General features: G+C 48.5%; 4 protein-coding genes and 1 long non-coding RNA gene across 9 annotated transcripts; 3 read left to right on the top strand and 2 right to left on the bottom strand.

Moving 5' to 3' along the window:
- Positions 1 to 3006: 3006 nt before the first annotated feature.
- Positions 3007 to 15629, top strand: Plpbp (pyridoxal phosphate binding protein). Of its 2 annotated transcripts, none has more exons than XM_085844049.1 (8): positions 3007 to 3081; positions 5617 to 5724; positions 5986 to 6021; positions 6512 to 6587; positions 10285 to 10419; positions 12318 to 12460; positions 13254 to 13352; positions 14303 to 15629. In XM_085844049.1, exons 2-8 carry the CDS (start codon positions 5674 to 5676, stop codon positions 14432 to 14434), a joined length of 672 nt encoding a protein of 223 aa, XP_085700175.1. In that variant the 5' UTR covers positions 3007 to 3081; positions 5617 to 5673; the 3' UTR covers positions 14435 to 15629. The 2 variants fall into 2 exon arrangements, with proteins under 2 accessions (XP_085700175.1, XP_021026571.1); XM_021170912.3 differs by having other exon boundaries at positions 3073 to 3214.
- Positions 15630 to 44452: 28823 nt separating this feature from the next.
- On the top strand, positions 44453 to 82257 carry Adgra2 (adhesion G protein-coupled receptor A2). 2 transcript variants are annotated; one of them, XM_021170573.3, is made up of 19 exons: positions 44453 to 45096; positions 57935 to 58006; positions 68428 to 68499; positions 68799 to 68870; positions 69039 to 69110; positions 69513 to 69676; positions 70129 to 70342; positions 71424 to 71588; positions 72370 to 72568; positions 73171 to 73320; positions 73436 to 73597; positions 74337 to 74561; positions 74754 to 74973; positions 76401 to 76600; positions 77795 to 77922; positions 78203 to 78326; positions 78780 to 78925; positions 79296 to 79385; positions 79615 to 82257. In XM_021170573.3, the coding sequence occupies exons 1-19, from the start codon at positions 44705 to 44707 to the stop codon at positions 80882 to 80884; spliced, it is 4137 nt and encodes a 1378-aa protein (XP_021026232.1). In that variant the 5' UTR covers positions 44453 to 44704; the 3' UTR covers positions 80885 to 82257. The 2 variants fall into 2 exon arrangements, with proteins under 2 accessions (XP_021026232.1, XP_085700171.1); XM_085844045.1 differs by lacking the exon at positions 79296 to 79385.
- On the bottom strand, positions 82191 to 87278 carry Brf2 (BRF2 general transcription factor IIIB subunit). Of its 2 annotated transcripts, XM_085844046.1 has the most exons (5): positions 87050 to 87278; positions 86098 to 86157; positions 84611 to 84932; positions 84111 to 84185; positions 82191 to 83426 (listed from the first exon to the last, which is right to left on the bottom strand). In XM_085844046.1, exons 1-5 carry the CDS (start codon positions 87201 to 87203, stop codon positions 82712 to 82714), a joined length of 1326 nt encoding a protein of 441 aa, XP_085700172.1. In that variant the 5' UTR covers positions 87204 to 87278; the 3' UTR covers positions 82191 to 82711. The 2 variants fall into 2 exon arrangements, with proteins under 2 accessions (XP_085700172.1, XP_021026233.1); XM_021170574.3 differs by lacking the exon at positions 84111 to 84185 and having other exon boundaries at positions 82205 to 83426.
- Positions 87279 to 97381: 10103 nt separating this feature from the next.
- Rab11fip1 (RAB11 family interacting protein 1) lies at positions 97382 to 132792 on the bottom strand. Of its 2 annotated transcripts, XM_021169906.3 has the most exons (6): positions 132362 to 132792; positions 114145 to 114587; positions 112246 to 113032; positions 109706 to 111256; positions 108813 to 108921; positions 97382 to 101761 (listed from the first exon to the last, which is right to left on the bottom strand). In XM_021169906.3, exons 1-6 carry the CDS (start codon positions 132736 to 132738, stop codon positions 101543 to 101545), a joined length of 3486 nt encoding a protein of 1161 aa, XP_021025565.1. In that variant the 5' UTR covers positions 132739 to 132792; the 3' UTR covers positions 97382 to 101542. The 2 variants fall into 2 exon arrangements, with proteins under 2 accessions (XP_021025565.1, XP_021025566.1); XM_021169907.3 differs by lacking the exon at positions 109706 to 111256.
- Positions 101672 to 103690, top strand: LOC110299936 (uncharacterized). The gene is made up of 3 exons (XR_002378534.2): positions 101672 to 101724; positions 101846 to 101952; positions 103448 to 103690. It is a non-coding gene; the product is annotated as an uncharacterized LOC110299936 (long non-coding RNA).
- Positions 132793 to 136219: the final 3427 nt, after the last annotated feature.

Here is a 136219-nt window from a genome sequence, read left to right as displayed (position 1 = left end):
GGCAAAAACAAACAGAATTAACACATTGCTGCATTTCTCCAGAAGATAAAGGCATTCCCAGTTGACCCTAACCTCGTGTGATATCAGTTTAAGTAGGTAACTCCCAGACTGGCTGTGGCAAACTGCCTCCCCTGGTGTCACTAGATAAATGTTAATGTCAGTTAACTTTACAAAAACTATATACCATCCCAAATATTCCACAAAACCTACTTTTATAGAAGAATTTGCACTTTATCTGAAATTTGCATTTAACTGGATATTTTCTTTTAAATAACAAGTTTGGGATATTTTGGGTTGGGTTTTGGTTTAATATATATAGTAGCATAGGGGGTTTTGCTGATGTATGTCTGCATACCACATGCATACCTGGTGCCTATGGAGGTCGGATGAGGACATTGGATTTCCCGAACGGGGCAGTTGTGAGTTGTCCCTTGTCTGCTGGAATCAGGCAGGGTCCTCCTCAAGAGCAGCCAGTGCTCTTAACCTCTGAGCCATCTCCCCCTCACCCGCCCTGCCACAACATAGTTTTCTTGGTTTGGTCTTTTTTTGGTTTTGGTTTTGGTTTTGGTTTTTTGAGACAGGGTTTCTCTGTATAGCCCTGTCTGTCCTGCAACTCACTCTGTAGATCAAGCGGAACTTGAACTCAGAAATCCACCTGCCTCTGCCTCCCAAGTGCTGGGATTAAAGGCATGCACCACCACGCAGCTTCCCACCATGTTTTTCATTGTTGTTTTCTTATGTTTTTCTTACACTGGGCTTCCTTTCTTGTTGAAAATGGTTCTTTCACAATTTGCACTTTCACCATAACCCACACACACACTAGCATCTTTTTTGTTCAGTTTTTTTTTAAAGATTTATTTATTATTATATCTAAGTACACTGTAGCTGTCCTCAGATGCACCAGAAGAGGGCGTCAGATCTCGTTATGGATGGTTGTGAGCCACCATGTGGTTACACACACACACACACACACACATTGGCATCTTAATCCCTTACCCTCCCATCAAACTTTTCTTCCCATCCAGTCCCCCTTCCTACTTTAAAAAAAAAAAAAATTCACTAAAACTTTATTTAATGAACTATGTTATTTTTTTCTTTATTATTTATCTGTTCACTTTATATTCCAATATCAGCCCCTTCTCTCTTCCCAGCACACACACACAGCTCCTCCCTCCATTCGTCCTCCCCCCTTCTATGAAAAGGGGGCAGCCTTCCCTAGATATCACCCTCTCTGGCACATCATCTTGTTCCCCTACATTTTATTTTTCTTTTAAGTAGGGTTGCTTGCATAAGCCTGAGCTGTGAGTTATTTGGGCAAGGGCAACTTTCTAGTAGCAACACCACTGAGAAATATGGCTCCCCTTCCCCAACAAGCACAGCTGTCCCAGGATCCTCAGACTGGGAGGGCCTCAGGAGCTCCCTCCTCATTCACAGGCGGGGGGGGGGGGGGGATGATGCTGATGGCCCCAGTCCTGCACAGGTGAATGCTGTCACTGTTGGTAATGGGCACAGGAGATGTAGCAGTTCACACTACTCCCTACCCTCTGGCTCTTAGTTTTGTTTTTTCCATATCCCCCCTCTTCCAAGAGGGTCTTTGAACCTTGAAGGAGGTAACACAGATGCTCTGATAGAATTCAATAATCATTTATTTTGAGCACTTTGACCAGTTGTGACTGTTAATCATTACCCTTTATAACACAAACAGCTTCTTTAACCAAGGCTGAGGTCAGCACTAACCTGTGGGTATAAATATTCTGAAGGCAGTTTGCTGCCATGTCCATTTAGTAAAACAGTAGTAGTAGGTTCTGTGTGTGTTTATGTATATGTGCAGATAGATAGATAGATAGATAGAGGCCCCACCCTAAATCTGTGTAGTATTTATAGGTCTCATTTTTACATCTGTGTACATATGTATATACATCCTTGTGCATGCACACATGCTCCGACACCCTGGCATTCATGTGGAGATCAGAGGAGATCTGTAGGAGTCTGCACTCTCCTTCTACCATATGATTTTGGACAGCAAGCGCCTCTGACCCCTGAACTGTCTTATCACCTTCAGTTTTTTTGAAGCAGCACGTCTCTTCGACTTCACGTCCATCCCACCTTCACGAACCCTTTAAACTTGACCCACTTATTCCTTGCTGCTGACTAGTTCTTTCCAACTGCAGCTCTACAGCCAGCTTCTCATTAGACTCACTCTGTAACAGGCTTCTGGGCCCTTTCAGGTTTGGGGGGGTTTTTTCACTGTGGTGACAGCAGTATATGAAGAGGCATTTACCTTCAATATCATTACTCCTAAAGTCTGGGATGGAGAGAGAGCACTTACTGCTCTTATATCAAAGGTTCAGAACCCAGCACCCACCTATCCACTCATCAGCTCCACCCGGTTTCATGCCCTCCTCTGACCTCTGTGGGCAGTTCACAGACTTACGTTCAGGGGAAACACCCACACAACAAAAATATTAGAATATTTACATTAAAAGGGGGCTGGAGAGATGGATCAGTAGTCAAGTGCACCTGTTGTTGCTCTTGCAAAGGATCCAGCACACACGTGATGGCTCACAACCATCAGGTCAAGGAGATCCAAAACTCTCTTCTGGCCATGGCACCACAGATACGAGGACAAAACAAATCAATGCACATAAAAAGTCTATTTTTAAAAAGAAATAATGGCCGGGCAGCGGTGGCACACGCCTTTAGACCCAGCACTTGGGATTTCAAGGCCACCCTGGTCTAGAGAATGAGTTCCAGGACAGCCAGGACACAGAGAAGCCCTGTCTCGAAAGAAATTTAAAAATGGGAAGGGAAAAGAGAAGGAGAGGGGAGGGAAGGGAAAGGAAAAGAAGAGAGGAAAGGAAATAGGAAAGGAACTGAATGGATAAATGAAAGTTACTTTAATGTCTTGGTTTATATCGGCCCGCCCAGCCCTTGAACTCCCTAGGCTTTCAGCCCGGGTAACCTCCGCCCTCCCCAAGATGGCGCCCGCCTGGGTGGCCAACCTCCGCTGGGGGGAAGTGGCTGGATGGTGAGCGGCGATTGGACCTCTCAGAAAGGGGGCGGGACCGGAAGGTGGTCTCGGTGAGTCGCGGGTCCTCCGGGCATCCTCTGGGGAATGTTGAGAGGTGGCAGCATGACGGCGGAGCTGGGAGTCGGGTTCGCGCTGCGGGCCGTGAACGAGCGAGTCCAGCAGAGTGTGGCGCGGCGGCCGCGGGTGAGGACCGGCCGTGGGGCACTGGGGCGGGCTGGAAGGGGGACACCTACGTGGGACGAGGTGTCACGGTGACGCAGAAGGGGCTCCCGGAGGGGCGGGGGCTGCAGAGGGGATCGCTGGGTTTCCACGGCGGTCTGGCCTTGAGGATCGGGACTTGTTCGGAGGTTGGCTTGGTTGGAGAAAGGTGTTCATTTAGGGCAAGTGACTCGTATCCAGGCGTCTCGCCATTCGTCATTGCCCTCGGTACCCCCACGCCATTCTTCACCTCGGTACTAGAGCCCTGGGAGGGCCGTGTCCACCCGCGATCACGTGCGTTGCGGCGGCCGGGAGCCGTGGTCTAGGTGCGCGTGAACTTGACACACACAGAGCGGGCGGGAGCTGTCAGGTGCCCTGTCACAAGCGTTTGTTATTTTCGTATGGTTGTTTTGTCCCCCATTGGACTTCTAGACCGGTGCCAGTATCTGCTTTTCTCCATGCAAATTAAGCTACGTTATGTGAAGTGAGACAGAAAAAAAAAAAAAAAAATCAAAGACCTTTCCTTTCTGATCTAGTGTTCATGGTCTGAGATTTCAAAATGATGCCTGAAAACCGAAGGCTGAATTAACATAGTCTTCTCTTAACTGAAGTCTGGGCATGTCCAGTTAACTACTCTAGCCCTAGGGTTCCTCACAGCGGAAGAAAATTAAGAGAGCCTGGGGAGTTCCTACCACCTTCCTGGTACCGGTGTTCTGTTTCTTCAAAGAAAAATCTCAGGATTTCCCTAATGCAGCCCACTCCAGGAGTTAGGCCTGCTTGACTAATTTGTCTCTGGAAGCCTCCAGTTCATCATCACACTAGGAATTAGACACAGTCCTTGAGACAGTGATGACACAGTCAGCCCCTCAGAAGGAGGCAACAGGAGACCGTGTGGTAATTGATGTGACGTCTCCAAGTCCTTGAGAGCACTGTGGTTCTGTGACAGTCTCAGAAACGGTGGGGTACACGTAAGGATTTGTCTGCGGCTGAAAGCAGGGGAACCCTGCATTTTATGTAATGTATGTGAGGAGACTTTGGGTGAATCTAATCCTGAACACTGAGTTGTGGGTGTCTCATTGTCAACTCTGCTGTCTGTTGATTGATTCATAGACTGAACAAGGCAGTGTATGTCTTTATCTCAATTGAGCCTCTTCCAGGGTGAGTGGAAGTGTTATTAATAATTACATCAGGACCAAAATGAGTTTCTAAACTGTTTACCTTCATGTATCAGAAGCCAGAAGTGACCTCCCAGCTAAACAGGATGTTGCCTTCCCTTCATGAAGGATGCTGCTGGGTTTTGTTTTACATTTGTTTGTATGGGGTTTTTTGGTGCTAAGGATACAACTCAGAACCTCACAAATGCTAAGCAGACCTTATGCTACTGTTACTGTATCCTCGATAAAAAGATTTGTGTGTGTTATATTTATGTATGTACAAGTGTGTGTAAATATGTGTTATATGCATGTATGTACAAGTACATGTGTATATGTTATGTGCATGTATATATAAGTGTGTATATGTGTTAATGTGCATGTATGTACAAGTGCCTGTGTGTTATATGCATGCATGTACAAGTACATGTGTTTATGTACACAGTATACTCATATGTGCAAGTGCACGTGCCATGAGTGCACGTGGAAGCCAGAGGTTGATGTCAGGCATCTTTCTCTATTGCCCTCCACTTTATGCTTTGACACCCTGCATCTGGAGCTAGCCAGCCAGCCCCAAGGATCCACCTGTCTTGCCCCCATCCCCACCCTGCCACTGGGATGACGGACAAGGGGTACCAAACTTGCTTTTTATATGGACAATGGAGTCTAAACTAAGGCCCTCATGCCTACTTGGCTACCATTTTCCCACCAAGCCATCTTACCCACTGCAAACCCTTAAACCTCCAGCACTGGTTGACATGAGAACCGTCTGGAACACTCACAAGGATCCGCAGGCAGGGTTGGAGCTCTGTGATGTAGCACCTATCTCATGTGCTCAAACTCCAGGGCTCTATATTCAGTACCAAAAAGAAAAAAGAAGGAGAATGGATCTTATTAGTGCCACGCTGAGATCTAGGCCGGTCTATTTTACAAGGTGTGTTATGGTGGTGGTGGTCATGGTGGTGGTGGTGGTGGTGGTGGTGGTGGTGGTGGGTGGTTGTTTGTTTATTTCTTTGTTTGTTTGTTTTGTGAGGCAGGGTTTCTCTGTATACCACTGGGATGTTCTGGAACTCACTTTGTAGGCCTTGCTGGCCTCGGAACTCAGGGGTTCGCCTGTCTCTGCCTCCTGAGTGCTGGGATTAAAGGTGTTTGCTACCACCACCTGGCTCTACAATGTGTATCTAATTGGGACAAGATTCCACACATTCACTCACGTGGCTCCTTCTCTTTTGGCAGGACCTCCCAGCCATCCAACCCCGGCTCGTTGCGGTCAGCAAAACAAAACCTGCAGACATGGTGATCGAGGCCTATGGCCACGGCCAGCGCACTTTTGGAGAGAACTATGTAAGATTCCTCTTATAAAGAACTGTTGGGCTGGGCGGTGGTGGCGCACGCCTTTAATCCCAGCACTCGGGAGGCAGAGGCAGGCGGATTTCTGAGTTCGAGGCCAGCCTGGTCTACAAAGTGAGTTCCAGAACAGCCAGGGCTATACAGAGAAACCCTGTCTCGAAAAACCAAAAAAAGAAATAAAAAAGGAAAAAAAAAGAACTGTTGGGAGAGTGGTGACTGCCAGGCTTCTGACTCGTTCTGTTCTTTGCTCTTTAGGTTCAGGAACTACTAGAAAAAGCATCAAACCCTAAGGTACGTTAGCCATGAGAAGTGTTGCTTCTGTTTAGAAGCCTTAGCCCTTAGCTGAAAGTTACACCTATGTTGATGGTGGAATTTTAGAACAGAAAGCTGGGCTAGGGATAGAAGCCATCCGTATTTCCACTGCGCCCTAAATTTCAACTTCTATTAATATTCTCTTGTGTGACTGTTAGTGAATAGTGATTTTAGGAGAATCCTTGGGGATTTGAAAGCATAAACCGAAGGGGATGGGATGCAGCTTTGAGGACATAAATCATTTATGCCTTTCATGGATTATTTCTGAAAATCACAGTGAATTGATGGGAATGAGAAGGGAACCAGCGCCAGGCTTAGATGCCTCTGCATTTCCTTGTGTCTCAGTGGGAGACTGGCTGAAGAGAGGGGTGGCAGTTTATCATTCCCAGGAGAGCACAGGAGTGAAGGACATCTGAGCTGACAGAGCCACCATGACCTCGCTATCAAACGGTCCCCTTCTTCTCTTCAGATTCTGTCTTCCTGTCCCGAGATCAAGTGGCACTTCATTGGTCATTTACAGAAACAAAACGTCAACAAACTGATGGGTAAGGCAAAACTCTCAGCACGAAGCCAGGCCTTCTCTGTGATTGTATGGCTTACACCACCATAAGTAAGCAGCTTTGAGAACACCCCCAGCTCACCATTTGTATGGCGGGATTTCTTCAAATAAAACATCGTGAAATAGTAAGAATGAAGTGTGAGGACTGGCAGGTGTGGCTCAGCAGCAGAGCGCTTGCTCCTCATTTACAAGGCCCTCGCTCGGTCCCCAGCACCATAAAAATCATTACTAATCACAGAAAGATTTGACTGTGTGATGTGTGAGGTTCTCAAGTAACCATACTTACTCCTCTCAAGGTATCAAAATTTAGGAAACCTGTATGGGTTTTTTGGTGGGGAGAAAGGAATAGGGAGAGGCAGATTGTGTGTATAGAGGTCAGAGCAACATGGAGGAGTTGGGTCTTTCTTCTCATTATGTGGGTCCCAGGGATGGAACTTGGGTTGTCAGGCTTGGCCGCAGGCACCTTTCCACACTGAACCATCTTGCCTCCCCTGGCATTTATTTTTCTTAACAGCTTTGTCAGGGTAAAATTGAAAAAAGCTTATCTAACTACAATAAATCACACAGACTGAAAGTGTCTGACTTGATCAGTTTTGACAGAGGATTACAACTGTGAACTGGTACAATAATTAAAATAGCAGGCATCTATCCCATCATCTTGTCCCCAGAGGCTCCTTCCTGTCATCCTGCTCAAATATTCCTTGTCTGTGCCACCGCTGTCATTTCCATAGTTCAGATTTTGTGTAAATGGAATTACAAAAGAAAAGGTCTTCCTTCTTTCTGTCCTGACCTAGTGTTGACCTTTATCACGGTATACGGTCCTCCCATCTTCCTATTCTGTACTATTCCACTGTATTTACATATCACAGTGTTTCCATTCACACTGACGAACATTTAGGTTACTTCTAGTTTGGGAGTATTACAAATATGCTGCTATGCAGATGTGGTGGCACAAGCCAGAATTCCCAGCACCCAGGGTTAATAAAGAAGTATAATAAAAAATAAGGCAAAAATTCAGACCATTCTTTTTTCAACTCTATCCTCTCCTCTCCCGTTATTTGTTTTCCAGTTGCAGAGTTCTCTGCTTGCTTGTTTTCATTTCTTCTCTGGGCATGGTGACACACGACTCTAATCCCAGCACTCTGGAGACAAGGGCAGGCAGATCTCTAGTCTAAAGAGGCCACTGGTCTACACAGTTTCAGGCCAGCCAGAGCTAAATAGACCCTGTCTCAATAAAATAAAAATAAAGGACTGGAGAGACGGCTCTGAAGTTAAGAGCACTTTCTGGGTTTGGCTACTCAGCATGCACATGTCAGCTCACATCTCTTTCTAACTGGAGTTTCAGGGATCCAAAAGCCTCTTTGGCCTCCTTAAGTACCAGGCACAAATGTGGTGCACAGACCTACAGGTAAAACATCTATGGGCATAGAATTAAACATTTTTAAATAAAAATTTCTTAAAAACTTGAGTAAATAAATCTTTCTCCTATGATTCATCTTGAATTGTTTTATTTGTCTCGATAGGATCTGGCTCTGAGGGATAAGATGGCCTTGAGCTCACCATCCATCCCCCTGTCTTCTCCCCTAAATGTTGGGACTATCGGCATGTGCCACCTCAGTCAGCTTAAATTTTTTAACTAACTGTTTAAATATAATAGCCACGTAGTGTGCACTTTAAACCCTGATGCTCAAGAAGTTTCAAATTTTGGATCTTCAATTTTTGTACTATAAATCCTAAGGCCACCACAAAAAAATGATAGAACAAGGAGTTATGGCTAATGAATGCATAACATGATGTAGTCGTTATAGAATTAGTCCCACAGGCAGGGAAACAGTAAGAAAACTAAGGCTCTAGAAATGAAACTTGCCCAAGATTAAGCACTAAAAGGTAAAAGGTGTCGAGACTACCCCTAGCTGGAGAATTACCCCCACTGCTACCCCTAGAGCCCCAGATCACAGCACATGTGTGGACTGGGGTTCCTGCTTGTTTTTTGTTGCTGTAATAAAGACAATGAACAAAAACAACTTAATTTGGGAAGAAAGGGCTTATTTGGCTTATACTTCCACATCAGTGAAAGAAGCCAAGGCAGGAATCTGGAGGCAGGAACTGAATTCAGCAGATACCATGGAAAAATGTAGCTTACTGGCGTGCTCCCCATGGCTACTGTCTTATACACCAAAAGTGCCTACTCGGGGACTGCACAACTCGCAGTGAGCCGTGCCTTCCTATATCAGTCATTAATCAAATGGCACAGACTTTTCTATAGGCCAATCTTCTTTGTTTGTTTGTTTTTCGAAACAGGGTTTCTCTGTGTAACCCTGGCTGTCCTGGAACTCACTCTGTAGACCAGGCTGGCCTCAAACTCAGAAACCCGCCTGCCTCTGCCTCCCGAGTGCTGGGATTAAAGGTGTGCGCCACCACTGCCCGGCCAGTCTAGGTAATTTAACTTCTCATTATACATCATCCTGTGCTTTTTACGTTGCTGTTTTGCTTTGTTGTTTTCTGAGACACAGTCTGACTAACCCGGGCTGGCCTAGAACTTGTGGTAATCCTCCTATCTCACCCTCCTAAATTCTGGAATCGCAGGCAGGCACGACCACCAGCACACCCAGCAACATGGCGGACAGTTTTGTTTGGATTTCACACATGGTGTCTGGTGTCCGGCTCAGTTCTAGCTGCTCTCATATCCTCATAGATATTCTTCTGCTGCTGTGTCGTGGGACACAGTTTACATTTTATTAGAACAATTTGATCCTTGTAGGGTTTTGGGGTTTTGGTTGGTGGGTTTGTCTTGCCAGGATTTCTCTATGGTCCCTGGAACTCTCCGTAGACCAGCCTGACCTTGAACTCGGAGATCTACCTCTGCCTCCCAGTGCTGGGATTAAAGGTGTGCCACCACTTTAGGTCCTATTCTTACTATCAGTTTGTATAACCAGACCAGAGCTGAGATTAGAATTAATTATTTAAGCTACCAAGGCATAGCCTTCCTGTACACTCTAGTGTCTCCATCCCAACAAGGTTCTGGGTTCAGTCTTCACCATGGAGGAGGAAAAAAGCAAGGCAGGAGGGACGGGGAGGGGAGGCAGGGGAGTAGTTAGTTGACTGCCTGGAAGATTTCTGTGCTCAGTACAATAAGCTGGTGGGGTTGTGTCATGGTCCTTTATCTGTGCCAAGAGTCATAGTTCATCGTCATTGAAGGTAGCTTTGATGACATCACTGACTGAGCATCCAGAGTGAGCTATTCTGGTGTCCTTGTCAAATAAGACCCATCCCAGAAGGTATAAGAACATGGTATCTTTCCAGGCTAGCATTTTGGCTTCTGGATAGTCTCTGTCCCTTGTCAACTGGCCTGTTTTACTCAGTTTAGACTGAGACATAATTAGATCGGGGCCTACTATTCAGAATCTCAATTGCCAACTTTCCGAATTGTCTCCGTACTTAGGCAGCCTGATCGTGGTGTCTTAGCATCTCCCTTATCCATCTTTGCTGGTGGGATGGGGCTCGCCTGCTCTCGAGGTTCCTATCCAGCAAGCTCTCATGCTTGTCTTCTTGGCAGTCATAAGACTGAACTGTCCTTTTCTTTTCCTGGAGTACTCCTCCCTCTACCAGATCAAAGGTTTGCTGCACGTCCCCTCTGGCAGCGGGAAAGCGAAGGCTGCTCCCTTCCCCCTTTCTCTTTGCAGCTGTCCCCAACCTCTCTATGCTGGAAACCGTAGACTCCGTGAAGCTGGCAGACAAGGTGAATAGCTCCTGGCAGAAGAAAGGTTCTACAGAACCACTGAAGGTGATGGTCCAGATTAACACCAGCGGAGAAGACAGTAAGTGACTAGGCCTGCCCATGGAGGTTTGCTCTCTTGAGATGGCTGAGGTTCAGGGAGAGAGTGAGTGTAAGCACCTGATGAGGAGACTGAGGAGAAGCTCCAGCCTCCTGGTGAGCTGCTTCGTCAAGATGTGATGACCCAATATAATTCTTTAATATATTTCGGCTTGTTCGGTATTGATTTGGAAGAATTATAACTTTGATGTCCTGGAAATTCCCTCCTGGAAGGGATTGGGAATTGTATGTGTCATACTTCTTAGGACAATTACCCAGTGCTTCATTGGGCAAGAGTAGAAAAAAAAAGATGCTGCTGTACACCAGTGAGTGACTGTCTCATGGGGCCTGGCTTAGCAGTGTGGCCATGAATTACAGAGGACCGTGACTTTGACATCAGACAGATGTCTGCCTGCGCTCCACCACTTTCTAGCATTGGAACTTTGCGTCAGTTACCTAAGCTCTCTGTACCTGTGTTTCCTTCTGTGGCAGTGTCATCGGGGAGTGCCCATTGTTAGAGGGTGTGGTGAGGATTCTGTACAGTGAGTGATACTTGCCCGCCTTCTGTTAAGAGTGGATGGCAGGCATTGGCTTACAACTGTCTTCTAGCCACTCACACATAGCAGATCTTGGCACGAAGGAGCTCAGTACAGACATCTGTTTTCCAGATATGCCCTGCACTCAAATCTCAGGTGCACAGTTCTCGTCCATAAACTTAGGAAAAGACTTAGCCCACCTGCCTTAGCTTCCCCTGAAAACTGGTATGAGTAAGAATATTTAGAGTTTCTGTGTGAAATGAAAAGTCGTGGGGCTGGCACAGTGGTCAGTAGATTAACAGTTACCATTATAGTGTTATATGCATGTTCCCTGACTATGGCTTCATTGCATAAAAGCAGATACAAAATTGACTCCAGAGTGTCTTTCATTTCTTGATAATTACCTGTGATTTGCCCTGACTAAATAACACTGAAAGTTCCTCCCTAGTCCATTTAGTAAATAGGGGCAAAGGCAAAGCAATATTAATAGTCTTTAAATACATAAAATTCGTCCAACCATTCTTAACTAGTAAGTTAAACTTCGCAATTTCACAGTCCCAACTTTATTATGTGTATATGACTTATTTTTGCAGCTCTATTAATAAATTGATTAAACCATAAAATGTCAGGTTTAAAACAAAGTACTGAGATTCATCTAGGACTTTGGCAGTGTGACCCTCCCTAGTGTCCCAAGACATATATTCGTCTCTTTTCTATTTCTGTGATAAAATGCCATGGCCAAGGCGACTTCGAGGCGGAAAGGTCTGTGTGGCTTATGGTTCCTGAGGGTAGGAATCCATGGCAGGGGAGCATGGCCGCCTGAGAGAAGCCCACACACATGGAACAGAGGGAGGACGAGGAAGGACATACGACTTTGAAACGTCACAGCCGGCACCCATGATGTACTTCCAGCAAGGCAACATCTCCCAGACACATCCAAACAGTGCCAAAAACTGGGGACAAAGCATCCAAGCATGGAGCCTGTGGGGGACATCCTCATTCAAGCCATAACATCTTTTCTTCTTCTCTGGCTCCCCTAGCCATTCCCAGCTAAAGTCCTGTGGAATGTGTCTTCGAGGTACCACTTTGTGTATGCAGAACCATGGGTTCAGTCTCTGGCTCTAAAAATAATAAAGGAGAGACCTGAGATGGAGTAAAGAGAAATCATCTTGAGAAATGCAGAACCCAAGTGGAAGACGCCGAGGCATGAAGGACCTCACATACACAGTCACTCTTTAGGGCCAGGGAAAGTGACTTCATCAGGTGTTCATCTGAGTCACCTCTGTTGTAAGGAAGGGATGAAAATGGAGCCTTCTGGCTAGTTAAGATGTGTTGGCATACACATCTTCCGTTTCTCTTTGTGAAGGTAAACACGGCCTGCTGCCTTCAGAGACCATAGCTGTCGTGGAACACATAAAGGCCAGTTGTCCCAGCCTGGAGTTCGTGGGTCTCATGACCATAGGAAGCTTTGGACATGATCTAAGTCAAGGACCAAACCCAGACTTCCAGGTACTGGTGTTGGAGTGATGCTCTCATGCTAAGGAAGGTATCATGGGGCTGTAGGTTCAGCCCACAGTAGGGTGTGTCTAGCATGGGTAGCATCCCACCAGCATGCAGGGATAGCTGTGAGGTACATCAGGGACCTCTCAGAACAGAGCCAGTCAGATGCAGTGTTACAGCCTCTTAGAACTGTTCTCATAAGGAGAAGGAAGGCCAGGCTCCCAGACACCCACACACCACACCCTCCTTAACCCAGTGTTTACTTGGCTAATACAATTTTTAGAGCAAACTTTTTCTTCCTTTCTAGTAACTGGCAGTTTGCATCTTTATGTTTTTAGGATGTTGTTGAATTTTTTTCTCCCCATTGCTTGGGGTGGAGCCCAGGGTCTGGAGTATACTATTAAAGCATTCTGCCGCTGAGCCACACCCCCTGGCCCTGGTAGTTTTCTTGAAAGTTGAAGATGTGGCTAAAACTTATAGTTACTTCTAGTAGCTTCTGGTAATCATTACACACCTCAGAATCATGAGAAATAGTCATCAGAAACTTTTTGGTTTGTAGTGTTCACTTTGGTGGGTCTTGTTTTTCTCCTGTTTTGTTTGTTTTGATTTAGTTCGACTTGGCTTGCTTTGTTTTGGAGACAACTCCACTTCCCTGTATATCTCAGGCTATCTATGAACTCAGGATTCTCCTGCCTATTTCCAAGTATTACAGGCCAGCGCTACTGTGCCCAGCAGGTCTGGTCACCTTTTGACATCATTGGAAACAACAAGAATAAAATGGCATCGCTTGTGTTTTTGGCAGAGGCTGCTGACCCTGCGGCGGGAGCTGTGTGAAAAGCTGGGCATTCCTGTGGAGCAGGTGGAACTTAGCATGGGCATGTCCATGGACTTCCAGCATGCTGTAAGTGTCCCTCATCCCAGTAGCAACAGTCACAGGAGCTTGGCTGCTCTGACACTCCCCCTCCCTCCCCACACTGCTCCTTTGTTTGAAGTGAAATTTATAGAAATTACAACTGAGTTCTTAAAACTCAATGTAATCCACTACATGTAATCTAGGAAAAGGCCGGGGTGTAACTTAGGATCTAACAAGTGTGTTAACCCTGGGTTTAACACACTTTTTAACCTGATTTTTAAAAGCATTTCAAACGTAAGTCCTAGGGCATTAACTATGTGACAATAAATATAAACTGAAATAAAGTACTATGTTAGCAACTCACATACATGAATTTCCAAGGTAGGAAATAACAGCTGAGTGTCCTGGCTCACTCCTATAGTCCCGGCACTTGGAAGACAGTCCAGAGGATTGCTGGTGAGTTTCAAGTCAGCTTGAGCTACACAAACAAGTTCATGCAAGCCAAGGCTACATAGTAAGACCCTGCTTTGAAATAAATAATAACAGTTCTGAAAATCAAAGTATAGAATTGCATTTTTGGAATATCATATATATTAAAACAGTGTAAAAGTTCTAAAACTAGAGCTTGTTTTATGACAGATAACTACAGTTTTTTTTTTCCATTTGGCCGGCCATCAGCCTTTGGTCATGAGCTGTAGGGCAGCATTTTGCTGTGTTGTGCTGTCCCACACCTACATCTCCACCGCCCCTTGTTCCTAGATCCCTAAATGCAGTTGAACTCCCCATGCACTGTGCAAGCTAAGATCATTACCTTTCTCTTGAAGACTGACTGCCAAAAAAGTGGCCCTGCCCTGGTCCGGGACACCAAAGCACCCAACCATCTTCAGGTGCAGCTTGGTTGTACCTTACGCAGCCTCTGGGCAGCTAGAAAGAGACTCAGCACCAGCTACACTGCAGTGTCTGACACTCTCTCCTCCACATTTGCTTCTTTCCCACAGATTGAAGTAGGATCTACAAATGTCCGGATAGGGAGCACTATTTTTGGAGAGCGGGACTACTCAAAGAAGCCTGCCCTAGACAAGACCACAGCAGATGCGAAGGCCTCAGTACCACTGGTGCAAGGACACTGAGGCCAGGCCGCTCAGGGTCAACCATGCACCAGCCTAGTTCATTTGGTGTCCGAATGTCCCTGGTCACACTCTTCCGTGGCCTTTGTAGAGCGCTGAGGATTATACGTGTTGATGGAAATCACCTGTGCTTAGCTTCGGCTATAGGAAGCTCAGTTCAAGCAGTGACTTAGGCTGGGATTTGAAGCACAGTGAGACTTCAGAACCGACACCAAATTAGGAGCCAGGACCTGAGTTCGGTTGAGCACTGCCCAGGAATACCCAACCCCTCACAAATGCGTGTCCCCATGTGACTTTTGGGTTGCTGGTGTCTATAATCGAGAAAATCAGAGGGGTTCCGTTTTCCATCTCTAATAGAACACCCTGCTGTTCCTACAAGTCCCCAATACTCTAGAATGGGGTGACTTCTGCTCCCAGTTTCCATCCTGGCCAGTAGATGTCTCCAATCACAGCTCCTCTGTGGCACTGACCTGAAACTCCAGGGGAACTTGTAGATTGCTCTTGGGCCTTTCTTGCTGTAAAAGAGGGACTTGAAGTTTATTCCTGGAGGACCACGGTGATGGAAAGTGGATGACAGGATTTCTTCACCATCATAATCCTTTTCTGGTTTTTAGCAAAGACTTGGAGATGAAAGCCTCCAGTCCTGACGCATGGTTTCAACAAGCCTCACTTGCTTTTCCTCCTCTGGGGATCAGCTATCCCCAGGACACACACTGTATTCACAAGCCAGAATGTTGCAGCTCCTGGTTGTTCACAGTGCTGTAAGAGCTCCAAAAATGAGGAAACATCTGGGCCTAGTAGCACCTGCCCGTAACTCCAACCTTTGTGGGATGCAGCCAGGAAGATCAGGAGTTCAAGGATAGACAAAGACTAAGTCAGACTCTTCTTTATCTAAAAACAACAATAAACCAGAAAGCACAGTTCTGCAGTGACCACAACAGGGCTTGCGTGTGGGCTGCTTAGCTTAGTTCCTGATAGCTTTTCCTCTTGTTTACTCCAGCCCTCACATCCTTCATTTAACAAATAACTTCAGAACCCGTTGCTGCTGAATGTAATTTCCAGACTTAAACCACTATGATTCTTGTTCTGTTTCAATCAAAGCTAGCACGGTCTTTCAGTTTGTTAAATACAAATGTGAGCTTGAATTAATTATACCATCTGTGCCAACTCTAAAGCCATTAAAGATTTATTTTTATGATCTGGTGTGATGAGTGAATTGGCACAGGGGGCATTGGAGCTGATTGAAAGCACCTTGTCTAGCCTCATGTCTAGGCTCTGGAGAGGTCCATCCTTGCGTCAGAGATGCCACCAAAGCCACACCATTACGTCAAGAAGGGTTCTGAACTTCATGAGCAAGAAAGTGTCTTCACGGAGCTTCATGACATGCCTGTAAATACAGCACACAGAAGGTGGCAAATTCAAAACCAGCCAGGGCTACGTAGCCAGTTTTATGCCACCTGGCTTGTACATTGAGACCCTGTCTCAAAACAAAAGTAAATGAAGTGTTAGCTGGCTTGTTGGCAGCTATTGGAAAAGTGCCTGCTTCCTGTTGTATGAAATTCTTTTGATTGCCTCTAGGTGGCGACATTGGTTGGCCTGAGGAACGGGCCAACTTCTGAAAAGCACACATATTTGGCACACACATGTTTGGTCAGTAGTTTGCCCTAGTAGGGCCTATTCAGTCTCACTCTCTTTATGAATAGAAGCGGGGGGCATGGAAGACATGTTTCCCCCGGTGACACGTGGACTTGCAGGCTGGGTGGTTTTGTCAGTGCTACGTCTTGATGAAGGGATCTGAGGACACCTCTGGAAGCTTTGGGGAAACCGCAAGGGTTAAGCCATGCAAGTTCTCCCTGGCTTGTGCCTGGGGAGTAAGCACAGCAGAGGAGAAGCCAGGAGAGAACTTTAGTCCAGATGAAGGAAAGAAGCCCAACTATATCCACAACGGGATGGCTCTCTTGAGAGCATTCAGCCGGGCTATGAGACTTTTGTTTCATGTGAGACAGCTGCTTGGGTTACTCCCAGGTTTTAATAGCAGCAGTGACAACATCAGGGCAAGTTTAAAGTCAGACCCACCCAGCCAGTAACTGCCTCTCCCCAACAGCCCATGCCCTGGTGTGTCTGTATCTGTGTGTGTGTGTGTGTGCGCACGGGCAGGAATGTGTGCATGCCCTGTATTAAAGTTCTCTAAGGAAGGACAGATAAAATGAACACACACACACATGGGATTTATTAGAGTGGCTTACAGGCTGTAGTCCAGACAGTCCAACAGTAGACAGATAGGCAAGGGATCCAGCAATTGTTCATTCCATAAGACTGGATATCTCTTCAACGCAGGTGCTGGAATCCCAGGGAGACCCTAAAGAGCTGCCAGTTTTCATTCCACATTGGAATCCCAAAAGGAAGTAGGCTTACTTCCAGCAAAGGAATGGCTCAGAATAGATGATCTGCCCCGAGAGAGTCGGGCAAGCAGACAGAAAGCACAGTCTTCCTTCTTCCAAGTCCTTTTTATGTGGGTCACCACCAGGAGGTGCGGCCCAGAGTTAGGGTGGGTCTTCTGACCGCAAAAGATCCAGACTCAAGTGGGTCTTGCCACTTCAAAATTTCAACCAAGGAAAATCCCTCGCAGGTGTGCCCAGCTGCTTGGGTTTTAGTTAGTTCCAAACGTTGTCAGGGTGACAACCAAGATAAGCCATCAAGTATCCCGAATCCAGCATCAGGTTTGAGAGGCTCAGGAGGCCCTGTATTCTTTTCTCTTTCAAATAAAGCATTTAAGCCTTTTATGCGTGTGTGTGTTTTTCTCAAATCTGTGTTTGTGCATCCCATGTGTGCCTGGTGATCATGGAGGTCAGAAGAGGGTCAAATCGCTGGAGTTATGGATGGTTGTGAGGCACCACATGGGTGCTGGAAAGAGAACCTGGGTCCTCTAAAACCAGCAGTAGATGCTCTTAACTGCTGGACCATCTCTCCAGCCACCACCATTTTAAGAACATTAATTTTAGCTGATCGGTGGTGGTGCACCCCTTTAATCCCAGCACTTGGAAGGCAGAGGCAGGTAGATCTCTTAAGTTCAAGGCCAGCCTGGTCTCCTAGAGTGAGTTCTAGGACAACCAGGTTTCACACAGAGAAACCCTGTCTTGAAACACCAAAATAAATTATGTATATACAAATGTATAAATGTATATATGTATATGCATACATATATATTATATGTGTATTATATATGCATATATACATACATATGTGTGTGTGTGTGTGGCTATTTTGCTTGCATGTACATCTGTGCACTACATCTGTGCAGTAGGAGGCCAGAAGAGAATGTCAGATCTAGAACTGGAGTTACAGGTGGCTAACCATAATATGGGTGCTGGGATTCAAACCCAGGTCCTCTGTAAGAACAGCCAGTATCCTTAACTGCTGAGCCAGCTCTCCAGCTCCCCTTCCTCTTTCTAACTGGCGTGTGTGCACATTCGTGTGAGTAAGTGGGGGTGTGCCTTTGCTGCGGGTACTGTACACATGTAGAGATAAGAGGACAACCTCCGGTCTGTGGTGTCTAGTTCTCACCTTGAGACAGGGTCACAGCTGTATTGCCAGGCTAGCTGGACCACAAACTTTCAGGAGTTTTCCGGTCTCTATGTACCATCTTGCAGTAGGAACACTGGAGTTACAAAAGGAGGCTATTATGTCTGACTTTACATGGGTTCAGGGGATTTGAACTCAGATCTTTTCTCTTGCATAGTAAGCACTTTATCCACTAAGTCATCTCCCCAGCCCTGTGTTCTCTCATGACAGCTCAAGTATTTAGGCAATCTGTAAGTACCCCATTTTGGATCCAGCACTGAGGCTGGGGATGGGGACATGGACACACACACACACACCTTGTCTAAGGACAGGATGATGACGATGGTAATGGTGATGAGGGTGTTATTATTACTACTGTTATTATTTGGCAGTGCTAAGATTGGCACCCTACTTCTTCTACAGGCTTTCTACCACCAAGTTGCACGCAGCTTGTTGCCAGCTTTAATCAGTGATGAGCACTGTATTAGATTTGCAGCTCTAACTTTAGAACGCTGTATTGCTAGAAAAGAAGTACACAGTTTTCATCTCTCAGTCCATTGTGCTAGTTGAGAACTGATGTATCTTAGTACAGAACAAACTCTGAAACCACAAGCAGAGGGTGTAAGAAAGGAAGGAGAATTAAGCCCAGACAGGAGGAGAATCTGCCTCCCTCCCATCATCCCATTTCCCAACATTTAGCATCAGCCTGCCGCCAGCCTTCTCCCCTGACTCCTACATCCCTCCTCCAGATCCATTCTTCACAGAGACCAATGTGTGCCAATCCACCCACACCAAACCCCCTGGGTTGGAGCAGCAGTGACTTCTATTACCCAAGGCTAGACAGGGAAGGGATGGGGTCCAACAGTACACTCACTCTGGGCTTTGGAAAGCAAGTAACTCCCTCCCATACTTCCCACCAAAGCTCTGGGAAGAGGGGAGTTTCTGAGACAGGGCTGGGTGGGGAGTTGCCAGGGTGCGATTGGTAACGGTTTGCTGAGAACTGTGACTGTCCTTACCATGAAATCAGTTGGATGCTCTTACATCATCCTCATGACTAAGGGCCAAGGAATCCAAACCACCAGCATCCTCCCAAATGTTTTACAAATCTGCCTTCTCTGGAGGAACACAAAGAAAAGGGGGCGGGGGAGAGGAGAGCTGGTTTTGTATTGTTCTGGAGAATCTAATTCTAACCCTAGCACATGCAAAGCAGGGAAAGCACCACACTCCCAGCCTGAGGAAAAGATGTTCTCTCCCAACCGCTCGCTCGTGAGGTGTTTGCGTGCCTGAGCGCAGGTGTGCATATGGAAATCAGCGAACAACTTGCTAGAATCGGCACCCTCCTTCCAACCCGATCCAGGGGTCAAACTCAGGTCATCGTGTTTGCTCAGTAAACACTTCTTCCCACTGAGGCATTTCACCAGCCCTTAAGCGGGCATTTACAAGGCCCTTAGACTTAAGTTCTCCTTTAATAACGTAAGTGTCCCTAGGGGCCTCAGAACCAGCACTTTCTTCCCTATAGAGTATTGCACGGGTTAACTGAAGGAGCCTTTGGAAGGAACCAGAGATGCAGCACCTTCCATTTAATTAATTCCTCCAAGCTTGGGCGACTCTGGAGATGCCGCGCCAGCAGAGGGCGCAATTTGGGTACGGAGGTGCTCCTCAACACTTAATGAGCTAGGCTACCCCAGTGCCAGTTGCAGGCTAGAGTTGCCCCTTTCGACATCCAACAGTGCCCCTGTTCTGCAGCCTCGGAGCTCAGCTCAACTGAGCTGCCAATTTCCAAAATAAAATCAACGTGTGACCTTATTCAGCAGATGTACCAAAGAAACAAGCGCAGAGCGGGGCCGATTTTGAAGCCAAAAAGGGAAGATGAGAAAAGAGAGAGAGGAGGGGGAAAGAAACTTGGCTGGACATGAAAGGTGTCTTGTCCGTCTGTTCCCCATTAGGCGCGATTCTCTCGCAATCTGCAGCCTCAACATAATTCTCTTGACCAGAAACTCTCCCGAGAGATAGTGTCGGAGGGAAACAAACAAACAAACAAACAAACAGCAGCGGTGTGCATCTTCTGCGGGCAAAGTCACTTAAAAACCTATTTGGAGCCGGGCGGTGGTGGCGCACGCCTTTAATCCCAGCACTTGGGAGGCAGAGGCAGGCGGATTTCTGAGTTCGAGGCCAGCCTGGTCTACAAAGTGAGTTCCAGGACAGCCAGGGCTACCCAGAGAAACCCTGTCTCGGAAAAAAAAAAAACCGAAAAAAAAAAATTTAAAAACCTATTTGGAGCCGGGCAGTGGTGGCGCACGCCTTTAATCCCAGCACTTGGGAGGCAGAGGCAGGTGGATTTCTGAGTTCAAGGCCAGCCTGGTCTACAAAGTGAGTTCCAGGACAGCCAGGGTTACACAGACAACCCTGTCTCAAAACAAAACAAAAACAAAAACAAAAACAAAACAAACAAACAAAAAACCTATTTGGGAGATGAGAGAGGTCTGCATATCAAGGGAGGGCACTCTCCACAGCTGGCTACAGAGACTGGGCAGGGTAGGAAGAAGGGCCTAGAAAGAGCTAAGGAGCAAAGGCAAGGCTGCCCCCAGGAAGCAAATCCCCATGTCTTTTTACCCTGCTGTCTGCTCTGATGCCTTCTCTGGGCCTGGACTCAACAGCTAAATTCCCATGAGAGCTGAGACTGTAGCTCGGTGACAGAGTACATTACCTGGCACCCACAGGCCTCTGGGGCCCCCACCTGTGATAACTCCACTTTCCCTTTTCCAACAGTACCAGGAGCCAAAGGGCAAGAACTCGGCTCTCCCTGGAAACCACTGCCAGTTCCCCAGTCAGCTAAGGCCTTTTCTCCCCCAAGCCCCTTTGTCTTGCTTTTTAGCTAAACAGCATTAGGGAAAGCAGAACCCATCCCAGCTATAGGAGCCCAGGGAGAAGGTTCTTGGCCAGGGGGAGGTGATAAGGGCAGGGCAGCTCAGGGCAGGGCTAGGCTGGGCCACCTTCTGTGCTCGAGTTTCTAGGGCAGGCATCCTGTTATAGGAGAGGCCCCTTTTAAAGGAAGAAAAACTAATCAGTAGAAAGAAGCAAGGCTCTCCCCCTGCCTTTAGGACTTGTTTATTACTAGGATATCTGATTTCAGCAAAGGAAGCCAGCTCCGCTCCGAAGCAAGGTTTTTATTGGCCATGAGCAAGAGGAATTCAGGGTTTGCTTTTGATTTGGCTTCTCCTGAACTCAAAGCACTGAAGGGTGCTGCTTTTGATGGGATAGCTTGGTTGGGAGTGGGGGTGGGGGTGGGGAGGGAGTAGCCACTCACTGTTGCAAATAGCAGCAACAGAAGTTCCCTTTGGGAGAGGAGGGTAAAGCGGGAGGGTCCAGGACGTTGAGGGTAAAGCCTCAACACATCTCAGAGACAATAGCTCAATAGCTCACAAGGCCTGTCACTGGAGCACAGTGAAGCCCTGTCCCTCTTCCCCTTTGAGTGGGGAATGCAGGAGGCCCTGGCTGCTTTGGATGAACTCAGTGTTCCTCCACACTACCCAACATCGAGGCCTCTGCATCAGGCCTCGGCTTGATGGTTTCAATGTGTCGGGAAGATAAAGCCAGAGATTGGAGACAGCCTCTGCCAACTGCACCCTCAGCCCCCCAACTAGAATTGGCTAGGTTCAAGGGAGGGTGGTTCCTGTTGGGCCACAGAGAAGTGCTGCTGCTGTGCAGGTCTGCAGCGCCAGACTGATAGCTGCATCTCCTCCCAGTCCTGCACCACCATCTTGCTTCCTAAGACATCATAGGAAACACTGCCCACATGGAGGAAACTGGAAAGTGCCTCACCACTTTGGGGTCCTTGGATAAACCTAGCACCCCCTTCCTCCTTCCCCTAACCCTTCCTCCTTTTTTTCTCCTCCTCTTCCTCTTCTTCTCCTCCTCTTGCTCCTCCTCCTTTTCTTCCTTCTCCTTCCTCTTTTTTTCATCTCTCCTGCTCTCTCCATCTGCTTCTCTCTCTCCAGTTCCCATGACTTTCCCCTCTCCACAGCTCACTAGAGACTGCCACACTCTGAGAGGCCATCTCACACACAAGGCTCTGATATTGCTTCACTGCTCTGATTAGCACCTTTGAATGAGGCAGGAAACAGCCAGCACCGTGAGACTGCTACTATGGGCTGGGCGTACTGGAACGTGGGCCTCAGATTGGGATTCTAGTGGGGCAACCCTTTGTCATAGGGGATGACTCTTCCTGCATCTGACTTCCTTCCTGTTCTAAGTCTGTGAGGACTGGAAGTGGCTGGTCTATGGCAACAGCCATTCTTTCCTGCTTGGGTGTCCTTCCAGGATCACTGTGTGCCTCCTTATGTGCAGCCATAGGCAGTCTCACCATGGAGACAAAATATGTACTCGTGTGTGCTGGCGTTTGCTCTCTGTAGCATGCCAGCACTCACCTGTGAGGCCCAAGGCCACCTTGGCAGCCAGTGGGCCATTTAGCCCTGTAAGTTGAGGCCCGGAGCCTGGGGCAGGGGGTGGGGAAAAGGGGAACAGGGTTCTCACTGTGCTTACTTTAAGGAGCCCAGTCATCAAAAGGACTTTTTCCAGTAAGAGAACATACTCCAAGAGGAGCTACAGGAATAGAAAAGACAGCCTTGCCAAGTGGGAGTTGCTATACATGCATGCTCAGAAACACACAACCATACCATCATGCACATATGCGTGCAACCACCAGCACACTATAGCACATACACACATAATAGTTTACAGCCACAGATATATGTGCATACACAGACACACACATATGTAGCCATAAATAAGCACATAATATATATACCCACAAGTCCATATGCATGAACACACACATGTACACACACATACATAAAATGCTATCAAAAATACACAGCCACAGATATACATGCACATATACATACATACACATGTGTGCACACAGCTACACACACATACACACATGTTCAAACACAGCCCCGGACACAAGTTGCAGTGGCTGCTAGAAGAAGACTGGTGTCAATATGTTTGAGTCTGAACAGCAATCAAATAACCTTAGGCCAAATTCTTACTGGCAAGTGGGGCTTAGTGTCCTTATCTCTAAGTAGAGGCTGATGTCCCAAGCAAGGTGACATTGCTGTGAAGATGACATGTGACCAGCCCCTTGCACATATTGGAAGGCAAGGCAGTGCCCAACCTACTACCTCGGCGGCAGCTTTGTCCTGCCTGCCTGGGGTCTGCATAGAGAACTAGAAGGCAAACATGAATGGGAAGAGCAGATAAGGAACCCTGGGGATATGGCTGCCTGCCTGCATCGGTGAAACCTGAAACTGTAAGGCAGAAGGAGAAAGCAACCAAAGCCCCACATTCTGCACAGTCTCCCAGGGTGGGTCACTCATGGATGACCACTGACATAACCAGCTAGGGCAGGGGGGCAGCGGGGGGGGGGGGGGTTGAAAAGTCTCTGAGTCCGCTTAGCTGCTGTCCAAATATGGACATCCAAGCCTTCCCTTCGGTCCTTCCAGCTTAAAGCAGAAAGACCTAACTCCTGGGACACAGGGCTGGCAGGGTGGCACAGTGGCAGGGCATTCGTTCGGCATAAAGCATTTGTCTGTGCTCTGCACTGCAAAACAAACTCAACAAAAAGCCTCACCAACGGGGACATATAAACAGCAAAATCACCCTGGCACGAAACACGTTATGGGATTCTAGGTTCCAGCAAACACTCAAACCCTTTCATGGCTGGGGAGAGAAGTGTCATAGGTTCCACAAGGACACGAATCTTCACACCAAATTGAAAATCCAAACTCCCAGGCTGCCAACCAACTTGGACTGTGTATTAATGGAGGTGTTTGTCTGAGTCCCATGCATAAGAGTTTTCTGGGCTCTTGGCTGGGTCATAGTGTTGACAAACAGCTGTAGTGGTTCAGGGGAAAATGGTCTGCACGTGATGGAGGGACCTCCAGCTTTGAGAGAGGTGAAGCCTGGTGGGGTGCTGAGACTTGAAAGCTGGATTAGAAAACACACCACCACCACCACCACCATCCTGGCTAGTTTTATGTGAACTTGATGCAAGCTTAAGTCACCTGAGAGGAGGGAACCTAAATTGAGAAAATGCTTCCTTAAGATGGAGCTATAAGCAAACCTGTAGGGCATTGTCTTAATTAGTGGTTGATCTGGGAGGATCCGTCCCATTTCGGGTAGTGCCACCCCTGGGCTGGTGGTCCTTTGTTCCATAAGAAAGGTTAATGGTCTACAGAGCGAACTCCTGGACAGCCAAGGCTACAAAGAGAAACCCTATTTCAGAAAGAAAGAAAGAAAGAAAGAAAGAAAGAAAGAAAGAAAGAAAGAAAGAAAGAAAGAAAGAAAGAAAGAAAGAAAGAAAGAGAGAGAGAGAGAGAGAGAGAAAGAGAAAGAGAAAGAGAGAAAAAGAGAAAGAAGATAATCCAGAGGGCTGGAGAGATGGCTCAGCGGTTAAGAGCACTGAATGTTCTTCTGAAGGTCCTGAGTTCAAATCTCAGTAACCACATGGTGGCTCACAACCACCCGTAATGAGATCTGACGCCCTCTTCTGGAGTGTCTGAAGACAGCTACAGTGTACTTACATATAATAAATAAATAAATCTTTTTTAAAAAAGAAAATGAGAGAGAGAGAAAGAAAATAACAAAGAAAGAAAGAGAAAATAAGAGAGAAAAGAAAAGAGAGAGAGGAGAGAGAGACAGAGACAGCAGGCTGAGCAAGCCATGAGCAAGCAAGTAAGCAGCATCCCTCCATGGCCTCAGCTCCTGCCTCCAGGTTCCTACCCTGCTTGAGTTCCTGTCCTGACTTCCTTCAGTGATGAACCATGAGGTGGAAATGTAAGCCAAATAAAACCCTTTCCTCTCCAACTTGCTTTTGAGTCATGGTGTTTCATCACAGCAATAGAAAAGTAGCTAAGGAGACAGGCATGGTGACACACGCCTTTAATCCCAGCACTTGGGAGGCAGAGGCAGGCGGATTTCTGAGTTCGAGGCCAGGCTGCTCTACAGAGTGAGTTCCAGGACAGCCAGGGCTATACAGAGAAACCCTGTCTCGAAAAACCAAAAAAAAAGAAAAAAGAAAAAAAGAAAAGAAAAGTAGCTAAAACCGGTATCTGGATCTCCAGGGCACCAACCCTCGTCCCTTTAGTGTCTATTTCAACAAAGAGCAGAGAAGGAAGGGCAGGAGCAGTTCAAAATGTCTCGATCAGAATGGAACAGGGACCTTTGCCTTCAACTCTTAAGTTCTTCTATACTAGTTCCAGTCAAATCTGGTGCTGGCAACTGGAAGCAGGCTTAGTGCCAGACAGGCTTTTCAGATTCACATCAACCTTGACTTGAGGTACACATCACAAATAGAAATCTACTCCTCACTCGTCCCAGCCAACATGGGCCCCCATCCCAGGACACCCCCAGACACTGTGGGCTTGTTATGTTTTCCCCCCAGCCTCCCCATCTTGAGATAAATCCTACAACTTTCTCCTCTGTTGTGTGAGTTTTCCTAGCAGGACTGAACAAATCTCCAATTACCCCAGATAGGACGTCGACGGTTCATTACAAGTCTAACTTAATGAACCAATGAGTTTACTGGGCCCGTGTCACCCAAAAAACCCTACCCCAGCATGAGTGACGACTCATGAAAACTGTAAACCCAGAGTTCCTTGACCAGACTGGCAGGCAGCTCAACCAATCTTTTGCTGTGTGCCAGTCAGTTCTTGTCAATCTAATACAGGTTGGAGTTATCTGAAAAGAGGGACCAGCTGAGAAAAAACCTTGTATGATTGACAAGCCTGTTGGGTATTTTCTTAATTGGCGATTGGTATGTGATGGCTCAGTCCATTGCAGTGGGGGGTGCCACCCCTGGGCAGTTGGTCCCAGGTAGAATCAGAAAGCAGGCTGAAAAAGTCATGGGGACCCCACTCTTCCATCGTCTCTGCATCAGTTTCTGCCTGCAGGTTCTTGACTTCCTCGCTGATGAACCTGTAAGTGTAAAAGGAAATAAACCCTTTCCTCCCCAGGCTGCTTTTGGTTTTATCACAGCAATTGAAGTCCTAACCAGCAATTATTCACTACTTAGATGCTCTCAAGGAATGGCTTTGTGAGTCTCCGACTTTTCTCAGCTTCTGGAGCCTTGCCTATCTTGGGAACTTTCTGGCTCGAAGTCTTCTTTCTCCCTCAAGAAGGGGATATTTCAACCTCTCCCAGGAAGTAGTTGCACGGTCTACTAAACTGCCCTTTTTAAAAGTCATTATACTTGGAGGCTGGAGAGATGGCTCACTGCTTAAGAGCACTGACTGCTCTTCCAGAGGCTTGGGTTCAAATCCCAGCAACCACACGGCAGTTCACAGCTGCCTGTAACTCCAGTTCCAGGGGATCAACCCCCTCACACAGACATACTTACAGGCAAAAGACCAATGCACATAAAATAAAAATAAGTTTTAAAAATCATTATACATTATAAAGTAGTTAGCCTAGAAATCACGATCTGGAGTGTTTTTTAAGATTATCCTTTCCGTTGTACCTTTAATGAAACACAGTATCTTTTAGTGATTCTTTGAGAATTTTGAGCATCTCTACCACCTTCCAACTCCTCTCATAACCTTCTCCACTCTCCCATCCCCTTCTGAATGAAAATGAGGACATGGCCACGCCTGGGTATGGTTGAAGAGAGGGTTCTGTTGTAAATATGAGGGAGAGAACAGTCAGAACCATCTGGAAGAGTCCAGACTGAACATGGCCATGGGGTCGGGGCAGGAGAAGAAGAGATAGAGAGGGGGGAGAAGGGACCATCATGACCAAGAGAGTGCATTGGGAACCAAGAGAACCAGGAGTGATCCAGGAGACCAAGAGCACACTTAGCCAAAATGTTATCTAGGAATCCAAAGCTGAGGGAAGAGACAGCCAAGCCCTGGGCTGGAGATGTTTAGGGGAGGGGGGGAGGGAGGGAGGGAGGGAGGGAGGGAGGGAAGACTTGCTGGGAGGAGCCAAGGTGCTCTGTGAGACTTGTCCCAGGTCTCTTTGGGACCTGGCACTTTCCCACCTAATTTGAGGCTTCTTTGTATCTCCAGTCCAGTTTGTGTCGGCCGACTGATCTTGGAAGTGGGTCTGCTGCCCTGGATGGAAATGACCTACCAGAGCCATATCATTAAGGAAAATTGACTCTCCTACTCCCATCAGTTATCAAAAGTCAATGGCTCCTCAGCTAGTATGGGATTTCCTGCCGACTCCACCCCCTCTACGTTGGTATTTGATCTGGCTTCGGCCTTTGTAGGTAGGCATTGTGCACACTGTCACAGTTGATTAGAAGTTCCTATGTGCAACTGTGCTTTTGTGTTCAGAAAACACTTTTTCTTTGATGGTATCTTCCATCTATGGCTCTAATCTTTCTGCTACCTCTTCCTTGAAGATCCTTGAGCACTGAGGGAAGGGTTCTGCCACAATGCAGCTGTCCCTGATCGCCTTGTTGCAGTTTGCCTGTGATCCATGCTTGATCCCTGTTGGCTTCTTCTTGATGGCCCCTGTGGAGCTGGCAGCGCTGACTTTGCTCTTGGGGGTGCACCCTCTGGGGCCCAGAAGATGAACCCCAGTTCCCCTATCTTGCTCTTCTTGCATCACAGAGAAAACTAAAGAAGCCCTTGACTGGCAGCATCTTGACAAAGGTGGTGCCCGTCTACAGGTCATTCCATATCACCTACCCGGGTCCCCTTGCCTTCCTGCAGGATTGTGTTTTTCTTGTCCTCTCTTGGACAGAAGGACTGTCTTCTTGCATCTCACTTTCTCTGACCCTGAGGGCTTGAACACCTTCATGTCACTGAACGACCTCATCCCACCACCAGAGACAGTCTCCAGAGGCCATCTTTCCCGAAGTGAAAGGGAGATGAGAACACAGAACTGAGCCTCAGCAGCTGTAGCTGGGTTCTCACTAAACCACCCCCTCATCCCCCATCTACCCCTGGTGTTTCTTAATGTCATCGAATTGATAGTCACAGTGAACATCACTGAACCCTAACCCCACCCACCAAGGCGGCTCACATTCTCTTCCTCTGTCTCCCACAACCTTGAAGCCTCAAGTCTCTCTGGCTGATAAAAACTCTGGCCTCTGGCTTTTTTCGGCTCCTCTTGGCCACAGCTTCTTCTACTTCAGGGACCTGAGTGATCTGCACATATTGAGGTTGGAAAGAAGGGTGTCTGTCCTCAGTTGGGCTTCTTTACTGTCTTGGGAAGAAAAGCCCTGGGGGACCCAGAACAGACTTCCCACACCAGATGAGAAATTAGTTCCCTATGGGAATACCATCTCCGTCCTCCAGGAAAGGCCCTTCCTCTGCAACCTCATGAGGCTGTGGAGGAGGAGGAGGAGACAGTGTCTTCAGGGCTCTCTTATGCACCCACACTTACCCTGCCTTTACCCTGTCCCCTCTGCTCCCTTGAACCCGGCTCTTCTGCATATGGCACCATGCCCTTCCTGCACAGGGGTAGGCGGAGCTTCGGAAGCCCCCAGACTGCCTGAGTTTGTCTTTTTAGTCATCTTACCTCGCACTTCCAGGACTCTCCTTTTGTGGCACCAGGGAAACCAGAGGCCTCCTGCTCCATTCTTTCCTCTAAATCTCCTCTGCCCTTCCCCTTTAAAGCATTCCCAGCAGTTTCTAACTATAACCACCCACTGAGTGCTCCTGCACTCCTACTCATCAAGTCCATTAAGGAAGGCACTGAGAATATTTTTTTTTCACTCTTTAGCAGAGTGGAGCAAACTTCATTTGCTCCCCAAAACTTGTCCCCCATGACTTTTGTTTGTTTGTTTGTTTTTGGTTTTGTTTGTTTGTTTGTTTGTTTTCGATGAGTATGGAAGAAGGGGAGGAGAGACAATCTTCTTATGTTACCCAGGCTGGAACTAATGAGCCTCCCTTCTCGGTCTCTCTAATGCTAGGATTATAAAATACACCTCACCAACTGGCCTTAGGGAGCTGGTGGTTTTGTTTTTTGTTTTTTGGGGTTTGGGGGGTTGTTTGTTTGTTTGTTTGTTTTTACTTGTTTGCTTTGTTCTTTCCTCCCTTTGTTTGTTTGTAATCCTGGCTAGCCCTGAACTCCTGATCCTTCCTACCTCCACCTGCCAAAGGCTAGGATTAGAGGGAGGAGCAGCCATGCCTGGCTCCCACCTGATTTGGATGTCAACCCAAGTGAGGAGTGCGTCTGACAACTGGCTAGGTGTGGGTTCCCAACTGGGGTTTGATCAAATAGCTGGAGCTGCCCAAGCGATGTCAGGGGGAAAATGGCTATTCACATTTGCTGATTTGATGAGAAGATTCCATAGGTCTGAGGGGTCAGGGAAGGGCTAAGAGCTCCACTCTACCTGCTCAGCTACTTGGAAGCTTGACAGCCTCCTCCAGCTTGGGCTTTACAGTGGCGTGGTTACATAGGCATGATTGATCAAGGCACTGGCTGTTAAGTTAGCCTCTTACCCACTTCCCAGGAGACTGGTGGACAGGACATGAAGTTCCAGTCCATTGATCCTTGTCCGGGCCTTTCCTCTACCCGATCCCCTCTGGGAGCTGTCTACGCTCATTCAACTCATTAACATACAAAAAAGACTCTTATTTCAGAGACTCCCAAGGATTTTAGACTCTATGCCAGGAAGTGGGAACAAGACCAAATATTTATATCGTGGTGTCACACGTGTCACTAAGCTCCAGTTTCATTACAAACATCTTGGTTCCCTCTCCCTCCCTCCCTCCCTCCCTCCCTCCCTCTTTGACCCCTCTCCACTCTAAGACAGGGTCTCTCTGTAGCCCTAGATATCCTGTTACTCTTTGTGTAGATCAGGTTGGCCTTGAACTCATAGAAATGCGCCAGCCTCCTAAGTGAGCCACCGTGCCTGGCTTGGTTTACATTTCTCTTGACTGCTTTCAGCACCTTCTGTGTCTAAGACTCTTCATTCCGGACTGTCTCCTGTGAGTCCCAGAGAGGGCCAATATAAGCCTACTCCAGAGCCCACAGTGGTGGTGGTGGTCTGTGAATATAATTCCATCACTCAAGGAGTTGCCACAGGGCCTGGAAATGGCTCAGTGGGTAGAAGTTCTCAACCCCCAGAGCAAACTTGGAGTAAGTGGAGAACGTACTGGCAAAGGTTGCCCTCTGACCTCGACATGCACACCATGGGACATCCCTCCCCAACATGAACATAACTTTAAAAGTAGAAACTGAACAGAAAGATCTTAAGTATGAGGCCACCCTGTGGTGTACAGTAAGATAGCCCATAGTGAAACCTTCTCAAGATAAACAGGGCTGGAACATAGCTTGTTGATAGAGGACCTGCCTAGAATGTAGGATGCCCTAGAATGTAGCTCAATGCCTAATACTGTGCTTGCTCTCTCTCTCTCTCTCTCTCTCTCTCTCTCTCTCTCTCTCTCTCTCCCTCTCTCTCCCTCTCTTTCCATACATACATACATACATACATTCCTCTTTCTCAAATTCTCTCATCCTCTCTTCTAATGAGAACAAATGCTAAAGTCCTTCACTTATCTGTATATGTCCCCAAGTCACTGTGACCAGGTCTTCCTTCTCTCCTGGCTCTTCTTGTTTCTGTCTTGCCCCCTCCATCCACACTGCTCCCCCCCCCCAACTCTTCCTTGAACACACTGTGCTTCCTGCACTAGCTGTTCCTTCTGCAGGCAATGCTCTGTCCCCTAGACCTATAATGGTTTGCCCCTTCATTCCTCTAGAAATCAGCTCTCAGGCACTGCTCCAGATAGGCCTTCCCCATATTCACCATCCACCCTGGTGGATTTCAGGCTGTTTCTCTTTTCTTCAGCTACTAGATCATGCATATCTATTCAGCTACTTGCATGTTGTCTCTCATCCTCTTCTGTAATATTAGCTGCCTGAAACTAGACATTCTTTGACTCACTGCTGTGTCTGCAGTGCCTGCAACAGTACCTGTGCACACCATAGATGCTCAATGTTTATGTGACTATACATGAGTATAGCCTCCACAAAAATTTGTCGATCATGTAAAAGAAGCTTCTATGATTATTTGTAGGGCATTAGGCTAGCCTGAAGCAGCCAGGTGGCTGTGGTGCATTCCTTAACCCCAGCACAGGCAGATGGATCTCTGAGTTCAAGGCTAGCCTGGTCTGCATAGAGTGAGCTCCAAGACAGCCAGGGCTACACAGAGAGATGTGTCTCAAAAACAACAATCAAAACAGTCTGGAAGATACAGAAATAAATGAAAGAACTTCTAGGCTGGATTAGTGTTGTGTGACACCATTCCTGGGAAAACATGAACAAAAATCTACTCACTCCAGATAAAGAACTGACAAAAGTGTGGATACCACCAAAGTCCATCTTGGTAAGCCAATGAGTTTTATAAGGGTTATTTATAGAGTCTGGGTGAGGGGTTACTTATAGGAGCAGAAATGACTCAAAGACAGAGGCATCACCAAAGTCCACCCCATCATGGGTGACAGCTCACAAAGCAGGAAACCAGGAGGACACAACATAGCCTGTAGGCAATGCGACAAGAGCAGCAGTTCTCAACCTGTCATGTTTCCACAGGGGTTGTATATCAGATGTCCTGCATATATTTACATCATAATTCATAAAGGTAGCAAATAACAGTTATGAAATAGCAACAAAAATAATTTTAAACTGTATTAAACAATCACAGCATTAGGAAGGTTGAGAACCACTAGTTAGAGAGCATCCTTTGAAGGTTGCTCAGTTGGTCTGAAAAGCTCAACAGTCCTTAGATACACCTGTAGGGCTAGACCTAGTGAATCTGGTCAGTTTCAGGGACTTCCTGAAACTTTCATGAGCTATTTACTTCCTGAGTTTAAAGTGTTTCTTTGTAGGAGGGAGTATTTCACCTTTGCTTAGAACATCCTATTGTTTCACCTCCCTGTAAGTATTGTGTCTTTTTTTTTTTTTTTTAAGGTTTTTTTTTTTTTTTTTTTTTTTTGGTTTTTCGAGACAGGGTTTCTCTGTGTAGCCTTGGCTGTCCTGGAACTCACTTTGTAGACCAGGCTGGCCTCGAACTCAGAAATCCGCCTGCCTCTGCCTCCCGAGTGCTGGGATTAAAGGCGTGCGCCACGTCAGGTATAGTTTATTAGTAATGTGTGTACTTATCGTGTACAAGGCCCTAGGTTTCATCCCTAGAAGCAGCAACAACAAAAGAACCACAACTCAAAAGGAACAACTAACAACATGTATAATGAATCCAGAAAGATCAAACCAACACGAAAGCCAAAACAACAACAATAACAACAAAATCAATCAATCAATCAGTGAATCAAACAAATAAATAAAACCATTTTCTGGGCCTAGTGGAGTAAGGCCTAGAATTCCAGCTATTCCAAAGGTTGAGATAAGAGGAGACTGGAACATTCTGAGGCTGCCTAAGCTACAGAGTTAGTTCAAGACCAGCCTGAGCAAATCAATGCAATCTACTTTCAAAATAGAGTAGAAAGAGAAGAAGGGATGCAGCTCCGTGGCAGAGTGCTTGCCTAACATGCACAAGGTCCTGGGTTCAACCCCCAGTTCTGAGAGGAAACATATCGCCTAAGCCACCACCACTACAGTGCTGCAGACCTGTAAACCCAGAAGCAGGAGGGCAGCTGTAAGATGAGGCAGGGTGGTCTACATAGCAAGACCTTATCTCAAAACAAACAAACACCCACTCCCGACATTCCAAGCATTTTAGAATCCCTGTTAGGAACCAGAAACAAAAACTAAGTGTGTGCCAGGCATGCCTGCAGATCACCGTAATCACATCAGCGGCCCCAGCAGTGGGTGGGAGCGGGGCTGGAATGGAAGGGGCTCCAGTTTGAGACCAACCTGGGCTAAGAGTGAATGTGATTTGACCCCAGCAGACTATTGTAGCTATTGAGACCAACACACACACACACACACACACACACACAAATAATATAGCCTATAACACATCACATGTCCTCAGAATAAATATAATTGTTACATAAAATCTCCAGGTGACTGGGTTGGGAATGTAGCTTAGGGTAATTATGTTTATCTCACACATGCAAGGACCTGGGTTTCACACACACACACACACACACACACACACAATTTTTGTCTTTGGAAGCCATTGGTTTGAACTGAATTCCTACACTAGGTCCAGTAGAACAAAACAAAATGGAGTCTATTGAGGCTCCATATCTGCAAGCTAATTGAAGCTCTTTTCTATAACCTTCTGAGAAGACAGGCGGTATCGGTATGGAAAAGAGTCAAGTCTGGGGTGGGCGGCTTTCAGATGTGTCCACGCTCTTTACCCATCTTCGATCCTGCTGAGCTACACAACCCCAAGCAGTGGTCCCCTACGACTTCCACATCATTTTCTTACTTATTTTTGTATGTATGTGTGCCAGCGAGTGGTGTGTGTGATTGCAAGTATGCTTGTGTCACAGCAAACATACAGAGGTCAGAAGACAACTTTCCCAGTCTCTGCTTCCGCCGTGAGTTCCAAGGATGGAACCCAGGTGCCAGGCTTGGCCAGCAAGCACTTTTACCCATTGAGCCATCTTGTCAGTCCCGTCTCATCTTTTTACTTTTAAAAAATCGATTCCACACATGATAGAAAGCATGCTATATTTGTCTTTCTGAGTCTGACTTATTTTTGCTTCACATGACATCCTCCAATTCCTTCGGTTTTCTGCAAATGACTTACATTTGTTCTTTATGGTTGAATATGTATATGTATACCACATTTTCTCCCTCCCCCCTCTCTATATATATATGTACATGTATATATGTATATAGATAGATAGATACACACACACACATACACACACACATATATATAATGATATAATTATAACATTTTCTCTTTCCTCTCTCCAAACCCTCCCACATACCCCATCCCTTGCTCTCTTTCACATTCATGGCCTCCTTTTTCTTTGTTGTTATGTGTGTGTGTGGGGGGGGGGGGGTTAAATTCTGATAATTGTTTCCTTTGCTGTGCAGAACTTTAAAGTGTGATGCACTTCTATCTGTCAATTTTTATGATTTCCTGACTTGTTAGATTCCTACTCAGAAAGCCTGTACTCATGCTTATAACTTTTTAAAAAGAGCTACTGTTAGTCATATGTGTGTGTGTGTGCGTGTACGTGTGTGTGTGTGTGTGTGTGTGTGTGTGTGTGTATGGGGGGGCAGGACAAGAGGGGTAGGAGAGGGAGGATGCCCAAAGAGGCCAGAAGAAGATGTCACAAACCTTGGAGTGGGTATTATAAATGGTTGTGAGAGGACCAACATAAGAGCTGAGAACCAACCTAATTCTGCAAGAGCCTGGATGCTAACTCCTGGGCCATCTTCATAGCCAATCTTGCTTATATCTTAAAGTATTTCCTTCTAAGATTGTCAAAGTTTTGCATCTTATATTTGGGTTTTATATATATAACTCTGCTCAATATTGAGTTGATTTTTTTTTAAATAGGAGAAGAGACAAGAATCTCATTTCATTTCTCTGCACGTGGTACCCAGTTTTCCTTGTACCATTTCTTAAAGCTAGATCTTTCTCCCCGTGTTTATGCTTGACTCCTCTGGCTAAACTCAAATGGGCCGTGATACATGGTTTTGTTTCTGCTTTATTCTAACCCAGTCGTCTATGTGTTTGTTTTTGTGTCAGGAGAAACAACTTTGAGGCTACCAATCACCTTCCATTTCTGCTCCTGCTTCCCTCGCCCTTTTTGGTCTGTAAAATCAGCGACCTCCACCTGGCTAAACTGGCACCCTCATTTTATAGAATGACATATTGCCTGATTCTAGAACCACAAACACACGTAAGAGAGAACAGAAATTAAAAAAGAAAAAAAAAAAAGGATGGCAAACACAAGCCAATTAAACTTCTTAAATTACATGTGCTGTGATTATAGGTATTTTTTCCAACTGTATTGAGATGGCTTGTATTTCTCAGAGTTCAGAATGGCCATCTACCCAAGGATGACCTTGAACGCCTGATCCCCCTGCCTCTGCCTCTGGAATGTTGAAATTACAGCTTCTATGTTTCTAGAGACGAAATCCAAGGCTTTGCGCGTGGTAAGCAAGCACTATCAACTGACCCACAGCCCCGACTCAGTTATGGCTTTTGACATTTCATTCTATCCTCATTCAAAGAAGAGAAAGGACAGTTAGAAATGCAAGTTCAGACTCCATCCTCAGTTTCAGCCTTCGGCTGGGAGGTCCCCATCCTTTGCCATGCCACCTTGGGTGAAACTGACCTGATTAAAGGCAGAGTGTACGCTTTTCCCTGGGAAAGTGTGAAGTCGTGGGTGTCTCATATGTGGTAGCATATGACTGCCAAGGAGACATGCTCACTGGGGGGTAACTAGCTGGGTAGCCTGGGTTCAGTTCTTCTAATTAAGGCACAAGCCATGTCACAAACGCTCAGTTCATGTGCTCCAGCAGGCAGGTAGAGGGCAGTGCAGAGGGCTCAGACAACTGCCTTCTAGAGTCTCTGGGAACAGGACTGGGCAGCACCAGCCCTGTGCCTTACCGTGGCTCAGAGCTAATTGGAAGCAATGGTCCAAGACCACATTACATATCAAGCCAATGAACCGCCATTATTCCCCTGTGGTGTTGCCAGGATCCTGCCTCTGAAAGACAGCAAAACGCAGGGGTGGGGGGAGGGGGCTTAAAAACCCAACAGAGAGAATGGGAACAGCCTGGGAGCAGGCCTCATCTAGCAGGAAGACCAGGCAAGGCTGGGGTACTGGGGAAATGATATTGCAGTGGGCTTCAGAGGCCCCTGTGTGCTTGTGATCTGTGTATTCTTGCATCCCACACCCCTACAGAGCATGCTAAGCACATGCTCGACCAATGGGCTAAACCCTCAGCCTCCAAATTATAAATTTATTTTACTAATTTTCAGCTTTTCCATCATATATATATATATATATATATATATATATATATATATATAGTTTATGTATATGAGTACACTGTAGCTGTCTTCAGACACACCAGAAGAGGCATCAGCTCCCATTACAGATGGTTGTGAGATACCATGTGGTGGCTGGGAATTGAACTCCAGACTTCTGGAAGTGCAGTCAGTGCTCTTAATGGATGAGCCATCTCTCCAGCCCCTTTTCCATCCTTTTATATATTTCTTTTTTGTATGTGTTCACTTATTTTACTTTTTTAAGGATGCTAGATATATACTCTGCCACTGAGCTACACCATTCAGTACCCTTCATGGGGGCTTGTTTGTCTCCTTATAAGGTTATGTTGTTAGATTTATTTATTGCTATTTTGTGTGTATAAATATTTTTATGTGTACATACATCCTTGAATGTATGTATGTATGTATGTATGAATGAATGAATGTTCACCGTGTGCATGACATGTGTCTTCAGACACCATATGAGGATGTAGGAGCCTCTGGATTGGTGTTAAAGAGGGCTGTAAGTGGTCACGAGGGTCCTGGAAACTAAACCCAGTTCCTCTGCCAGGACAGCACTGCCAATCTCTCCAGCCACTGTTCTTGAGAATTTTGAGACAAGATCTTTGTTTCAATTAGGGTTTCTATTTCTATGACAAAACATCATTGCCAAAAGCAAAGGGGGTTTATTTAACTTACACTGCCACACCACAGTTCATCACTGAAGGAAATCCAGGGCAAGAACTCAAGCAGGGTAGGAACCTGGAGGCAGGAGCTGATGCAGAGGCCATGGAAGGGTGCTACTTGCTGGCTTCCTTCCTGTAACTGCTCAGCTTGCTTTGTTATAGGACCCAGGACCGCCAGCCCAGGAGTGGTACCACCCACAATGGGTTGGGCCAGAATATGCCTGACAGATTTACCCATAGGCAGTGGGTTTTTTTTTTTAAGATTTATTTATTTATTATATGTAAATACACTGTAGCTATCTTCAGACACTAAAAGAGGGAGTCAGATCTCGTTACAGATGGTTGTGAGCCACCAGGTGGTTGCTGAGATTTGAACTCAGGACCTTTGGAAGAATAGTCAGTGCTCTTAACCACGGAGTCATCTCTCCAGCCCACTCACAGGCAGTCTTATGAAGGCCTTTCCTCAGTTGAGATTCTTGTTCCCAAATAACTTTTCTTATGTTAAGTTGAAAAAAAAAAACTCATACACAAGTAAAATGAAAACTTATTAATCTCTCTTAAAAAGTGTTCTGCTGAGAAAGAAATCCAAGGTATGAACATATGCAAACCCACAGGGGAAGTGAGACACTTGAGGGGAGCCTTGAAATCGTTGTTTCTCCAGAAGATCAGAGAAGGGCAGCTAAGAAAAACCTACACTTTCTGGGGTGTAATGACATGCTCCTGTCATCTCAGCAATCGGGAGGCAGAGGCAGAAAGATCAGAAATTCAACATCAGGCTAGAAAGATGTCTCGGCAAGTTAAAAGCATTTGCTGCTCTTCCAGAGAACCTGAGTTTGATTCCCAGAACCCACAGTGAAACCCAACCTCTAAGAGGAACCAACACTTCTTGGCCTCTACAGGTACCTACATTCACACTCACACGCGCGCATACACAGACACATTTTGTTTTTTAGGTTTTTACAACAGGGTTTCTCTGGGTAGCCTTGGCCATGCCCTCTGCCTCCAGAGTGCTGGGTTTAAAGTTGTGCACCCCCATGCCTGGCAGCACACACACACACACACACACACACACACACACACATTTTAAAAAACATTAAAAACAAAACAACAACAGCAAACACCACCAAAGTTCAAGACCATCTCCAGCCACCTATTGGTTTTGAGGCCAGCCTGTCACACATGAGGCCTTGCCACAAAAATAAATTTTTGGCTAGGTGTGGTCATTTTTAATCCCAGTATTCAGGAAGCGGAGGCAAATGGATCTCTGTGAGTTCAAGGCCAGGATATACAGGGATAACCTATCAGGAAGGGAAGGGGAAGGGGAAGGGGAAGGGGAAGGGGAAGGGGAAGGGGAAGGGGAAGGGGAAGGGGAAGGGAAGGGAAGGGAGAAAAGCTGTTGTTGGACCCAGGGCTGGAATGTGCACTGCACATGTGTGTGCTCAGACTCTGGATTCCATCCCATCACTGGAAAAAAAGTATGGCTGTCCCTGGCTTCTGTTCAAATCCTAGTCGTTTCATTTATTATGAAAAGTTTGGGGGAGGGGGGCTGGAGAGATGGCTCATCCATTAAGAGCACTGACTGTTCTTCCAGAGGTCCTGAGTTCAAATCCCAGCAACCACATGGTGGCTCACAACCATCTGTAATGAGATCTGACACCTTCTTCTGGTGTGTCTGAAGACAGCTACAGTGTACTTATGTATAGTAATAAGGAAATAAATCTCTGGGCTGGAGCAAGCAGGGACCAAGCGAGCAGAGTTGACCAGAGCAAGCAGGGATGACAGGAGCAAGCAGAGGTCCTAAAAATTCAATTCCCAATAACCACATGAAGGCTCACAACCATCTGTACAGCTACAGTGTACTCACATACATAAAAATAAATACAAAGATCTTTACAAAAAAATTAAAAAGGAAAAAAAATGAGAAGAAAAGTTTGGTGTTCCTCACCCCTTAGTTTCAGATCTGTTAGAACAGTCATCTTCAGGGGTTAAAGATGGCTCAGTGGCTAAGAGCACTTGCTGAGCTATCATGAGATCCAGAATTTGGATCGCAGCATCCCTGAGTAACCCCATTTCTAACCTGATTCCCAAACCCCTAACCACTAACTCTGAGCTACCCTACCCCAACACCCTCCCCGCCCCACCCCTGCATGCCAATAACCCAAGCCCTGGGATGTTTGGAGAAAGGCTGGTTACTAAGGCTTGCCAGTAGGAATGTTAGCCTCCTGGTAGCTAAGAAACTGTCTCAGTTTCAGAGAGAGACCCTGCCTCAAAGCAGTAGGCAGAGAATGATAGAGGAGGGTGTCTGTCTGTCCTAGGGTTTTTTGTTTTGTTTTGTTTTGTTTTGTTTTTTTATCGCTGGGTAAACACCATTACCAAAAGGAGCCTAGGGAGGAAAGATTCTTATTTCACTTTACAGCTTATACTCCATCATGATGGGAAGTCAGGAGGGAAATTCAACTCAACCCTCAGAGACACGAAGCAGAAATGGAAGCAGAAACCATGGCCAAAAGTGGCTTGCTAGCTTGTTCCTCATATCCCCTTGCTCAGCCCACTTCCTCATATCACCTAGGAGACCACCCACCAGGGTGCCACCCTCCCCTGTGTAGGCTGGACCCTTCCGCATAAATCATTAATAAAAAGAAATGTCCCATTGCCTCCAGGCTCATCTGACGTAAGTATTCTCTCTCTCTCTCTCTCTCTCTCTCTCTCTCTCTCTCTCTCTCTCTCTCTCAACAGGATCTTTCTACATAGCTCTGGCTGTCCTGAAACTCACTCTGTAGACCCTGTAGACCAGGCTGGCCCTAAACTCCAGCGATTCTCTTGCTTCTGAGTGCCAGGGTCAAAGGCAGGCACCACTTCACTAGTTGGAGGTATTTCCCAATTGAAGTTTATCTTCCTGGATAAGTCTAGCTTGTGTCGAGTTGCCCCCCCAAAAAAAAATTGGGGCTAGAGAGATGGCTCAGCGGTTGAGAGCACTGACTGCTCTTCCAGAGGTCCTGAGTTCAAATCCCAGCAACCACATGATGGCTTACAACCATCCGTAATGAGATCTGACACCCTCTTCTGGTGCATCCGAAGACAGCTATAGTGTGCTTAGATATAATAATAAATAAATCTTCAGGCTGGACTGAGCGGGGCAGACCGGTGCAAGCAACCTTCATTTCCAGCAACCACATGAAGGCTCACAACAGCTACAGTGTACTCATATACATAAAGTAAATAAATAAATCTTTTTTTTAAATCAACAAGCAAACAACTAACAAGGACAATGTACAACACCCTCTTCTGGGCTTCAAAAAGCATACCCACACATACATATGTCACACAGAAACACACATACACATACACAGATAGATAGATGATTGAAAGATAACTTGAAAACAAAGAAAAGTTCAGTTGTCTTCCCTCTGCTGTGAGGACTAACAAGCCAAATCCTCTCTCTTCTTCTTTTGAGACAAGCTCCTGGTGCACACTCTGGGCTGCTCTGTACATAATGGAATATTATTTGGTCTTAAAGAAAAAAACAAAATTATATCATTAATATCAAGGTCTCCCCTCTCTGGATCTTCTAAGTGCTGGAGGTTCAGTCATGCTGCCAGGCTAAACTCAGAAATTTTTAGATATAGTGTTTGTACGTGTTTGTGCAGAACAGGGCAACAATTCTGTTTTCTGTATTCAATATGTAATTGTCAAATTAGTATAATAAGCAGTTCCCGAGCTGGGTATGATACATGCCTGTAATCTCAGCACATGGGAGATGGAAGCAGGAAGATCGGGCATTCAAGGTCATTTGAGGCCAGCCTGGGCTACATAAGATCCTGTCTCAAAAAGCCAAAAGTAAAAACTAAAAGCATTTCTGTACTCCTTATACATGAATAATTCCTATGTACTGGTACTTTTACAGCTATTCTGAAATATGTCATATAGGCTGAGCATGTAGCTAAGTGGAAGAGTTCTTGCCCACCACATGCAAGCCTTATATTTGATCCCACGTACTACAAAGAAAAGACAAAACTGTATCATAGACTATGATAAGCAGCAGTTATCCCGCGGTGCTACAGAAAACCAGAACCAAGGTGCCTACAATGGATAAAGGTGGACTATGTACATAGTGGAATATTAATTGGTCTTAAAGAACAAACAAAGTTATATCATCTGCAGCAGTACAGTCATTAGTGAGCCAAACCAGGCATGGAAGTTAGTTAAACCCCACCAATGCCCTTTACGACTATGGGCAGAAGTGAGAGCGTGGGTGACACGCGTCTGTAAAACAAGCACTCAAGATATGGAGACCGCGGAAGATTTTGAGGTTCAAGGCTAGCCTTGGCTACAGAAGAGTATGTGTCTAGCTGAGGTCACAGATCAGGAACCTATCATAAAGGAAAAGGAGGAAGAAGAAAGCAAGGGGGAAGTAAGCTAGTGTATGACGTGAAATCTCAAACATTTATGGACTTTATTTACTAGAAGCAGGTGGGTTAACATCTCTGCTCTTGGTCGGCCACTCTACTCCATTATCTGTACATAATCCCAACTTTTGCTGAAAGGTCTATGAAGTATAGTTAGGGAGAATGGTATAACACAGTGGTAGAGCTTTGTAGAATGTATAGGGCCCTGGGTTCAACCCATGTGTGTGTGTGTGTGTGTGTGTGTGTGTGTGTGTGTGTGTGAGAGAGAGAGAGAGAGACAGAGAGAGAGACAGAGAAAGAGAGAGAGAGACAGAGAGAGAGAGACAGAGAGAGAGAGAGATACAGACAAAGTCTGTGGACAAAGTCTCTTGTCCCACAAACCATCTAAGCCTAAGTTGAACACAAATGGCATTGGCATGATGCTGAGAAGAGAAGTACCATAGTATAGGCATTTAGTGAACATGCGTGCACACACACACATATTACATACAATCGAATGCATACACAGGCACACACACACATATATTACATACATTGAATGCATACACAAGCATACACACATATTACATACATTGAATGCATACACACATACACAATGTTTATTTACATTTCTTGAGCTAGAAAGTCAGATATCCTAGGCCAATCAAGTCCAACTCGGGATTCCCCTGCCAATAACATATATGTACTTGGTCAGGCTCCTTAACTAGGTTGCCTGAGAATAGAAATGAAGTGTGAGTTGCCCTTCTATCTCAAAAAAGAAGCCTGGGGTGTGGCGGTCAAGGGGTAGAATGGAGTTGTGACTCAGTAGGTACGGTGCTTGCTTTCCTCACAAACATGAATCCCTGGATACCATCTCTCACCAGCACTACATAACTGGGCAAGGAAGCATACTCCTGTAGTCCTAGTACCTGGGAGGTATGGGTGGGAAGGCCAGGAGTTCAAAATCATCCTTAGCTAGATACAGTGAGTTCCAGGATAGTCTGGCTGGCTTTGTGTGTCAACCTGGCACAAGTCAGAGTCATCAGAGACCCGGGAGCCTCGGTTGGGAGATGCCTCCACAAGATCCAGCTGTAAGGCATTTTCTCAATGAGTGATCAGCAAGGGAGGACTCAGCCCATGGAGTGTGGGTGGTGCCATCCCTGGGCTGGTGGTCCTGGGTTCCGTAAGGCAGGCTGAGGAAGTCATGGGAAGCAAGCCAGCAAGCAGCGCCCCTCTGTGGCCTCTGCATCAGCTCCTGCCTCCAGGTTCCAGCCCTGCTTGAGTTCCTGTGCTGACTTCCTCCAGTGATGGACAATGAACTGGAAGTGCAAGCCAAATAAACCCTTTGCTTCCCTACTTGCATTTGGGTTATGGTGTTTCCTTGAAGTAACAGAAACCCTGACTAAGGCCCAGGCCAACCTGGGTACCTGAGACCATGGTTGTGTTAAAAGACACAGTCACAGTAAGCCCCCCAAGTAGTGGGAAATGTAAGTGAGTACCAGGTTGCAGCCTTTTAACACACAAAAATTGTACTCCCACACAAGTATAGGCAGGAGAATATGACTTTGGGGAAACGTGCTAAGCAGCTCAGTGGGGCACTTAGAAAGGATTTCAAAGGAAAATGACTGTCCCTGCACTTCAAAATTCAAGTTTCTTCCTCCCTAGATACAAAATGGAGGTGAACCCCACACTCTGGACAATGCGCAGAAGTCAAAATGATGCCCATCTGAACAGGAGTGGTGTGTAAATGTCCCCATCAGGAAACTCAAGCCCACGACGGTGTACCTCCCCTCAACAGCCTGGCAATGTCATCCGTAACTTGTGAGTCTCAGAGGGTGCATGGGACAAGAGACTTTCTCCTGAGCCTTTTGTCTTTTAGCAAAAAGAAATCACAGGGAAGCTGTGACTCAGTCAGAGGCCCCTCAGCTCTTCCCTCTCTCTGGCAGTGGTCTGGTCTGTGTGCCTGGTCTCTCTGCCCATCACCGGCCCCTTTCCTAAGGAATGCAGCCTCCACCAGGCCTGTCTAAGGCTCCTGCTGGGAGTGTCCATTCCACTTCTCAGTTCCTCCATTTGCAACCACTATTTATTTATCTTTGGAAGCTCAAGGAAACAGAGCCTCCAACAGGGACTGACCAGGGACTCTAATGAGGGAAGAAAGCTAAGAAGCTGGCAGCTGGGGCCATCAGGCCTGAGAGAGGCTACTTCCCTGGAAAGGAGATGGGAGATCTGGCTCACAGGCCACAGTGGCAGAAAAGGCACTGAGCACCCCAGTAGGACCAAGGTGGGGTTACTCTGTTGGTGCAGGAGGGTCATGAGCAGGAGGAGTTCTGCCCCAATCCTGAAGTTCTCCCGCTACATAGCAACAAAGGTTCTACTGAGTGATTTAAAAAAAAAAAAAAAAAAGTGATGGTTTCTGGGGAAACTGGGACGGCAGCATCCTGGGTCCTCTGACCCCAGCCTTCTCTTCAGTTGGCACTGCAGCACCTCTATCACCCACAGGCATTGGCTGTTGGTCATGTTACTGTTGCTTATTTGAAGTCATGTCCATAGGCACTTTGACTCCCCTGCGGTCAAAAGCCAGATCCTACCTAGGACTGGCCCTTCTTCCTCCTTCTCTTGCCATGGTTTACAAGCAAGGCTCAATAGACTGCACACCCCTAGGTGTTACATGCCGTGTCAAGTCAAACACCTAATAAAAGACATGGAGGGGGGCTGAAACCTATACTGGGATACCCTGGCTGGTGGTACAGTCTGCCCACACCCTAATATAGATCCCTGGGCCTTCTCTTATTTTCCCCTTACTCATTTACTGCCTTGCCCCAACACACACACACACACACACACACACACACACACACACACAGTGTTAACAGGAGGATAGCTTTGGCAGTGTCTGCCTTAACCTTTGACCTCTCCTTGGCCTAATGACATGCACCTCCCGCTGGGCAAGGTCACTGCTCACAGGGTAAGATCTATGGCCTCCTTGTCTCAGTCTTGTGCCCTCCTGCTGTGGCTTCAATCCAAGTCTGAGGGGTGGGAACAGGACTGTGAGAGTCAACTTTTAGATCGGCTCATCACGACAGGGGCCAAAGAGAAACCTTAGATCCTGAGCTAAGTTCAACCCCTTAACCCGGAGCACCAGACATCCCAGGCCAAACCAGAACTTCAACAAAAGTCCTAGGAAAGAGGGTGTGTAGGCTGGATGAGAGAGAGAACGGTTTGTGGAAAGTGATGGTTGCCTTACAAGTCTGAGCTGGGCGGTCGAGAGAGAAAGTCCTGGCCAGTAGAAAGAGTCAGGACAGGACAACAGTCTTAGTTCAGGGTAGGTGATGGGGTATAGGAGTGGGTGTCTGTTCAAGCTGTCTTCTAGGCTTGCACTTGAAGGAGGGCAGCCGCCTGGCAGGGTATCAGGCGGCGCTAGGGCCTCGCAGTGACGAGGCGGTGATGGAGGCGGGCGGGGGCTGGCGGCGGGAGCTGAGCGGCGCCTAGCTGCCCCCATCCATGGCACGGAGCTGCGGCAGCGGCGGCAGCAGCAACAGGAGCCCGGCACGATCCGCTAGGTCTCAGCCGCGCGCAGGGCGAGCCGGCCACGCGCAGGGACCAAGCTTCTGTCGGCTCCGAGCGCTGCGCTGAGACTCCGGCTGCGCTGCCCTGGGCCACCCGCGCTGCGCTGTCAGCTGCGCCCGCGTCCCTCCCGGCCCGGGTGCTCGCAAGCCATGCCCCCGGAGCGCCGCAGCGGGGACCCCGAGGCTTGCCTCCGCCCATGGCCCCCCGCCCCGCCCTCGGGCGCCCCGGGCTCCCGCTGAGCACTCCTCCCGCACGCCCGGGTCCCTCCGGCCGGCGAGCCGTCCGGCCCCTGCGCTGTAGGTCCCCGCGGGGCGATGGGTTGATGGGCGCGGGGGGACGCAGGATGCCGGTGCCTCCCGCGCGTTTGCTGCTGCTGCCGCTGCTGCCTTGTCTTCTGCTCTTGGCTCCTGGAACTCGGGGTGCGCCTGGCTGCCCAGTCCCTATCCGCGGTTGCAAGTGCTCTGGGGAGCGGCCCAAGGGACTAAGTGGCGGCGCCCACAACCCCGCTCGAAGGAGGGTGGTGTGCGGCGGTGGGGATCTCCCCGAACCTCCAGATCCCGGCCTTCTGCCAAACGGCACCATCACCTTGTGAGTACCCTAGTTTGTGCCGGGTAAGGTCAATTAGTGGGGCTTGGGGTGGGGGTGGGGAGCGACGATCTTGCCACTTGAGAGCCTGGGGAAAGTCTGAGTCAAGGCGACAACCGGGAAACTCGAAGTGCTAGGATCAGAGAAACCCCGGCATGGCCCCAGAACGAGAGGCATCGAGGAAGCCTGCTCACCTGCACAGGTGAAGTGCGGGTGGACGGTGGAGTGACCACTCCGTGTCCCTTGTCCCAGATTGGCTAGTGTTGCAGCCTTACGGGGCCCTGAGCTGGGTGAGAGTGGGATCGGCGTCAGGGACCCATTAGGTGGCTGTGGTCCTCACCACCTTTGAGGCTTCGGAGCCCGCATGACAGGGAGCCTGCTGGTTTCAGCTAGCTAGCCTGGTTCCTCTAACTGGGTAATAACCCAGTCTGCGGTGCCCCGCCCCGGGCCTTCGGAGCTCTGCTCCCAGCCGGGCTTCTTGGGCAGAGGGAGCCTGAGACCGAGCCTGAGACCGCTAAGCCTGTCCTTGGAATGCAGGCGCTTCTGATCTAAATGAAACACCCCGTGTCCTAACTCCTCTTGGGCTCTCTCCTATTGCGCATATAGTTTGGCTGTTTATCGATTAACTTAATTACTCAACGATTTGTTAGGAAAACCTGACTGAAGGGAGGCACGTGCCTCCCGGCCTCCTTCCACAGTTCTCCTTTCAAATCGGGGCCTGATTAAGCTCTTGTTTTCCTGGCCCGTGAGCGCCTGTGCTCTTTAACCGGAGTCTCAAGTCCGGGCAACCGCACACGGAGAGCCTCCCGCACCCCAGCGGTTTCCTGAGCTGACCATATGCTCCAAGCTCCATGCGCGACGTGGAGTTTAAGGGTCGTGCCCCGGCGGCGGCTCCTTGCTTTCCTGTTCAGGATCTAGCCTAAAAGCCGCTTCCCCTTCCCTGTCATCCTGACCCTGGAGAGAACCCTTTCTCCAAACCAGCCCAGGGCAGGGGCTGGTTTCATGATTGTACCCAGAACAATACAGTAAGTCCTGTGGCGGGTTCAGAGGCAGCTGGCTTCCTGACAGGACACAACTGGTCAGCTTGTGATGTTGGCCGGCTGGCCTGCATTTTCTCCATCCAGCTGGGCTCTGTGCCTCGCAGTGGAGACTGGATCTCTTCTCTCTCCCACCTCCATGCAAGCTCTGGCTTGCAGCCCTAGTGGCTGCTAAGGAGGTTCACAGTAGGTCTGAGTGTCGTGATGTTTAAGGGTGCTGGAAAACTTGGGCATTCCCCAGCCTACTTAGTTCTGGAGGAGGGAGGAAAAAAAAGTGCTTTGCTGTGAGAAATAGCTGGCCAGCGTTTGTGACACACAGCTGCACCGTGATAGCTCGCTCGCTCGGCAGGGGGTGGAGGTGATTTGTGTATGGGCACATGTTCCAGAGGCTCAGCGAACTCACATGTGTGGGAGCTGTCTCTTGTGTGTCTGTTGGTGGGGATTAGGGAATCCTAACATGGTCAAGGCAGAAGGGAAGGGAGGGGGAAAAAATAGAAAAGTGGTTTTGCAGGACATCTTAGACTGATTTGGCCACTAATGCTTTCCAGCCACGGCTAATTCCCATCTACGCCACTCAGAGGAGCGGGACCAGTTCTTGGTGAGAACATATCGTGGCAAAGTAGCTGCAGACTGGACTTACCTTCCTGCTCCAGCCTTAAGCCCTTCCCTAAGGAACGGCTCCTCTCTCCTCTGGGCCATTCACCTAGCTGGCTTACAGTACCTTCCAAAGAGACTGGTCCCCAGCCAGGCAGGACCCTGAAAAGGACAAGGGAGCCCAGTCACCCACCAGTCTGGAGTGTAATGGAATCTGAATCTCCCTCCAGATGTTTTTCTCAATTTTCCACATTTATGATCCTGATGGGTCTCCACCCAGCAGTCTCTGAAGTTAAAAAAAAAAAAAAAAAAAATCAAACTAGGATCTCAGTGGAAGGTAGGAAGGGGACTCAGTCCAAGCACACTGTCACGGCTCATCTTGAGATGAGACAGGAAGGCTGGAAAGGGGCTGCTGCTTCCAAGGAAGAGCATGGAAATCCCCTTACTTTTTAAAAATCATATTTATTGATATTTTATATGTTTGGGTGGTGTTGCCTGCATGTATGTCTGTGTGAGGGTGGCCGGTGTTGGTGCTATAGACAGTTGTTAGCGGCCGTGTGGTTGCTCAAGTCCTCTGGAAGGGCAGTCAGTGCTCTTAACCCACGGAGCCATCTCTCCAGGACTGGAAGCCCCCTTATAAGTGGGGAGTTTTGCTAGGTGTGGGGTTGGTGCTTGTAATCCTGGGGGAGGACATTGAGTTCCAAGCCATTCTGGGCTACACAGGGAGATCCTGTCTCAAACAAAACAAGACATTAGTCTTTTTCCCACACAGATCCCCACCACACACTTTTTTTTTTTTTTTTTTGCTTGTCATCAGGTAGAGCATCAGGACTTAAGCCAGCTGTTTGTGCCTTGTGGCTGTGTCCTCCCTCTTAGACATTTGCTACAGTCCCCTTCCAGAATGAGTCCCCAGCTGCCAGCCACAGGAACCCTCAAGATAGAAGCCAGGCAGATGCTTAGGGCTAGGACTCAAAGTGCCAGATAAGGTCCCTGTCTGCTAGGGGGCCCTCCCTGGAGCAGTCCTGTTTACCTCATTGAAAAATCCTTCCTCTGGCTCCGGTCGGCCCGTTATCTCGAGCCTGCCTTCTGTTTTTGTACACCACAGGTCCCCCTCTCCCTCACCCTTTGCTTTGTTTCCCCCATGGTGGACTTTCGTTTGCAGTTTTCCAGGAAAGCAGAGCTCTTGGCTTCCTTCCTGATCCATTTCTCACCCCACCCCCAGCCTCACCAGCCCAGTCTGCAGGGCAGCTGTGGGTACAGATGCCCAGAGCGAGAGCCCTTATGAGCCCTCGCTCTGAGCATGATGATCCTAGGGTAGGTAGCTTATGCTGGGGAGGATTTTGTTCTGAATGGGAACCTCCCCAAACTGAGCAGTGGCTAAAGGCCTGCTTTCTGGTCCTGAGCTCTGAGAGTTAAGAGGGGGGAGGAGGCCTGAGAATAAGGGATTCCAGGAAGGGCTGATAACAGATAAAGTACAGAAGGAAATCTCACCAGGAGCACCCCAGAGGACACCAGCCAGGGCCATAAATTCCTACTTCATCCGCACTGAAAAGGGTCTCAGAGATCAACAAGCCCAGGCCCACAATTTAAGGCTTTGTAGCTGAGGAAGTTAGAGGGATTGCTAGGTGGGATCAGTGTGGAATTAGCTCATAGGATCTTAGTGTTTCTACCAGATGAGGATCCTGCTATTCAGGATCTAGTGGATACAAATGCTGCTTTAAAAATCCATTTCTCTCCCCCCCACCCTGCCCCCGACCCCCACTCTCTGGCAGGACCAATGTCCTTTTGACCTGGGAACATTTCAGGCTGAGTGAGGAAGTGCAGACATGGGGTAAATCATTGTTCATCCCTTCAGAATAGGCAACCTGCTTGGCCTAAACAGATGTTCCTGTCCAGGGCGGAAGGGGCTGTCTGCACAGATATGCCCACTACTAGCTGGGTACTCATGTTTGAGAGTTTGATGGTCATGAATAGGGAGAGATAGGGTTCTTATTGGACCCTGTGCCATGCTCCTGCCTCGAGGTGGGAGGGGGGATGGCTCACGTGCAAAGATCTCCCTTGGGACTCTCAGCTCTGGCCTGGGATTCAATGCAAACCACCGGGATTGAGTTAGGAGAGTGTGGAGCAAAGTGTGCCAACCACCAAGCACACAGCCTTAGGGCAGTGGAAAGATGCTGGGTATAGGGGCGGGCCCAGCCTGCTTCCCCACCCCCTTCTCTTCTACCCTCTTTCCCCCATATGGTTCTCATAAGGTCTGGGCTCCGAGACAGCGGCCAGAGGAAGTGGCTGTGTACAGAGAGCTTTTGTGAGCAGGGGAGGGGGAGGGGGGAGTAGACAGAAAGAAGGAAAGAAAGGAGGGAAGAGGCCAGAGATGAGGGAGGGCTGAGGCTCTTAACACACTCCCAAGCACTTCAGGCTGAAGGTCTCACCTTGTGAACTCCTGGACCCTTTGCCTATCTCAAGTGAAGGCTCAGGAGAATCCCAGGGCCTCCTGACTCCGCCCACACACCTTCTTGAGGGGCTGTAGGTGGTGAGCCCCTGACTGTCCATGCTTGGTAGTCTTGAGAATGCCTATTCTCTAGACTCCTGGGGCAATGCGTGGTCCTGGTTTCGGAGAGCCCTGTGAGAAGAGCGGAACCACCAGGTATTGGGTGGAGAGATCCAAACCTGTGCTTTAGGCTGGAGGAGGCATTAGCCCCAGAGTGGAAAAGCCTGATAAAGCCTAAGGTCTCCTGTGCAGAGCTCCGCCCCTCCCTAGCTCACAAGCCTTCCTCTATCAAATTAGTGCTTCTGATTCCCTGTTACTAGACCATTATTTTCTGCATTGAAGAGACTGGGACCCATTATACTGGGTTCCAAAGACATACTTCAGCCCCAAGTGGTACCAGGACCTGACTAGGATGGGGTCATTTCTCTGGATTAAACAAGATATGTGAATGGACACTCTGACCCCTAAGGCCCTTTCTGCAGGCTCCTGTGGAATTGGTGTAGGGCCTGAGAACTCTCCCCATTGTGCAGACAAACCAGTATAATATGAATCTAATGTAGGTTGACTCTTAACATTTGGGGGTCATATTTATATATAAACTGAGAGATTATTTCTATGTTTATCCCACACGTGGGTCATAGGGACAAGACCCTCTCCTGCTTCTAAGTTGATCCGGGTCTTTCCACTCCTTTTATAGCCTCTGTCTGCTGCTTCACGGGAGCCCAGAGAGGGTAGGACAACTCCCCATTGTCAAACAGCCTTCCCAGGAGCAGTAACTCTCTCATCACCCCTAAGGGAGAGGCTGTACAGAGAGGAGAGGGGAGAAAAGTGAAGGGAAGTTGCCCTGGGCCAAGGAACCAGAAGGAAAATCCGGTGACCATCAGGAAGGGCCGCTGAGAGGGGCTGTTTATTTTCTTTCCCCCAGCCTGGCTGCTGTGTTCTATTTAGAGCTCAGACACTGACAGGACTGAGTTGCCTCCTCCCCTTCCTCCCTCCTCTGAGGGGCCCCCATCCTTCCCAAACTCCAGAACATTCCTTTGCTTTCAGGATCGGACCACAGAGAGGGAGGGCAAATGGGGTTGGGGGGAAGAGCAGAGAAACTGGAGGGAGCTGACACTGAGGCCCCATTCCCCCAACCCTAGTCTTCCCTGGGGAAGACACGATAGGGGCACATTGAGGTATGCAAGATGGATGGGGCCAGGTGAGGGCAGGCTATGGGTGACCTGAGGAGGGAGCTGTAGCCTGAGCAGGGGAGCAGGACGTCTCCCAGCTGGATAGGAAAGGAGAGGGATGGGCGCCCCTCTCACCCCAGCCTCCACCACTCCCAGGGTTGGTGTCTTGCTGGTATTGGGTGGAGAGATCCAAACCTGTGCTTTAGGCTGGAGGAGGCATTAGCCCCAGAGTGGAAAAGCCTGATAAAGCCTAAGGTCTCCTGTGCAGAGCTCCGCCCCTCCCTAGCTCACAAGCCTTCCTCTATCAAATTAGTGCTTCTGACTCCCTGTCACCTCTGCAGGTGACTTCAGAAGCACAGAGCTGAGTGCTACAGTTTAAATAAATAAAGGGGGCCCAAAAATTAGCTCTCCCTTTCTGTGCTTGAGTCAGGTCTCGGAGACAGAAGGAGTTAGTGGACAGAAGGAAATTTTAAAAAGATGTTTTGGGTTTGCTTTGTTTTGTTTTTAAGACAAGATCTCACTACGTAGCATTGGCTGGTGTTATAGCTCTGGCTGGCCTAAACTGGCTGTGTAGACCAGGCTGGCCCTGATTTGGCACAGCTGGCTCTGCATTGAACTCCATGGTCAATGAGTATCCCCGTCCTGGGAGCTCTGCTTACCCAGTTCGCTCAGCCTGTGTCTACTCATTTAACCCCCTGAAGCAGGTGAGAGATGAGGTCCTTGTCCCAAGAACCTTACAGCCTTGGAGACTAAGAGCATTGAGCTGTACAATGATGGGTGGTTCCAAATTAACACTAGGGAGGGAAGATGAAAGGACTAACTTCCATATAAGTATGAAGGATGGATCAGCCAGTGCGGGTTTTGCTCCTCTGAGACAGGAAGATCAAGAACAGCCTGGAATACACAGTGAGGCCCTGTCTCAGAAACCATGAAAAGGTAATAGCTAATTAATCCTTTGGGATTTATTTACTTACTTATTTATATATTTACTTACTTACTCACTTATTGGGTATCAAACCTAAGACCTTTTACACCCCAGCTCTGTTCACATTTTGAAGGAGTACTTTTCTTCCTCTATTAGCTTGGATCCCCACTGATAGGATTTTATCTCATAGCAGTAGTCAGTAGTCCTCTCTGTCCCACCCCCACCCCCTAAAATGTTTCTCCCTCTACTGTGTGAGTGTTTGATAGGTCTAGGGAATGAATGGATGAAAGTCTAGGTGTCTCTGTGTTCCTTGCACTCCAGCAAGAGAGCTGGGACCACAAAATCCCCACCAAGTCTCCTTCAGCACTTTCCACAGGCGCCTGTAGTGCTTTGTTAGAGGTTTCTGCCTATAGATTGGGTCCTAAAACTCAAAATCACTCCTTTCTCATATAAACCCAAATACCTTGGTTTTGCCCACTCCTTACCAAGTCGGGTGCCCTTGTAGAGATAGTTAGAAGAAGGAGACAAGACCTACAAAAAAGTTTAGTTAGAGGTAAGCAGAAAAGCAGGAGTCAGGATATAAGACAGTTTCTCCTTTGGTCTTGGTCTTGACCCATGGCTCTTTGACTTGCTCTGTGTCCAGGTTGAGGTTAGGGGTAGTGTCCAGACAGGGCTCTCTAGTACTGGAGAAAGGAGAGATCCACCCTGCTCTTCTATTGCCTGATGTCCTCCGGGACTGCCTGGGCAGGCTTCCAGCCAAGCAAAGCAGTGGTAAAGATGATCAGGAGTGGTCAGGGTGTGTCCTAGACACCAAGGGCAAATGCAAAGAGAAAGGAAGCCATGGAGGGGCAGCCATTAGGCTATATCCTTAACTATAAACATCATTGGTATGGCTCATTGATCAAGTAGGACATTTGGTCATGCAAATTAAGGATTGGTCCATGCTTCCAGTTTGTCGAATATGTTTATTTATGCTGGGGACCAGACAGGGGCTTCACACATATCAGGCAAGAGCTTTATCACCAAGTTATAAACCCTGGAATGGCATTTTTGTCCTAGAGGTGATGATTATATTTTAGGTTTCAGGCCCTGGAAATACTCAGAGGCCCCAAGCTCTATACTACAGAACAATCTGGAAGCTCAGGCTTCCCCTGGATGGTTCAGCATAGCTTATCAGGAAACAGACAATACCCCTCCCCCTCATTACTCAGCCCCCTAGTGCCACACACCAGCAGCGGGCATTGGTGCCAGGGCCTTCCCAGATTGTACAAAGCTGGTGAAGGTCTAAACCCCTGGCGCTCTGGGCCCTAGAGAGTGTCCATCCTGTGTCTGCTGAATCAGAGAAGGGAGACTCTCACACACGTTGACTTTCTTAGGCACGTGAGAACCTTTCGGTGCCGGCACATGTTGGTTCTAATAGAGCAGGGCCCACATGAGTCCTATGGGGTCGTTTTTGATGTGGGAGTGGTATCTGGTGAGTTCCTGTGGCTACCCAGAGGCCACAAGGACTCTCAGAGACGCCAACCGCTTGCTCCACTGGTGGTTACTCTCTTCACTCGCTTCCCTAAAATAGGGCCCCAACCCTGAGAGGATTCTGGAATGGCTTTGGTGTACCCAGTATTTGGCCTGATTTCAAACTCGAGAGTAGAGAAAAGGGGACCCCAGGGACTAGCCCTCCTTCCCATAGAAAGTTTGAGCTGAGGGCAAGGGGGTGGGTGGGAGCAGAAGCTAAAGATGTCTGCCTTTCCAGGGCTCTGTGGGGCCTTGTAGGGTTAGTGCGGTTGGAAGGGACTGCCAAGCTGGTTCCCTGTGAGGCAATATTGTGTGAGAGAAGTATAGCCCGAGGATGGATCTGACTGGGGAGTTTAAAGAAAACCCTAGCTGGTACTGTATATGGAATAGCTGGATGGAGCTGGGGGGGGGCGGGGGGGGGGGGACATAGTTCTCTCTCTCCTACCCAGACTGCTGCCCAAGCTTTTCTGAGACAGTCAACAATGGTGGGAATGTTTTTCTTTCCATTGGATAGAGCTGTGTGTGTACGTGAGGGTCTGTGTTCATTCCCTGCACTATCAGATCTGCAACTTCCTTTTTATTTGCCTACCTGTAACACCTCCAGACACACAAGACCCTGGTCTTCCTCCCCTGTATCAGTAAAAACAAGTTCCTAGGTCCCCACACTTGAAAATAAAAAACAAAAAAAAAAAAAAAAAAAAAAAAACAACAGCAACCCACAAATGCTCTCTGGATGCTGCAGGTTTAAAGTACAAATTCCTTGGCTCTCTTGGGGAAATTAGGGGATTGAGGGAATCAGGCCGTATAGCCAGCCATCTGCTGGGGTCTGTCAAAAGTGGCACTTCTGCCTGGAGGGGTGGAGCCCATTGGAAAAAAATTAAGAGTTGTTTGCCTCATGGCTGCCTGCGTGTGTGTGTGTGTGTGTGTGTGTGTGTGTGTGTGTGTATGTGTGTGTGTGTAGATCAGAATCATGGCCTCTGCATGTAGAAAATGTATGAGCTTCAAAGCTTTAGGGGCTGGCATTTGTGCTGGTCAAGCAGGAATCATGGGTTGCAGCTGTCCTCTACCTGCAGCCCTGCCTTTTCCCAGTACAGAGGCATGTAGAGGAGGCCAGTTATATACAGGAGGTCTCCTCCGCAGAATAGGGTAGGATGTGGTCTGGAGCTGGCCAGGCCAAGAGATGTATTATTTTGGTCCTGAGTTTTATCCTGGACTGCCTCACGGGCTGTTCGCCGCCTTCTGTGATGCTCCTGAACCCTACAATGTTAGGTGTGCACACTTAGAATGTAGCTGGTCTGAGCCAGGATGTGCTGGTAGGAGTGCAGGACACTCCAGATTCCAAAGATTTGTTACACACAGAGAAGTAAAACATCTAATGAATAATGTTGCAACTAGATTACAAGTTGAAATGAAAAGACGTTGGGCCGGGCATGGTGGTACACGCCTTTAATCCCAGCACTCAGGAGGCAGAGACAGGCGGATTTCTGAGTTTGAGGCCAGCCTGGTCTACAAAGTGAGTTCCAGGACAGCCAGGACTACACAGAGAAACCCTGCCTGGGGGGGGGGGGGGAGAAAAGACGTTGGGTATGTTGGGTTTAATCCGATTTTATTAAAATTAATTTTAAGCTTTAACAAGCTTTTTTTAAAAAGAGACTGATAGAAAATTTAAAGTTACACATTGTGGTTGATGTTCTATTTCCATGAGCCAGCTCTAAGTTAAAGGTTTGGGATATATGAAAGAGGTTAGGAAATGTAGGGCCTCCATCACCACTTATGAGCCCATCTGAACAGAGGTCTCACAGTGACCTGTTACTCCAGCTCCTCTGGCCTGCACAGGTACATGCACACCCATGCACACATCCACAGAGCAGATGCTCATACTCATCATTTAAAAATAATAACATTTTTAAAAGAGAGGGAAAGCAGGGCTGGCAAGATGGCCCAAAGGACAAGGGCACTTACCACTACCCCTGGAGCCCAAATTCTCATCTCAGAGACAGCATGTTAGAAGGGACAAACCTGCTTTTGCAGGTTGACCTCTGATATGAGTACTTTGATATGTTTCTTGCATGCATTCATGAATGTACGCATGCACGTGCACACACACACACACACACACACACACACACACACACACACACTACATGTATATGTGATGCTCCCGAACCCTACAATTATATATGTGTGTGTGTGTATGTATGTATATATGTGTGTGTGTGTGTGTGTGTGTATGAATGAAAGCAAGAATAGGAGGGAAAAAAGGAGAGAGGAAAAAGGATGGAAAACAGGAAAAGAGGGAATACATTTCTGTGGGTATGGACATGCATGTGGAAGTCAGAGGACAATGTTCAAGAGTCGCCTTCTTCTTCCGCTATGTTTATCCTGAGGGTCGAACTCGGGTCACCGGGCTTGGCAGCTAGTGCCTCTGTCCACTGAGCTGTCTCGCTGGCCCCTGGTGTAAGATGAAGGAAAAGATGCTTTTTAAAGATTGATTGATTTCCTTACTTAGTTATTATGAGATAGTCTTACTAGGTAGCTCTGGATGGCTTGGAACTCGGAGAGATTCACCTGCCTCTGCCTCCCAAGTGCTGGGATTAATGTTGGACACCACTACACCTGGTGTAGTGGTGTCCAACATTTACCTTTTAAAGATTTACCTTTTAAAAAGATTGTGCCTTTTTTTTCCTAAAGAGTAAAAAAATATGTTTTATGGGTGTGTGTTTATGTACATGTGTGTATATATGTACTGTGTGCATGCCTGCTGCCCAAAGAGGCCAGAAGAAGGCATTGGATCGCCTTGGAACTGGAATTGATCTTGAGAGAGTGCCACACTATGTATACCCTCAATGGCCTGAGCTCACTATATAGACTGGTCTGACCTCTAACTCAGAGAGTTCTGCCTCCACCTCGCCTCTCTCTCTGCCTCTCTGCCTCTCTGCCTCTCTGCCTCTCTGCCTCTCTGCCTCTCTGCCTCTCTGCCTCTCTGTGTTCTGCAATTACAGGCAGGCATTCACCACTAACTACACCCTGGTTAGTGTAGGATTTTTAATGTCAGGGGTTTTCTAACTGGAGTCCTCAATCCTGAGACATTCCTTAGAACTTAGACCAGTTTCTCACTCCAAGAGAACATCCATCTTCCAATCTTGAGCGCTCGCGTTCTCCGGGGCTTCTCTGTTTGTGAATCAGAGCTCTGTTCTGGCATCCTTACCCATAAAACAAGAAAAGGGGAGTTTCTTTGAAAAGCTCTTACTTTTCCCTATGTCTGAGCTATCGTTCGACTTTCATTTTGTTTTTGCTGTGTGTGTTGGGTCTGCACATATTAACTATATGCTCTATATTCTTACTCTGAGCTGTACCTCAGTTCTGATGTGATGGGCTTCTCCCCCCCACCCCCATGGTTTCCTCTGTACTGGAGGCTGTCTCTCAGTTCTTGATTCCTTCTTCCTCCTGTCTTAGCTCCCTGCATCCTCGTTACAAGTATGTGGCTTACAGCCGGCACCTTTAATGTGCTCTTTGAAATATCGTGATGGAGTGTGTGTGCGCACGTGAATGTGTGTGTGCAGAGCATTTTGGAAACCTAGTAATTTCCCCTAAGTCATCCTTCTGCTGGAAAACATTACCGTGCCACCCTTGGAAGGACTGTTAGACTATTGGACCGTACTGGGAGTTGGAAATGATCTACCTGGAGGGAAGAAAGAGATGAGGTATCTACCTCTTTCCATTGATCCAGCGACACCTCGTTCTCTTGCCTCCATCCTAGCCATTGTGGGGCCTGGGATATGGTCCAGTGGTGTACTTAGCATTCCAAAGGTCACGGACACTTGGAGGCTGGGGGTCCTTCTCTGCTTTGTTGAGCTATTCGTACCTATGAGGCTTGCAGTCAGATCTCTTTGACAGCTCCTCTACATTTGCTTCTTAGCCCCGTTTCTCTGTATACCGCAGAGCACAGAGGCCATCTACTCCAGAGCCGTCTTAAAGTTTGTACTTTGGTCCTCCAGCAAGTTTTCCACTAATAAGAACAAAGCAAAGAAGGGGGAAAACCTTTGCTTCAGTCCAGGGCTGCCAGGAGTTTAGGATGAGAGATCTCATTAAAGCTTTTCTAATAAGCAATTAACTGGAGGGTTGAGCCCTCTGGCTGGTCTGGAACTCCCTCCTCCTAACAAGAAGTCTGGGAGAGAGAGGCTGAGTGGGTGGGCCAAGATGAGGCTGGGGGCCTCTTTTTCCCTAGAATATAAACAATAAATAAACAAAGGTTGGAGCAGCGATTGCAAAGGGTTGGGGGCAGGGTGGGGGGAGGTCTGGTTTTCTATCAGATCCGGTGCTTCATCAGTCTTTCTACAGGTTGGGAAGACAAGGAGACAGTAGCAGTGCAGCCCCTCTGAACTGGAGACCTTGATGTCCCAGAGTGGGCACCTTCCAGTAGAGTCCTTAAGTCCAAGGAAAGAATTAGAAAGCTCGCTTCTACGGGATTTCCTTTGCACACCCCTTTCTCCCCGTCTTGTTTTGCTTGTTTGGTTTTTGTCTTGTGAGACTGGATCCCAGGTAGCCCAGGCTGGCCTAGAACTTATGGAATCGAGGATGACCTTAAGCTCCCACTCTCTTGCCTCTACCTCCCACACATTGGAACTGAAGGAGTGTGCATCCATGCAAGGCTTTAGGGTTCCTTTTCCGTCCCTGACCCAGATGAGGCCAGCCTCCCCATCACTATGCTCTAGATTTTGGATCAAGGGAGGGCTTCTGCAAGGACAGAGCTGGGGTGGGGGGCACTGGCAGGGGCTCCGTGGGGTTGAAAATGAGGTTCGAAATTGTAAACAAGCCATCACAACATCTACTGAGCCCTAACTCAAATTAGGTCCAGTCTACGGGCCCTTTACTGCTTCCTTGGGAGAAATGTATGGCTTGAGGCTCTCACTATGGCTAGACTGTTGCATCAGCTGCTCCCTATATATAAAACCTCCTAGAGTAGCAGGTAGGGTCCCTGCTTCATAACTCTAAGTGGCAACATTTACATAGTGCCGCACGGCCATCTTGGGAACCTGGGTCCCTGCTCTGTCTGCACTTGGCACTGCCTAGCTTCTAATAGCGCGTATCTATGTTCCTTCTGTCCCTTCAGGCTCTTGAGCAACAACAAGATTACTGGGCTCCGCAATGGATCCTTCTTGGGACTGTCCCTGTTGGAGAAGTTGTAAGTGCTGGAAGTATTGGGGCAAGGTGGGGCAGGGGGTGGGGTGGCATGATAACAAAGGGTAGGATGGTCACTCTGGGGAGGAAGAGGTAGAGAGGGACTGGGACCTGCAGAGCCAGAGCTAGTTTAGATGACAGAGCTGCTGGTCTGGGAGAGGAAGCAACTGGCTTTTCAGTAGGGACTGCCTGGTGATCTAGGCAAAGTAAGGTCTCTTCCCTGATCTAGGCAGAGGTGGGGCAAAGGGAAGCTCATTAATACTCTTTAATGAGCAATTAGCTAAGAGGTCTGAGTGAGCCCTCTAGCCAACCTCCCAGTTTCCCCCAGCTGGCAGCCCAGCATGAAATGGCTGAGGGAGACTTAATGTGATTGAGCACCCTTTCCTCCATCCAGAAAAACAAACCAACAACCAGGGCCTGGACTGAGGGTGCAGAGCTCAGGCACGTCTGAGGCTCGCACACCCCCTCCCCCACCGATTTCAAGGTGCACTTGGAAAGAAGTGTCCTTACTCCCTCCTTGAGACCCTCAGCCCATTCTGATGACCCCTGGGGCTGGTTAGGGACCTTTGGTGGGAGAGTTATTGAGCAGGAGCCAGGGGGCCACGGAAATTAGAGATGTGAGACCATAGAAGGCTGAGGGCTCCGCTGTGCCCGAGGGCTGGACTAAGTCACTTAACCTGCCAGGTGAGAGTTTGCATCAACCAACGGCCGTACTTCCAGAACCCAGCCTAGGCCATCACTTTGGGTTCTTGTCCCCCTCTACCCATGTCCCCAGCCTTCCTAATGCCCTAAGGCCCTTCAATACAGGGCCTTATGTTGTGATGACCCCCATAGAATTATTTTCATTGCCTCTGCATACCTGTAGTTTTGCTACTGTTGTGAATCATAATGTAAATATGATTTCCGATAGTCTTAGGTAATCTGTGAGGAAGGGTCATTTGATCCACAGGTCAAGAATCACTGCCTTATATGAAAGAATCCTGGGCTCTTGTTCTCTCTCGGGAACTGATTCTTGTTTTCTTTTCCACCCATATCCTCCTCTGGAACCTCTGGCATCCTTCTCCGAGGCATTCCTAATTCATGCACTAGGGCCCTTGACTCCCTCTTATACCATTTGGTTCCAAAGCCTTGGGTCAGTGTGATGTAAAATACAAACAGAGAAGGGTGACACTGGTGTGCTGGAGATCATGCGCAATCTGTACATGTGACCTCAGAGGAGTCTGAGGGCCTCTTTCAGACAACTTCAAAGGAAGTGTTAGCCGAGCAGTGGTGACACACACCTTTAATCCCAGTACTTGGGAGGCAGAGGCAGTGGATTTCTGTGTTCGAGGCCAGCCTGGTCTACAGAGTGATTTCCCAGACAGCCAGGGCTATACGGAGAAACCCTGTCTCGAAAACAACAACAGCAACAACACAAACAAACAAAGGAGGTGTCATCAAGACTAGAAAGTTCAAGGGCAACAGACAGGTAGAATCCGCTTAACCATGTTCTGCTTTCTTATAAAAGCCCCTTCCCTCCCACCCGATTCACAGGGGAAGTGAAAAGTTTGCTAAATCCACCAAGGTGTTCTTGGTGGGAGACAAGAGTGGTCAAGTCCACGTGGGTTCCTAAAACTCTAATCTGGGGCAGGCCAGGAATAGAAGGCCCTGGGAGGGAGGTGAGGGTGGTATGGTGTGGTGTAGGGCTGTATGTCTGTGTTCAGGGTCCTCTGGCTCTGCAGCTCCTATCTGTGATAATGACAGAAGGCTAGCTTCTAGCTCAGGTCTGAGGCTCAAAGAAATCCTCGCCCCCCCCCCCACCCCCAGATGGTGCCATTGACATAGAATGCTGCACAGCACGGTTCTAGAGGGAGCCTGGGTCCCCACTCCATCCACAGTCTGCACCATCCAGCTTTTAATAGCATATTCTGTTTGGATTCTTTTTTTTTTTTTTTTTTTTTTGAGATAGCCTTGTGATTGTAGCCCAGGCTAGCCCTGGGCTCTGAAGCCTCCTGCTTTAGCCCACTAAATGCTAGGATTACAAGTGAGGGAAGAAGTTCATCCTTCCGTATGTGATTGAGCATTTGGGAACAGATCTGTCTTGATTTGTCTCTTTTCCAAGACAGGCTTTCTCTGTGCAGCCCTGGCTGTCCTGAACTCGTACTGTAGACCAGGCTGGCCTCAAGCTTAGAGATCCACCTGCCTCTGCCTCCCGGGTGCTGGGATTCAAAGTGTGTGTACCACCACCACCACCACCACCACCACCAGGTTTTTTATGTCTTGATTTAAAGAGGGCAAGAAACCAAACATCTCTGCAGGGGTCTTTTGGGAGAAAGGCAAGCCTATATGTTTTCCTTCCTGGCACCCATGGTTGAGCACATCTGTGAATCTCAAGCGGCCCTTCCGACATCTCCCATCTGTCTTCTTGTTTCCTGTGTCCTCTTTTCCTTCAGAGACACCATGGCTACCTATTCTCCTTTCTACCTGTACAAAGTACCAAATTAGGCTCTTCTCCCCAGCACCACGGACAGGGAGCCTGCAGCCAGGGTCCTTCAGAGGAAGTACCTGAAAAGAGGTCTTGATTGCCAAGGCGTTGACTAACCAGCTATGCCATGAGAAAAGACACGGCAAGAATTCCCACTCTGAGGCCTCAAACCTTAGGTTCAGTTCCCAGTGTTATGTTTCATAAGAAGATAAGGTGAGAAGGAATATGTGTGGTGGAGGTGTAGTTAGGTGTGGGGGAAGGGGGTGCCTCCGAGGCCCCAGCCACACCATGGCATAGTACAAAATAGAGTTTATCCAGGGCATTGGGGGGGGGTGCGGAGTTGAGAGGATAGTAGAGACAGAGAAATGCAGAGAGAGGGAGTCAGGGAGTAGAGAAGTAGAGGAGGAGAGGCCAGCCATGAGCTCCTGGAGAGAAAGGGGGAAAAGGGGGGAGGGGTGAGAGGACAGAGCAAGAGAGAGAGGAGGGGCAAGCAGCCCCTTTTATAGTGAGTCAGGCACACCTAGCTGTTGCCAGGTAACTGTGGGGCAGAGCTTAGACAAAATGCTATCACCCAGCACCTGTAAACTAGATGTGGTAGCAAATGCCTATAACTCCTGAGGACCATGAGTTCAGGGTTATCCTCTGATACAGTAAGTATGAATCCAACCGGAATTATATGCGAATATAATTATAAATTGTTTGCAGAGGCGAAATGAGCTCTCAGCTCTTTGGGGATGCAGACTGAGTTCAAGGCCAGTGTAAGATATAGTCAACTCCATCTCAAAAAAGGAAGACAAAGAAGAAGAAAGGGAAAAAAAATGCCTAGAGCAGTGGTTCTCAACCTGTGGGTCTCGACAGGGAAAGATGCTACCGTCTTGGGCTAGAATTTCCTCTTAATAAAGATATTTTTCTCCTGAGCCTTCAGCTGATTACAGGATATCCAACTGCATTGTTGAAGGGGTCTCGTTAAGGCCATCTGCAGAACACCTCCACGGGGCACTCATGTTAGCAAGATCTAACATTAGTGGTTTGTATGTTGTTTTGATATGGGAGTCTCACCGAGTAGCTCAGGATGGCCTTGAAATGCTGTATTCAAATGACTCTCCCCATAAGGAGCCAGTCCTGTAAGTACGCACCACAACACACAGCCAGATGGGTGTATGACCCACCACTGTGCTAAGGTAGGGAGAAGGCCCATAAGGAATGCAAGCCCTGGGTCCCATTCCTGAACTTGGTAAATCACTGGGTCAGATAGGGCCTGGGAGTTTTACCCAGCAGGAAAGGAGTTCTCATGCTCATCTGAGCTTGGGAGCCAACGCACCAGATGACCCCCAGACTGTGGGCCTATTCATCACAACTGTGACATCGTAGCCTGGTGTGTAGTTGGTGTCCAGGAAACACTGATCCCTCTGTCCAGTGGGAGGTCTCGGATGTCTAGGCATGGGCAGCTGAGACCATGTCCATTCCACATCCCACGATCTGCAGGCATCCTGTCCTATGGGAGGTTTGGGATCTGGTCTAGTCACTGCAGTGGTAAGCTGAGAGCCCATCAGGTCTTTGCAAATGGATGAAAGGGTGTGTGTGTGTGTGTGTGTGTGTGTGTGTGTGTGTGTGTGTGTGCATGTGTGTGTGTGTCGGTGACAGGGACATCAGCGTGAATGTGACATTGGAGGACAGAAGAAGAGAAGCGGAGTGCATGCAGAAGTGGCTGTGTTTAGAGGATCTTAGTGGCTCACACCTTTTATCCCAGCACTTGGGAGATAGAGATGGGTCTCTAAGTTCGAGGCTAGCCTGATCAATGGGGTGAATTCCTGGACAGCCAAGGCTACACAGAGAAACTCTGTCTTGAAAAACACAAAAAGAAAGGATCTTAGTGGTGGATCTAGGATCCAGGGGGACTCTATCTCTATCAATTGGGTATGATGAACCAAAAATCCTGTCTGCCACAGGAAGCTCATGGACAGCCCAGGGACTGTATAGAAGGACCAGATGTTCCTAAAGCACTTTTCCTTATGGCCCCTCAGCCTGACTCAGCCTGTTTGTGACTCAAAGGAAAGACATTTGGGACAGGGGAGAAACTGACAAAAGCGTACGCCAGGGCTAGCTGTGGTAGCCAGACGTAGTAGAACACTTGTAATCCCAGCCCCGGGGAGGGAAGCAGAGGCAGAGATGCTGTTGCAAGTTTGAGGATGGCTTAGAACTCATCGTGTGGACCAGGCTAGGCTGGGCTACATAGCTTTACAGAAAACCATCTCAAAACAAACCAATAAAAGGCTCAGGATCAAATCCCGTTCTTTTCCTTTGTTTTTGAGCGCTTCCACAAGATGAGTTAGTTCATTGATACAGTACTTCTGAGCATAGACTTTCCCAGTGAAGGCAGTGCTCTTCCTTTGTAAAGACTTCTGTACATCGTAAGGTATTTGCTATGTGTAGTTGTCCAGACTTCCCATCATGTGTCTTTCTTTTGTATGTTGAGGGACTTATATGAAGACCAGAGGACATCTTACTGGGGTCCACCACATAGGTTTTGAGGCTAAGATGCAAGCTTAGTGGCAAGTACCTTTCCCTTCAGAGCCGTTTTGCAAGCCCCAGTTGTTCTGAGACCCTAAAACTCCGTGTGTAGTCCAAGGTCCTCTGGAGTACTGAGACTACAGATGCAATCAGCTGTGTGTCAGCCACTAAGCCCAGCTCTCGTCGTTTGTGGTGCTGGTGATGTATTGGTTAGTGCCCCACACACGCTAAACAAGTAGTGTGCCATAGAGCCACCCCCACCCTCTCGTGGAGGGCTCCTTCCTTGTATGTGTCTCCATCTGGATCCTCCACCAAGCACATGCAACGAGGAACGGGTTGGTAGATAAATCTTCAGGGCTCTATGAAGATGCCTCCATGGAACCACTGGACAGACATGCCCCAGAAGAGGTCAAGGGAGAGAGAGAGAGACTGAGTATGCAGAAGGGTGTGAGACTCCACGTGGATGTGGACCCACGGAGGCTTGTGTGAGGCTGGAGCAGAGGGCCCAAGGAGGGGAGCTCGCTCTGCTCGGGCGTGATTTGTCATTGCCTAATGAGATTAATGAGCCCTGAGGGCTGGTATGCAGAGGGTGCCGGGGCACTCATTAGAAGCAGATGCTCATGGGAACGAAGAGGGCAGCTCTCTAGCCAGGTGGTTTCCATTAATCTGTGGGCGGGGCCAAGGGTGAGGCCTGGGGCTCTGTCTCTCCATTCCATACTTGTTCCCACTAACACTGGGGAGGGATGACAAGGAGAAGCTGTCCTGGCCTCCAGTACAGCTGAAGCCCTGGGGGATGGCTAACAAAGTCAGGGACAGCCCCCTCTTGTTTGCCTCCGTCAGCATAAGTGCCGGGCACAGTGTATGTGCTCAATAAATACCTGTAGGTTTCAGGAGCAGAAGCCCTGGAGATGGTGGGAAGGTGAGAGGCTGGGACCATAATGGGTTTCCTTGACCACAAGATCCTTTTTTTTTTCCTTCCCCGAGCAACCTCTATACCTGCAGGGGTGTTCTGGCCAGTTTTGCAGCCAGCGTGCGCTTTCGAGTTGAACTCTGGAAACCTTGTAGGGCTCAGGGCAAGTTGCTGTGTGGCCAGCAAGCCTATAATTTGGTTTCCAGACCTACAAGCAGGGAGGTCTGTGGGGGCTAAGAGGAGCGAATTCTGTGCAACCCTACTCTGCCTGGACAGTGTGTGAGAGCATACATACATAGTCATACACACATAGTCACACACACATAGTCACACATACATAGTCACACACACATAGTCACGTCAGCTCGCACTTTTGACAACTCCAACGTGATGTAATTTATATCGCCCATTGAAAGTGCATGATCCAGTGGGCCCTGATATATTTCAGAAAATTGTGTAACCGTCGCTGTCATCTAATTTTAGAACATTTTCATCATCCACAAAAGAAAACTTGAATCATTAACTGTCGGTCTCCGTTCCTCTGCCAGACTTAAGCAACCACTAATATCCTTCCCATCTTTATGGAGTTGCCTGTTCTGGACATGTATAAATAGACATATAATATATAATCTTTTATAACTAGATCCTCTCAGCCCATGTTAACATTTTCCAGGTTCATCCTTGCTTTATCAGCACGGGTTCCCCTTTGTGGGCAAATAATAAGTAGCTCACTGACTGAACATACTGTACTTTAAATCTTTTACTTATTTATACATTGATGGATACATGACATTTTTGTCTTTTAGGCTATTATGATGGAGTTCTTTCGGGAACTTTTACCTGGTGGGCCTTTTGTTTTGTTTTGCTTTGGCTTCTGCTTGTTTTTGGGTTTTTGGAGACAGGTTCTGGTTAGATAGCGGTGGCCTGGCCTCAAAACTCACAGTCCTCCTGCTCCAGCTTCCTAAGTGCCAGGATCGAAGGTTGGAATCACCACCACGGCCAGCTTTGATCTCTCCCTGCTGCGCGCCCACACTCAGGTTGTGGAAAACTCACAGGGCATGACTGCCCTAGAAGTCTCCATCTACCTTTGCTGTCAGGGGTCCCTCCCTTCATGCTGACACTCATAGTGGGAGAAGGGTGTGTCTGGAGTCAGGGAAGCTAGCATATGATCAAGATTGGACAAAAGGCAATGGGGATAGGGACACTCTGTTGGTGCAGCACATCTTCCCCAGGTCCAGAGCTCTGTGGAAATAAATGGGGAATCATGCAATCCATATTCTAGAAACAGCTCTGTGTCCCTCGACTGGTTACTTTGGCTTGTGACCTCAGCTAGTTAATTAATGGGGGATTAGCTTAATCTGGAGCTAGGGTCTCTCTCTCTCTCTCTCTCTCTCTCTCTCTCTCTCTCTCTCTTAACCATGGTCTTGCTATGTAGACTAGGCTATCTGAAACTCATAGAGGTCTACTTGTCTGTGCCTCCTGAGTGCTGGGAGAGTGTTTTTCATTGTGGGGTGGAACTCAGGGCTTACACATGAGGTAAGAGCTCTCTCCCACTAAGCCCCAACCTCAGCTCTGTGGAGCTAGGGTTCTTCCACAGCCCTTCAAGACCATGTGCCCAGTGTTAAGTGTAGAACATTCTTCTAGGGTGGGAGTCCAGGCCTTCATCAGCTTTCCCCAACAGTATTAAACAGGAAGGGTTCAGAACAGCCAATTGAAAAGAGCCTTGGATTTCTAAAACATACAGTTCCTAGGGTAGCATTTCCTCCCGTCCCTGGGGAGGTACAGCCCTGAGCCATTTCCCTTATTCGGGGTCCAGGAGACTTGGCTTGTCCCTAGGCCCACTGGACTGTCAGGGTTCAGCCCAAGAAGCAGTCCCCCTTGCATTTGCCCCCAAAACCTGGGGTCCCAGGGAACTAACTACAAGAGACCATCTTGGTCACCTCTGAGCCGGACTTGAAGAAAGGGAAAGACCCACTGCCTGTCTCTGTGGAAGCTGCCCTATAGAGAGGGCCTTGAGTGGCTCAGCTGCAGGAAACAGGGCAAGGAGAGGGGCTGGGGCCCCAGGGCTGCCTTGCTCCCATCTGCAGAGCATCAGTGGGACAGGCGGGTGGGGTTCACGGGGTGGGGTTGAGGGGGGGAGGAGGAAATGAGAATAAACACAAGTGAGCAGAGAGGGAAGGGGCGGGGGGCTGCCCCTTTGGCAGCCCATGAAGGGAAGTGACACACAATGAGGAATGTGTTTCCCTCTACCCGCCCCTGCAAGGGGGTGGAGGCAGATCCCTGAGAATGGCCAGACCCCAGCAGAGGCCAGGGGGCACAGGCTGGATCAACAGAAGAGGGTGGGATGGAAGGGTGGAGCCTGACAGTCAAGGGGGTGCGTGGTGATACACAGGAAGGGCAGTCCTGGGCAGGGGGACTTACTCTGTCCTCTTGACTGGGCATTCGGGCAATCTAGGGCCAGGCCAGGGCCTTCCACATTCTCAGCTTATGCCTAGCACCACCAAGGCACCGCCCCACAGCTGGGGCTTTCTCTAGGCTTTCTCTAGCCCTGATGTTACCCCTTCTTCCTTACCGCAACTCACCTTCATCCACGTCTTTGGTGTGAGAGGAAGCTGAGGTACAAACAGCCTAAGTGGAGCTTCATCTCTGCCTCTTGTCTCTCAGTGTTTCTTTCCCCAACAGGGACTGCACAAACAGGCCTCCTGGTGGGACAGCACCTCCCCATCCCCAGACACCCATTTCCTCTTACCCAGCAGGGACATAGCTCAGTTAACTCTCTCCTGTCCATAATTCAGAGCTGTCTCCAAGGCCTTCAGCCTTGGCTGGGATGGCTGAGCTTTGGAAACCACGTTGACCCCAAGTTGACCCCCAGATATCTTTGTCAGATTTCTGTCTTCCCCTCCAGGAATGGCTTGTCACCCACTCCCTGCTTCCTGGCTTCCCAGGCTCTCTTAAGTAGGAGCAGAAAAGATGACCCTTAGTGCTATAGGCAGCCTCAGTTTCAGTCTGTGTTAGTTTAGAAAAGATGGGGTGGGGGTGGGGGGTTGGTGGAACCTTGGGTAGGTGGAGCCTTGGGTAGGTGGGTCATGATCTGTAGCCCTCCGTAGCCATGCACAGCATAGAGGATAATGCAGAAGATGAGTAGACTGGTACCCAGTTTGGCCCTTAGTGTGGAGGCCTGCATGGTAGGTATGGGCTGATGCATTAGATAGGCATGTCCTCCTGGTTGGGGGCGTGGGGGGGGGCACTGCAGCAGCTGGGGAGGGGAGGAAAGGGAAGGTCAAGAGTTGAATTCCTGCATCATGTTTGAGCCCCTGAACTGGGAGTCAGAGGCTGCTGTGAGACTCATCTGCGATACATTTCTTCATATGGAGTGGGGATGACTCTCAGGAGCCATCATCCATCCTGCTGTGACCTGCTCAGCCTGAAGGCAGCTTCCTTGCCACCTCCTGGCAACAGTGGGGGTGTGGGAGTGGGGCACGAGACTGAAGACATTGCATAGGTTTTATTAGCCCTGGGCCTCATCTGGACCCATGACTGGCTTAGCTTGGAGCTGTACAGGGGCACAGCACGGCTGGGGGCATTGCCCACTCACCAGCCTTACTGCCCTTTTCCTCACAGGTGAGAGAGAAAGGGGAAGGGGGGGCAGAACGAGCGCTGTTGGAATAGAATAACTGGAAAACTTCCTCTGATTGACTTGGGATAGCTATTTCAAAGGCTCCCCAGAGCTGCCCTCTGTGATCTCGAGTGGCTCTGTTGAACGACCATAGGAAACCAGGTCTTCTATTTCTTAATGCAAAGCTTTCTCTAACCCACTGTCCCTGCTTCCCCATCCAAAGCCCTTCCTATCTCATGTCCTGCCTCCTGTATCATCTCAGATATGTTGACATAAAACACAGCTCTTGTCCCAAAGGAGTAAGACGTAGATGGTTCTGAGCCACAGATGGGTGACCATGGCCCAGGGGAATGGATTCCACTTGCCCCAAATGACATGGAAGAGGTGACATAAACTTTATAGTCCCAGAACAGAGAAATCGATAAATCGATGCATTTACCAAATGAGTGAAAACAGGTAGATATTACAGCAGAGTGGAGAGATCAGCCGTTCTAGGCTTCAGATGCTATCTGTGGACATTCTTAGCTTTGGGTTATCTGCTAAGTCACAAAGGTCTTAGCTTTGGCTGAATACAGAGTAGCTATTAAGGGAACTAAAGATAGCCCAAGATAATTGTGGCTTTCCATTTGTGACACAGCTCTCTGTCATCATTAGACAAGTGACCAGTGAATTAGTCCATGGGGGCTTCAGTGCAGATTTGTCCTTTTTTCACGGGACTTTAGCTCACAGACATTTCTCTGACCAGTACGCCTTACTGGTGACTATTGAGGCTGAAGAGACCCATTGGGTGGGGTTTAGGAAAGCAGATGTAGAAAGAAACCAAGCTCCACAGAGAGACAGCAATTGGGGTGACAAAATGTCCCACCCAAGGAGCAGGGCATCCTTCAGACAAAAGTGTAAAGGTCTCCTCACTGCTTCCCACAGGGACCTGAGGAGCAATGTCATCAGCACCGTGCAGCCTGGAGCCTTCCTAGGTCTGGGAGAGCTAAAACGCTTGTGAGTAGCATGCCCTGCCCACTCTACGCACAGCCCCTCTCCTTATCCACAAAGAAATTCCCAGATACCCCCAGCACCCACCCCTAGTACCAACCCTGCCCTGTCCCTTCTCAGACACCCAGCCTTTCCTCAGTACATTGTCTGAGGCCAAATGTGGAGGTGTTTCCAGCTTGCTGTGGCATTGGGCCCAAGCCTACTGCCCACAGAATCTCCTGCTGAATGTCTCCGAAGAGAATCTTCATCCTGAAGTATTTGAGGGTTTGCTGAGTTGGTGTGTGTGTGTCTGTCTCTCTCTCTAGAGATCTCTCCAACAATCGGATTGGCTGTCTCACCTCTGAGACATTTCAAGGGCTCCCTAGACTTCTCAGACTGTAAGTGATAGGCCTCAGAGAGGGGGAGGGAGAGAAATGCGGAAAGGGAGGGGAGAGGAGGACCTGGGAGGAAAAAGGCTGGGCCAGACCCATTTCTCCTTCCATCTGGCTCTGGCTCGTCCCAGGGGGTCCCTGAGATCTTATCTCACCCTTCCATGCCCTCTGCAGAAACATATCTGGAAACATCTACTCTAGTCTGCAACCTGGGGTCTTTGATGAGCTGCCAGCCCTTAAAATTGTGTGAGTATCTTTCCCAATACAGGAACAGTCCCCACCTCCACCCCCATCTCTTCCTCTGCCTAGAATGGAGACATTTGGAACCAGGGACTCAGCCCTTGCCTTACCCCTCAAGAAACTCCCAGATCCTGTGAGCAACCACCTTACCTGCCCACCACCCCACACTGCCCCTTCTCAAACTCCCATTCTTTATTCAACACATTGATTGATTGTGTGGCCATTTCTAGCCCCGAGGGGGGGTGGGGGAGCATCATGCCTGTTGGTTAGGCAGACTGTCAGAAGTGCCCCCAAATTAGTCATATCCTGGGCAGCAGGGCACACATGTATCCAAGGTTGTCTTCTCCAGCCCTTACCTGCTTAGCCTCATCCGTGTGAGCCCACACTGTTCCCTGTGCCTGCCCGCAGGGACTTTGGTACTGAGTTTCTGACCTGTGACTGCCGCCTGCGCTGGCTGCTGCCCTGGGCCCGGAATCACTCCCTGCAGCTATCTGAGCGCACACTCTGTGCCTACCCCAGTGCCCTGCACGCCCACGCCCTGAGCAGCCTCCAGGAGTCCCAGTTCCGCTGTGGTGAGAAACCTGTCCCAGGCCCCAAAGAGCAGGTCCCTCACCCACAGCTTGCTAGGGCAAGGCTCTCTGGGTTACAGATGGGATGTGGTTATATGATGACCATGTTTTCCAGGACCCAGTTCCATGGGGTGGCTCTCCGCCAGCATGCCTAAACCTCTTCTAGATCTGTTTGCTTGTTGATATTTTCATCTGGTCCCCCCTTCTGCATAACACCACCATACACTTCTTTGTTTCCCTTTTTTTCCCCGGGCGGATTCTTTCTGACTCCTTTCATTCCCAGCCAGAGATCACTAGAGGCAGAGGGTCCGGGCCTGCTCTGTGGGTTCCCCGCTCTCCCTACTCTCGCCCTGTGCTGCCCTTTAAGGACAATTAAGGCACTAAGTGGAGCCACTCACAGACCTGGGCTCGCACGTGCTTGAGCTCAGGCATCATCCCTGATGTCTCATGCACAGAAGGGGCCCTGGAACTGCACACCCACTACCTCATCCCATCCCTGCGCCAAGTGGTGTTCCAGGGTGACCGCCTGCCCTTCCAGTGCTCAGCCAGCTACTTGGGCAACGATACCCGGATCCACTGGTACCACAATGGGGCCCCTATGGAGAGCGATGAGCAGGCCGGCATCGTCCTTGCTGAAAACCTCATCCACGATTGCACCTTCATCACCAGGTACGGCTCTGTTGTCCCTCTCTAGTGGAGTCGCCATTGCCCTCCAGACATGCTCCTAGGAGAGAGGGGGAGAGGAGGAGAGAGATTATAGAGTGTCTTAGTTTGGGGTTTATTGCTGTGAACAGACACCATGACCAAGGCAACTCTTATAAAGGACAACATTTAATTGGGGCTGGCTTACAGGTTCAGAGGTTCAATCTATTATCATCAAGGCAGGAGCATGGCAGCATCCAGGCAGGCATGGTGCTGGAGGAGCTGAGAGTTCTACATCTTCATCTGAAGGCTGCTTGCAGAATACTCACTTCCAGGCAGCTAGGATGAGGGTCTTAAAGCCCATGCCTACAGTGTCACATCTATTCCAACAAGGCCACACCCCCAAATAGTACCACTCCCTGGGCCAGGCATATTCAGCCGGTAACAGAGAGCTAAGATGCAATCATAAATGGTCTGAGTAGAGTTTAGAACTAAACCCTCATTGCCTCCTGATTGGAGGGGTTTCCACAGTGCCCATAGAGCCCCTCCAATCAGAAGACAGTGAGTATGTACGCACAGGGATCTCTCATCCCATTAGAGCAAGAACCTGAGCTGTTGTCCCAGGACAAGGCATAGGTAGGTGGGCTGTCCAGGGGCCATGGAAGGGAGTCGAGGCTGGGCCTGAGAGCGCTCCCCCGAGTGTCTCAGTTGCCGTGATAAACACCATGTCCAAAAGCAACTTGGGGAGGAAAGGAAGGGAAGCCTGGGCAGGAACTCAAGCAGGGCAGAATCCTGGAGGCAGGAGATGAAGCAGCATGGAGGGGGGCTGCTTCCTGGCTTGCTCCCCATGCTTTCTAAAACAACTCCGGACCTGGATCACCTGTCTAGGCGTGACCTTGCCCACATGAATGAAGAAAATGCTCCTGTCATAGGAGCATTTTCTTAGTTGAGGTTCTGTCTTCTCAGTTGACCCTAGCTTGGGTCAAGTTGACTAATAATGATAACGATAATGAAAATCGATGGTGGTGATGATGATGATGATGGTGATGGTGATTATGGTGATGATGCTGACCAGAGCCCAAAGCCAGTTCCCCCTCCTCCCCTGCAGTGAGCTGACCCTGTCTCACATTGGTGTGTGGGCCTCTGGAGAATGGGAGTGCTCCGTGTCCACAGTCCAAGGCAACACCAGCAAGAAGGTGGAGATAGTAGTGCTGGAGACCTCTGCCTCCTACTGCCCTGCAGAGCGGGTGACCAACAACCGCGGGGACTTCAGGTTGGCTGCTTCTGCTTTTTAAATGGCTGCCTCTCTTCCCACCCTGTCCCCAGCCCTGCACCTGTACCTTCTGAGAGCACAAATGATGAGGGGCACCCACTTGCTTTCTTTTTTTTTTTTCCTTAAAGATGTATTTATTTATATGAATACACTGTTGCCATCTTCAGACACACCAGAAGAGGGCATCAGATCCCCATTACAGATGGTTGTGAGCCACCATGTGGTTGCTGGGAATTGAACTTAGGATCTCTGGAAGAGCAGTCAGTGCTCTTAAGCTCTGAGCCATCTCTCCAGCTCCCAACCACTTGCTTTCTTCCTCCCAGTCAGTCCCAACGTCTCCCTTTTTGTCACTTAACCCACAGTCTTGCTATTACATCTCAAGAAAATGAGCCTCTTTTCCTTGCTTCCTCCCATTTTGGTATGCAAAAGAGGCCCTCTGTATGGAGGGCAGTTATTATTACAGTATTCCATACTGTAGAGCTGAGAATACCAAAATCAAAATAAAAAACAAAAACAATCAGCATATTGTGGCAATTTAGTGGCAGATCTTGTCGGTGAATCCCTGCATTGCATCCCCACATATTGCCTGCAGTAGCATTGTCTGAACAAACTGAAAGAAAGCAGAACTTGGGAACCCCTTAAAGTCTGCCAGGATACCCTTTGCTGAACCCTGCACTTAGCTCCAGTGGTCTGGTGTCACAGTCCTGGGACAGGGTTAAGGAGGGGAGGGTGTTTGTCCCAAAGAGCCTTGGTCCTAACAGTTTCCTAACTCTACCGCTAGGTGGCCCCGAACCTTGGCTGGCATCACGGCTTACCAGTCCTGTTTACAGTACCCCTTCACCTCTGTGCCCTTGAGTGGGGGAGCCCCGGGTACCCGAGCCTCACGCAGGTGTGACCGAGCTGGCCGCTGGGAGCCAGGGGACTACTCACACTGTCTGTACACCAATGACATCACTCGTGTGCTCTACACCTTTGTGCTGGTGAGGCTGGGGCACCGCCCTCCCCCCAAAAAAAACTTTGATTCCTGGAATTGGCTGGGATGGAGCCTGATGCCTCGTAAGGGAGGCTGTACCTTGATTCCTGGGTGTGCATTAAGAGTGGGCACAGCTGCCAGGCATAGTGGTGCATGCCTTCTATCCCAGCACTCAGAAGCAAAGGGGGGTGGGGCTCTGTGAGTTCAAGCCCAATCTGGTCTATGGAGTGAGTTCCAGGATGACCAGTTATATAACGAGATCCTGTCTCAAAAAGGAGGTAACAGCAAGAACTGTGGACTGACACTTTTTTATTTTTTTAATCCCTTTGTGCTTGTCTTGGAGGCCAGGGTCAGGCCTCTCCTCTCCTCTGTCTTCCCTATCCACCATCACATTGGTTTATAGCCTTATTACCATCCTTAGGCTGGTGGTGCTTGACTTGAATAGCCTAGAGTTGTGATGATCAGGGATCCATGGACACTTTTGACCATGACGGTCTCAGTAGATGGTCTTGGTTCCTCTCCCATGTTGGCCCTGAATCCCAGAGGCTAGTTCTAGCACAGAAAGGGGAAATCAGACTGATCTTCTCACCACCCCCCCTATAATCCCAGATGCCCATCAATGCCTCCAATGCATTGACGTTGGCCCACCAGCTGCGAGTGTATACTGCAGAGGCCGCCAGCTTCTCAGACATGATGGACGTGGTCTATGTGGCTCAGATGATCCAGAAGTTTTTGGGTTACGTTGACCAGATCAAAGAGGTGAGAGTCAGCATATCCTTTGGAGCGTCCTCCAGTCACCTCAAGCCTCATGCTGAGTCCCCAATACCACCCCTGCCCTTGGTAACGGCCCTGCCTCCATCCCTCCCTCCCTCAGCTGGTGGAGGTGATGGTGGACATGGCCAGCAACCTGATGCTGGTGGATGAACACCTTTTGTGGCTGGCCCAGCGAGAAGACAAAGCCTGCAGTGGCATTGTGGGTGCCCTGGAGCGAATCGGAGGAGCTGCCCTTAGCCCCCATGCCCAGCACATCTCTGTGGTACTGTAGGTTGGCGCGGGAGGGACCGTTCAGGGGGAGGGGAGCCTGAGAGTGTAGCAGTTGGTTCATAGAAGGGACATGCCTCCCCCTCGCCAGGACACAGGACATGTTGCAGGCTCTGGTAGCATGGTGGCAAGCACAGCTTGCTGTGAACTGTCGACAGTTGGCGGGGCTTTCTGGCTGGGGGCTGAGTTGAGGGTTAGCTGGCCGAAGTTAAATAGAAGCATAGTGGGTGTGAGGTGCAGGAAAAGGGAGGCTTTGTGCAGGGTGGACAGCACTTCGAATGGAATGAGGAGTGCCACAAGTTCACTGAGGGACAGTGACATCTCTAGCCTGGTAGAGCATCTCTATATAAGATGCTGTGCTAGATACTTGGGGACATATGGGAGCTAGACATGGACCCTTGCTGACAGCTGCGGTGCAGGCAACAGAAATAGCAGGTAGAAGATAGTGAGCATACTGGAGCAGCAATGCTTCCAAGAGAAGGAGAAGGCCCGTGGCTGGAAGACACCCGTGTGTGCATGTGTACATGTGGGTGTGGGTGCGTGTGTGCGTGTGCCTGTGCATGCGCGCATGTGTGCACAAGTGTGCATATAGATGACTCCATGGCACACCTAAGACTTTCCAGGCTTTGAAGAGACAGTGAAGGATAAAGGGAGATCTGAAGCAAGGAAATGTGTGGTCTCGCAAAAAAGACCACTTTATCTCAGACACTGGGTGACAAGTTCCCTGTCCCTAGAATTCAAGGAATGTGGCACTGGAGGCCTACCTCATCAAGCCTCACAGCTACGTGGGTCTGACTTGCACGGCTTTCCAGAGGAGGGAGGTAGGAGTGTCGGGTGTACAGCCAAGCAGCCCCGGCCAGGATGCCCCAGTCGAGCCCGAACCCCTAGCTGATCAGCAGCTTAGGTTCCGCTGCACCACTGGGAGGCCCAACATTTCTCTGTCATCCTTCCACATCAAGGTGGGCACCGGGGGAAGGGAAGAGCGTGGGTGGGTGTGGGGACTAGAAGCTGAGGTGGGCGGTACTGAGATGCAGGTGTCAGGTGGTGGGTGGGAGGTGGGAGGCGGGACCGCACAGGATACAGGAAGGGGCTGGAAGACCTCAAAGCCCAGGGTTGCTGAGTATTTCTGAGGACCTCCTATGTCCCCTCAGAATAGCGTGGCCCTGGCCTCCATCCAGCTGCCCCCCAGCCTGTTCTCAACCCTTCCGGCTGCCCTGGCTCCCCCAGTCCCTCCAGATTGCACCCTGCAACTGCTGGTCTTCAGAAATGGCCGTCTTTTCCGCAGCCACGGCAACAACACTTCCCGTCCTGGAGCAGCTGGGCCTGGCAAGAGGCGTGGTGTGGCCACCCCAGTCATATTTGCAGGAACCAGTAAGGGACTAACTTCCTGCCTATCTGTCTTGCCCTCCCTCTCACCTCCGTGTCTCCCTCACCCCCACCCCCATTGCCATGGTTCAGTTAGCAGAGGATGGCAGAAACCTTACCAGTTTTTCAAGGAAGGGTGGGAATAGAGATGTCTTATAAAAGAAGGGTTGGTGGAGATGAAGCCACCAAAAGTGACATGGTTTTACATCTCAGACGAAGGGCAGTTTTATATTCTGAGCATCTGACATATCAGAAAGCCTACAAGCACAAAGCCTCACTTCTTTTCCCTCTGCATCAAACTCCAGGCTTCTTGCACTGATGCACATGGCCCCTGGTCAGGCAAGCAGTAGGGCATGAGCGCATCCTGGAAGTTTAGCGCTACTTAATACTCAGGTGTTAAAAGTAGGAAACCAGGAAGGCCATGGATGTTGCCTCCCTGAGTAGTGGAGAATTTGAATAATACCCCCCCCCACACACACACCTGAGCTATTCCAACCAGAGGCTCCTCGAATCAATAGGCCAGCAGCCCTGGTGAGAAATGTCCAAAAGGGCAAGATAGCCATGGCATTGTCCCCTTTAAAGGTGGGACAGACAGAATTGACCCCAAGGGGCAGTCAGAGCTTCCAGACACAGCATACAGGCTAGAGACTAGAGTGGGAGGGGTAACTGGAAGTGGGGAGAGATTCACTACCTTGTTGGCTGTCTGATCCCCAACACTATAGCCCTGGCTTTAATTGGGCTGTCCCATCAAGAGCAGCTTCTCCCCCACCGCCTGCCCACATGTGTCTTTCCAAGTCTTTCCTTCTACCTAACAAACTTTGGCCTTGGTTGCCAAGGCAACCTCCATTTACAACGAGACCTAAATGTCACCAGGTTTTTCCTCTGAAAAAAACCTCTAGACACATCAGAGCGCCTTCAGGCCCCATTGGTTTATCATAACCATACATACAGACATACATACAGACATACATGTATACACACACACATACACACACATATACACACATACCTTCCTCTACATGTCATGCAGGGTCTCCTGTGTGCCATGAAGGTGTTGCTGTCACTACCTCGGGATCCCTTCCTGTTCCTAAAATAGGCTCTTTCCAGTCTCAGTGGGGACCCTTGTTAAGTGCCTTGCTTATGTCAGTTTCTAGTGGGCTGAGCACAGACAGTTTCTAGTGTTTGAGCACAGACCATTGTGCCTGTTCCCTTGAGGGTGCACACTTCAGCTGACAGTCATCTAGCAATCTGTTAGGAGCAGTGTCACCTGTCTGTCTCTCACTCCCTGCCTGAGTCTCCCTGGGGTATCCTGAACCCAGACTGTATCTAGTTCTGTCCCCAGGTCAGCAGTGTCTGTCCCCGTATGCTCCTACCACGCTCAGCAACCTTCCTGACAGGTTCATGTGTCTGCATGGACGTCCTTGCCCCTGCAGGTGGCTGTGGTGTGGGAAACTTGACAGAGCCCGTGGCTGTGTCACTGAGGCACTGGGCTGAAGGAGCTGACCCCATGGCAGCTTGGTGGAACCAGGATGGGCCTGGAGGTTGGAGTTCTGAAGGCTGCAGGCTCCGCTACAGCCAGCCCAACGTCAGCGCCCTGTACTGCCAGCACTTGGGCAATGTGGCTGTGCTTATGGTGCGTATAATGGTGGGGGAAGGGAGAGTGTGCAGAGATGCGGGGAGGGAGGCAAGGAAATATGTGTGGGAGGTAGGGACTGGGGGACTTTGATCACTTGAAGCCACAAGAAACTAGAGAATGGACAACAACCCTGTGCTCTGCTGATGTTAAAGTTCATGGGAAATGACCCTTTAACCTCTAACATGCCCTTTATCTTTCAAGAGGGATCTGGAACCATCTAGCTTTGGCCTCAGGCCCTTTTGGGTTTTAGTATGGTTTGGTTGGTTGGTTTGAGGTTTTGTTGTTTTGGTTTTTTTTTTTTTTTTTTTTTTTTGGTTGGTTGGTTGGTTGTTTTGAGACAGAGTTTCTCTGTGTGGCCCCAGTTGTCTTGGAACTCACTCTGTAGACCAGGCTGACCTCGAACTCAGAGATCTGCCTGCCTCTGCTTGCAGTGCTCAGATTAAAGATGTGTGCCACACTGCCATTTGAGTGGTTTCTGATTTTTGAGATAGGATTTCTTGTAACCCAGCCCACTACACAGCTGACCTTAAATTGATGATCCGTTTGCTTCTGCCATCCAAATGCTAGAATAATGAGCATGTATCAACGTGCTTATTGTGACCTGAGTTATTCTAGTTGAAAAGCAGCCCGGGAACATGTCTAGTCATTCCTTCCCTCGGCCCACTCCTCATACAACTTTTGCTGACACTGAGCAGAGACACGGCCGTATTACAGACAATCTTCCTCTGGAACTTTATTTTTTTTTTATGATTTCTTTCTTGTTTTATTTTATGTGCATTGGTGTCTTGCCTGCATGCATATCAATGTGAGGGTGTCAAATCCCCTGCATCTGAAGTTACAAATGGTTGTGAGCTGCTATGTGGGTGCTGGGAATTGAACCCAGGTCCTCTGGAAGAGCAGCCAGTGCTCTTAACCATGAGTCATCTCCCCAGCCCTTCCCCATAACGCTTGAGTTTTCAACTGGGCATCTGAAAAGAACCCCCCCGGAAAGGCAGAACACTGAAAGGGGCAAGGCAGAGAGAAGACAGGATGGCCAGTGTTCCCTGAGGCCAGCTCCTCACACTTATGTTCTATCTACCAAATGGACTGAAGCATTCAGATGTGGGGTCAAGGCTGGCAGGGGTCGGTGCGAGGGAAATTGGCTTAGGGACAGACTGGGACAGCTCAGCCCTCTCGCTCCCTCTTTTCCAGGAGCTGAATGCATTCCCTCGGGAGGCAGGAGGCTCTGGGGCTGGGTTGCATCCTGTCGTGTACCCCTGCACAGCTTTGCTGCTACTCTGTCTTTTCTCCACCATCATCACGTACATCCTCAACCACAGGTGAGGGTTTGCTCCGGGGGCAGGGCCCGGGGGAGGATCTTGCCATAGACTGGCAGATGTTTCTCCTTCAGGAAAGCCCACATAACCTGATCAGGTCCTGGAGTTGGACAACGTATTTTGGGGGTGGGGAGATGAAGGACTGCTTCCCCATTGCCTAGAGCACATAACGTGCTCATAGAGAACATGTCTTTCTCTTTTCGGCTCTCCCACGGGTCTTGAGACCCTGTGAGTGGTTGGATAGCTCATTAATAAAAGACTCTTTTTTTTTTTCCTGAGGCAGCTCCATCCACGTGTCCCGGAAGGGTTGGCATATGTTGCTGAACCTTTGTTTCCATATGGCCATGACCTCTGCTGTCTTTGTGGGGGGTGTCACTCTCACCAACTACCAAATGGTTTGTCAAGCGGTAAGGACTCTAAAATATAGGGTGCCTTCAGAGGAAGGGGGGAGCATAACAACAGAAACAAGGTGCATGGGGTTAGCCCCGACTCCTCTGTTCTCTCTGCTAGCTTTGCAGGGCTGGGAAGGGGTGATGTGGAGAATAACAGGAAAGGTCAGGCTAGCTCTGAGATCACTGAAGATGGGGGCTAAGTGGAGAGTGGGGATTGCAGTGGGGAGAGGTCTTGTACCAGCCAGACAGCTATGCCTGGGTCCCAGAGGATCCCTAGGGTGGGAGAGAGCCCTGGATGGAAGCAGAGAGGACACGGGCTAGGATCAGTGTGATGACCCCCTCCCCCCCCCCCCCCCGCCCGGCGGGTTGCTGGAGCTGAGAGGATAGTGAGAACATGCTCGGTTGACAGTCCAGGGTATAGCCCAGTCAGCAACTCAGGTCCCAAGCCTCGGTGCCTTGACCTTGTAGGTGGGCATCACTCTGCACTACTCTTCCTTGTCGTCACTGCTCTGGATGGGGGTCAAGGCTCGAGTCCTCCACAAAGAGCTTAGTTGGAGGGCGCCCCCTCCGGAAGAAGGGGATGCGGCCCCGCCTGGTCCTCGCCCCATGCTCCGGTGAGTGCTTTCAGCTATCAGCTGGGAGAAGGGCCTCAGGACCCAAGATGGGTGTGGCAACGCTGGGGGTGGGTGGGGTGGGGATGAGTACAAGATCCCTGGGTGGCACCAGAGGGCATTGTACTAAAAAAAATAAAAGAGAGAGAGAGAGAGAGAGAGAGCCAGCCGCTTGGCCATGGTTCTTGTTTCTTAGAACAGTTTTTAGCCAAGCTCTACCTGCGCCATCCCTCCTCCCCAAATCACACAGATTTAAAGAGAGCAGAGGAAAAGACAGAGACTCAGTTTGAGGGCTCTGAGCGCCTGGTTCCCTTATCTCCAGTGGTCCATCCCTCTGACCTTTAAACCCCGCCCCTCCGCTCCCCCTCCCCAGGTTCTACTTGATTGCTGGAGGGATCCCCCTCATAATCTGCGGCATCACCGCTGCGGTCAACATCCACAACTACCGGGACCACAGTCCCTAGTGAGCACCACTCCCTCCTGCCTCAACACCACCATCTTCCTGCCCAACCTTCACACCAGCCCCATGCCTGCTGTTCCGCCCAGCCAGAGAGCCCCTGCATGCTGACTTAAGCCAGGTCCTGCCTCTCCTCTCTACTTCCACATCCTCCCTCATTAACCACCCAGCCTGTGCCCCCGCCTCCAGGGCGCTCTCCAAACTCTTCATCTACTACCTCTCTGTCTCCCCCTAGTTGTTGGCTGGTGTGGCGTCCAAGCCTTGGTGCCTTCTACATACCGGTGGCGTTGATTCTGCCTATCACCTGGATCTACTTCTTGTGTGCGGGCCTTCACTTACGGGGCCATGTGGCCCAGAATCCAAAGCAGGGTAACAGGCTCTCTCTGGAGCCAGGGGAGGAGCTGAGGGGTTCCACCAGGCTCAGGAGTAGTGGCGTCCTCCTGAGTGACTCTGGCTCTCTCTTGGCTACAGTTAGCGCAGGAGTAGGGACACCTGCGCCCCCAGAGGATGGTGATGGCGTATATTCTCCTGGAGTCCAGCTGGGGGCGCTGATGACCACGCATTTCCTGTACCTGGCTATGTGGGCTTGTGGTGCCTTGGCGGTGTCTCAGCGCTGGCTGCCCCGAGTGGTGTGTAGCTGTCTGTACGGTGTGGCAGCTTCAGCTCTTGGTCTGTTTGTCTTCACTCACCACTGTGCCAGACGTAGAGATGTCCGGGCTTCCTGGCGCGCCTGCTGCCCTCCTGCTTCGCCCTCGGCCTCCCACGCCCCAGCCCGGGCCCTGCCGACTTCTACGGAGGATGGATCCCCAGTGTTGGGGGAGGGACCAGCCTCTCTCAAGTCCTCCCCAAGTGGCAGCAGTGGCCGCGCGCCGCCACCCCCCTGCAAACTCACCAATCTGCAGGTGGCCCAGAGTCAGGTGTGCGAGGCAAGCGTGACCGCCCGCGGGGATGGAGAGCCAGAGCCCACCGGTTCCCGTGGCAGCCTAGCTCCCCGGCACCATAACAACCTGCATCATGGGCGCCGAGTACACAAGAGTCGGGCCAAGGGGCACCGAGCCGGAGAGACTAGTGGTAAGAGCCGGCTCAAGGCGTTGCGCGCGGGCACGTCCCCAGGAGCTCCGGAGCTGTTGTCCAGTGAGAGCGGCAGCTTGCACAACAGCCCGTCTGACAGCTACCCGGGCAGCAGCCGCAACAGTCCGGGAGACGGTCTTCCACTCGAGGGTGAGCCCATGCTTACGCCGTCGGAGGGCAGTGACACAAGCGCCGCGCCAATCCCTGAGACGGGGCGCCCCGGGCAGCGCCGCAGCGCCAGCCGTGACAACCTCAAGGGCAGCGGCAGCGCGCTGGAGAGGGAGAGCAAGCGCCGCTCCTATCCGCTCAACACTACCAGTCTTAACGGTGCCCCCAAAGGGGGCAAGTATGAGGATGCCAGTGTAACTGGTGCAGAGGCCATAGCGGGAGGCTCCATGAAGACTGGCCTCTGGAAAAGCGAGACCACCGTCTAGGTCCAGATTTAGGATGGGCGGGTCACGCGGGCTTGGGCGGTCCAAGCTGTCTACTGATGTGTATGTAGGTTTAAGGCGGCCACGCCCGATGCTGCCCTTGAGTCCACCATCTTTAGTTACCCAGGCTAGGGAAGGGGGAGGGAGGCAGATGCTTGCCACTACTGTGGACTGTCCCTCAGCAGTAGCGACAGACAATCCCAGACCAGTTTTGGTGGGCAAGTTCTTGGTATCCTGCCAGGTAGGCACAAAACATCCATCGGTCCCTAGGGTAACCCATAAACTGAGTTGAAGAGCCCAGCCCAGGTAGGCTCAGGAAATGAGAGGGAGACCCGGGTGGGGTTCTCCACACCAGCCCGGCAAGGTATCCTGTGACTGCCAATATCCCAGGCCTCTCCCCCAGTTTTGGCTTGGGAAACCATCCCAGCAGGTGAGCCAGGGAGCCGTAACAGGTGCTGCCTTTCAGATTAACTATGCAAGGGGGGTGGGGGTGGGAGGGGTAGGGCAGTGTGGTGGGCAGCTCTAGAGAGGAGCTTGTCCCTCAGGAGGCAGGCAGGTGGGAAAGGTGCATAATTAGGGAGACAGAATCCCTAACTATGGGAGTGGTACAGTTTTTCCAGCAGAGTTCACACAGCAAACCCTGAACCCACACACACCTGGGAAGTGATACTGCCAGCAGGTGCCTTAAGACTCAAGGGGAGGGAGCTGATGTGTGGGTCTCACAACCTATACAGTGGTCTGCAAGTGGCTCAGCTTAGCTGCTCAATTATAATACCCACTGTGTGTTCCCAGCCCTCCAACTCCGGGGGACTGAGGGGAAATGCCTCCATGAGGCTCCTGTGGCAAAGCCATGCTAATAATCTGATTTCTAACCTCAGTTAGAAACCCAAAGTGCCAAACCACCTCCTAACGCTGAAACCCAACCACACTCAAGGCAGCGCCTGGGTCCAGGCTGCCTATGCTTCCAGCCCCCATTTTCCTCAACTCAAGATGCCTTTTAATACAGAACCACATGGAAGTAGAGGAACCCTTGGGCTCTGGGAAGTAGCAGGGATCCCAGCTCTGGTCAAGCGAGAGGACAGAGCAGGGAAGACTCCATACTCTTTGAGATGGGCCCCGTTATTTATGCTTTGCTGCACAGACACTATTAGAGGAAAAGCTTTGTATTCCTCTCCCACATAAGCTGGCTGCTCTTTACCCTGCCGATGCCTTAGCACCGGAGAGCTTTTTGCAATATGCCGGGGAAAGGGGAGGGAGGGGATGAAGTGCCAAAGAAAACACGTTTTAAAAGCTCTGGTTTTATACAATAGAATGTTTTCCAGCAGATGCCTCTTTGTTTTAATATATTAAAATCTTGCAAAACTCTTTGAGCGACAGCTGTTGCCCACCCATGGTCCTTTTGTTAATGATGTAAAGGGTCTTATGAATACTCAAAACCACTAGAGCCTAGACCAGACACCGGCCAGGAACTGCTGTTCGTGCTCATGGATATATAATGGTTGATAGCACTAGGATGCAGCTCCTTCACCCCAGCAATGCATTTACTGCACACTAGGGTAGGAGAGAGCTGGACAGACAGACTCCTTAGCAGTCTTAGGAAGGATTCATCCTGGACTCTATAGACAGCTGGCTCAGTGACCTGCACTTCCCTACCACCACCACCACAGTCATCGCATCTGCCTCCCATCTTCTCTAGGACCTTGGGTCCAATTAACAGCAAGGCTACTCTTGGTTTCTTTAAAAAAGAAACAGCCAAGAGTCATTTCTTGCAACACAACAGGCCTGTTAATAAATTGCAGTCAGAACTGAAGACACCTTAAAGAATGTGCATCAGGGAGGGTTAGGGACACGCATGGCTGCCTGGCTAGCAGCTTGGGCTCTCTCAAAGTCTCTAACTTCCTGAGGGGTGCGCAAATACTGCTCTATTTCACTATCCGAAATATCCTCATCACCAGTCACTGCAGATTCGGAGGGCAAGGTGTGGGTCCGCTTGGGGGGCTTCAACATGCAGGGGGGCAGGAGGGGAGTGGGACTGGCGGGACGTTTCCTCTTGGGCAAATCGAAGGGACCATCCCCCACCTCGTCCTGCTGTCCTTGTCCCTGCTGCTGCTGCTGCTTGGCCTCCACTTCTGCTGTTCCATCTCGAAAAGCTGTTCGGACCAGCATGTGGCGGTGCTGGAGAAGGTCACCAATGTGTTTCACCACTGACCGCTTGTTAAGTTTTAGAACCTGTAGCCAGGCCAGCTGGCCGGCCATCTGAAGGAGCACGGCCAGGAGCTCCTGCAGGCGAGACGCAGCTGGGTAGGGCAGGTCCACATTTGCCAATTTACAAAACTGGGCAAGAGAGCAGGTCAGCCGGTCTGAAGGCCGCAGAGACTGCCATGCCAGGAAGGTGGCTGCAGTGATGATGGGTAAGGGATGCCGTCCAGTCACTAGCCACGTCTCATCTGCCAGCTCCACCAACTGCAAGGTTCGAGACAGCATCTTGTCTTTGTCCTCCACGTATTTGGCTGGCACGGATGGGGACGCTTGGAACAGTTTGAAGCTGAAACACCAAAGTGAGGGTCAAGTGAATGAATGATCACAGTGCCTTTTCAGGGTGAAATGTGTCATCCTCCCAAGATTGATTGGGAAGCTGTTTTGTCCTGGAAACACCCAAGCTTGCTGGGGAGAGGGACTGAGGACAGGGGGCAGACGTTTGCCAGGTGAAGGGCACTAACAGAGTTGAGCGCCTTCCCCTTGCACAGTTCCAACGTCCTTGATCGCTCTATGGAAAGTGTGCTGTTACCTGCATCTACTTAGGATATGACCAAGTTCCAACCATTACTGGTGTTTTGCTTTTTGTTTTTTTTAAAACATAGGGTCTCACCATGTTGTCCAGGCTGGCCTAGAACTCCTGAGCCTCTTGCTTCAGTCACCCAAGTGCTGGGATTAAGAGTGTGTGCCATTGGCTGGGCAGTGGTGGCGCACGCCTTTAATCCCAGCACTCGGGAGGCAGAGGCAGGCAGATTTCTGAGTTCGAGGCCAGCCTGGTCTACAGAGTGAGTTCCAGGACAGCCAGGGCTACACAAAGAAACCCGGTCTGGAAAAAAACAACAAATAAGAATGTGTGCTATCATACTTGGTCAGCCACTTTGTGGTTTTGTTTTAAAGTATACTAGTGAGAAAAAAAACCTAATTCATTAAAACAAAACAAAACAAAAGGCAGGCTAAGGACAGTGGTGCACACTTGTAATCCCAGCACTGGGAGGATGGGGGCAAGAAAGCCAGGCGAGCAAGGGCAGCCTGGGCTGTATGAGACTGTCTAAACAAAACAATGACCAAAACTCCCAGTAAAGCCTTACCCTCTAACCCTGACCCACCATTAACTGGCATCTTTGGACTCTATATAGAGGTGACCCTGCTGGAACGGGGTCACTGCACATTACGTGGCCCCCGCCATGTAATTCCATTGACTGCCATTCATAAAGCAGGAAATGACAACTCAGCAGTACTATGCCAAGGCTGGCTAACAGGCTTTTTTTTTTTTTTTAATTATCACACTCCTATGATGGAAAAGGGATTTGAAATTACAACGTTCTGGAACTGTATAAACAGTATTAACGTGTGTAAATTGCATAAGTAGTAGTAAGCACAAAACAGGAAAGACCCTCGCATCCTTTGAGACAGGCTCTGGGTGAAAGAATGCCCAGGATCCAGCCTAGCCCGGTGTTCCTCCTAGACCAGTACCTGCTGCAGTAAGACTTCACCAAGTCTGCCAGGCACAGGGAAGGCACATCCAGCCCCAGGAGCTTTACCATCTGCATGTAGGTGCCAGAAAACACATCCAGATCGGCATAGAGCAGCGTGCAGATGGTTCCCATGGTGAGGGGCCAGTTATGTTGCCGACAGGTGATTAAAACACAGCATCCGACTAACACTTCCTTCTTCTGCAGCCTGGCAGCTCGGATGCCAGACAGCTGATATGCCTTCTGGTAGTAGGAAATTGCTGTATCCTCAAACGTTAGCGGCAGCTTCAGAATCCGACACAGGTCTCTTACTCGACGGAGATCTAGGAAAACATGCAGGAAGCAGAGAGGTCAAAGAGTACAACTGCAAGCAAGTTCTGCTAGGGCTTAATTGACTTCTGTTAAACTTGCCATATATACCAGATGCACAAATAATACGCCCTTCTGTGCTAACAGGACACCTGATATGGCGTGTGTTTTGTGGGGCTGGAGTTACATGAGATCCTCAACCATGCTGGGCACACCTTTTAATCACCGAGCTACATTCCTAGCCCTTTAGAACCATGGTCCTTCCAATGGTGCACAACACTTGTAGAAAGGTCACATTCAATCCACCACCTTCGTATTTTAACTTACAGACAAGGCAAAATGTCTTTTTTTTTTTTTCTTTTCTTTTCTTTTTGGTGCTGGGGATTGAACCTCAAGCCTTACACATGATAGGTACATATTCTATCACCGACCTACCCCTAGCTCCAAAGCCATGCTTTTACTCAGGCTCCCTGTGCAGACCCAAACCTTCCTCTACCTCTATGCCTTTTGGTTTTTAATACACACTCAGTATGTAGGCTAGGCTGACCTCAAACTCTATCCTCCTGCCTCAACCCCAGAGTGCCGAGATTGTAGGCACACGCCACGTTAACAACTGTTCTCTCTCAGCGTGCCTGACACCAGTAAACAAGGACACACAGACAGACTAGGTCATCAAAACAACCATCTTCAGCCAGGTGGTGGTGGTGCACGCCTTTAATCTCAGCACTTGGGAGGCAGAGGCAGGCGGATTTCTGAGTTCAAGGCAGGCCTGGTCTACAGAGGGAGTTCCAGGACAGCCAGGGCTACACAGAGAAACCCTGTCTTGAAAAACAAAAACAAAACAAAACAAAAAAGTCTTTAAGGCCACGGTGTCATAAAAGGTTGATGCTCTGGGCTGGAGAGATGGCTCAGCAGTTAAAAGGCACTACTACTCTTGTAGACGACCTGGGATTTGCTTCCCAGCATCCACAGGGCTACTCATGACCATCTATAACTGCAATTCCAGATGATCCAACCCCCTCTTCTAACTCCATGGGCTCCATGGGCACCAGGCATGCACATGCTGCATACACACATACATGCAGTTAGAACACCCATACACATAATATCAAAACATTAAACAGTGACATAAATAAAAGCAAAACTGAAATTTAAGGGGGAAAAAAGTTTGATTCTCACCTCGTTGCTGGCAGCGACTAACTTGTTCGTTTTCCCCAGTGCTTCGAGAATATGTCACTTCTGTAAAATAGCAAACAACAAATTACACAGCTGGCCTTCGTTCACCTCCTCCTTGCCCTCTGATTGCATAAGGCCAGGGAGATTTCAAATGACTGTGTTTCTACTTCTACCTCAGAGAAGATACCCATCTATGTAAAATAGGACAGAACTATATTTTAAAAAGCTGCACTGGCAATTGTGATTTTCCAATAATTTCTCTGATACATTCACTTTTGAGGGCTGCATTAGCCAAGGACTAGAGCAGTGGTTCTCAACCTTCCTAATGCTGCGACCCTTTAATACAGTTCCTCACGTTGTGGTAACCCCCAATCATAACATTATTTTCATTGCTACTTCATAACTGTAATTTTGTAATGGTTACACGAAGATTGCATTAGCTACAGAAAAAAAGAGAATTATGAATTGCATTATGAATCATAATGTAAACCGCCGATATGCAGGATGGTCTTAGGGGACTCCTGTGAAAGATTCTGTGGACACCAAGGCCGTCACCACCCACCGGTTGAGAACCGCTGTACTAGAGCAATGGCGTGGAACGCAGAGGAGAGCAAGTTGCCAATTAGTGCTAAAACCTGCTAGGAGATGATGGTTCGTGTTGTCATTTCCAAATAATTTACCGGCACTCCTTCAACACTGACCAGGTCTGACAAGATGAATGAAACCTTTTTCGTTTCGTTCATTCACGAACCAGTATACCCACCCAATGCCAGACACCGTAGTAGGTACTGAGAAATCACATCGCACCCTCCTCCAGCTCATCTGTTTACTAAAGCCCACTTCTCTCACATTTAACTGTGCGCATGGCCAAGAAAGGGAGGAGGCTGGGAAGGGGGAGCTGGGTTTAAGGACTCCACCGCCCAAGGCTGGCGATCCCCGGGTTCAAGACCAGTACCCCTGAGGTTGCCCTCGTCGCTGAAGGTGGTAGTTAGGACCCCTTCGGTGACCACGCAGCCGCAGTCGGAGCACACCAGCTGGCTCTGAGAATAATGCGAATCTTCCACGAGCTCGGAGGAGCCGCAATCCGGGCAGCGGCTTCCGTTCGGCATCTCGTCGGTCGGCCCAGGGCTGCGGTACGGCCGCCAGGTACCAACTCCTGGAGAACTTGTAACTGGGCAGCGGCAGTAAAGTGGAGGGGCGCTTATTCCGGATGCACCATCCTCCTCCGGCCAGCTGGCCAATCGGCTGGCGTTTGCTCCTCCCCTCGGCTGCACGCCACTTCCGATCCCTTCTGTGTACTCGGGTAGAAACCTGAGTTAGAAAGGAAGGTTCCTGGGTTTAACTGTGTCTCAGGCTCTCTGGGGTTTTGTGGTTAGGCCACGTGGGGAATTGACACAAACCACAGATGAGGAATTGTTGTCTGCGAAACACTATTTTTTAAAATATATTATCTAATTTATTATTTATTTTTAGCCTATCATGCTTATGTAGCCCAGGCTGACCTAGAATACTGATCCTCCTGCCTCTGCCTACTACATGCTGGGATTACAGGCTTGTATTACCATGCCTGATTTAACTCCCTTCAAAAAAGTGGAACCAGTTTTTCCCTTTCTATGTAGTAAGGAACGTTAAGTTTGACCGTAGTAGAAAATAGATCACTCTGCAGTAAGAGAGCAGTAAATTGTGTTGTACTCTACGGACCTCCCCACACTAAGTTGCCGTCTCTCTTTCAAAGTCTCTCTTCTTGTTGTTGTTTTCCAACATATTTCTTTAATCCTAGCATTCAGGAGGTAGAGATTGAGACCAGGCTGATGTACATAAGGAGTTCAGTCCAGTCAGAGCAACTTAGTGAGAACGTGTCTCTAAATAAATACAATAAAATGAACTAAAATCTTGAGTGGTTTTAGATATCTTCAGAGAATAGCATGAAAAACCATAGTTCTCTCCTCAAAGAGGATGCACAAGAGTTTATGCTAGAGCCAAAGAGGAGGACTTGAGCCCAGGAACAGAACAAGTTTCTCCAAATAACACACAGAACTGTTAAGTGGTTACATGAAGATTGCATTAGGTTTAGAACAAAGAGAGCCATATATCATACGATAGGGACCACTGGTAATAACGTTACAGAATATGGGGAAACCCTTTCCATGGGTTTCAGATGCTATCTGATGATATTAAAGCTTCTGCATTGATGGAGGCTAGGAGTTGGTAAGAGTACATTTTAAATTATCGGATTTTATTGTTGGTTTGTTTTGGGTGTTTTGTTTTGTTTTTTACTTTGAGACAAGGTTCACTGTATATCTCTGGCTGTTCTGGAACTCATTATATATACCAGGATAGTCTTAAACTCACAGAAATCTGCCTCTCTCTACCTTCTGAGTGCTAGGATTAAAGACATGTGCTACTACATCTGGCCTTCAATCCATCTCAATCTCTCTCTCTCATACACATACACACACACACACACACACACACACACACACACACGCCTCCTCTCTCCCCTTCAACTTTTGGCAAACTGGAAGCTACAGGCCGACTCAGACATGTTTAAAACCTTGAACTTTGAGCTATCCACGTGGCACATGCCTTTAATTCTGACACTCAGAAGGCAGAGGCAGGCAGGTTTCTTTGAGTCCAAGGGCAATTTGATGTACAGAGTGAGTGCCTGGCCAGCTAGGGCTAACTAGACCCTCTCTTAATTTTTTTTTAAGAGAGAAAAGGGAAAAACAATCTTGATCTTGTATTGAACTTTAATATAACGTGCCTGTTGCCCCAGCACTTGGAAAGTAAAGGCAGGAAATCAAGAGTTAAAAGCAAGAGGCTGGAGAGATGCCTCAGGGGTTAAGAGCACTGGCTGCTCTTCCAGAGATCATGAGTTCAATTCCCAGAAACCACATGGTGGCTCACATCCATCTGTAATTGGATCCAATGCCCTCTTGTGTGTTGGTGACTGTGTACTCATATATGTAAAATAAATAAACAAATGAGAGAGAGCGCCAAAGGACCGGGCGGTGGTGGCGTACGCCTTTAATCCCAGCACTTGGGAGGCAGAGGTAGGCGAATTTCTGAGTTCGAGGCCAGCTTGGTCTACAGAGTGAGTTCCAGGACAGCCAGGGCTACACAGAGAAACCCTGTTTCAAAAAAACAAACAAAAAACAAAAAAGAGAAAACAAACAAACAAACAAAAACAGCCAAAGGAAACAAATAACCTGAGCTTTAAGATGCCCTAAGATTCTGACTCCAGACTTCTTAGTTTTATGTATATCAAAGAATCCTGAGTAAAATATTGCTTTCAGTGATACCACTATAAAAACCAAATTACAAATTCGATGTGCTTAATGTGTTGGTGCCATTGTTCTGAGCACCTGTGTCGGAAACTTAGTCCCCATTGAGAGATGGGGTCTTTGGGAAGTTGCAGCCATGATGGCTCTGCACTTAAGAATGGACCAATACAGTTTTAAAAAGATATATTCCATTTGCCCTTAAACCTTCTGCCTTGTGAGGACATAGGATTCCATCCCTCTGAAGGATGCAGTCTTCAAGACTCTCTCTTAGAAGAGACAGCAGCCCCCACCAAACACCAAGCTTGTGCCTTGATCTTGGGCTTGCCAGGACTGTGAGAAAAAAAATTCTAGCTTCTTATAAATGACTCAGACTTGAAAGTATTCTGTTATGGCAGCACAAATTATATAAGACGGTGGTGTTATATAAATGAGTTTAAATTAAGGAACAAAAATATTTTAAAAGGATTTATCATTTTAATTACATGTGTGTTTCTGTGTGTATGTATCTGCATACCTATGTAGGTATCCTTCAATGCCAGAAGAGGGCTTCAGACCCCTTGGAGCTGGAGTTGCAGGCAGTTGGAAGCTGTCAGACATGGGCTTTGGCAATTAAACTCAGGTCCTTGGCAAAACAGCAAGCATTCTTAAACATTTAGACATCTCTCCAACCTTTTTTTATTTGAAGTAGGAGGCCATGGGGCTGGAGAGAGGGCTCAGTGGTGAACAGTAATGGGCACTATTCCAGAAGACATGAGTTTGGGTCCTAATAACCACATTGGTCAGCTCACAACTGCTTGTAACTCCAGCTGGCCTCCAAGGCCACCCATGGGTGTGTGCACGCACACACACATACAGCATACACTTACATGGGCCTGTACATATAAAAGTAAAATAAACCTTGAAAGATATAGGATCCTATGTATTCCAGTGTGACCTCAAATGAGCTGTGTAGCCAAGGATGACCTTGAAATGTTAACTCTACTGCCACCACCTCCAAAGGGCAGGCATTACAGGCACATGTCACCACACCTGGTTGACAGCCTTTTATTTTTTAAGATTGTATTTTCAAATTGTGTGTGTGTGTGTGTTCAGGTAGCTATGTGCACATGTGGGTGCAGGCGCATGTTCACAAAGCTGCCCATACGGCAGAAGAGGGGGTCTGATCCCCTGTAACTGGAGTGGTTGTGAGCTCCATGATGTGGATCCTGGAAACACAGCTTGGCTTATTGTAAGAACAGTACATATTCTTAACTGCTGAGCCATCTCTCCAGCCTCTGAGATTATTTTATAAACCAAACCTAATTGCGCTCATTGGGCTAGCTCAGCGATAGAATACTTGTCTATCAGCATCCTGTGTTTGATCCAACAACAATAACACACACAAATTTTTTTAGAAGACAGGATCTAGCTATATTTCGCAAGGTCATATCAAACTCCTGGGTTCAATGCCAGGTGGTGGTGGTGGTGGTCTATGCCTTTAATCTCCGCACTCTGGAGGCAGAGGCAGGTGGATCTCTGTAAATTCAAGGCCAACCTAGTCCACAGAGGTAGTTTCAGGACAGCCAGGGCTACAGAGAGAAACCCTATCTAAAAGTAAACAAACAAAACCAAAAACAAAACCAACCCTCCTGGGCTCAAATAATCCTCCTGAGCCTACCTTAAAAGGTAGGATTAGAAATGTGTACCACTGTGCTTGGAAATAGTATCAATGAAAAACTTGGAAATTTTAGAATCAGTTGTATCTGGAAAAATGGGAAAAAATGAATTAAATATTGAGAACAACCAGAGTTTAGGAATCTGAGAGCAACAGGGCCTCATTGGCACCAGGGCTTCAAGTTTGTGGAGAATTCCTGCTTCTTGGGCTGACACTGGAGAACGTGCAGTCTTTCCAGGTGGTTGTTGACTCATTCTCAGCTTCCATTGGAGGGGCAGTGTGAGACCAACCAGAAAACTATTGTACAGAGTGAACTCCAGATAGTGCCTTTGTACCTTCTTCATAAGTCAGGGTCCTCTCTAAGGAGTATAGCTACCTTCTTTAGAACATCAATATATTCCCATGCAACTGATAAACAACAACCCCCAAAAGAGAAAAGATGCTTATTCATCAAAAGAGCCCAGGTGACACAATGACCACGTTCATGGTGACTCCTCAGCTGGAAGAGCTGAACCTCGGGAAGACGGAGTTGAGTTGGCAAGGCTAGCTGCTCCCGGGAGAGTTATAATCAGGAGTGAGATGCCATGGGCTTCCTTTGTATCCAATGAGATTGTGTGTTCCCAGAACTATAGTTGAGAAAAGGGGCAGCTTGCTGACCATAGGTTGTGCTTTGTCTGTCACCCAGCTGTTTGTCCTTCCCTGCTCTGATGACACTTCCTTCTAAATTTACAAAGAGGTCTTGGGCCTTGCAAGAATTATCTGCAGAGCAGATACTTCTCTTACAACCTTTATTTAGAGGAGCAGTGGTGGCACACGCCTTTAATCCAGCACTAGGGAGGCAGAGGCAGGCGGATTTAATGTGAGTTCAAGGCCAGCCTGGGCTACAGAGTGAGTTCTAGGACAGCAGGACTACAAAGAGAAAAACTGTCTCGAGAAACAAAAACAGACAAATAAAACCCCTTTTATTTATGTATATGTGTCAGTGTAATTATAGTCACGGGTGTGCAGAAGCCTGCAATAGTCAGAAGGCATTGGATCTCCTGGAGCTAGGATGGCAGGTAGCTGCAAGTGGCCCAGAGTGAGTGCTAGGGGCAGAACTCGGGCCTTCTAAAAGAGCAACAGGTACTCTTAATTACAGAGCCATTTCTACGGCCCCAATAAAAGGATTCTTTAAAAAAGTGGCCTGGGCGAGGTGGCACACACCTTTTCTAATCCCAGCACTGGGAAGGTAGAGGCGGACAGATCTTTATGAGTTCTAGTTCAGCCTGATCCATTGAGTTCCAGGAAAACTGAGAAAGAACACCATAGATTGATCTCACTGGCATCTGCACAGCATAAGCACAGGGTAAGGGTTAGGGACACACACACACACACACACACACACACACACACACACACACGTGAAACTGACTCTGAGGCCCAGCACTTCTCCCTGTCCCAGATTCCCTACCTCTGTCAGGGAGCTTTTCCTATCACTGACAGGTACATGGGCAGGCATCTCTTCCAGGTCCTGCCTTCAGAAAGGATGGTCTCTTTGTCCAGGAGCTTCCATTCCCCAATTTCCTGTCTGGGCTGAACAAAGAGGGGTCGAGTGGGGATGATAGGATGGGAGGATGAGGAGTGGTGGCTCACTGGCCAGCTCGGGGGGGGGCGGGGGGGAGGATTTACTAATTTGACTGCTACTCATTTTATTTTTTTCATAATTTCGATTTTTTCATGTGTGTATGCTTTTCAGACGGTGCAGCTGATGTTTTTACTCAGATCGCTAGAAGCAACACCGTTAGTATTAGAAATAATAATGGGTTTTCAAGAATGTTTTTAAAGTTTTTGAGGCAGGGTCTTCTTGTGTACCCTAGGCTGATTTCCATCCCTCATTTCCTGATTCAGTCTTGGAGTGTGTCACAGGTACATGCCACCAATTCTGCTCTGATGTTCTTACATTATACACAGAACCGAATCAGATTGCTGGCATGTGTCACTGCAGCTCTTGGTACTTCGGGTATTTCATTCCTGGTACTTCTGGTACTTCCTGTCATCCACTCTGCTGAGAGCTACTGGCCACCCACAGTGGTGTCTGTTTTATCTGAGGCACTCCTGAGAGACTGCCACAATAGCTGCATTAGAGCTTCTGGGTAAGCAGACATGAAGAGGTAGCTCCAGACAGCTCAGACAGACTGCTGGGAAGACTGTCAGGCATGGGCCGTGTGTGCAATGCCAATTTTTGAGATCAGGGCTTTTTCTAGAAGGGAGACCAGAAAGGAATGTGCTCAAAGAGAGGCTGGTCTGGAGACAAGGAATCCCATCTGCCCTGCCCCTGGCTAGATACAGTTATTCCAGCACACTGTCGGTCTGGTCTGCCCACCTTCCCTATGACTGCAAATTCCTGCAGTCTGATCATCTTGGGGAGGGCTAACACTGTGTAAAAAAAGGCACAGGTGCTATGAATAGCAGTCCTGGTTGGGCCCGGGAGAAGCATTAAATAGATGGAATTCCTCTGATCATCTGTTTAGATCTTTCTAATCTAGTGTGAGCCACCAGTGAGGTGTGTGACCCCGCCCTAGCTGTGTTCCTCTCTGCTCACTTGACCGCAACTTTGGGACCAGGGCACTTTCATTCTGAGGATTCTTGTAGCCACTCCAAGCTTGGCTGTCTCATCAGGCCTTGGAGCTGTTTTGATTTCGTTTCTTCTCCATCACCTGAGCTCTTTAGTGTCCAGCACCCACTGACAAGAGAGCCACAGTATGGAGTATGGACAGGACTTGTCTAGGTCTTAGTCACCTTTCCCTTTTGTTTATATATGTGTGTGTGTATTTATATATACACACAGTCACACAAGCATGTACTCACATTCTCACGCATAAACTCACACATGTGTGCACACACATGCACACACACGGAATATATATATATGGCTGAAGAGGAGTAATATGCCCAATTCTTGAACATCCAAAACTAAAGATATCTGTTAACATTTTCTTTACCTCTTCTTTTGAAAAACAATATTTTGAGATAAACCCTTATTGTCCAGGCTGACCTCAAATTCATGCTCATCTGCCTCCGCTGGGATTTCTGTGTGCCACCACTCCTAGCTGACATGTGATAGATAAGAAGTGGTCACAGGACCCATTTTACTGCACTCAGCAGAGATACTAGACACTCCTCCAGACTGTGCTTCTGGGAGACTGTAGATCTAGAAAACTATCTGGTCTTATGCAAAGTCTCTGAGGGGACTGAATTATGTGGACTCCATTTTCCCAGTCTGAGCTATTTTCATAATTCCACTAGAATCAAAGAACATTATCTCCTTGCCTCAATATCAATTCTAGAATAGTGATACGCTTTTTGTATAAAAGGCCAGATAGCAAGGGATTTCAAAGACATGTTGGACTGTGCTGAAACCATTTGACCCTGCTATTATAAAGTTGAAAATAGCCAAAGACATAAGTAGCCATGAACATAAATGAGTATGGTTCTGCCTAGTGAATCTCCTTCTGTGAACACTAAAGTTTGAATTTCATGTAATGAATACCATCACCTTGATTTTTCTTTAAATCACATAAATCTACAAATCCCTCTTGGCTTGAAAGCTGTGTAAGCGCAATGCGACTAAGCAGAGCTCGATGGCCGCTTTTCTAAACCTCAAAGTCAGACAGGTTAGGAAGTTTCAGACTCCTGGGCTGCAACAACCCCCTGCCGGAATCTTGGACTCTTCCTGTGCATGACTGTAGGTACATGACACCACACCTACCTGAATCTGCCCTTCGACACCCAGATGCGACTTAGGAAGCTAAGGGTCTCCTGTCTCTAAGTCTGTCTCATTTGTCTAATAGACTCAATATCTGCCTTGACCAAAAATTAAAAGTTTGGTGCCTCCCTTTTGCAGTGAAGGTGCAGCCTGAGTCTATCACTCATCAATATTCGTGGTCAAAAGCAACGGTCTCTCTTCAACTCTGTGGAGGCTGCATCTGTGTCACCAACGTGACCCTTTCCAGAGCTCAGGATACAGTTTTCTGTGTGACAAAGCAGAGAACCAAAATGCTGAGACCATTCACCCTTGAGCTTTTGGTTGTGGGAGGTGCTGGACGAAGTAAGCCAGTTTGGGGTCAGAATTGATGGTCAGGATGCCCTGGGAGGGAGGGGGCTGTAGGGATCCTGAAGACGGTGCTGAAAGGGGAGCCCCGAACACAAGTTCTGCTTATTTGGTTATTAAGCTCAAGGGTGAGGAAGGCTGTGTGCTGACACCTTGGGTTTGCTGAAGGACAGACAACATCCTGCAAACGTTTTCCAAGGATAGGCTGATAGCAGAGGGCCCTCTAGCAGCAGATCCCCGCTGTGGCCCATAGGTGGCAGTCATGCTTCAGAAAGGACCTGGCTTTTCTCGGCAGGTGGATGTCAGCTCCGAATTTTATCAGCAGATGTTGGGAAAGTACTGATTGTTGCAAATTATGGTCATCTTCATGAGGGTATGTTCAAAACAGAGGTACTGTGTGGTTAAGAGTCCCACTATAGGAGCGAAGAGCCTGGTGTGATCGATTGAAAAAGGCAGATTTATTTGGGTTTCTCATTTCAGATTGGCTCTTCCTGCCCTAAGTTTGTGTGTTGCCACAGCATATCCTGGCTGGGACATAAGGCTGATCCTTCATGGTGGCCAGGAAAGAGACTCAGGAAGGAGTAGAGTTCCCAGCATCCCCTTCAAGGACATACCCCCAACGGCCTAAATTATTTTCACTACATCTCCCTCCTAGCACTTGGGCCATCTTCCAATAGTGCCACAGGCTGACAACCAAAATCCTCAGTGTCTGTACATGCAGGCACTGATAAACCACAGTGCACGTGTGGGGGACAGCTAACTTACAAGGCACTAGCCCTCTCCTTCCACAGTGGGTTCTTAGGATCCAACCCAGGTCCCCAGGCTTGTGTGGCAAAGCCATCGTGATGGTCACGCAGCATGTAATACAAGGCTTTGGAAAACATTTAAGATTGAAAACCAAACAGCGATCTCTTTCTCTTTTTAAAGGGCATCGTCCTTAAGGGAAAATCCTGGCATTGAGTCAAAGTAACCGCATCAGGTAGCAGTCAAGGCTACCTGGCTTGAGATGGGCAGGTGCTTGCTGGACCTTGGGGGTTAACTTCTACCAGAAGTCCAGATTTGGGAAAGCTTCTATTTATGCTGTTTAAATACTCTGTAACCATTTCCCCGGTCTTCTTTGTTTGGTCTATCTATCTAAACAAAAGCTTTCTGTTAGTAATTGTCAAGTTAAAGGGACTCATAGGACAAGACACTTGTGTCCTTTCTCAAAGTGGATATTTGAAAACATACTAGGCTGACCGTAAGCGCTCAGTTTGGTAGCAGTAGCAGGAACCAAGTGAAAGAATTGCAAACAAAGAGGCCAGAGAAGCAAACCTCACAGCGACAATCATTTAGGAAAACTTTGCTCTCAGAGACTCTGGAATTCCCCAAGCTGTCCCGCCCTCCTTAAGAGGGCCGTGAGTTGTATCAAGAATCTATTTGGGGGGCTGGGATTATGTTCACAAGCCCTGTAATGTGATCTCTGTGGGGAGAACAGTATCTGCCCCCTTCCAGAGTCTATGGAGGGGGGGGGTGTCTATGAGCCATGTCCACACCTGGGAGGCTAACAGATGCTCCGACAGCCTCGATGGAAAGGTGAGCTGGATTAGTGAGCGGGGGAGGAGACATCTGATCTGCTTCTTAGCAGATCAGCTGAGCTGACTGCCCCCGGGGTCAGGGTGCTTCTGAACCCAAGGCAAAGACCTCCCTCTGGAAACTTTTGGGTAGACATTCTCATGGTGTTAATGCCATGGTCACTCAGGACTATGAAGAGTCAGGACAGAGATGCTCTGTCCCCTCCACCAGGGGCTTAGACCTTCATTGGCACAGATCATGGTGGTGGCTACAGGGCTTTGTGTGAGAGACCACCATCCAACAAGACAGAAGGAACTTGTATCACACCCAACCTGAAGTACAGACACAAACCTTGAAAGGTAGTGTGATTTTATTTATTGTTAGGAAGTCTTAGGGTTTTGTTTGTTTTGAGACAAGGTCTTGTGTATCGCCGTCTGACTTAAACCTCCCTATGCTGCTGAGAATGCAATTGAACTGTTGATCACCCCATTTCACCTCCCTGGTGCTGGTTGGGATTACAGATCATCACATTGCTCAGCTTACAGTCCTGGGGCTGGAGTGTGTGACCAAGCCTGGTGCTTTGCACACAGTATTTGCAAGCACACAGTATTAGGTGAACCTTCAGTTAGAGGGAGGTGAAAGTCAATTTAGTAGCTTATCAAAGTAGGTAGGAAAATTCAGAGTTGGGGTTGGCACGGGTTCACCTCTCTCTCAAAAAAAAATAGCTTTTTTATTTAATATATGTAAGTACATATAGCTCTCTTCAGACACACCAGAAGAGGGCACTGCATCCCATTACAGATGGTTGTGAGCCCCCATGTGGTTGCCAGGAATTGAACTCTAGACCTCTGGAAGAGCAGTCAGTGCTCTCTCTCTCTTTTTTTATTTTTTAAAGATTTTATTTATTATTATAAATAAGCACACTGAAGCTGTCTTCATATACACCAGAAGAGGGCATCAGATCCCATTACAGATGGTGTGAGCCACCATGTGGTTGCTGGGATTTGAACTCAGGACCTTTGGAACATCAGACAGTGCTCTTAACTGCTAAGCCATCTCTCCAGCTCCAGTCAGAGCTCTTAACCGCTGAGCCATCTCTCCAGCCTGGGTTCATGCTTCTTATCTAAGACAATAGGTTTTCAGTCTTGAAGGATCCTTAATTAGTAGTACCCACCCCCACCCTCGGAAAAAAAAAAAAAAGCTGTGAATGGTAGCACACTCTGATATTCCCAGCACTCAGAAGGCAGGGGCAGAAGGATAATGAGTTCAAGGTCATTAGTAGCCATAAAATCAAGATTAACCTGGCCCACGTGAGAACCTGTCTCAAAAAACAAAGACAGAAACACTAAGCTAAGAGTGTAACTCAACAACAGAGCATGGGATTAGCAAGCACAGGACACCAAAAGGGGGCGGTGTGGTCGACTGGGAGAAGAACCCAGGGATGGAGAACTCTAGCCTCGATACAGTGCACGGTGAAGCATCATGGACCAACCTCTCTTGCTGGACAGCAGTGGGGCACGGCACAGGGCAGGGTTGCCTGCTCCTTCCTTCTGTGGCCCAAGTAAAGGTAATATGGTGGAATAAAACAGGGAAGCCAGGCCAAGTGCCGAAGCCAAAGATAAGATGATATGAAACAATTAGGTTAAGGGCTGGCTGGTTTTTAGGATGCTGTCCTCCAAATGGAGTATGCTGGTATTTAATCCAATGCCTTCATACCCCACCCAAATCCCTGGCTGGGCTTTCTTATAGGTAGCCAGGCATGGGCGAGGAAAAGGCCCTTTCTTTTTTTTCTTTCTTCCCTTCCTTCCTTCTCTTCTTTCTCCAGAGTGTAGGCCCCTGCAGGGCACCTCAAGTTGGCATCAATGGAAGCTACAAGCACAAGGCAGAGGTCAGCCCCAGTAGCTCCAGGGCTCTCCCTGTCACCAGCCTCTGCCAGTGGCTCAATGCAGGTTCAGCTTCCCTTGGTATCACTCCTTAGTGCCCGACTAAGAACAGTTATTAAGTAGGCAGGGCCTCTATTACCTTGTGAGGTACAGCAACATCAGAAAGGCAGTGTTTCCCAGCACTGCAGAAACCAGCAAAGCCCCAGAAGTAAACTGTCCTTCATTCTCCAGAGTCCCCAAGTGGCATTTCAGAGCACAGGAATTCACTCCACCTAGACGGTCCTCTCTAGAGCTGACTCGGTTACATACCAAAGGTCTGAGTAGCAGTAGAGACCTCCAGACTCTTCATACACAAGGCAGCTCCCCAGGCTGTCTCTTCTGAGCAGTGCTCCAGTACACTTAGGTTATCACAGTAAAAATGCATTTATATCAAGTTTAAAACAAACAAACAAACAAACAAACAAAAAAATCAAACCAAAACCCTATGATGCAGAACAGAAATATACATGTACATTTTCAGAGTTCAAGAGGATACAGTTTCTTTATAGGCATATTAATGAATTTCACGACACTAAAAAAGAAAATACAAATCATCTCAAGAAATTTACAGTGGTCCCTAGTACTGTAAGAGAGATTAAATAAAAATACGTGTAGATCATTAACAGCTTGTTAGGTAAATCAAGTTACAGTCTTGCCCTTCAGATTAAAGTGCTGCAGTATAACCAACGTTCCTCACCTTCCAGGTGATAAGAACACACACAGATTCTTCATTGAGAACCACCACTACCCCACCCTATCCACGTCACTGGCCTATGATTCGCTGAGCAGAGATGTTAAGATTTAGTGAGATTTTTTATTACTACCAGGAAGAAAAAAAAATCATGAAACATTTTAATTCCAGAATGAGGGGACCAGCAATGGAAATCCCTCTACTAGTGAAAAAGCGGCTGTGTGTGTGTGTGTGTGTATTAAGGTGTGCGTCTATATGTGTATGTATATATATATATACATATGTGTGTGTTTTAAGATGTGTCTCTCTCTATATATATATGTATATTAAGGTGTGCATCTATGTGTGTATATATATATACATATGTGTGTGTTTTAAGATGTGTGTATATGTATATATATACACACACATATATATGTATATTAAGGTGTGCGTATATGTGTATATATATATATGTGTGTGTGTGTGTGTGTGTGTGTGTGTGTACATTTTATAAAAAAAATATATTAATCTACCAGGAATGGTGACACATACCTGTAATTCCAGTATTTGGAAATTTGAAAAACTGAGGCGGGGGTGGGGTGGAGAGGTGTGTATGTGTGAAAAACTTAAAACCAGTCAGATCTGTCTCAAAATAGCAGCATCAAAACTCCCCAAATCAGGAGGTAGCAGCAAAGAAGCAGATGCCATCCTGTAGCTCTTCACAACTGTTCCTTACTGCTGACGTGTGGCTGGGGCGCTTCACCCCTGAGCACTTAGCCAGCCCCTGCCCGAGCCTCCTTCATCTTGAGGAATCAGTGGACTGTCTACTCCCATCCAGGAAAGGCCATTGAGACAAGCCAATGGACAAACGGACAAAGGCCCGTTCCTAAAATCATCCTCTACCTCACAGAGATGTTGTAGAGGAACACTCAGTCCCCTCTGCGCCAAGGAAAGGCCAACGGGGCAATAGGAACCCCGTACCCTGAGAGACTGACCAACTTTCCCTAAGTCGAGACTGACTCTCTTTGTTTCCTTTTAAATTTAATGTTATGTGTATTGATGTATTGATATTTTGTCTGCATGGATGTCTGTGTGACACGGTCCGATTCCCTTGAACAGGAATTACAGACAGTTGTGAGCTACCATGTGGTTGCTGGGAATTGAACCCAGGTCCTCTGGACCTGGTCCACTGTTCAGCCAGTGCTCTTAACCACTAGACTATCACTCCAGCCTGAAAAGTGACTCTTTAGTTCTTTCATGTCTCCAGGAAATGACCCTGTAGATCTAAAGAGCAGTGTGTGTGTGTGTGTGTGTGTGTGTGTGTGTGTGTGTGACCACATGAAGGGCAGAGGTCTATGGTAGCTTTTCATTTTATTGTTTAAGACTGTCCCTCACTGAACCTGGAGTTTCCAGTGAGCCCCTGAGATCTGCCTGGCTCCGCGCTCCCCCAGCCCAGCCCCCACCCAGGCACATGCCACTCCTCCTGGCTTTAGCGTGGATGCTAAGAATCCAAACGCAGACCCTCAGGTTTGTAGTGCAAGCACCTTACCCACTGAGCTATATCCCCTAACCCATGAAGAGCACATTTTTAAGGCTAGAGGGTAGTGGCAATTGTAAAAGGCATATTCAAAATCTAAGAAGCATGCTCAGGGGTTTTATGTAACCAACCGTGCTCCAACCAGAAGGCATCAAACACGGCTGTAATCCTAGCACTTGGCAGTGGGGGCAGAAAGGTCAGAAATCTAAGGCCAGTCTCAGTACACAGTAAGTTCAAGAGCAGCCCCAGCCCGGGACTACATAACACCCCACCCTGAAAACAGAACAACGCCTACCAAACCAACCCTCACCAAAAACAACCCTTGAGTCCTCGTGTTTACCCAAATTAAAAATTGAGCATGCGCCTCAACCGAGGTGCTCAAAGGCCAAGAGAGCGGGTGAAACAGCACACATCCCAAAGTCCCTTTCTCATCTCACCCTGAGCCTGCCTTCACGGAGGATCCATACCTGAAGATCTCAGCATCAAAGGGCAACAACCCTGGCGTTAAAATACATCGGATCAAATCTGGTATTTACAATGTAGTCAAAGGCACAGTGGCATTGAAAAACAAAACGCTGGGAAATTTATAGTAAAAGATTCGTTGTAATCATTAATCTGGTTTCAGCTAGGAGAATTAACTCTTGAGAGAAGATGCACACAGCAGGCCTTCGGAACCCGCGTGCCAGTTACTAGGGAGACCACGCCTCCTTCAGACCACGCCTCCTTCCCGCAGTTTACATCTTTCCGGCCTTCTTGCCCATCTGCGCGGGCACTCGGAGGATGTTGGGGGTCTCCTCCATGACTCTGACTAGCAGGTTGTCGATGTAGTCCTCCAGCTCCCGCACCTGAAACTCCTTCTTGCTGATGGTCTCCTTCTGTTTGAGGACTAGCTGGATCAGCTCATCGTGGGTCAGCTGTGCGTAGGCAAAAGCGGGATCCGAGGGCTGGTATTTCTTTGGAGAGGGAAGGAAGAGGGAAGGGGTTAAGAGTCAGCAGAGACAGGAACTCGCAGAGATCAACTTGCCTCTGCTTCCCAGGTGTTAAAACACACGCCACCACACCCGGCTTAGAAAGCCACTTTCCACAAAGGATGAAACCAGGCGGCTGACGAGAAGAGAGAAGGACTTTGGAGTCTGTAGAGTAGGTATGAGTCGGTTACATGTTTGTTTGTTTTCTTTATTATCTTTTAAAATTGTAACAGCCAGGGGCCTCGGTGTAGCTCAGTAGCAGAAGACTTGCCTAGCACTGTAAGGCCCCAGGATTGATCCCTAGCATCAAAAAACAGGAACATTATTTGGCTTACAATTCTCACACCTCTGCTCTTGACTCTGCAGAGGTACGTGTTGTCAAGAAATGTAATTAGGGGGTCTGGAGAGATGGCTCAGTGGTTAAGAGCACTGACTGCTCTTCCGAAGGTCTGTAATGAGATCTAACTCCCTCTTCTGGAGTATCTGAAGACAGCTACAGTGTACTTACATATAATAAAATAAATAAATCTTAAAAAAAAAAAAAAAGAAAGAAAGAAATGTAATAAGGTGGGGCTGGAGAGATAGCTTAGTGGTTAAGAGCACTGGTCCTCTTTCAAAGGACCCTGGTTCGATTCCCAGCAACGACATGGTGACTTTCTGTCTCTCTCTCTCTCTCTCTCTCTCTCTCTCTCTCTCTCTCTCTCTCACACTCACACACACACACTGTGCACAGACATACATGCAAGCATAATAACCACATAAAGGAGAGAAAGAATGAGGCCTTGGTGGTAGTTGTCACTTAGTCAGCCAGGCCTGGGTATCCAGTGTACATGTAGGATGCCTGCCAGTCAGCCCAGCTTGCTACCTCTGAGCTCCCTCTGAGACCCCACCAAAAGCTACCCCACACTCTGAAAACACGATAGCTAAAGCCATGCACCACCAGGCTGCCAACCTTACAGGCCACCAGAGCGCACACTCTCTGCGTACACGGTGGCCTTTCCCAGAGACTGACTGTTCTCATTTCTGATAGGGGCATGTACCCACAACAGTGGCTTTTAACTGGTATTTATCATCTGGGACAAGGGGGCTCTAACTGTGAGCACAGAGTTCTGAGCCAGAAGGAAATGAGAGATAAAAGTCAATGAGAAGTAGCAAGTCACACCAAGGTCTCAGGGGGGAGTGGGAGGAAAGACCTGGCAGCTCAGCTGCAGCTGAGCAGATTTATAAGACTCCAGAGCAACTCAAGGTGATTTTTACTCAAAGAACTCCAAGGCAGTAAACAGTTTTAGCCCCAGGGGCAAGCCACCTTCACTTTCTATCAGGGAGACCAATAAATTAAGAGCCTACCAGCTCCAAGCAGAGTCAGGGGCAGAAGCAACACTAGTAGCTCGACCACAGTGCAGAAGCCTCTACCCTATTCAGGGAGTGGAATTCAGAGGACTCCCGCTCTCTCGCTGGCTGGCTAGAAGCACATACGGATGCTTCCACACCCAGCAGGCGTGAACGAGGTCAGGCGGTACATGAGTAACAGAATAATGGAGACACTGGCCTCCTCGCCAACATCTGCTTCTCTCCCCGCCCCATTCCAGTTTTCCTTCTTTGTTTCCTTCTTCCTGTTGAGAATGTACATTCAGAGGGGGTATACCCTTTGTCTCTGTTTTCTGCTTCTAGGGCTTAAACTCAGGGTTTTGGCCATGGCAAGCAAGAGCTCTCTACCACTGAGCTACAGCCCCTCGAGACGCTCCAGGTGTGACTTCCAAAACTGGATTCAAACCTGGCAGGATGGTGCACACCTGTAATCCCAGCGCTAAGGAGAGGAAGGCAAGGAGATCTTGAGTTGGAGCCTGTATCATGAAGCAAGCTCTAGGCAAGCCTGGGCTACAGTGAGACAGTATCTCAAAAAACAAACACCGCAAAAGTGAGTATCATGTCTAGAATTTTCTGGACACTGAACACACACCAATGTGGATTTATTCAACACTACTAAACTATGTTGAAATGGTACGATGAGACTGGCAGTGGGGTACACCTTTAATCCTTGCAGGCAGAGGCAGATCTGGAGGGGCTAGCCTGGTCTACATCAAGAGTTCCGGGTCAGTCAGGTCTACAGAGTGAGACCCTGTTCTCAATATAAGGGTATGGTGGAAAGCTAACATGCCCTGTACATTTTGCCATAATTAAAAGAAAAAGGGCATCCATTGACATTTTCACATCAAGAAACCTGCCCTCAAGGTTCTCGGGTCACACTTTACACTATAGAGAGTGTTGTTAAGAAATGCTGACTAGTGGTTGAGTGTGAAGCTTGGTGACAGCATGTGTTTCAAGGCCCAGCATTATTAAATCCATAGCCACTCTGTTCTCTCCGTCTCTTCCTTCTCCTCCTCTCTCTCCGCCTCTCTTTCTGAAACGGGGTCTGAAACAAGTCCATGCTGGACTCGAGTTCCTGAGCTTCAGGCCTCCACTTCCCAAGTGTGTGCCACATCTGGTGTTCTCTCTCTCTCTCTCTCTCTTCTTTCTGCTGTTTTCCTTGTCTTTCGTTTTGAGACTCATGTAGCCCAGGATGATCCCCAACTGTCTTTGTAGCCAGGGATGACCTTTAGCTTATGATCTTCCTGCCTCTTCCCCAGGGCCACGATTACAAGCCTGAGCTACCACACCCTTTTTATGTGGTCCTGAGGATCAACCCCACGATTCCTGATTACTAAGCAAGAACTCCATCAACTGAATTAAACCCTGAGCCCTTTCCTTTTACTTACTTCTTAAAATGGTATGCTTTATAATGTTGACATCAGGCAGAGTATAGTTTTGCGGCATTTTTTTAAAGTTAAAAATATTACATCATGATTACACTTATTTCCAGAGAGCATATGTGGGGGTGGGGATGGGGGTGAGTCATGGCACTTGTATCCAGGTCAGAGGACAAACTGAGGGACAGAGTCAGTTCTCTCCTACTTTGTAGGTCCCAGGGACTGAACTCAGGTCATTAGGCTTGGTAGAGAGGGGAGAGCCCTTTTTCTTTCTTTTCTTTTCTTTCTTTCTTTCTTTTCCTTCCTTCCTTCCTTCCTTCCTTCCTTCCTTCCTTCCTTCCTTTCTTTCTTTCTGATTATTCTGTAAGCATAATTAAATTTTAGTTCAACTTGATTTTTGAAAAATTTAATTCCAGTATATTTCAACCATCACTGTCATGCTAGGTATTTGTTGTTTTCAACAATCCCAAGTACATACAACATTTCTTTTAAGAAAGTTTTTTTGTTGTTGTTGTTTTATTTTTAATTATGTCTGTGTACTGTGTACACAAGTGTATGTGACCATGGAGGCCAGAAGAGGGCATTACCTCATCTAGTGCTGCATGCTGGTTATAAGGACTCATTCCTGTAACCTCAGTTAATGGCCAGCCTGGGTTATATGAAACCTTGTCTCCAAAAGCAAGAATGATGTGGCCAGAGAGGTTCAGTGGTCAGGAGCTCTGCTGTTCCTGCAGAAACCATGGCTTCGGCTCCCAGCACCCACACGGTGGCTCACAATCATCTTTAATTCCAGTTTCAGGAAATCTAATGCCTTCTTCAGGTTCTGTGGGCACCAGGCAAGCATGTAGTACACACACGTATATGCAGGTAAAACACATATGCACATTAAAAGAAAAAAATCTCCACTTGAATCTGTAGTCAAAGAGTAAAGAATATATCTACAACTTTGAAATCATTAGAAGAGTCTAGGCAGTGGTGGCACATGCTTTTAATCTCAGCACTCAGGAGGTAGAAGCAGGTGGATCTTGGGCCAGCCTGGTCTGTAAAGAATTCCAGGATAACAAAGGCTATGTGAAAAACAAACAAACAAACAAACAAACAAACACCTATCTCAGAACAACAACAAAACCCAAAAAACTCAAACATAATTTAAAAATGAGTGTGAACTAAATAGAGTTCACAAAAGACGAGATATAAATCACAGGGAAACAAAGAAATGTTCAACGTCCTTAATCATCAGGGAAATACAAATAATACTTTGATTTTTTTCCAGACAGGGTTTCTCTGTATAGCCCTGGCTGTCCTGGAACTCACTCTGTAGACCAGGCTAGCCTCGAACTCAGAAATCCGCCTGCCTCTGTCTCCCAAGTGCTGGGATAAAAGGCGTGCGCCACCACCGCCCAGCTTAAGATTTCATCTTACATCAGTCAGAGTGGCTAAGATCAATAAGACAGATGGCAGCTCATGCTGTGGAGGATGTGGAGTAAGGGGGACGGACAGTCATCTACTGCTAGGAGAGCACACTTATCTAGCCACCATAGAAATGGGCGTGGTGTTCCTCGTGCGTGCTTGCTCACTACTCTTCATGTCCTAATAGCCAGACACTGGAAAAACTTAGATGTCTATCATGGATGAAAAGATTAAAAAAGCATGCTGTACATTTACACAATGGAATATTTTTCAGTTTAGAAAAATAAATTTAGATGGGCATAGTAGCACACGCCTTTAATCCCAGAACTTCGGAGGCAGGTAGGTCTCTGTGAGTTCAAGGCCAGCCTAGTCTACAAAGCAAGTCAAGGTCAGCCAGGGCTCTGTTACTCATCGAAACCCTGTCTCCCAAAAAAAAAAAAAAAAAAAAAAACAGGGCTGGAGAGATGGCTCAGAGGTTAAGAGCACCGACTGCTCTTCTAAAGGTCCTGAGTTCAATCCCTAGCAATCACATGGTGGCTCACAACTCTCTCTAAAGGGATCTGATGCCCTCTTCTAGTATGTCTGAAGAGAGCAAAGAATACTCACATACATAAAATAAATAAATCTTAAAAAAAAACATGTTTAAACAAAACAAGTGTGCACCAATACACAGTGCTTTTTAATATATTTAAATTTGGCTAGGCAGTGGTGGTGCATACATTTAATCCTAGCACTTGGGAGGCAGAGGCAGGTAGATCTGAGTTTGAGGTCAGCCTAGTCTACAGAGTTCCAGGACAGCCAGGGATAGAGAGATCTAAGTTGGGGGAGTAACTAACTTCCATCTGATTGGATTACACACACACTCCCTGAGATGGAACCCGTGTCTGACACTGCTCCAGTCATGAAGAACCTGAGACTAGGCAGGCCATGGACCCAGGGAAAGTCAAATACTCTGCTAAAGGGACAGAGCAATAGAAGGACTCCTAATGACACTCTGCCACATCTAAGATCTCGAGAAGTCCCAGCAACTGAACCATCCCTCCATCCCTCCCCTCGGGGCTCAGGGAACCCCGTGGAAGAGGAGGTAGGAAGAGTGTAAGGGGCAGAGGGAAGTACAGCAAGACAAGAAGGACTGACTGACACGCCTGTGCTTCCACAGACGGGCAGCATGCTCAGGTTCAAGCCAGGTGCCTCCCAGCACGGAGAGAGGAAGCGGACACCAGGCCCCACCTTAACTCAAAAAGCCATCCCCAACTGACAACCATTTACAAAGGAAACATTAGTTTCTCAAGTGAGTCTCCTTGGGTACACAAACCCACTTGATGTGCAGGCCCCATGCCCAGTGGTAGATAGCCAACACAAAATGAAAATAGTATTTTTGTAGATTTTTTTTTTTTGGTCTCTTATTGCTTTATATGGAGTTTTTATTTTTAAACCCTGCTGGCCATTTGCTTATATATTATTGTTTCCAATTTTGTGTTTTTATTTTCTCTCTTTGTGTGTATACTTTTCTGTTTTATTCTGGTTTTTGTTTTGTTTTTACTTATCTGTATGTTCTGTAAAGAGAGGGGGGCATGGAATTGGATGGGCAGGGAGGATCTGGGAGTAAAGGAGGGAGGGGGAACCATGATCAAATACATTACATGAAAAAACATTATTCAAAAGAAAAAAAAATGATTAAGAGCTGTTGAAAAAGATATCTACCTGACCACAACCTCTGGCCTCTACACGCATGCACACACAAACACATGCACACACGCACGTGACTCATACACAGACCATTAGAAGTGAAAGAGGAATATGTATCGAAAGATGGCCTAGTCGGCCATCAATGGAAAGAGAGGCCCATTGGACTTGCAAACTGTATATGCCCCAATATAGGGGAATGCCAGGGCCAAAAGAATGGGAATGGGTGGGTAGGGAAGTGGGGGGCGCTATGGGGGACTTTTGGGATAGCATTGGAAATGTAATTGAGGAAAATATGTAATAAAAATATTAAAAATCAAAAAAAAAAAAAAGAAGTGAAAGAGGACACTAAGCACACAGCTTACTTTCCCATGGTTTGGATAAGAATGGGCATGTGCAGAGGCAGAGAGAGGACGAGTAGGAGGGAGAGGGAAGAACCGGAGGGGAGAGAGCGAACTGGGTCTAGCAGAACCCGGGGGGGTGGGGGGGGGAACCCAGAGGGAGGCCACAGGAACTCCCCGTACTATTTCTGCAACTTTGTAAATGTTGGGAACTATTTTTGAGAAACAAAACCCAGAACATCTGTATCAAGAATTTTATATTTTTGTCTAAAGATAAGAAAGATGGAGAAAGAAAATCTTTTTAAAGAGAGAGAGAGAGAGTAAGTGAGTGTCAGGTGATGTGGCGGCACCCGCCTGTAATCCCAGCACCCGGGAGGCTGAGTCATGAGGTTGTCATGAGTTTAGGGTAACCTGGGCTACACAGTGAGTTCTAGGCTAGCTGGGGCTACAGAAACAAACAAACAAACAAACAAATGAGCACCACCATACTTGACAAACAGACAGTGAGTGCAGTGACTCACACTGCTAGAGACAAAAAAGAATTCAGTAAGGAACAACTCATCATAAGGAAACGTGACTATCCAGTCAATGGAAAGTCTGGGGGCTCTCGGAGGTTATCCAGACTTGAGACACCGGAGTGAGGACTTCCCAGAACTGCCTGCCAGCCAAGCACTTTTAACTTTGGCTGCAGTTTCTTCTGATAGATCTTCCTACGTTGCCCAGGCTGGCCCCCACCCTACTCATCAGCCCCCAGTGTGGCTGCAACAGCTGAGGCCAGCTGTAAGGGCAGGTGACTCTATACACACAAGCTCCGCAATCTTACCAAACCCCGCGTCTTCTCTGGACACTCACCTTCATGAGGGCCTCGCTGATCAGGTTCTCACTGATGATGGTAGCGGTTCCCAAACTAGAGTTTGCAATCTTGGTGGCTGTTGTGTTCATGGGCTTCACAGGGTGAGGCCTGGAGAGACAAGGAAAGAGTCCTTAAACCTCCAGGAACCACGAAGCTGAGACGTGCCCATCTCAAAGACCTGCTGCCTGCAAGACAGGCAAGGGGGAGGGGGAAGCATCTCTGGTCCCAAATCCAGCTCGCGACTTAACTCCTGTGGAATTCAAAGGAAGCAGGACCAGACGGCCACACACAGCCGGTAACGCACATCCCTGGCCAGGGCGTCCTGGCAGAGTCTAAGTTCCTCAGTCTGGTTATGGGCACAAGAACAGTAGGACCCATCATCTCTTAGGCTGGCCCATAGCTCTGCGGAAGAGTATTTGCATAGCATGCACAAGGCCTCAGGCTCCATCCCCAGCACTGCAAAAAAAATTTTAATTAATTTAAATAAATAAAATACTATTAATAATAAGGAAGATAGAAAGAACAATAGTTTATTATCTTTGGAGGTTAACGCTACAGACTAGGAACCCACTGAGGGGCTCTGCCATAAGGAAGCTCTCAGCAGAACTTCCAGCATTGCTTTGTTCTACCGCCCCTCTGATTCCACAGCTACAAAACTCCATCACACTGTAGAAACATCCCTAAGCTATCTTTGAAGACGATTACGTCCTTGCTATCCACATGGCTGGGTCTTGAGTTATTCCAAGCACAAAGTTCACAGCCCCTGTGTGACAAGCCTTGCCAGCCAAACAGGCACGTTCGGGTATCGGGACATCATCCATTTGGTTTGAAGGCAGGGTGTCAGATAAAAGCAAAGACAATGGACAAAGACAGTCTCCCCGTCATGTCTCACCTGTGCTTGGCTGCCCCAGCTCCCGAGCTTGGCAGAGCTGGGGTTGGATGTATCTCTGAGGGTGTGACCCAGGCTTGTAGAAGTGGCTTCTTCTTGCCAAAATTCTCAGCTCTACTAGTGGAGACGTCTGCCGTTGCTTGTTTTTGAGATTCTGTTTCACTGGTGTGGTGAGTGTCGGAAGATGGAGAACTGGGGGAAGAGTATGCGGCGGGAAAGGTGTCAGCGAGTGAGGGGCTGGGCACAGAAGAGTCCTGGGATACGCACAGAGGTGAACCTGGCTTCTCACTTCCTATCAGCTTCTCTTCCTCGACAGTACCAGGGCCTGGTAGCTCTTCATTCTCACTTAAGGGAGCCTGGGGCCTGAAGTCACACTGATTCTCTGTGGGCACTGATTCACCTGCCCTGCCACTAGACCTTCCTGACGTCTCCAGGATGGAAGGTGACTCTTTCCAGGGTGAAACTCCTGCTTCTAGATCAACCAACTTCTCTGCCTTTCCCCCATCTCCAGCCTCATCGACTCTTTCATCATCCGATGCCACTTCAGGAATGGACGGAAGAGACAAGCTCAGATCGGCTATGATAGGAGATTTCACATCCAAGGCGGACGGCAGGTCACTCAGGGGGTTAGAGAGCAGGCCTTCATGATCGCTGGCTTTGCTCTGACAGGGAGCCATGAGGTCATCCTTCTCATCCATCAAAGGCTGGGTACCTCTTGCTGGGCTGGCTTCACTTGTGGGGCCTTCTGGGAAACTCTCGCTTTCAGAAGAGATGGTGGGCTGAGCTTCTGCGATCACAGGTTCCTGTCCTGTGCCTTCTGTGTGTGGAGACTCTGGAGACCCTGCACGGAGCATGCTTCCAGCAACAGGCCCTTCCTGTGTCAGCTGCTGGGGATGACCTCTGTCCTCCTCCTCAAGCCTAGTGGGTCCTTCTGTTTCTTCGTCCACAAAAAGCTGTTCAGAAAAAGACACGCGCTTCTTGCCCTTCTTCTGCCCTCCGCTGGCATTCTCATGCATCCCCTCCTGTTTCTGTGCTATGCGGTGAAATGAGGAGGCCGCCTCTTCCTCTGCTTCTTCCACTGCTGTAGTCATTCCACCATCGTGAACATTATCCACAGAAGACCCAGACGCTGTCATGAGGGTCCTTCCCCATTCATTACTGCCAGCTTCCTTCCTTGTGTCCCCTGAAGCCTCTTCCGTCCCCTTCCGCACAGGTGTAGGAAGTTGTTCACAAGGGGATCCCGAGGCAGAAGAACCAGTGTGTGCAGCTGGTGTTAAACTAGGGACTGCTCTGAGGAGCAAGGAAGGTTTTTCAGCATCGGCCTCACCCTGGCCTGTGGGCCAGGGCTCGATTGGAGTGGATGTGGAGATAGGAGCTGCTAAGGGGGACAAGAAAGAGGAGGCAGAAGGACTTTCAGAGAACCGTGTCTCTGAGTCACATCTCAAGTTGGAAAGGACAGGAGGCTGAGTCGAGTCAGAGGGAAAGGGGGCAAAGAGAGCGGAGTCGGGGGAAGGAAGCCTGGCTTTGGGCTGAGCCTCTGGAGAAACTTCCAGTCTGCAAAAAGGACAAAATAAAATCTGCAGGTCAGTTGCAGATGCATTTCAAGACACATATTAAAATAGTCATTAGGGAGGGACAGGTTTTTAATGATCAAGGTGAAGGAAACAGCCCTTCTTGACATACAAATTGATCATTCGTGCTGGGGAGTCGAAGCCAGGGCCCCGTACATGCTATGTGAATCCTCCACAACTGAGGCATATTCTCCCCACAGAAAGAGGCAGTGTTTAGCACCAAGCACAGCCGTCACACAAGGGTCTGTTGTAACGGAAATGGAAAGATTCGGCTAGAGCAGCAGACAGCCTACAGTTTCTTTCCGAGATACACTCAGTCTTAAGAGTTGACTCTGACAGAACAGAAAGCATCGAAATAAGCTCAGAATAATGGAAGGCAACAAGTGTGGATTCTGAAGAGAAAGCGCATCCATTGCAGAATCCCCAGAAAGTTTGTCTCCCCACCCCCATTCCAGAGAAAGGTCAAGGTGAGAGTCACTCAGAAAAGCAGACGCTCCTTCCGGCTTAGGCAGGCTCTAACGATCAGGCACAGAGGAGACAGAGAACAGTCTAAAGAGTGGACCCAGGTCTCTCACACCAGCAAACTGACCCCAAGCACCAGGAGAAAAGGCAGCCATTTCCACAGGACAGCACTGAAAACCTTTAAAACACAGGCCCTGCATGTACCCACCACAACCATGCACGCTCCGCTCACATGCTCGGAAGCAGCCACAGACGGCGGTCTCCTCTCCCTGGAGTCTGCTCAGCTCCCTGAGGACAACCTTCACTTACGGATGCTGTGGCTTTAGGCTGGGAAAAGCCCTGCCCTTTGTGCTGAGCAGGCCAGGCCAGCAGAGGGGACTGGTTCAAATGACTTCAGGCTAGCAAACCTTTGCACGCACATCCCGAGACTGACCAGGTTTGTCCTAGTGGAGACTTTGCTGACCAGGCAGTGGTGGAGAAAGGCCCCATATGTAAAAGACTGAGACTCACCTAGGCTTCACAGCTTTGGTCTGGGGAACCCTGGCAGCAGGAACTGGTGGTTTCGGTTCAGACTTGGACTCCGTGATGGCTCCCGGGTCTGAGATCTGCACGTCCTCAAAGGGATTCAAGGAGCTGCCCCACTGGGAGGCAACAGGTAGAGCATCTTTCTCAGGCCTTCTCACGAGGTCTTCCTCCCGCAGCTGGGCTTCCACGAGCGTGCCTTTCCTCTCCTTCTCTTTCTCTGAGACAGTGGGAAGAGGTTCGCTTTCACTGCCTTTAGCTGCATCCCTCTTTCCCGTCACCAGAGAAAGCAAAGAGGACTTCTTGCTCTCCTGCTTCTTGCTGTCTTTTGTCTCTCTGGCAGCCTCCACGTTTGCTGGAGACACGCTCTCTCTATTGTCCCCACTGGTCAGAGGCCGGTAGGATGGCAAAGACATGGACTTCATGGAGTCCTTGGTGGAAGAGTCGGACAGTCGCCTGTCAGAAGACGTGCCGCCTCCTTCCCCTGGTTCCTTGGGAGACCGGACAGCCAGGTTTTCAGTGGACGAGAACAAATGCTTCCTCCTGAAGCCCTGTGGGGATGGGGAATTAGAAGGGCTGCTCTCTCTGATCTCACTCCTGGCCTCCGGCTGCTCCATGTATACGTGGTTCCCGTTGATACAGACGGTAGAACGGGAAAGAGAGTCGTTCTTGGACCGGAGGCCCCCAAGGAAGGAGAGCCCCTCTTTCTTGGGAAGGCTGAAGTTGGACTGGTTCGGTTGTTGGTCTGTACTGGATGTTCGCTTGTGAGACATGACTGGGAAGAAAGGAAACAGCAAAAGGGGTAAGTGCTGAAGAGACAGTTCAGTGAGAAAAGGAATGTACCGTGAAGCCTAGTGACCTCAGTTAAGTTCCCAGGACCTGTATACTCAAAAGAGGACCGATGCCCCACAAGCTATCCCTCTAACCTACAGGCATGCGTGCACTCACACACACACACACACTCCATACACACACACATAAATAAAAACTGAAGCTGAGGATATAGTTCAGAGTTAAAGCATTTGTCTGTCATGCACAAGGCTCTGGGATTCAAGCTCTAGTAATAAAAAAAAAAATTAAATGAGAGGGATTTGGGGCAAAGGTCAGTGGTGGTCATGCACGATGATGTCATTTTGAACCTCAGCTTTGCAAAGACAGGAGGAGATGGGATGGGGGTGAGGGTGGGGTGGGGGATGGGAATGAGCAGTTGCGATAGGCAGGGGCATCTGTCAATCTACTCAACATCTGGACACATTTCCAATCATGGTAACTGACAGGAGGATCCTAAGCACACTGCAACACACAAGACGGCTCCTCACAACAGCCCGAACAATCAGCGGTGAAGAATTTAAGAAATCCAGTGTTAAACCAGTGGAAAAGGCCACGTTCTTGATAAGAGTGACCGAATCTGGCCCCTAAAAGGGATTCAGTAATTGTAGCTGAAGCTCAGATTATATAATTCAGAGTTAAGGAGGCTGGATTTCTGAGCTTCCATCAGGGATGAACCACATAGGAGGCAAGCACACGATAAAAGCTCAGCAGTCATCTGATAAATTAGTGAGATATGACACACACGAGGGCCTATGGTCTTCTTTCATATACAATAGGAGCTGGGGGTTTGGAGCCGTGTTAGAGCTCTTACTGAGAACACTCAAGGCCCTGGGCCGGATCCCCAGGACTGTGAGGAAAACAAGCAACAGCAGAAACCCTCAAACTCGCTGATTCTGCGAGCCAAACCCTTGGAGATTCGTAAGAAACAAAGCCTTTGTGAAGAACACTCACCATCATCACTGTAGTTAACTAAAATCTGAAGGCCTCCCTCTCCCTTCTCAGAGCACAGTCCGGTAAACTGGGGAGGAGGGTGAGTGAGCAAAGATGGGAACTCACCATCCGAGGCGGAGGAGGACTCATCCTCATGGGTGTCATCATCCCACCGAGACTGGAAGTCTCCGGCCCGCAACAGAACTTTGTCTGACTTGGAAGTGGGCAGGACAGACATGGACTGGGAGAGTGGCGTCTTCTGCAGACTCGACTTGGAAAACAAAGTCTTGATCTTTGACTTCTTTTTCTTGTCTTTCGAGAAGGACTCGTCGTCACTGTCAACCGAGGGTGTCATGCTGGGGACGATGGCCGAGGCGGTATCGGAGGCGCTGTCCTTATTCTTCCCTTTGATCTTGTCCTTCAGTTTTCCAAATGGATTCCGGGACTTGTCTTTCATGGAGAGGTCAAACATGCTGGCCGTCATGTTGTTCCTCATAAACTGGATGTCGACCTCGATTTCCCCTCGCTCTTTGTCCTTCTTTCCGGGTTTGGACTTCAGGGTGTACCATCTAAAGAAGGAGAGGTTACCTCTGGATGGAAGCAGTTCTAGCAGGGCTCCTGATCCCCTCAGCAGCCTCTCCTCTCTGCTGCTCTAACCTCTTACACAAACGTGCTTCTAAAATACTATTTATTTAGTATTACTTAGACGAGTACACTGTAGCTGTGAGCCACCAGGTGGTTGCTGGGAATTGAACTCCCCACAAACGCACTTCTACTCTGTCTCAATGGAGGGGAGAGTAGAGAACCTCGCTTTTACTTATCGGTTCATTTTGTAGGCCAAGGGATCGAATGAATGAAGCCGGCATGCAGAACAGGCTACAGAACACTTGGCCCTGGCCCTGAATGCTTATCTCTAAGAAGTCATTCTGCCCATACGCTAGACAAAGGTAGTCTGATGTACTTAGTGTGTTCATCTTACTAGGGGTTCGACCTGGGGCCTTGAGCACACTATACAAGTACTGTACCATTGAGTTCCACCCTCAACCCTTATAATTAGCTAGAATAATGAGTTATTTCTAGAAATCAAGAGCTTGGCAGTGATGCAGGCCTGGAGTCCCAGCTATTGGGATAGTCGGTGGGCACAGTAGGAGCTTGAGGTCAGCCTAGAAAATACAAGACCCTACCTCAGTCAGGTGTGGCGGCATATGCCTTTAATCCAAGCATCTGTGAGGCAGAGGAAGGCATGTCTCTGTGAGTTTGAGGCTAGCCTGGTCTGTTTATCTAGTTCTGGGTCAGCTAGGGCTACATAATGAGACCCTACCTCAACAAACAAACAAACCCCCAAAGACAGGAATTAACAGAGACCCACAACCGGACAACATACAGACAGCGAGAGATCTTGGACCACTAGTTCTAAGTGGGAGGTCTCCATCAAACCTCTCCCCTTGGTTCAGGAACTCTGTGGAAGAGGAGGCAGCAAGGTTATGAAAGCCAGAGGGAATGGAGAATATTAAGAAAGCCTTCAAGATAACAGGCCGGACACACACATGCTCCCACAGAGATGGAGGTGGGTAAATTAGAATAGCAGCTCTTGTCTGAACTCAGCACCCAGGCCAAAACAGTTCTACATGTAAGAGGTATTGGGAGAGAGAAAGGGAGAGAGGCAAGGAAGGTGGTGGCAGAAAGGGGGGGGGGAGAGGGAGGGCCGTTCCCTTGTATATATGGATAATGACATAACACAGGTAAAGGTGGGAAGTGAGTCAAGTGGATTCTGGGAATATGGTGGTCATTGTCTTGGCAACAGGTCTGTAGGTCCCGTGTATGTGATGTCACAGGTTTCAGAGGTCCTGATGCCAACAGTGGCAGCATGCACAGGGCACTACAGGTTCAAGCCAGATGGGGTCCCAGTGCTGAGAGGGGAAGTGCACACAAGCCCCCACCCTAACCCAAAAGCTATCTCCACTGACAACAGCTTGCAAAGGAAACATTAGTTTCTCCAAGGAGGTCTCCCTAGATATACAAACCACACTGACGCACAGGCCCCGTGCCCAGCATTATTAGCCAACACAAATGATCGCAGTAGTATTTCTGTCTACCTTTTGTCTCAGGTTGCTTTGTCTGGGGATTTTTTTTTTTTAACCTTACTGATCTTTTGCTTGTATATTATGGTTTCTGATTTCTGTGTTTTTGTAGGTTTTGCTTTTTGTGGGTGTGTCTCTGTGTTTTATTTTCTTTGTTAAAAATTCTGGTATGTTTAGCCAGGCAGTGGTGGCACATGCCTTTAATGCCAGAACTTGGGATTAAGGCCTGCCTGGTCTACACTGAGTTCCAGGACAGCTAGGGCTAGACAGAGAAACCCTGTCGGGGGTGGGGGGGGGAGTTCCAATGTCATATTTTCTTTCAATAGGGTCATTATTATATAATTTTATTATATTTTCTATTATATACTTTTATATTATGTAATTATATGATTGTACTTTATAACCGTTTGAAGTAATGAAAGCCTGACCAGAAAGTATTCACGTCTGACTTAGCTATCATAAAACAATATTGCAAACATCATTCAAACATTTTACATGGCCCTCTGCAAAACTACTTCAAACGCCAGGGTACCAGACATATCCTGACTGCAAACTTCAGGCAGGGGGAATTCTCCTTGGCATTCATTTTCCTTCTGGAAACCTGATCTCTAGTGAACTAGGAGCCTAAGTCACTGCAGGCCATTGAGGAACAACCACTCCCAATACCTGGCCTCCAGAGAGCCACCCACAGGCCGCCTCACACATGGAGACCCACAGGCCGCCTCACACATGGAGACCCACAGGCCGCCTCACACATGGAGAACCACAGGCCGCCTCACACATGGAGACCCACAGGCCACCTCACACATGGAGACCCACAGGCCGCCTCACACATGGAGACCCACAGGCCGCCTCACACATGGAGACCCACAGGCCGCCTCACACATGGAGAACCACAGGCCGCCTCACACATGGAGACCCACAGGCCGCCTCACACATGGAGACCCACAGGCCGCCTCACACATGGAGACCCACAGGCCGCCTCACACATGGAGACCCACAGGCCGCCTCACACATGGAGAACCACAGGCCGCCTCACACATGGAGCACCACAGGCCGCCTCACACATGGAGAACTTACTGGGGGGTTTTGTTGTTGTTGTTGTTGTTTTCTTCTTCAGTGACCTACTTAAAAGCTTAGGGCCTGGACTTTAAGGAAATGATGGTTTTGTCCAAATGAGCACAACTTCCTCTCTCACCTTTGACTGTAGCTCAGCAAAGGCCAATCCCTCTCCCATCCTCTCTACCCCCCAACCCCGAGCTATTTGACTCAGTCTGCACACAGGAAAGTAGAACCCTAACCCTCAAGCAGCACTCCCAGCATGCCCTGCACCTCTCACACTTGCGCCTCACAGGATGGCATGGAGTGGGGAGTGCATTCACTTTACAGGGGAGGGAAACGAAGCTTAGAAATTGCCACCAGCGCTGCTGCAGACCTGGCAAGGACTCTACATCCTCTGAGTCCCTCTCTCCATTCTCTCTGAGTCCCTCTGCATTCTCTCTGAGTCCCTCAGCATTCTCCTTGACCAAAAGGCTTGCTTTAAACTCATTCTCCTGATTCACTTTCAAATTCTTTCTGGGCAGAGTTTGAGCCGCTTTCCCCTCCACTTTGTGTGTGTACATGTGTGCGTACAGGAGTGAGTACACATGTGTGTGGGTGGTGGTGGGGTGCTAGGGACGAACTGCAAGGCCTCAGTACAAGTGTATTAGGCAAGTGCTCTAATACAGAGTGGAAAGCCCAGCCCAAACTCTTTCAATTTAAATATCCCACATTAAAAGGAGAAAGGGAAACGCCAGCATAGCTCGCCACCATAGCTTGCCACCAGCCATAATCTGTAAGATGACCACTGAAGATCCAGCACAGAGAACTGCCAGGAAAAAAACATGAAATGCATCAAGAGATGCAGCCAGGACCAACAAAGTCACGTGAGATGCAGGTCTCTGATCGGCAAAGAGAGATCTTTCACGGTTTGTGAGACACAGCTGGGAAGGAGGGGTGGGAGAGGAACAGCCACTGCAGGAAGATGCAGGTCTTTTATCAGCTCTTCCCTGCGAGCCTCTATCTTTTCAGGGCCTGGCAGGGCCTGGAATACTTTGCATATTTGTCAGGAGGTTGAGAGGATTATTTGTGTTTTTCTTCCCTGATAGTCACAGTTGCCTTGGTGATGAAAGGTGTTTGGGCTTTTGTAATGTCACTTGTAGAAACCTGAAAAGGAGAAGCTCGGATGACCACAGCAGGGGCTGCAGGCGGCAGGGCCAGTCAGGAAGCTGGGGCGGGGGCTTCTCCACCAGGCCTCCTGTCAGTCAGGCATGCATACACATTCAAGACCTCCAGAGAACGCCACCCGACCATTCCTGGGACCGGGCTCGCCTTTCTCTAAAGGTTTCCGGGGGCAAAGTGCTCCGCTCAGAACACTTCCCACCAACGACTGCCCCGCTGCTCGCTGCTCGTGCACTGGAGCTGGACTGGCTTTGGAAACCTGCAGCACCACATGTCGGCAAAAAAAAACCTCGCTGATCTTGCTGCTCGTTTTCCTAAGCAGACCCGAATTCTGCCAGCAGGCATCTTTCGGGGGTGTGAGTAAGAAGACCTGCAATCAGAGGTAGCGAGCTCCCTGGCAAATGCCACCTAGAGTGTTCTGAGCGCAGTTTCTCTACCTCCTCCCCCACGCCCTCCCCCACGCCCCTAGATCTACTCCTCCTGTTTCTCTTAAAGGAAAAAAAAAAAAAAATGCAGGCCTCCCAGGGATATCAACTGAGCAGGGCATATCAAGTTGCAATAAGACGAGGCACATGCCCTCACATCGAGGCTAGACGAGGCAACCCGGCTGGAGGACAAAGCTCTCAAGCGCAGGCAAGAGTCAGAGACAGCCCCACTTACAAGAACAGCTGCCCGTCCTAACGCACATGCAGAGGGCTTAGCTCAGACCCACCCTGGGTCTGTGACTGTCACTCCACTGTGAGCCCCTGTGGAGCCCTGCCTAGTTGATCTTGTGGGCTATGTTCTTGTAGTCAGACAAGATATTCTAAAGAGACACCTGTGTCCCAAATATCAAAATGTCCTCAGGAGCCGGGCAGCGGTGGCGGCACACGCCTTTAATCCCAGCACTTGGGAGGCAGAGGCAGGCGGATTTCTGAGTTCAAGGCCAGCCTGGGCTACAGAGTGAGTTCCAGGACAGCCAGGGCTACACAGAGAAACGCTGTCTCGGAAAAAAAAAAATGTCCTCAGGAGTCTCACACAGAGGAAAAGAAGGCCGGTGCCAACTAGATAGAAGAGGAAACTGTCTCCAACGAAGAGATTTCACACAGTTCTGGCAACTTACCACATCTTACAAGGTACATTGGAGCTAGGCAATGCTGTTGGATGATGGGGTGGGGGTGGGGTCTCACAATGACAAATTTGCTTAGTGATGCATGCCATTTGCCCTGTGCTTAAACCCACCTCAAATCAGACAGGGGGCGGGGGCGGGGGTGGGGAGCTGGACCTCTTCCCACCGTGGCCATGTTGAACACACCCCCTTTCCTGTTTTTCAGTATGTCTGGTCTCTTTAGAGACAGGCACACTGGGGCTGGTGGGTGAGCCTTTGATCTGCCAGGGGCCCAGGCTTTGAGCCTGAAAACTCCGTTAACAAAGTTCATGAGTGACTCGCCCTCTGGAATCCCAAATCGGATTATGGCTGTGGGCTTCAACATTAAATCAACTCCATTTTTTTTTTAAAAGATTTATTTATTTATTATATGTAAGTACACTGTAGCTGTCTTCAGACACTCCAGAAGAGGGCGCCAGATCTCGTTACAGATGGTTGTGAGCCACCATGTGGTTGCTGGGATTTGAACTCTGGACCTTTGGAAGAGCAGTCGGGTGCTCTTACCCACTGAGCCATCTCACCAGCCCTCAACTCCATTTTTCAGTGTTTTTTTTTTTCTTGAATCTGTTTTTTAATTCACTTAATTCCTATCCCCGAGAGAAGCAGTTAATAAACAATCTGTCCCAGCATGACCACACGGCATAAAGTAGCAATGTATGTGTTCCGGCATTACCTTTCACATAGGCCCAGAACAGGGCAGTTATCTTGGGATCAGGGCTGGGCTCATTTTTTCTGTCCAAAGGGCAGAGTACAGTAAGACAGCCATAATCTCATGCACGAGTTTATTTTTTAAGCCCATGATATGAAAAAGGTCCTCCACCTATCAGAAAACTTAAAAAAAAATCAAATGATCCCTCTTAAAAGTATATCATTTATAATATATGTTTTATAATTTATAATTATATTTAGAAAATTAACATTTATATTTTACTATTATAATTAAAATCTCATCCTTTGAAATTAGAAAGGACCTCTGAACTTGTAGAACGTGATGGGGGGGTCACAGAAACATTTTGGGGTTTGGTGTGGTGTGTGGTGTAGGAATCAGACCTAAGGTCTTACGTATAAGAGGCAAGATCTCCACCCTTGGGCTATATGTCTTAGCCCTTCTAGAATATTTTAAAACAATAGAATATTTTAGTATATGTTATATATTAATATGTAATATAGTATATTAGTAATTAATAAAAATTAATATATACTATTTTAAAATAATAGGATAAAATCCCAATCACACAGTGCGGCAGAGAATAAGAAACTTGGTCCCTGTACTTCTGCCGTCCCTTTCCCATAGTCTCCTAGCAGCAACGCCCAGTTTTGTATTCTCTCCCAAGTGACAGTCTGTGTTCCTATAAGTGAAAAATACACTTCCCCCAAATCACCTACCTACCTTGTGGCATTTACGCAGGGGTTCTTGGGGGTGGGGGGGTGCTGGGAGGGGTGGTGAGGATTCCAAGATAATGTTAACATCTAAAAATACATAAAACATTGTTTATGTTTCTTACATATTTTCGGATGGTGCCTTAAGGAGATCAGTCATCACATTTATAACCCTAGCACTTGGGAGAGAGAAACAGGAGGAGTGTGGAGGCTGGCCTTGGGTACACAGTGAGATGGACCCTCTCCTTGTTTGGGGATGGGGAGGAGGAAGAAGGGAGGGTGGATTAGGGAATGTGGAGGAGGACAGGATCTTTCTCCACAGATGAGGAAAAACAGATCCTCCCAATCACCCCTGCGGATGTAAAGCTCGCTCGCGCAGGTGGGCAAAGGGCTACGAGGAACGAATGCCTCAGAAACAGTTACTCTGCGGCTGGAGCAAATGCTGTCCACATTCCACAAGGCAGCCACACAGAGAGAATCACAGTCTTCGGGATCCCATGCAAACGTATTTATACTCTTTGCACTGTAGTTAAGAGTGGTGAGGGGGGGGCATGGCCTCCTGACAGGGAGGAGCCTGAGCACCAAACATCAGAGCATTAGTTGCCCTGGGACAGCAGCTGCCTGTTTTCTATTTGTTTGTCTATGTGTTTATTTGTGGGTGTGCATGCGTATACACTGTATGTGTGCGAGCAGCCATGCCATGGTGAGCACCCCTTTGTAGGGGTTGGTTCGGAGTGACTCCTGGGTACTGAAGGGTTTGGCGGGAAGTGCCTTGACTCATGGAGCCTAGAGGCTAGTCTTGTCACTAATTTCTAACTTTAAACACTGAGACAACTGCTGGAAACTTCCTTACTGTGAAGAACGTAAAAATATTCCACATAAAAGGACACTCCCACTAAAGTACAAATTTCACCACGAAGACTCTACTAACGTAAGACCCTATGGAATACAAAGCCACCTCTCTCGTTAAACTAATAAATATAGCATCTACTTTGAGCACCACCGGAAGGTCAAGAAGACCACAGCTTCACCACTCTATAGATGTGTCAGTGTTCATTTCAGGGTCTCGGGGTCTAGCTTAGACTTCAGGGTCAGCACAGCTACTCACTTCTCTCTTAGGGCCAAATCTCAATTACAGGCTCCAGTGGCGCACGCCAGCATCATCCCCATAGAAACCCAGCATCAGAACCTAGCCGCCTATGGCTCCTCTGGGAGGAAGGCGAGGGACAGAACGGCACCCTCCAGGGCATTTGAAAGCGGAGCACAGTCTTTTCCTAGATAGGGACATTTCATGGAGCAGCTCAGGAGCTGTCTTCCCCAGAGATTATAAATAGGGCAGAATGCCACACTGTGGGCCGGGCTGCTGAGGTTCAAAAAAACTTCTGCCCTGGATAGCACAGCAGCTGATCAGAGTAGCAGGGACAGAGATGTTTACGCCCTCTAACACTCGGGCGCTGTGTCCTCCACAGCAGCTATGCAGTTTAGCCAGTTCTGCTGTGGAATGGGGTGGGTAGGTGGCAACCAGGGCCGAGTTTTGATTATAGAATTACCCATTGGCTAGCCTTCCACCTGAATCCTTCCTTCTGCCAACTGACAGCTGCTGGAGGGACTGGCCCATCCTGAGAGCGGTGGACGGACTGCGCCTGCCGCAGCTCCAAAAACATTTTAGTAGCACTGAAAAGGCTATTCGTTAGGAAACACCAAACTTGGTCCTAAGAGCCAGTATTTGACATGAAAAAAGAAAACAAAAACAAAAACAAAAACCCCACAGGAAAGGCAGGTGAGAGTGATTTGCAGGCTGCTGAGGTGGTTAGCAGATAAGTCACTGTGGCCAACCCTGATGACCAGAGTTAGGTCCTGGGGACTCGTGGTGGAAGAACCAAACTACCTCAAGTCATCCTCTGAACTTCACATGTGTAGTGAAACACGCACGCACACGCACACGCGCGCACACGTGCAGAGGGTGGGGGACAAAGAAATGTAAAAGAATGTTCCCTGTACTATAGTCTTCAGTAATCAAGACACCAGGACATGGTGGAGATCACTTGGAATCCCAGCACTTAGACTTGAGGCAGGAGGATTTGAGAGTTTCGGGCCAGACTGAGCTACATGGCAAGATCCTGTCTCAGAAATAAACAAAAGCAAAAACAAAGCCACCCCCCCCCCACACACACACACACAAACAAAAGTAAGGCGTGTTACAAGGAAAAGAAGAATCAGCTATGCTTTAAAAGTGGACTCAAGCCATGCTAGTCCAACCACTACTGTTTCATACATTTCCTCTAGGGTTCTTTTCCCCCTGTGCAGTTAGTAGTTTTGAGCTGAGAGACCTTGAGCAACTTTGTCTAACTCTTCTCTGGTTCCAGCTCCCCTTCTGAAACGAGGCTGAGGGCACCTGCTTCAGAAGGGGCTCATAAAGTGCAGATGGTCCGTTTCTAGAACACGGCCTGCCATGAATTGCAGCTATAACTATTACTTAGCTGTAATCCAAACGCACAGGCAGCTTTATTTGTAGCACAGGGCATATGCCTTATAGTTATGAACTGTAACACAGCGAGAAGGGACCTGGCGGGCCCATGCCAAGGTGTTCCTCTGAGAAATTACACCATGCAATAGATCTGTTATAAAGGGGCTTATTTGGAGGAAGGGAGGGCAGTGAGCTCCCAGAGAAGGGGTAGAGACAGACAAGTAGACATGTAGACAGACAGACAGACAGGCAGGAACAGAGCCATGAGGGCAGAGAAGAGGATAGGGCATAGAGAAGGACAGAAAAGGGGGGAGAGAAACCGGCCAGGAACACATGGGGTAGGCGAGGGGAGATCTATCTATCTCTATCTATCTATCTATCTATCTATCTATCTATCTATCTATCTAGAGAGAACAGAGGTGGGGTCCTTTTATCTGGCTGCACAAACCTGAAGGTCCTGCCAGGCAGCAGGTGACGATGTAAGCGGTTGCTAGGTCCCCGGGAGAGCCTAGGGGAATCACTTGTAAGCTAACACTTATAATCTTCACACCACCAAGTCTGATGGCTACAGGACACCTGAGCATGCTACAGCTAACCAAAGTCAGATGGTTCCCGACACAAAGATAAATAGTTCTACGTTAGTTACCAAATACTCAAACACGCCCATCTAAAGTAAGTACCAAGGGACTTGCATTTGAAGGTACAGGAAAATATTCACCTTCACCTACACAATTAGCACTATATAATTTCAGTTTAGTTTTCTTATATCATTTCCAGAAGGTTTTTTTTTTCTTTCCTCCTCCTCCTCCTCCTCCACCACCTGGAAGAACTTAAAAATCCCATGATCTATGTTCCGAAACTTGTTAGGGATGTAGAGCCCATCACCAAGGCCTTTCTGGCTTTCACACCAGTGGGTGAAACGGGGAACCAGCAGCTCCTGCAATCAGCAACACAGCTGGACAGTGCAGCCAGTGGCAACATATGACCATGGGATCTCTATAAACAGACAACAAAAATTCAAGCACTCATCCTGAAAGACGTCCTACAAATTAGAAAACTTAACTCATTTTTGACATGTAAGCCTATCAGGTCTACTTATAAAGTTGATCATCTTTCAGAAAGCTATATATGGGTGCTATTCTATAGTGAGACCTGAGCTCAGATATAACCACCAATGTATCATGCCTGGCCTGGCCTGCCAAAGGAATTTATCCCGACAGGGAGAGATCCCTTGTGAAAACAGCATTCAAGGATTGGGGAAAGAGAGTGCACAGTCTGGTGCTCCATGCCTTGGCCGAGAGAAAACAAACTTCAGTGACCAACATCAAAGAGCGCTCAGTCCTCCTCAGCTCCTCACCCTGTAAACAGGTGGACGGTCTCCCTCTGTGAGCTCCTGGCAAGGGAGCAGAGAATATGTGGCTTATCTTACTATCGCTGTAAGTTCAAGGCAGGAAGAAAACACACCCAAAGAGTTTTATGTTAAATCACAACTTAACAAATGGTTAGTAAAAAATGAGAGAGGTTCCATTTTTGTGACTTGCAGGTCACATTCACTCTCCGTGAGAGAACCGTGCGTGCTCTAAGAGGTCACGGCCCTAGATACCCGGGGGCTCAGCCTGCCGCTGCTGCTGCTGCTGCTCTTCAGACCTGGCACCATTCTTGGTGACAAGAGGCCTTTTTAGGCTGGGCTTTCTGGAGGATCCCCCTCTTCTGGTGCTTAGCTGTGCCCTTGATCACAGAAGGGCATGGAGAAATGAAGTGTGTTGCAGCCACATCTCCAGTGGACGGACGGCTCTGGTATTGCTTGATAATGCCTTCCCTTTGGGTAGCTCAAAGGCGGGCTTTCAGGGAGGATAATTACAGCTGCCTTTCTTCTTTCCACAGCACATTCCTCATGTCCCCTGGGGACAGCCTGGACACTCAGACCCTTGCTTTTTCTCTACCAGGTTATCAACACACTTCTTTTGCAAAAAAAGAGGCTCTCTTGTTAAGTGTGGAGGTATTTCACTCCTGAAATTCTAGACCTCAGGAGGCAGAAGCTGCAGGATGAAGAGTTTGAAGCCAGACTGGACTACATGCTTCAAACAAACCAACAAGCCAAACAAATAAAAACCTTGAATGCAAACTACCATTACCATGCAGGAATCTCAGCTATTCACTCAGTAAGCCACTCACTGACTCTCAACAATGACCGAGTCCCCGATCACACAATAAACAAGACAGAAGTGGTCAGGTGAAAGCAGGCATCTCAGGCATGGCCTCTTGGGGGACATGAACTCTGTCTGACTTGGGGCACCATGTGGGGAAGACCCACTTGCCAGTCAATACACGGCTTGGGTGTTTTCCAAAGGCCCTGAAGGTTTAGAGGCCTGCCCTAGACCCAGAGCCAAAGGCAACGCTGGGAATTGCTGTAAGATGTAAGGATCAAATGGCCTCTTATTACCTACGCTCTCCTCCACCTCAGTCTTGAGTTCCCTCTCACTCCTGGAGCTTAAGCTGAATCCAGCACTAGCTGTCCTCTGAGGAGGGCGGGCGGGCGGGCGAAGCGACCTTTCCCATAGCAAAGTGTTTTAATGAATAGCTAAGCAGCTACCTGTGTGGAGTTGATGGTATTTTAACAAGCACACGTACTGCCTGTAATATAATTATTGCATTTCAAAGTTAATAGCTACAATTCAAATGGCCTATCAGATACTGCTTATAAAATTCTTCCTCGGATGGTAGCTAGAGAAACACTGTAAAGGCCTTTGGATAGAAGGGAATTTAAGAAGATGGCTTTCCACTACTCGCCATCTCTGATGTGAAATAGATGGTTTGCATACTTGAGTGTTATTTTTTTTTAAAGATTTATTTATTTTTTATATATATGTAAATACACTGTAGCTGTCTTCAGACACCACAGAAGAGGCATCAGATCTCATTACGGGTGGTTGTGAGCCACCATGTGGTTGCTGGGATTTGAACTCAGGACCTTCAGAAGAGCAGTCAGTGCTCTTAACCGAGTGTTATTTTTTTGCACAGGGACGTTCTTCCCCACTGTTATATCAGGTTTTCCTTTCCTGGGTTCTATATTCCTTGAAACTGGGACGTCATCACTTTGCCAGAACACTCCAACGAGGTCACACACCAGCCACACCATTACCAAGCAGGTACTTGGCCCACACTCAAACAGTCGGCATTTGTAGACACAGGCATCCACGCCCTGCTTTCAATGGCACTTTCAGTGGAGTCACTGGTTTCAACAGAAGACTCAGCTTACAAGTGGCACTGCCCAGGGTTGTCTTTGTCATGGTGACCTCACCCTGGTATCAGGGTGACTGTTGGAGTGAGAAAGCAGAACTGTTTCCTGGTTCGCTTTCAAACGCACAGCTCCCTGAGTTTACCTGTTTAATCTTCCTTCCCCTGCTCTCCCCCCTCCCCCATCACAGCCAATCTGTCCCAAGGGAGAGCAACTCAATCTATAACATATTTCTGAAAGGACCCACTACTCGCTACCTCCATACCTTCACTGTATTTGACGGTTACCACAGCACCTCCTCAATTATTGCAACAGCCTCCCATCTGGTCTGTGGGATTCCACACTAGGCCAAATTCAAATCCCTTTTCACTCAAGAACTTGGACAAGTTGGATCACACATCCTTTTAACACTGGGTGGCCTCCAATCCCTTTCAATTTTAAGCCATTCCTTTCCATTTTCCTTTCCATTTGGCCTTATCCTACTTCTACCTCAGGGCCTTTGCACAGCATGCCCCCCCCCCCCATTCCTCTTTATTCTTTTGCATAACCCCTGGGTTTAATCCCCAACACCATAAGCATAAAACAAAGGCTTACCTATCACTCACTACTTTATGAAATATGCTCTTGCTATATAGCCTCGGCTAGCCTTGAATTCTCAGGCTCAAGTGGTCTTCCTGCCTCAAACTCCTAAGTGAGCTGGGACCACTTTCCCATCATGCCCTCCTTTCCAATCAGTTGCCTTCTTCACATCCTCACCGGTCACTTTTTAAATATAATTTCCTTTTAATTTAGATTTATATATTTTATGCATGCGGGTGTTTTGTGTGCACGGATGTAAGTGCACTATGTCCATCTAGTAGCCTCAGGACAGAAGACAACAAATCCCCTGGAGCTGGAGTTACAGACAGCTGTGAGCTGCCATGTGAGCACTGGGAATTGAACCCAGGCCTCGGACTCGCATACATACAACACTCTTAACTGCTGAACCATCTCTCCAGACCCTGGTCATTTTTCTTTTATAAATCATTTTTCTCAGATATATATTTTTTGACTTTGTGTATGTTTGTGTGTGTGTGTGTGTGTGTGTTTCCGTTGCACATATATTTGCTCACCATGTGCATAAGTATCAGAAGGGGCCAGAAGAGGGTGCTGGAAACCTTGGAACAGTAGTTACTGACAGTTGTTAGCCAGGAACTGAACCCTGGTCCTCTGAAAGAGCAGCCGATGCTCTTAACTGCTGGGCTAGTTAAGATCTCACCAGTGCCGATCTTTTGATTTTGATAGCTTGTCCTTTCCCTCTCCACGATTTAGCACAGTACATTTTTTTTCTTGTGTTCTTTTGCTTAAGATCTACTTCCCAACAAGGGTCTGAATTTCCTGAAGCAAGCCTATTGCCTCTGGCCTCTGGCACACACAGCAATCCTAAAGAATATTTTTTAGCCCAGCTGGTAAAGTGTAGACAGTGTCTGTCACGGAGCATAAGGGCCCAAGTTTGGATCCTAGCACAACGCTAAAGCTGGGCACAGAAGTCGGTGTCTGTAACCCCAGCACTGGGGCCACTAAGGAGAGGTAGGACCTTGCAGCTTATTGGGTAGCCAGCTTAGGCACATTAATGAGATCCAGGTTCATCCAGAAACCCCGTGTCAAACAATAAGGTGGAGGAAGATGGAGAGATGGCTTAATGGGCAAAGCACTTGCTTCCCAACCTGAGGATCGAAGTTCTGGCCCCCCAGCAGCCATGCCAATGTCAGGCCGGTGTGGTGGCCCACCAGCAATCTGCTGCAGGCTCAGGGGATCCCCAGAACAAGCTGGCTAGCTAGTCACTCTTGGCTCGAGTGAAAGAGACCTTGCCTAATACCTTACGAGGCAGAGAGCCATCTTGAGGAAATCACCTGATGCCAACCTCTGGTCTCTTCCCGTACCCGCACATATGCACGCGCACTCACACAAAAGTATTTTGGAGGGTTGAGAATAGAGTTCAGGGATTCAGAGAAATCACTTGGCACACACTGGCACACATCAGGCCTTGATTTCAATTCCTAATACCAGAGGGGAAAAAAGCATTTATTAAAAGAATGGATACACTTTAGAGATGAGAAGGTGGCAAAGCCGGAACTTCTTCTCCGCTAACAATGTCTAACAAGCGAAATCACTAGTAATGCTCTCACCTGGCGACAACTTTGACGCGCTCTTTTCTGTGTTCATTTCATCCCACAGCCAACAGAAGGGAGGGTTGCTTATCACAGGATCTACCAGAGCCAGGAGCTCAGTTTTCTACACTAGGGTAGTCCTGCCTGCGGAGATGAACATTTCCAGGAAGGCCCAACATTATCTTTAAGGGAAATTACAAGAAAGAAAGACAAAGACACACACAGAGAGAGAGAGAGAGAGGGGGGGGGGGGAGAGAGAGAGGAAACTAGTAACAGTATTGCTTGAATTTCCTACCCTGCTATAAAACAATCTGAATGTGCACAGGAGCCTAAAGCCACCTCCAGCTGCTTGCTTGCGACTTAACGAGCTCTTTGGTCAGATAAGCCATTTTTTTTTCCTATGCCTCTCAGGAAAACAAGTACTCAACGGTTTTTTATTTTTTTATTTTTTTTTGGTTTTTCGAGACAGGGTTTCTCTGTGTAGCCCTGGCTGTCCTGGAACTCACTCTGTAGACCAGGCTGGCCTCGAACTCAGAAATCCGCCTGCCTCTGCCTCCCGAGTGCTGGGATTAAAGGCGTGCGCCACTACGTCTGGCTCAATGCTTATTTTTAATAACCCAATCTTTTCCCACTGGTAACTTATTTCAGCATCTTACTATTTTTTTTAAAGGTTTTCAAAATATCTAACCTCTGCAATGTCCCAATGCTTGCAGAAGCAGGCATTTGCGTCTCAGCAGATAGAAGAAATGGACCCTCCACAACTGCTTCCCTGTCTTAAAATCCTGAGGCTTCCTGCAGTTTTAAGTTTTATGGTGCTTACCTGCATAATGACCCCCACCCACCCAGCTCCGAGGCTAAATAAATATTTTAAACTACCTCTGAGAGATTATTTCCCAAGTTTTGTTACTCTTAGCATCTTAAGAAGGATTGTCTGGTTTTGTTTGAAACCAATCTACTACATGAGACTAGAAAGCTGGGCTGAGGGTCCCGCATGCTGCTTACCTGAGATACTTCTGATTCATGTCTGCCGTTGTCTGTTGTCTCAGCACTTAACTGACTACTATTTAACCAACACCCACACAAGCCTCAGGTCTTTAAGAGATAAAAAAGAGTAATATTCATTCCTGTCTAATTTTTCCTAACTGAAGGCCACATCTTCCATGCTATTAAATGGATCCTGCCCATCTAGTAGGCTGTCCTATATATTAGGCTGCTTGGTGCTTTCAAAGTGTGTCATTACACTAAATTTGAGGTCAGCAACTTCAGAGTCATGATAAAAAGCATGTTCCCTTGTCTGCAAATAAATCTTGCTATATAGGGCTTATCAAGAGAACAATTAAGAAGCTGGCTCTTAATGTGATAATGGACCTCAAATTTAAGTGTCTAAGAAAAATCACCCTCTGTCCAGCAACTGTTGTGTCAGACACACACAAAAGCACAGCAGACCAAGATTTTAGCTTTCGTTTCTGATTTTTAACACGTTAAGGTGGAATCAAACCACTAATAACTAATTCAAATCGATTTTCTAGCCAAACCTGTTTCCTTCTGCTAAAACTTAACAGCTCTCCTGTGTTCTTCACCTCAGCTACCCGGGGCACCTTGGAGTTATACAAGGGCATCCAATAAGCTTGGCTTGAATGGGTTCCCCCAGCAGCTGGGAAAGCCCCTAGCGTCCTAGTCGTCGGAAACTTTGCGATTTCACCTACTTTTTGCAAAGCAAAGACATCCGATGTCAGTTATAAAAACCCACTAGGTAAGCCCAGTCTTACTTAGTCAATACTGTAAGACTTACACAGTCTTACTGCCAGTCAATATTGTGACTAAGTGGTAAGCAGCTCATGTGACAGAAACAGGAGTGACCATGTAGGTTTAGGGTTACCTTAGAGAAAATGAGGAAGAGGGATACAGAGAAGAAAGAGAGCTTAAGGGGGTTTTCATCCCTCACACAGCAGTGCAGGACCTTTTGAACCTTTACCCGGGCTTCATTAATCCAGGAAGCAGCAACTCTTTACAAACACCAATTAAGGGTAGCAGCATGCTCCATTTATAAATAGGGAAACTGGGGTGTTTGGAGCCAGAGGAGCCCAGCTATGAGTCAGGGGCTAGTGGACGTCAGACCTAGGACTGGGAAACCCCCATCTCTAGCATGGAGATGCAATCTGTCTTGCAAGGGGGATGAAATAGTCATATAAGAAACAGTTAAACAGAGCCGTGAACATCCATCTTGGAATGGAGCAAGATGAAGAGCTGGCAGTCAAGCCCTGAAAATGGCATTTAATCCAGAGAGGAAATAAAGTTAACTTCGGCTTCCCTTCTGCAGATACGGTCTGGCTTGTAAGACTCTGTGTTCAGAAATGCCTATTCATCTGCGGCCACAAAAAACGAAATCAGGTATCTTAATTCTAAATATTGCTTGCTGAAACAGATCCTACCCTAGCCTGGAAAATTCAGCTCCTCTGAATCCTGCCCCATCCCAAGAAAAAGTTAAAAGGCCCAGTGTATCTGAAGTACCAGGAAGGAACATAAGGATATGTTTCTTGACCCAGGGGGTTTGGTTGTTAACAGAGCTGGCATCTATAAGGTCAAGCAAAGTCCCCAGTTAGGCTGATCCAAGCTCTTGGGTACGTGAGATAACCATGTCAAAGGTTCCATTTCTTAAAGTGCCCTTTGCAAACACCAGTGAACAAAATAAAATAAAATAAAATAATCTGTAAGACTTTCAAGTGGCCAGGCAGTTGGTGGCGCACACCTTTAATCCCAGCACTTGGGAGGCAGAGGCAGGAGGATTTCTGAGTTCAAGGTCAGCCTGGTCTACAAGAGTGAGTACCAGGACAGCCAGGGCTACACAGAGAAAACCTGTCTCGAAAAGAAAAAAAAAAAAAAAAAGACTTTAATGTGAACTGGAGTTTGCCTAACTTTTTCTGCAAAATTAGGATGTCCTGTCAGAACCTTCAATTAAGGAGCCACAGGTAGGCTAGTGAGTAGCCACGGTACCAGGAATTAGAACCAGACAGAATTTACCAAACTCCAAAGAGCAACAGTCTACTCTACTCACTTCTACTGAGTCAGTGACAGATCTTGGAACAATCATCGACCACTAATTCAGATCCCTGACAAACAACAAACTGTTCTAGCGTTCATTTCGAGGGGGCGAATCAGATGGGCATGAGAATCAGCAATCACCAGGCTGGTGGGTTTTTTCCCCACTCTTGTCCTCCCAGGTTCGTCCAGCTCTGGGGGCACTGGGCTTTCACTCCAAATAGCTACCCTCCCTGGCCCAAGGTTCTCAGCTCAAATCCTCTCAAGTTCAACAAAATACTCAGGGGAGTGTCCATGCAAGATAAAGCGGATACCCCACCTAATATGAATTCTCCTACCTGCATATTATTTCAGTTCACCAAAACTTCATCTAGTGCTTAGTGTGCTGTGCGGTATAAGGGCGCCCTGAGGATTCACAAGTTCTCCTATCTTCCAAAAGCCCCCATAACTGGGAGAGCTGGAAACTGACAGCCCGAAGAGAAGCTGGGTTAGGTGAGCCTGCGGGCGAGGGGGAGCCAAGGGCCATCCTCCCATCGCGCGGTGGCTGCCACTCTCGCCCCCAAGGTGCACTGCCCGAACGTCCTTCCTCCCCTGGACTCCCCGCGCCCCGCGACCACTCACTGCTTCTTCCTGCGGCCCTGGTCCCGGTGCAGCTCCCGCAGGTCCACCTCGGCGCGGCCCAGGAACTTATCGAGACCGAGCAACGCGCGGTGCAGGACGGTGAGCTGCAGGGTGGCGGCGGCGGCGGGCGCGGCCCCGGAGGACAGCAGCGGCGGCAGCTCGAAGGTGGCTTCCTCGCGCCACACGGGCGCGCCCAGGCTGCGCTCCGACACCGACGTGGCGTACTTCTCCTTGCCCACCTGGATCACCGCATACGCGTCGCTCGTGCCCCCCGGACCCTTGGCCCGCAAGCCCCGCGCCTGTAGCACCGTCACCTGCACATGGGTAGGGGACCACATGGTCCCCGGGCCCCGGCCCGCTGAGGCCGCCAGGGACATGGTGGCGGACGCGGCACCAGGCTAGGAAGCCAGAAGGTAGCCGCTGTCCTCGGTCTGGACCGCCCACCCGGCTCCCGGGCCTTTTTAATGCTTCCGGCCACGCCCCCACCACGCCCCCTGCGCCCGCGCGCCACCTGCCCTGGGGGCGGGCCTCGCGGAGAAGGCGGGGACCTAAGGGTCACGTGGGCTGGCGCAGCCTGAAGATTTTTTGTATCAGAGAAGTGGTCCCCGGTTGTCTGAGTCCGTATGAGGGAACAGGAGCAAGCCTGCCCCGCCTAGCAGCAGATGTGAGACTTTGCCTCAGTTTCTTCTTGCGTAAAACGAGGCGACAGTCACCCCTTGGATTGCTGTAAAGAAAGTAATACATTTAAGTTTATAGCATAATTGCATGCCTATGGGAAGGGCTCCGAAAGTGGTAGCTATGCTCGGGTTATACCACACCACTCCAGGGATGCTTCTCCTGCTCTGGTCCACTGGGTACTGCTCTGGAGGAAGGTGGGGAGCCAGGGATGTTGTGAGAGACTGCGTCGGGGAACCGGAGGGTAGATGAGAGACCAGCCTGTAGTACCCTGCCCTTACCACATAAGGCTAGGTTAGGAAGAGCAAGAAGGGGGAACGGGAAACGGGGTTGCCAAACCGAACCCCTCGGTTCCCCATTTCTTCCTACGTAAGCCTCTTGCGTCCTCTCTGGACTCCATCTCTGGCCTCCCACTCGGTTTTCTTGTTCCCAGTCAGTGTCTAGCAGATTGGTGACTTCCCTGAGTGTTTCGGGTCATCCTTCAAAAGCTGAAATCTCCGGTGGTGAGTTATTCAGAGTGGAAATGTAACTTTGAAAGCCTTAAGGTTCAGGAAAGATGTGACACATCCGAGTTCTTACATTAAAGCTGGGGATAGAGCCCTGGTGCCCTGGCTCCCATGCTAGAACTGACGACACCTCCCGCGCTACAACACTTTAAAGGTTTCCAGGCTCCTCTCCTCTCCACTGAGCTCCCTCTGGTCGACCAGCCAACTGCTTTCCCGACTTCTGGAACCCCTGCAGTGTTGAATTACCGCCAGCTGCGGTACTTCTCACTTAAGACACTTGAAGGCATTCCTTTTTTGGGTCCCACCCCTTTGTTTTCCTTGACTTCTGGGTAAACAAACCTGCAGCCTAGAGAGTTTCTCTCCCTGGGGCCCCAACTGTCCCTTATCTACCTAGGTACTCCTCACTGCTTCTCACAGATTTCCACTTGACATAGCTGCCTGAAAGGCAGGTGACTTGTTTAACAACCCTGCTTCTCAGTCTTGGGGGGTGGGGGTGGGGGGTTGGAGAAAATAGGACTGCCAAGGTGGCTGGGTCATACAGATTATCAACACCAGGATTTGGAGTTATACATCAGTGTTAGACCTGGAGAGCTAGAAAGCTCACTGGAAGGCAATGAGCAGTGGCATCCTTAAACTGAGCCTAGTTGGGAGATGGTGGCGGTGCCGGTGAAGAGCATGCCAGTGACAGCCTTTTGCCTTCATTTCCCCCTGGGACTGTCTGCTCTCTGTCCCATCTGCCTTCACTTTACCCGTCCTTGCTGTCTATACTCAGTTGGCTGTCCTGCTTGTCCAGTGGGCCCTACTAGATGAACTCTACATCTGAGGTCCAAATTGGCTTTGGAAGTTTACAGCTCTGATTCCCTCCACACTCACTTAAATATATATATATTGGGGTTGGAGAGATAGCTTAGCAGTTAAGAGCACTTGTTGGTCTTCCAGATGACCCAGGTTCTATTCCCAGCACACACATGGTGGCTCATGACTATCTATAGCCCCAGAGGATCTGACAGCCTCTTCTAGCCTCTGCAGGCAAAACACCCATATACATAAAATTTGAAAATTTGTAAATATTTATTTTTACTATTTGTACAGAGAGAGAGAGAGAGAGAGAGAGAGAGAGAGAGAGAGAGAGAGAGAGAGAACAAGCTGATCTCAAACGTCTCTTTGTCCTGTCTCTGTCCTCTGGGGGCTGGGATTACAGATATGGGTCATGTTGCCCAGACTCACATTTTCTGTGCTGCTTCCACGAGAAGCAAGCAAGGATTGAACCCTAGCTGGATGAGCAGGAGGTAGCATCTCTTCTCTCATGGAAGGGATAAAGGGAGGGAGGTGGAACGAGAAAGAACCACGAGCGTGTGTGACCTCATGTGTTTGGGTTTCTGTCAGGCAGAGAGACTCTGGCTAAGAGAGATGGCAGGGTGGAAGAGGGCAGTGCCACTTCATCACCAGCACACACCAGGGCTTTTTTTTTATTTTATTTTTTTGACTCTCAGCTGGGGTCCACTGAGATGCCTGGGGCTGGGCTTAGCAGTGATGGTGGTGGTGACTGATGGGGGGGGGGGGGGCGGGGAGATATCAGACATGTCAATAAAGAGGGAACAAGGTGTTTTCCAGCCAGATGTGGACCTACAAGATGGCTGTTTCCTTTTTTGGCGGTTGGGGGGGAGCGTCACACTGTCTTTAAGACTCACTCAGTGACTTAGTGAGAATCTGTTCCCCCTTTGACAACACTGTAACCTGACTAGGGATACACGGGCACAGTGACAAAGGCTACAAGACAGACAGTTGGGAAGGCTCTGGCCGCCCACCAATTAACAGCACCACCACTCCCAGGCAGCTGGCTATCCCAGAGGCAGGTCTGCAACCATAAAGGGTCATTGGGAATGTTTGTAAATACCTCCGGAGGTCAGGGCGGAGTGAAAGAACTGCACTTTTTCCCACCTGCCCCGCCCACTCCTGGGTCCACCTGCCCCGCCTACTCCTGGGTCCAACTGAAAGAGGAAGAGAGTTTCAGTCAACCCTGAGCACACAGACAAGGTGCCGGGCAGGTTAGACTGGACAGGCAGGGCAGCGTCGTCCTGCAAAGGCACCAAAGCTCGTCTGGGAGCAGGAAGGCTCCCGGGCCTCTCCTCAGGCAGCGGCCAGGTCAGCTCCGGTCCATCAGGAATGCAGATCTGTAGAGGCCAGCCAGCAGCTTCCTCATCCGTGCTGGGGGAGGGGAGAAGAGCCAGACAAGCAAAGGGACCCTAATCACTGCTGTCCTAAATTGCCAACCACCGCTCCAGGAAGGGTTAAATTCAAAATGATCACTGGGAATTTTAGGTGGGTGATGTGGCAGGCAGTCCAGAGGAGGGGCTGGAAGAGCCTGGCAATAATGGCTGCCTGTTTTCATCCTTTGCTGCAGATTCCAGGGTGTGGTGGTGACAAACGTCCTGGTACAGTGATTCATTCACCCAGCTCTTGGTAAATAGCTCTCTAGCCTCTTGTGTCCAGATGCCTTGGTACCTGCCCACTAGCTGGGCTGTGACTGTCTCCTGTGTGAAGGTTTGAGGAGCATGCAGGTTGGTTTCTGTCAACCAGATGAAAAACCTGGATATATTTGGGAAGACCCGATTCTCAACTGAGAAAAACACCTCCATCAGATTGGCCTTATACGCCTGTCCCTGAAGTATTTTCT

This window comes from Mus caroli, unplaced genomic scaffold, assembly GCF_978045245.1.
Source record: "Mus caroli unplaced genomic scaffold, Mus_caroli_1 scaffold_10, whole genome shotgun sequence".
NCBI lineage: Eukaryota > Metazoa > Chordata > Mammalia > Rodentia > Muridae > Mus > Mus caroli.
The sequence above is the reverse complement of the archived record's forward strand: the minus strand, read 5'-3'. Positions and strand labels throughout refer to the sequence as shown.

Excerpts from the sequence above, each read along its gene's own strand:
- Rab11fip1 (XM_021169906.3), bottom strand. The coding sequence starts at position 132,738 with ATGTCCCTGGCGGCCTCAGCGGGCCGGGGCCCGGGGACCATGTGGTCC. Across the intron at positions 114,588-132,361 it reads CAGGGCCGCAGGAAGAAGCA|ATGGTACACCCTGAAGTCCA; the intron begins GTGAGTGGTCGC and ends CTCCTTCTTTAG. Across the intron at positions 101,762-108,812 it reads TCAGCGAGGCCCTCATGAAG|AAATACCAGCCCTCGGATCC; the intron begins GTGAGTGTCCAG and ends CCCTCTCCAAAG.
- Brf2 (XM_085844046.1), bottom strand. The coding sequence starts at position 87,203 with ATGCCGAACGGAAGCCGCTGCCCGGATTGCGGCTCCTCCGAGCTCGTG. Across the intron at positions 86,158-87,049 it reads CGACGAGGGCAACCTCAGGG|AAGTGACATATTCTCGAAGC; the intron begins GTACTGGTCTTG and ends GCTATTTTACAG. Across the intron at positions 83,427-84,110 it reads TCCCAGTGCTGGGATTACAA|CTTCAAACTGTTCCAAGCGT; the intron begins GTGTGCACCACT and ends TTGGTGTTTCAG.
- Adgra2 (XM_021170573.3), top strand. The coding sequence starts at position 44,705 with ATGGCCCCCCGCCCCGCCCTCGGGCGCCCCGGGCTCCCGCTGAGCACT. Across the intron at positions 68,500-68,798 it reads CTGGGAGAGCTAAAACGCTT|AGATCTCTCCAACAATCGGA; the intron begins GTGAGTAGCATG and ends CTCTCTCTCTAG. Across the intron at positions 76,601-77,794 it reads GCAATGTGGCTGTGCTTATG|GAGCTGAATGCATTCCCTCG; the intron begins GTGCGTATAATG and ends CCTCTTTTCCAG.
- Plpbp (XM_021170912.3), top strand. The coding sequence starts at position 3,116 with ATGTTGAGAGGTGGCAGCATGACGGCGGAGCTGGGAGTCGGGTTCGCG. Across the intron at positions 10,420-12,317 it reads TAACACCAGCGGAGAAGACA|GTAAACACGGCCTGCTGCCT; the intron begins GTAAGTGACTAG and ends CTCTTTGTGAAG. Across the intron at positions 13,353-14,302 it reads CCATGGACTTCCAGCATGCT|ATTGAAGTAGGATCTACAAA; the intron begins GTAAGTGTCCCT and ends TCTTTCCCACAG.